The sequence below is a fragment of the Amblyomma americanum genome, chromosome 3, assembly GCF_052857255.1.
Source record: "Amblyomma americanum isolate KBUSLIRL-KWMA chromosome 3, ASM5285725v1, whole genome shotgun sequence".
Lineage (NCBI taxonomy): Eukaryota > Metazoa > Arthropoda > Arachnida > Ixodida > Ixodidae > Amblyomma > Amblyomma americanum.
Window position 1 is genome coordinate 169,624,203 of NC_135499.1, and position 143,679 is coordinate 169,767,881.

The 143,679-nt window shown below is 46.3% G+C and overlaps 3 protein-coding genes and 1 long non-coding RNA gene across 5 annotated transcripts in view; 2 read left to right on the forward strand and 2 right to left on the reverse strand.

The window, feature by feature from the left end:
• LOC144125392 (folate receptor beta-like) overlaps positions 1-2,243 on the reverse strand; it is a 16,291-nt gene extending 14,048 nt beyond the window's left edge. Inside the window, exons 1-2 of one of the 2 annotated variants that reach the window (XM_077658741.1) lie at positions 2,010-2,243; positions 1,742-1,892 (exon numbers count right to left, since the gene is read on the reverse strand). In XM_077658741.1, coding sequence (XP_077514867.1) covers positions 1,742-1,882 — 141 coding nt within the window. In that variant the 5' untranslated portion in view covers positions 1,883-1,892; positions 2,010-2,243. The remainder of the gene's footprint in view (positions 1-1,741; positions 1,893-2,009) is intronic. The other variant, XM_077658742.1, reaches the window with a different exon arrangement.
• A 263-nt stretch (positions 2,244-2,506) lies between these two features.
• On the forward strand, positions 2,507-10,171 carry Sec23 (transport protein Sec23). The gene is made up of 3 exons (XM_077658743.1): positions 2,507-4,423; positions 5,930-6,235; positions 8,934-10,171. The coding sequence occupies exons 1-3, from the start codon at positions 2,603-2,605 to the stop codon at positions 9,156-9,158; spliced, it is 2,352 nt and encodes a 783-aa protein (XP_077514869.1). The 5' UTR covers positions 2,507-2,602; the 3' UTR covers positions 9,159-10,171.
• A 10,701-nt stretch (positions 10,172-20,872) lies between these two features.
• On the forward strand, positions 20,873-88,803 carry LOC144125394 (peroxisomal ATPase PEX1-like). Its single transcript, XM_077658745.1, has 22 exons — positions 20,873-21,491; positions 22,955-23,098; positions 25,021-25,104; positions 27,465-27,576; positions 28,984-29,789; positions 31,270-31,387; positions 33,826-34,072; positions 37,562-37,791; positions 39,619-39,789; positions 42,729-42,883; positions 44,967-45,162; positions 47,389-47,567; positions 48,067-48,201; positions 48,922-48,986; positions 52,502-52,561; positions 52,712-52,794; positions 55,169-55,272; positions 73,468-73,636; positions 74,698-74,852; positions 79,142-79,317; positions 80,061-80,171; positions 88,404-88,803. Exons 1-21 carry the CDS (start codon positions 21,396-21,398, stop codon positions 80,134-80,136), a joined length of 3,561 nt encoding a protein of 1,186 aa, XP_077514871.1. The 5' UTR covers positions 20,873-21,395; the 3' UTR covers positions 80,137-80,171; positions 88,404-88,803.
• Positions 88,804-97,451: 8,648 nt separating this feature from the next.
• Positions 97,452-99,857, reverse strand: LOC144123461 (uncharacterized). Its single transcript, XR_013313102.1, has 2 exons — positions 99,772-99,857; positions 97,452-98,010 (listed from the first exon to the last, which is right to left on the reverse strand). It is a non-coding gene; the product is annotated as an uncharacterized LOC144123461 (long non-coding RNA).
• Positions 99,858-143,679: the final 43,822 nt, after the last annotated feature.

Consider the following 143,679-nt stretch of genomic DNA (forward strand, 5'->3'; position numbering starts at 1 on the left):
TCACAACGCCGCAGAAGTTATTTCGATATCTCAAAACTTTTTCTTTTTAATTATGGTTCACATTTGCTAAACAACCGGTATATGCCGGACCTCAGACGGCCTGCACAGCTATTAATTGGCCAGATATATGTGGATATCAGTGCAGAATTCCACAACAGGTGAGCGAAAAGCGTACATAATGTTTCTGCAACTATATTCCGATAACGAGGAAGTTTTTGCCTCACATCGGGCCTTGACCCTTTTTCACTGACGCTTAACTCATCTTGAAAAGCGCGCAAAAGATTGCAGGAGAAAGATCTGGACAACACAAGCGCTGAATATATCAACTCAGATCAGATTAACTTACTCCGACAGGCCCAACTTCATACGCTTGTTCACAGAACTCGTTGCCCTATGTCTCATACTGCCGCTCTGCCACTACTTGTCACTATGCTCCTTTAATGCGGTCGCCTACTCTTGGCCCCCCATATTAGTGTACGTAACCTTGTTGGTTTGTTTTTGTTATCCTGCAGTATCCATGATCCATGTATTGTTATCCACGTATCCTCATTATTTTAAAAGCAAAACAGTAATACTTCACGATATATGCCGCCACATATCGGCTTCGTCTTGAGCCGAAGCCATTGACAATTCGTTTGCACAGTATCCAGTACCCAATTTTCAAAAAAAAAAAAAAGTCGTAAGCGCACGCCTCATTAACTTTGGAGCTGAAATTTATGGCGATAGTATCAGCCCGGCTTCCTGGTATTTTTGCCGCGGGAAGTACTCGAAAAAAAAATCTTTTGCATGCTGTATAGTCTTTCATGTGTTGGTATCTGCCTCTTCTTCACTTCCAGCGGTGATAAAATGATCATGAACAGCGCTTCGACGTCAAACCTCGCGACGTGCGTTGTCGTGCAAGCTAACACGAACAAACGCAAGTTGGAGACAGGCGCACGAACAGAGCAAATATAGGGGAATATTTAGCAAAAGCCTGCGCGAGAGTTATCACTTTTAATTTGGCTGCAGCTAGGTGTCAATTCATATCGCTTATGCGTCGCTGATTCCTTTAAGCGTGCATACATATCCGTTAAAGGAATATGGCACTGCGCATGGCGACATTCACTAATGACACGCAACTCTAGGCACTATACGAAGAACGGTGCCTGTATCTGGCCACACCGCACTGAACTTACTGCATGGTTACGAAATACGTTATAAAAACATTTGCACTGTCAAATCATCCCAATGCGGAAGTGCAGACGTTTGCCTGACCATGGTGCAGGTGCTGGAAGTGCTTTTCGAAATAACAGCTCATTTCAGCTGTACAAAAAGAAAAATAAAGTATTACTCAGTAAAATAAATTTGGCGCAATTTTTTTATTTCATAAGTATTGCTGTTGTTGATTACAGCAAAAAAAAAAAAAAAACTTCTTGGCGGACCAAGCGCTGAGAAAGCATGATAACACCGACGAACGTACAGTTGGGAATGCTATCTTAAAACGCGATAGCAGCAGCTCTACGAAAATCTAGGTGGTTCGGCAGTCCTTCTGGCGGCGTGCTCCGTTTCTGTATCGCAGTTACTTGAAACCGAGGTCAAGTTTCACTGCGAACTTCGCGCGCGCATGTCAAACCGCTCGGCTGAGCTGGTGCAGCTGCGTCCGTGGACGCGTGCTCCGCGGTAGGAAAAAGCCACGTGACAAACGCACGTCGCGCGCACGAGATCGAACAGCTAGAACCAGGTCGACGTCGTAATTACTTACGTGACCGTAGAGGCTGGACTCCGGGCCGGGTTCCCTCTTGTGGTTTCGGGCGTCCAGACAGGCCGAAACGTCTCCGCCGGACGCCAAGCATCGGTCCAAAAGGGCGACGAGCAGCAAACTCAAGAAAGCGCCGGCTTCCATCTCGAGCTGCCTGCGATGCCGCGGCTCTTTTAATCGGTGAACAAGTTTGCCGACTGCTCTTCGCAAGCGAACGGACCGGTCGACGAACTCGTACGGACGACTATCGCGCGCACGAGCGTGTACTAACCTGAATATGATCCTGCAGGAGAAGGCGAAAAACACGTTTCGGTGCTCCCGGCGTGCGGCGCCGACTTGAGCGCGAAACGCAATTCGTTCGCCTCGATCTGGTTAAACCCCGCTACGCGTGAGATTCAGTGTCCAGTTAATAACGCTGCATACAGCCGTAGGTGTTCAGTGTGCATGCGCTGGGCACGGCATTCAGCGTAATGACCAGCGCGAAATTTCACCGCGCGGGTTTATCATGTTTTGCGTGAACAGACGACACCAGACGACCTTCGACCGAGAACATGTGCCGCCACCGTGCGTCATATTTTTTCTTTAAAAACGTCACACAATAACTATTTTTTACAAAGCAATTTAATATTGTATGAATGCGCAATATTCTTATTTAAATGAATTGTGTTTTGATTACTGTGTACACAAAAAATTTTAAAACTTTTTGGCAGAAGACGTGGTTAGTCTGGCCACCACCAGCAGTGTGTTTTCGGTTCCCAGGGGGCAGCACCCGAATATTTGCGTGACACTTCTCTTCCTCGAGAAACCGAGGGCCGTGTGCCTTTCAATTACGTGGCACAGCGCGGTGTCGGGAAAATTGCCGACATGGCGACCTACCAGACGTACCAGGACTTTATACAGAAAAATGAAGATCGCGACGGAATCAGGTTCAGCTGGAACGTGTGGCCGTCGAGCCGGCTGGAGGCGACGCGGCTCGTCATCCCCCTGGGCTGCCTCTTCACGCCGCTGAAGGAGAGACCGGACCTTCCGCCGATTCAGTATGACCCCGTCCTGTGCACCCGGCAAACTTGCCGGGCAATTCTCAACCCTCTGTGCCAGGTGGACTACCGCGCCAAACTGTGGGTGTGTAACTTTTGCTTCCAGAGGAACGCTTTTCCCCCGCAGTATGCTTCCATCTCGGAGCAGCACCAGCCGGCCGAGCTGATCCCACAGTTTTCGACCATCGAGTACACCATCATGCGGGCCGCCTGTGTGCCACCGATATTCTTGTTCGTTGTCGACACCTGCATCGACGATGACGAGCTGACTGCACTCAAAGAGTCGCTGCAGATGTCCCTGTCACTGCTGCCAGCCAACGCGCTCATCGGTCTCATCACTTTCGGCAAGATGGTTCAGGTGCACGAACTGGGCTGCGAAGGATGCACCAAGAGCTACGTGTTTCGGGGCACCAAGGACCTGACAGCTAAGCAGATCCAGGACATGCTAGGCGTGGGCAAGTTTGGGCAGCAGCAGGGCGTCCCGCCTCAGCAGCCGCGAATGCCGCAGCACCCGCAGCAGCCGCAGCAGCCACAGCCCTTGCCGCCGGCGAGCCGCTTTCTGCAGCCGGTGCACAAGTGCGATATGAACATGTCCGACCTCCTGGACAGCCTGCAGCGCGATCCGTGGCCCGTGTCGCAGGGCAAGCGTCCGCTGCGGTCTACGGGCGTGGCGCTGTCCATAGCAGTCGGGCTGCTCGAGTGCAGCTACCCGAACACGGGCGCACGCATCATGCTCTTCACTGGCGGGCCCTGCACCCAGGGCCCCGGCATGATTGTCGGCGACGAGCTGAAGGTTACCATTCGTTCGCACCATGACATCTCGAAAGACAACTGCAAGCACATGCGCCGTGCCATAAAGCACTACGAGGCGCTGGCACATAGGGCTTCAGCGAATGGACATGCCGTTGACATCTATTCGTGTGCTCTTGACCAGACAGGGCTGCACGAGATGAAGTACTGCCCCAACATGACTGGTGGCCACGTTGTTATGGGTGACTCGTTCAACTCATCGCTCTTCAAGCAGACCTTTCAGCGGGTCTTCGCCAAGGACGCGCGTGGCGAATTCCGTATGGGTTTCAACGCACTGCTTGAGGTCAAGGCATCGCGTGAACTGAAGATCAGTGGCGCCATTGGACCGTGCATCTCGACCAATGTCAAGAGCTCCAGCATCTCGGACACTGAGGTTGGCCTTGGTGGCACCTGCCAGTGGAAACTGTGCTCGCTCAGTCCAAGCACAACTCTAGGCATATTCCTTGAAGTGGCAAACCAGCATAATGCACCTATTCCCCAGGGTGGTAGAGGTTGCCTTCAGTTCATCACGCAGTACCAGCATCCAAGTGGGCAGAAGAGGGTCAGGGTTACTACTGTGGCGAGGAACTGGGCAGACGCATCGGCCAACTTGCACCACATCTCTGCCGGCTTTGATCAGGAGTGTGCAGCCGTGCTTATGGCACGCCTGGCGTGCTTCAGGGCTCAGGGAGAGGACGATGGAGCCGACGTCCTGCGCTTCATCGACCGTACCCTCATCAAGCTGTGCCAGAAGTTTGGCGAGTATGCTAAGGATGACCCCAGCTCATTCCGCTATGCTGAGAACTTTTCCCTGTACCCACAGTTTATGTTCCATCTTCGACGATCACAGTTTTTGCAGGTAAGTACATAACGTCAGGGGTGCATTGCAGGTGGGGCAGCATACACATCTTCCACGAAGCTCACACCAGACAGGTGGCGATATGAGGATTAGATGAACAAACGCACTTTCAGAAGGCTCCTGGTTCATTGACACAGCACCAAGTGCGGTGTGGGAGCAAGCCATCATGGCTTTTGTGTTGTGCTGCTGTGAACAAGGCAGTATAATGTGCTTTCTCGCACAGAGAAAAAAATGTAATGCTTGCATTACGTGCTTTGTAGCAGTGTCTCCTATTAAAGAAGTGGCTTACAAATACAGGAGTGAGCCACAGCTTCCACAGCCATAGTGAAGCGCAGAACAGACTACCAACTCACTCATACCTTTAACCTGCTAGGCGTCGCACCCTACAGGAATAAATGGTATAAGGATTGGAAGAACAGAAAAATGCAAAGCCTGTTAGAGAAATTTCCAACTTAAGCCACATGATTAGAAGCTGGTGTGTAATGTCAGCACGACATAATACATTTCGTGCTTATTTTAGATGGCATTTACTCAGCTGGCCTTTGAGAGACAAAACAATATTTGTGATATAGTCTTGTGCACATGCGAATGCTTGGCTTATATTTTTATTTTGTGGCACAGAACATGTACAGTCAGGATAGGTACAGTTGCATTACCTATCAAATATTAACGTGTTTTTGACACTCATGCAAGTAAATGCCACTTGTGGGCTTGTATTGTGAGCAAACCTGTACTTTCATTGCACTGTGTGATGGAAGAGCTGGATTGCCAAACTGGTGCTCCATGTTGTTCTGTCCACGACTTCACTTCATGCTTACTTGAAGTGACAAAAATGTGTCTAGCGATGGTCAGTCAATAAAAGAAAAATACATTTCAGCCCCGCTATGGAAGCCTTGTTCACACGGAGCCTTTTTCACTTCAGGTGACAGTTACTGAGCAACTCTTCGACAGGCAGAACTATATTTGTAGTTCAGCCAAGTGTTCCTCATGACCTTATATTCCTTGTCGTAACTTGAGATTGTATCACATGTGTTAAAAGTGTTAATTTTAATACTGTGCAGTCTCGTACAAATGCTGCTTAAGCAGAGCAGAAGTTCGGCATCTGTGACATCATAGTACTAGAGCGAAAGCAAAGGTGTTTCACTAAATTTAACAGTTTCATTAATTTACCAGGCTTTGAACCGGATAGGCAGTCCTGATGCTGATAATATAGTGCCTGAATAGCTTTTACCAGTCACTTACAGGTTATCTCTCTTTGTAGTGAAAAGAAATACGCAGGCCACAAAACTATAGACATTCTGAACGAGCTTTCTTACATAAGTCTCAGTAGCCTTCAGTTTGCCTCTCAGTAGCTGCTTAGAAGCCTACCCTTATTTATACTGCATAAATCAAGGTAGATACTGCTTGTGTATCTCGGTGCATTCCAGAGACCATCTTTGTAGGCTTGAGGCCTCCGGTATGTTTCTAAAGTCACTGGTGCAAATTGTCTACTTCTTGTTGTCACAGGTGTTCAACAACAGCCCTGATGAGACATCGTATTACCGGCACATGCTGAATCGTGAGGACATGACCCAGTCACTGATCATGATTCAGCCAATCTTGTACGCGTACTCCTTCAGCGGACCCCCTGAGCCAGTGCTGCTTGACACAAGCAGCATCCAACCTGACCGGATCCTGCTTATGGACACCTTTTTCCACATCGTCATATTCCATGGGGAAACCATTGCCCAGTGGCGCAAAGCTGGCTACCAAAACTCACCGGAGCACGAAAACTTCCGGCAGCTACTGCAGGCACCAGAAGACGATGCGCAGGTTTGTCAGTTGCATTGTTGCACTTCGTTACCTGATCAGCCATTGTCAGCATTTTCTGATGCATGAAAACTATGGTTATCCCTGGCGAGAGTTTTCGAAAGGTCACGGTTCACAGGGGCCCAGGCAAGGAGTGTCAGTGGAAAGGTGTAGTCTTTGATATAATTTGCATGCACACCTTGAGTAGACAGTCATGAGGAAAATAACACGCAAAAGATATTAAGGAGAACGCCACAGATATTTTCCGTTTGATTAGCCTTGTTGCCATAACAGATTCAACTTGTATAGTGGCTGCAAAACCTAATGGCTCATGAAACAAGCAGATTTAAATTTAGCATTGTTGTCATTGTGGCAAAGCAGAACAGTCCATTTGTGTAGGTATTCTTCATTGTGAGGGACTGTTTCCCTGTGAACTTAAGTGCAGTTTTATTTTGTCTCCACAAGGCCTGCAAACTGCGATAAAGCTCATCTGAGAAACGCACCCTATAGCCAAGCATACAGTGAAGATTCCCGACAGGATTTTTAAAATTCTCTGACCCATTGCGGTGGCTGAGTGGCCTTGACAGTTGGCTGCTGATTTTGCAAGGTCGTGGGTTCAATCCTGGCCACAGTGGCCATATGTCAATTGAAGTTTAATACAAAACGCCCACGTGCCGTGCAGTGTCAGCAAAGAACCCCAGTTGGTCTAAGTTATAGGTGCACTGAAGAGGATTTTGAGTTTGTCTTTTTATCATAAGAACTTTGTCTACATGCTCCAAGCATCCTTCGAAACTCCAAATTATCCGGTGTGGCTGATTTCCTTACTAAATTGCACGTCCTGGCTTCCACCTTTCTGTTTAACTTCCCACGGAGAGTAGAAGTCATTCAACATGGTTTCTGTGGCGAAAAGCACATGCGGAGTGCCTTTCATCTGTTCGCATGGTGGCTTGCTGCTCTGTTATTGGCAGAGTAATACACAGAGTGGTCTTCAAAAATGTACGGTTTGCTGGTCGGACTATGTACAGCCAGAGCAGATGGTCGGGCACATCAATTTTGTGGCAGCAGATAGGAAAAAACATATTCCGCTTGCTTAGGGCTCATTATTTCTGTGCTGTGTTCTCTGAATGACAAATATATAGTAATTTTATGATACTATTATTTACGTTGTATCCAAAAAGGGTAATAAAAATTACTTTGTATGTCTTCATGGATTATAGTATTTTCATTGACCATTGCAGAGTGACGAGGTTGAGTCTTGCGAAAGCAAATAGTGCTCGCATATTTTTGTTTCCATGGGCTTAGTTTGCCGATATGTTGTCTGCGACTGAAACTATTTATTCACTGAAACCTAAAAACAAAATAAAAGCGAAAAAGATTTTTTCCAGGATGTTCTTTAGTGTACCTTTAATTCGGAGCCCTATGATACTGCATCCGACATAGCCCATGTGCAGTTTCACGATGTTAAGCCCCACAGTTCACTACTGAAAATGCTTTTACTTGTCGTAGGCCAGTATTGTTTTGACACTGCAAATATTGTGCTTGAATTTAGATATGGTGCCTTGGTGTTAGTACTTTACCAGGAGATCGTAACTCTGTCCGAGAGCCTTGAAAGATCCTTTGCTGAAGGTTTAGTCTAGACAGTGCTGAACTTGCTTTCATGATTTGAAGGAGATTATCTGGCTTTTCTTTTTAGAAACAGCAAAGCTAAATAGCCCTAGATTAATTTGCTTGAATAATGAATAATTTTTACAGAAGTGTAAACTGTCGAATTTCTTTTTTGAACCTTACCTTGGATATCGATCCTCAAACTCGACCAACAGTAAACTGTAATGCTATATGTGTGTAACATTGTTCATTGGTAGGGCAAGCAAAGTAAGCTCCACTAAGATGAGACCTGAAGAGACCCTGCTGCATTTTTGAAGTAATGATAGTGGTTATGTATCAGGTGAATCCTCAATATCTATTCCGTGGATTTTGATGCAAGCAGTATGTGTACACAGAAAGGTCATTCAATTTATAAGGACTCAAAATGCAAGCAAAATGTTGCCTTCGACTTAATTTTCACAGTGCTTCCAGTTGTTAATCGGGGTGCCTATAGTAAATCTCAGGTATTGTTTATCCCTGTGTATCAACATCTGTTATACTTTAGAACAGAAAACGGACATTTGCAGGGTATGTACCTGTGCAGAACTGATGAGAAAGTTTGGTGGGCGGATGTGATCAAGAAGTTTGCGGGGATAAGGTGCCTTACAGCTGGCACAGGGCAAGGTTGATTGGAGAGAGATAGGAGAGGCCTTCGTCCTGCAGTGGGCATAGTCAGTCAGGGTGGTGATGATGATCAATAATTGTGGACACCACTGGGAGGTAAACATAGCAGATAGCGGCAGAAAGTCATATTCAGTGACGAGATCGGAGAACTTTTTTTTGCTGGGATAGTGGAGGCTTGGCTGCCTCAAGACAGTGGTAACCTGAGGTTACTGGGATAGGCCTTTGCCCCTCAGTGGACCCAACTTGGCTGAATCAGTGTTGACAATGATGACAGTGACATTTGTACTGATGCTACTTGCAATGAAGTGTGAGTAGCGGTCAATGTAGATGAGGCAGCAGGGTTCACAGCTTTTTTTGACAAAGACAGAGAAGGTCAGCTTTGTTACTCAGCATGAATTAGGTAATGTACACCTGCCTACAATTTTTTCATTTCTGTTGCTGTCTGGCTTTGCAGGAGATCCTGCAGACACGCTTCCCCATGCCCCGGTACATTGTATGTGACCAGGGCGGCTCTCAGGCCCGGTTCCTCCTTTCCAAGGTGAACCCGTCCGTGACGCACAACAATGCCTACAACTGGGGTCAGCAGGAAGCTGGTGGTGCCCCAGTGCTCACAGATGATGTCAGCCTACAGGTCTTCATGGAACACCTCAAGAAACTGGCGGTCTCAAGTTCTGCCTGAGACTTGCATTGAGATGTTGCCCCTTTCTCACCTGATGCCTGGTAACTGTGTTCATGCGAGCTTAAAGGTATATCAAAAGTGGAATGCCAGTTTACTCTGGTTCCTCCTCAGTCCACAAGATAGTCGTTGCTGTCACAGAGTTTCTGCCTCTTTGCCTCCCGTTTCCTTTTTTTTTTTTCAATTTTCTTTGAGGTGTGGCTGGCTCACTAGATTTCACCTCACTGTACAATTTACCAGGGAGGTAAATGTATGAGGCAGACCTGTTGTGGCACTCGAAGGGGCGTTGTGCACATGTCCTGCTGAAAACACCAGTGATGACAAAAGCAGTTTCAAAAAACATCAGCAAACCTATTACTTTGTAGAAGACATGGTGTGTTGCCTGGTTGTTTGTTTCCTGGTTTTTTATGACTACAAGGCATGGGTGTATATCGTGAGCGGCATTGCGTAAAGAGGAGGCATGATAGGCACAAGCTCTGGGATGTATTCTCTATTGTTTTGTAATTTCCTCTCTACTGCATCTCTTTCTGCCCCCTGCCCCACACTTAAGATTTTATTGCAGCCTGGTCCATGGGGTGAAATTAATTTTGCAAACTCAAACCAGTCCAACATTATGTGTCACTATCACAGCTTGAATGTCTGCATGTGCATTGAAGTATGCCTTGTGATTGACAGCCATTATGTCTTTGTTAGGGGAACTTGCCACTAATTCTGCTATAAAGGCTTTCTAAGTAAATTGGTGTCCATGTCCCTAAAACATTCCTGTAGTTGTCACGCATTATATTACAAAGGCTACATTGGAACTGTGTCATTCAAATTTGTTTCCCTTCAAAAGATGCGTGCTAAAGCTTTTTTTCCTTCATTTTTAAAATATTTTCTTTGATGGAACATTGTTTTTTCAAGACTGTTGTGGTCTATTTTGGTGCAATTGGTTTCTGCTTTTCTTGTTCATTCTTTGAAGTGTATGTATGTGTAAAAACAAAGTGGGAATAAATTAAACATTTTTTGGACAGTTATTAGCGCAGCTAGTGCTTCTTCTCTACTGTGGTCAAGAAGCAAAGAACATCTGGCTGAGTCTATGAATCCAGTTTTTTGCATTGTATTTTTATTTGACAAACAGGGGCTCGTTTGACAAACATATGAAGAAAGCAAACAGTCACTGAAACCAAGGTGCACAGGGGAATGTTTTTTTTTTTTTAATTTGTAGTGCCAATCAATGGGAGATTAATACTTCCATTAATCTGTCGCTTAAATAAAATTACTTATAAAGCAGCAGAAAAAACAACCATGCTGCCGGTGGGATCCGAACCCACGACTTCCGAATATCGCGAAAGCAGCAGATTGAACAGCAGTCGCTGTAGCTCAGTTGGCAGAGCACTGGACGCTGAAGAAGGGTTAGGTTTTTTTTTGAAATCTTGGTCCAAGTTAGCTGGGACACCCTGTATATATAATATAGATATGTTGATTATTCCTGTCTTTTCTAACTTTAGTCCTGTGTTAGGGCGTAACTGGTACCTTTGGCAGAGGAAAACTTGCTTTCTGTAGATAGTACTTTGTTACTATTACATGTCAGGGTTGGATAAAAAGATTTGATTCTAACTGCCATGCGATTATTCAGGTGCTATCGGATAGCACATCAAGATTTTTTCATGTCTTTCTATCATGGCAAGGAAGACGTTGAACTTGCTGTCATGATGAGGTTCATTCAAATTTCAGGGATGCAATTTTTTTTCTAAGAATTCGGTTCAGAATACATTGTGTACGATGCATCATGCTACAGGCAGGAGCAAATGTTTCCTTGTGCAGTGGTGGACGTTATGAACTGTTGGTTTGAGCAAACACTTGGTGTTGGCTACAGCTAAGAGTAGTGCAGCCCCAAGCATACTGCTTCAACCTCCACATGGGACTCTTAACAAGAGATGTTACTCTCGAGCTCATTAATAAATTTCCACAGAGTGGTAAGGTGTTGGTTGTAATACGCAGAGGGGCATGCATGGTTAAAACTACTCTGTTGTGCCACTGAAGACTTGACAGCCTTCCTATCTGTGAAGTTAAAGCCACTGGAAAACACTCATTGAACCGACACTACTGAATGAATCTGAGAGTAAATGGAAAGCAGCAGTGGGCATAAGAGTAAATGCCACTGACAACTTGAACAAGCATGCGTTTTTGCATGTCTTAAATGCTGGACAAAAAGAATCGTAGAATGATCTGTACTCATATCATGGATTTCTTTGCAAACAAGTAATGAACAAAAATAAAAAGGAATGTATTTTTTTTTACGTTGATGCCTGAATGTTGGGTTTTTTTTGGAGCATGTTAATTTTCGGGTATGAACATTTTTCAGCGCCCCAGAAAGTTTTACCTTAGATTTTACTGTATGATGCAGCATTTTTTACCACTGGTGTTCAGTACTGTTTGCATATTTTGTTTGGGCTGTAGTATATAGGAGGTGATCTTTGACCATAGATAAGTAAAGCAGTTTTAATATTTTTTGCTCGAAGCAGTGAGAAAACATTGTTCAGCTGGCTGCATCCTAGCATTGCATGGCAAATTAGAACTTAAATATTGCATCATTCAAAGGCACGCTGTGCATTTGTATAGGAATAGTGAAATGTGATTTTGGCAGCAGTATTGCTGGAAAAGAGGTATTTCCTCGTTTCCTGTAAAGCCGTGCTCGAAAATGAACATTTTAAGGCTTACCCCAGGGCTACTATGCATTCAGTGCAACTTTATTTCGTATATGATCTATACAAAGTAGTGCTGATAACTTCAAAATACCTCTTTGTGGTTAGTCACAGGAAATGTTTGTTCTCGAGATTAATGAGATTAACATCGCACAGCACACGGGCACCTTTTGCGTTTCGCCTCCATCGAAATGCAGTCGCCATGGTCGGGTTCGAACCTGGGTACTCTGGCTCCGTAGATGAGCGCCTTAACCACTGAGCATGTAAAATAAATGCTTTTCCATCAAAGTTCCTACGTGTAATACTGCCCTTTTATAACAGCTGGATCCTAAAATGATTATTTGCTAGAATTCAGCTAATGGTTTTTCTCTTATATAGCTCCAGTTTTTGGCAACTGTACCCTGTGGAGAAACATGAACTTAACAGCAACAAGTCTGAAATGCTAGTTTGAACCCCTCCACAGTGAGCTCTTCCTATTGTTGTCATGCTAGCGCCACGTGATTGAAATTGTTTGGGGGCCTCTTGGTAGTACTCCTTATTTTTAAAGTATGCATTTGAACACCAGCAGTTTTATGGGTGGATTAACTGGAAAACAGTGTGCAAGATGGACATGGTAAGATATGTTTCAGCACATGCTCTTCGAATGAGTGTACTGGCTACCTGTCTCGGGAAAGTTTTTTTTTTTTTTAATTTTTATTCAAGAGAGAAGCACTAGCATGATGGCACAACATGGTGATAATGTTGACAGCGTGTAAGAATTCTGACAAGCCTGAGCCGTGCTAGTTATGTGCCTGAGAGGGACTATCGAACTGGATGTGGAGCAGTGCGTCCTCGTAGCTGTAGTTGTGACTGCACTAGGTTGCCTTGCTGGATATGCATGCTGTATGTTCAATCATTGCTGCATGGCGTGGTGTGTGTGAAAATTTCTGCATGTTTCCTTTGCTAAGGATGATTGACGGCCAGTGTCGCACACTTTCATTTTGAGCATAATGTAACAGTTTGTCACAGCAGCTCAATTTAATACTCACATATGCTTATAATCCCGCCTGGCTTTTTTTCTCATTATGGATATAAGCTTCTCATATAGCCTGCATCTGCACACGCATAAGGTGGGCACTCAAGCTGGCATGATGCTGGTATGGTATAGGGTGGGCAGTCAAGCCTGCATGATGCGCTGCAGTTGTAGTTGTCCATTGGGTTGCACCTCTCGCCTGGGTAAAGAATTGAAAAATTGATTTTGAGGAAAGGAAATACCTCAGTGGACACCCAAACTGCACAATAATGGAAGGGATGAAGGAGGGAGTGAAAGAAGAAAGAAAGAGAGGTACTGCAGTGGAGGTCTCCAAATAATTTCCACAACCTGGGTATCTTAAACATGCACTGACATCGCACAGCACTTGGGCGCCTTTTGCGCGTTTCGATGGAGGCGAAACGTGACCGCTGTCGGGTTCAAGCTCAAGTACTCCAGCTCAGCAGACGAGCGCCTTAACCACAGTCTCAAACTAAATCACATATCCTTGTTTGTTCCATCCAGCATGACTGCAGTGCACGAAGTGAGATCTTGTAACAGCGACCCTGTGCTGGGTGCAGAAAACTGCAATAAAATGTCTTTATCTGGGATCTTGAGACCATAGGCAAATTGCACTGAATTTTACTGATTATATGTTGATTCCACCGTTTTACCGATGATATGTTGATTACAACAGAGTAAATAAGAATTTTAATTGAAAAAGAAACCACAAGATTCTGCCAACCAATTGGGAACCAGCCATGATCGCTTCCAAATTTGTGTTTTTGGGGGAATTCCATTTGGTTTTTATTTAAGTTTTTTTTCATTAGAGGAGTCAATTCCTTTGAAGGGTCGTACTGTTATAGTAGAATGAGGTAAGGAAACACAGCTTTTGTGATGAAAGCAGCTGGCTGTCAATGATGATTTTTTTTTCCTCCTTGGGACGAAAGCTACAAGCGCGAGGTGGCGGCCTCCACGTCTCCCTGTTTAATTGGCGAACGTATGAGAACCATGCATTTATGGAAACGGGCGCAGAGCGCTCGTAACTTCCACTCTCTTGCAAGCTAGCTGTGAGCTAGTGTACTACATATCTTCACTGGATGTGTACTGGGGGATGGATAGGGCTTGATTGAAGGCTATTCTGTGAGCCTACGAGGTATATGGCAATCAGCTTCACTGGCTCTGAAAACATCTGCATCCTTGTGCTGTGTTGAGACTGTCAAGGGTGAAATCGAAAGCCATCATTTGCCGCAGTAATTCATGCTGCTACACGCTGCATTTACAAGTCCCGGCAATATTATCACCGGCCAATTTCAAAAGCAAACATCAGTGAGTCAAGAAATTTTTTTGTCGCGGATCCCAGAAGCTATGCTATATCACCAATCACTAATCTTTCAAATTTGAATCACAAATTTGAATCAGGTGGTAGGAAAATTGAATGCAGTTCTCGATGTACCATTAAAGGAACACTGCGGGCAAAGTAAGTTGGCCTGTTCCACATTCTAATCACAAGAGAGCACTCTCACCGAAAACAACTTTTTATGGTGGAAAAATACCAAAAAACGAAATACAGGTGTCGCCATCACCGGTTGATTTAGCAAGTAAAATGTGTGTGTTGACATGAATTTTTGGGCGCGGATCCTGGAGGCTACGCTACAACGCCGTACCCATTGAAACGGTAACATCCAATTTTCTTCTACAAGGACGTCGGTTTGAGTCGACTGGCGGGAATATTTTTAAATCCCATTTCTTTGCCGATGACTGTGTCTTTTGCTGCCGTTCATACTTCAACATAGCCGCAAAGAGCCAGAGAATCAATTTTTACTAGGAGCGCACAAATATTCAACATTTCGAATATGAATTATGTTTGTTATTCAATTTATATTCGAGAATTTCCGAATATTCGGCAGCGATAGAATACCGCGCCGACTCTCATAAATCCGACCGTTGCGAATCCGCTATATCTGGGAAAAATATTTGCAGATCGAATTCAAAGGGTACAGAGGCTTTTTCTCCGCTTTATTCTTCGTTTATTGCATAGAACGATCTCGTTCAGAAGCTGCTAAACTTGGGCGTTGCGCGAAATTCCACAAGTGGGCTTTTCTATATATCACACATGATGAGAATAAGATAGCCGATCACCCTCTTTGCACAATCACAACACGAAAACAATTAGTTGTTTGTTTGATCGCTCCTTAATGTGTTCCATACTTCATGTCTACACACATGGCACTTCCAAACTCTTCTAGCGCAAGCTGCGCCAGCTAGAAGCCCACTTGCAGAATTTCGCATGGGGTTCCCAAACGGTGGCCGAGTCACCGGCAGGCCAAGAGGTTCTGTCAAAATCCCACCTATTGCATGGTGCACTGTAATCCGCGCACATCTGACATGCACACAACGGTATGCTTAACGACGACAGAGCAAGGCCCTTCTATCTGGGCCAAAATGTAGCGTGGTCGCATAGTTTCGTTTTCTGAGCTTCGCCGCCACCCGGCGGCGATTATCGGCCACGCATTCGCCAGCCATCTGAATCCAGCTGCGCGCGTTGACTTTTTTTTTTCGAGAGAAAATTGATTTGGGAACATATAGAAGAGGACTACCGGGTTAGGTAAAGAGCTTACTTGGAGTCTCTTCCAGGTGATTTCCTGCGCTGGGGTGGAAACTTCCTTCATCCAAGGCGGAAGTGGTGGGTTAGATCATGAAACGAGATTAGGCTATCCTTGGCTGTCCCCAGACCGGAGGTTGTCCGCTCGGCCGACTAAACCTTGGATACAGGGAACTACAAGTATTAGTTTCTAGGATTGCCAGTGTGTGCCGGCACCCAAATCAATTCAATGTCCCTAACTGGGGAGTGGATTGTTCAATTCTTGTTCAAGATTGTTCAAGAATATTGAGTGGATTGTTCAATTCTGCCCAGGGCGAGATTGTGTATGGCAGTCTTGGAGTTGCTGATGATATAATATCTGCCTGTGAATCTGTAATGGATAAAACGATGGCTGCCTCCTCGGCCATCGCAGATGCACATGCACCGATGGAGGCTGACTTTTTGGCAGTTTTCGTTTCCCACGGGGGAGGGGGGAGGGCATTTCTTCTAGTCTCTTGGAGCCCGAATGAGGCTTTACTACCGACCATATTTTTACTTGCTGGTCACGTGTGCTTTCATGGATTGCATTTTATTACTTATTGTGCGTGACCACATTATGGCTGCACACTGTATGCTCTCTATAACCAAGCAATATACATTTGTGTATCAAGCTTTTTTCATAGTGCTGAGTCAGTCTGGCTTGTTTAATTTTGGTTGCAAAAAAAAACATAAGCTATTTAAAGAAAGGACAGCACATTTGATATTTCAACTTTGTCAGAATATTTTTTTTTCATACTGAACGGATATTCGATATTCGGAGGCATTTTTTCTTCATCCTCATATTCGATTCGAGTAATAGCATAGCTTTAATCTTTACCGAGAAAAACAGTTGGGTGCAGTTAATTGTCCTCAGTGTCCCTTTAAAGCGCGGGTTCTCGAATTGAGTTTGAGGCTCCCCGAGAACCTGAAGCCATGCACCGATCCCCCACCTTTTCCTTTCACCCACGTTATTTTGGGACTGCCACTCACTTTCACTTTTAAGTCGACTCCGATTATAAGCCGACCCCCCAACTCGTATTTCGCTGACCAAAAAAAAAAAAGTTCTCTCCAAATATAAGTCGACCCATACAACCCATGTCACGAAGGCAACAACAACCCCGCCGCGCCGCCGCAGTTTTTTTTTTTTTTTGTTCCCCGCGGGATGGCAATTGTGGTGCGCGTGCAAACACAAGGGAGATAAGAATAGAAAAAACTGCGCTCCATACGCCTTCCACACCTCGCGTGACTGGACTGCCAAATGTCAACGGTCCTAGCTCTAGTGTGGTATTCCGGCGGCGCCCCAAAAATTATCAGAAGTAACGGCAAGTGTGCTTTCGCGCTACCTACCGCTCGTCCAAGGAGGCGACCGTCAGCGCGAGCGAGCCAGGTAAACGGCGCGCTGTTTGAATTTTACTTAGCCGAACCGATTTGCTTGCTGATGAGCTACATTTTTTTTTACGCCTGGAGCTTCATAGGTCTTATCGGAAGGTGTCCCTGACACGGGCCGCATACTATCCGCTGCTCGTCTGGAACTACGGAACTCTTTAAACCCCGCAAATTGGTCGGCTGAGCGTATACGTCGACCGCCACCCCCGATTTCGTTTGTTTTTCACAAAGAAGAGTTGAATTATATGTGGCAGTATACGGAAATCGCACTTTAATTCTTCATTGTAAACTATTTTTCCCTACAGCAGCCAGTTTCGACATTTCTTCAGTTGCAATGTGTGTGCATTCTCCCATTTGCGTAAATGTTGGGCAGGAAGGGGTGGAAGCAGTGGAAGCTAGACACATGGGATTCCTCGGCACCTTTTGAAAGCTGTGGGGTTACCCGAGGCTAAAAAGTGGCAGGGTTTTAACGTTACACCGAGCAAACATGGGAAAGCATGTGTTTAGCATTGGCTCATGGTTTTGCTTTGCTGGGTCGTCGGCACGTCTGGCGACGATGTTGGACTCAGGTTAAGCTCTGATCGAGATTAAGCTGATCTTATCTGTTCGCGCCGCAGATGGAAGTTGATGAAGACGACGATGCGCAATGCACAGTGCGAGAGTGTGTTGCAGTTTAACGCGGGGCGTGATCGGCTGCGGCGACAGCATAGTGGTCTCGCGCAGTGGCCAGCGAAGTTAATTGATAAGTTCGCACCGCCGCGGGAGCGAACCCAGTGGCGGCAATATTTATTCTATTTCTGCACCCTCAAGGTCATGCAACCCACAAGATTCTTGGCTGGGTTCGACACCGTGAAGTAGTGTTTTCACGCTTATATGGGCGCTTAGAGACGCCGTAGTGGAGGGCTCCAGATTAATGTAGACCACCTGTGATTTTTAAAGTCCTGAACGACTCTTGTAACGGATATTCCGTAAAGCAGCATTCGTTCGTAACATACAGAATTTTTCAGTAGATACAACACATCAGAATCACATAAGGTGGTCTTCCTTGCATGCTTCTTTAGCAATATGCGTGGTTCGAAATTTACCTGGTGACGTCTGGGCGCTGGTTTGAGCGGAACTGAAAATGTGATTAGCGCGCGCATCGGGATCGTGAGGCCAGCTAGCGTCTTTAGATGCATGCGTGCCTCGAATCTCATTAGAAATGCCGCTGCCGGGCCCATATTGCACCGCCCGAACAGCTTTAAAGGGGCTGTGAATGGGGCTCTAATAAAGTTGCGACATGCCTGAGATATTGAAGCACGTCGCTTCACGAACAGTGTCCTGCAAGGATTTTTTAAATTCGCTTTGTAGAAGCTGAGTTATCTGTAGTCAAAATTTGAATTTCAGCGTCATCGCGCCTTTCCCTCTCCTCTCGCCACTTTTTGCACGCTGGAAGGTAGGCGCTCCTTCGCCGACCCCCCTCTGGGAGCGGAGCTTCCCGACCCGCCGGAGCTAAGTGGCTTATTGGCCGCAGCCACGGTAGCTGTCTGACGTCTGAAAGAATCTAACCAATGGCCACCTCTCACCTTGTCTACGCAGATGCGGGGACGGAAGAGGGTGCGAGCATGAAAAGTCGCCGGGAAGGGCTTGCCAACTTTTACGCGTGATTGGGGGTCGTCTGCTGCGTGTAGAAAAGTATTATTTGGCTCTGGCTTTCATGGCAACACAGTGCAGTGATTAAGTAAGTTAATGTGCTCTCCTCGGAAGGCGTTTCAGAGCCCCTTTAATTGCTAGGATTGCAAAACGAATCGACCAACGGCAAAGGATAAGCGTCCAATCGCAGGGAATTGTTTTCTCGTTAACTAAAACAAGCCAATTTATATCGCCCACGGGGCTCTCGTTTCATAAGGATATATCTTTGTGCAAGACTGATATAAGAGAACCATTCTGACAAAGAACTGAAATATGTAAAAATTCTGTTGCTCAACATGCATCTGTTACATACTGCATGCATATAGGTGGTTAGAATATGATTTTTTGGCGCACAATAGATCGATGTACTCATGGGTACCTCTGATATTTTTTTAATATCGAGGTGACAATTAAAAGCCAGAGATAGCGTCGAGTCGCGTCCCGAAAATCCGGCACAGATAAGAACCCATTCTCACTTACTGGTAAAAGTACAGCACGAACGAAGCGGAAAAGAATTACGCACATTTCTATGTCAAATTGTCTTCTTAACGTCCTGAAAACGCAGCGCAGTCTCATGTAGGCCTAGCTTTAGGAAGTCCCGCGGACTTGCCGAGGCCGGTCAACAGAACCAGCTAGGTACGAGGTAAGAACATGAGGATCAGTAGTGCACGTCCTGGATAAGGAAGTAGCCTCAAAAGGGCATCCAGCGGATGCAGTTGTGTAAACTTACTGCAACAAACTGTGTGCGTTTATCGACCCCAACAGCAATTAGAAACGATCTCGCGCACTGAGAGCACGAATGAAAAAAAAAAAAAAAAAATGTAGCAGAGCGTGGTTCGGACCTCTGGGTTATGGGCCCAGCACGCTTCCACTGCGCCACTCTGCTAGACGCTGCTGTGAAGGAAATAGTGTGTCGTGATCACCGGGTCTTGGAACTGATTTTTGCAGTGCGAAAAATTTATTATCGAGTATGAAAGTGCAAGGAGGCAGCAGCATGACCGATCGCTGAGCAATTCTGACATTTTGGACATGGGATCATCGCCCTGGAAACCATGAAAGCTTCGATCCAAAACTACACTGTACCACAACTTACATGCCGGCACACTGCCGGCGTCGCCGATTCTCGGGGAGGGGGTCAGAAGCTGCTGTGCACCGGATACGTTGTGACCCGCATGGGCAACCACCGGACCGGACCGTATCACACGGTCAACATTCAGATGCGGCACCTGCCGGATAAATCCAGCTTTCACATGAGAGTGGTGAGACCATGCACGGTCGCCCAGCCACGGCCAGCTTTATTTTGAGACAATATATCGGCCGTTCAGATGTGCAGGCATCACGAAAAAAAAATGTGTACTATATGTGCTATGGCCTGATCGCGTACAGCGGCGCTGGTGCGGAGCGCCACCTTAACCGCTCATGTGAAGCCAAATTAAGAGAGGAAAATGGACGAATCCTTATATACTCTATCGCCGTCGCAGGCAAACCACCAGATCGCTGACCGTGTGGGCTGCCCGGCTGATCAGAGAGGAAAATCGAGAGGACACCACACTGCAAACCATGATGGCAGCAGCAACCGTGACCATGCTCCCGAGAACAACGATAAGACACCAAAACTTAATTCTCGGGACGTCTATGTACGTCCTATGCTGACTGATCCTCAATAGTCCTAGCTCGCATTGTACCTGCCGTCCGGCCTCAGTACATCCCCAGGAAATTCTCGAACTTGTTCTGGAACTTCTGCAGGACCTTTTTGGGCTGTTTTCAGAACATTTAAGATGACGATTTGACTGCCTCAGAGAGCGCGCCCACTGCCGATTTTTCACAATGTTCGCGCTAGTTGCTCGAGTTCAGATCCGCCGTCACCTTCGCATAATGTTTGCGACAGAGATGGCAGAGTGGACGCTTACGAGTATATGTTATTTCTAATGCGACATCTGCAACTTACATGGTCCACTAATTTTCATTTCCTGGTTTAGTCATCACCGATTCATAGTAAAAGCCACTGGCTTCAAAAAGAGGGTCTTAGATTTGTAGCACATAAATGTTGTGTAAATGCGGCCTAACTGTTCAAAAATTTGAATGGAAAGGTAGGCTGCGCAAAGAAAAAATAAAGAAATTCACAAGAGAGGACAGTACAATATCCCGTCTTGTGAATTTTTTTTTTTTTTTTTTGCGTAAACTGCCCTTCCATCGTCATGAACCAACCAAACTTGCCCAACAATGTATCTGTTCGAATTTGGCGCTTTTGACTGCTGCGTGGCAGAAGCAAAAACTCGTTGGCCATCTGTCTAGTAACGTTGGTCTATCTGTGATGTATGGTGGTATTTGTGGTCAATAAAAAATGCGTTTTGGTGGCTGTGATTAACCGAATGCTGTGGCTGTGTTGCTTCTTTCATATCTTCTGGTTACGCATTAAGCCGCTGGTTCATTCTACACTCAAAGTGCATTTTGCACTTTGAGGTTGACTTTGTTGTGGACTGGTGCAGTGAATTATCGCGGTTGTGCTGTCATCAGCATCATAACAAATACGTTGGCGTAGAATTGGAACGACTACTGCGTCTACTGGACGCAAGGGGGCATGGACTACTGTTTACTTTCGGGTAGCATGTGGTTGTTGGAGCGAAGTGCGCTTGGGAGCAGACGTTCGTAACAACCAGGAAGCATTGCAGTGAATTGCAAGATACGGATGTCGTCGCACATTTTTCTTGATAACAGCTTGGAGCACCTGATAACTTCTTTCTCCAGTTGTTTCCTTGTCTGACATGCAGAGCATAGAGGGTGTAGCTACATAGCATCCTGCCTTGTCGTTTTCTGTCATTTTTGCAGCAAGTTTGGACTTCATGACCTTAGCGTAGTCGAGCATGGCTGCACTACAGGTTGCAAGGCTAAAATTCTCTCCTTCTCAATCGTGCTTCATTAACATTCCCAAAGAATGGGCGAAGCAAGCATCTTACAATGTAAGTAACCTTATATGCCGTCTACAGTTCGTGCTTGCTGCAGGTGTTTATTTGTCGCGTGTCTTGGATGTTTTCTTGTCGTACTTTATCTGACGACGTGGAAAAAGTCCCTTTACCCATTGCTCCCAGCATTATATTTGGAAATCAAGGTAAATCAGAAATCGTCGACTGCTTGATAAGTACGCCCTGTATTGAACAGGACCTCAGCTGTCATTTTCATTGTGTGCACAAGGGTCAAGGTAGAGTAAAATTTTGGTACAGTTCGACATTCGGCGTTCGATTCGGTTTCTTGCTCGGAGAAATGTACAAGTATTCATTGTGAGTGAGTGCCAAGAGTGAGGGCACTGTTTCGTTGTTTCAGTAAAAAACTGCAATCAGGATCACATGCAGGTGATTAAACAAGAATGTGCTGTAGTAAAGCAGCAAGTTGGGCAAGTTGGGGATGGCTCATGACGGAAAGTACTTGTCATTGTTTGCCTTATATGTAGTTGTAAAGCAGCAATTTGGGCAAGTTGGTAATGGCTCATGATGGAAAGAACCCATCTTTTTCTTTCTCTTGGTTTTCTTTGTCTTTTAAGCTCAGTAAGGAGCCTGTAAAAACATCCCTTACTTGTTAACATCACTCATCACATTGCTCACTAGCAGACACGACCATGGAGCAGTGAACTTTTGCTTTATCGTCACAGTGAATACATTTTAACTCTGTGGTTAAATGTAATGGACTTGGTGCAGTGGAATGCTATTCCTCTTTGCAAAAAGAAACCTGCAAGTAAGTCATGTCGTCACGCTTTTGATAGAAGCTGTGACATTGGTGTCGAATGCATCAGTGTGTCATTTTTCTCTGTTCTTGTGAGGGAACCTTTCATATCGTTTAGTAAGTCTTTCAGAGTGTTTGGATGTAGGCAACCTGACAAGAACTTTCTGTAGACTGTAAAAGAGAGCTCGTAAGTTTGACATGTGCGAATGAATACAGATTTAATATTTGTGCCTTCAATTTATGGTCACTAACATTTTTACGACCAATACTATCTCTAATTCTGTATATATCATGCAGACCCTCAGTGGTGACTCAGTGGCTTCGGTGTTCAGCTGCTGATCCCAAGGTCGCGGGTTTGATTGTGGCCGCTGCTGCCATATTTTAATGGAGGTGAAATATGAGAACGCGTGTATGTTGTGAGACGTCAGCACACATTAGAAGCACCAAGTGGCCTAAATTAATCCGGGACTTAAACCCGCAATTTACTTTTACTTATTGTGCAGCCTTTTCCAACTCTGAATCATTTTTCAATGGCTGTTCATTCAAACTATTCGATATGCTAAAGTTCGCATGTCAAGGACACATTTTATACAGTAAAGGTGCCGTTGTGGTCAAAACTGTGCTGTGTTGCTATATTCTTTATCATGTACAGTGACTTGTGTGATTATCTGCTGAAAATTGGTAAAAGATTTTTCTCGTTTTCCAGAGCAAGGTTATTGTTTACAAAATAACTTCTGTTCAAGCAATGAGCAACATATTTGTGTCGTGGAGCCGAGAAACGACACATAGTAATTGCATAGAGATAGATGGTGATTTCGCAACACTGTATGGCTTCTCTGATGGAGAAGAGGTGAGTTCAAACAACTGATGCAAAAATTTGTTGGAGTCATTTACCTTTTAGCTTGCTTGTCTTGAAGTAATCATTAATTGTTTTTATAACTTAATTATCATATATCAAATTAAGGTTCCATTGCTTTTTATAAGGATTTGCTTTTTTAAGTTTAAAGCGATGTAGGTTTAATGTTGACTGCTATTTTAATAAATTTTAAGTGTGTTTTACGAACAAAGCCAGCTGTACTGGTGTGCTTGCCTCTTGTTGTTAATCTTTTTTTGTAAGCCTCACTTATTTTGCAACTGACCATTCACTGAACTCTAAGTCAACTTTGCCACAAGGCTTGTTTTTGAACAAAAGGTCTCGTTCCCTGATGGCTCTCTCGCATTCTTAGTGGAGATGAAAAGAGGCCGGTGCCCCCTTAACTTCTTCCCTACCATGGGAAAAATAGCCGTAATTTGTGGATTTTTGTTAAATTTTTTGATCCAAGAACTGTGAGGTTTAAAATTTAATACAATACATCAAAATGAAGTCAACTAAATACGCTTTTTAATGATGTGGGCTTTGCTAAAGTTTTTCATGTCTTATTTAATTTTATTTATGAGCTACCGCAGTGGCTCAGTGGTTATGGCACTCGGCTACTGACCCGAAAGACGCGGGTTTGATCTCGGCCGCGGCAGTTGCATTTTGATGGAGGCGAAATGCTAAAGGCCCATGTGCTGTGCAATTTGAGTGCATGTTAAAGAACCCCAGGTGGTCGAAATTATCTGGAGCCCTCCACTACTGCGTCCCTCATAGCTTGAACTGCTTTGGGACATTAAACCCCATAAACCATAAACCAATTTTATTTACGAAATCCAGTTTTTTAGATGTAATTTGAACAACAAAGATATGCTGTATCGACTTACAAAGGTATGCTGTATCGAGAAAAAAAAAATTAAATCCACGTTGGAATGTACAAAATGTCTGCAAATCCAATAGCAAATAGTTCTGAAAAAAAAATCGGAGTTCTAGCTTTGTAACAGTTTCAAAGTTCTTTCTAACAGTCAGAGTTCTTGCAGTTTACTGGCTAGAAAACAATCACTTTAGGACCTATAGTTGGGTGCACCATTTGGTGAAACAGTTGGGTGAACCCATTATAGTGCACATGATACCAAATCCAGCCCAAATAATGTGGAAAACCCACAAATGAGTCAAACAACATTGTCAGCATCAATACCCTTTTCAGAACGGCTGTTGAGTCGGGCAAAATAGGTCCAAATAAGAAACTAACTAAGGTGCTGCCACCGATATCCTGGGCTATTTCTCGAGTTTTTCTCGCTGTCTGAACTAAAGTTGGATGATGAGGCAGCGTCATGAGAGTTACTGTTACCTAGATCGCCAACAAAATCAAATGTGGACGAAGCTGAATTGCGATATTTACCGCATTTCAGGGTGCGTGCTATGCTGCAGAGGCGGCCATTCGCAACTTCTTTTAAGTTTTACTTTGTTTAGCTATGCTTGCATTTATTCATCACTTTGGTTCGCAGGTGAATAGATTAATTTGCTTTTTACTGCTCCATTTCACACAGTTTAGTTATTTGCCTTTTCATGCATTCTTTCTTTGGTTTTGTTTGATAGGGCTAATAGTCTTTCTTTCTGAAGTGAACTTCATTCGCTGGGGTTATTTGTGGGTCTCTTTATGTAAATTCTGCTGGTGTTGCACATTCAATTTACTTGATAATTTTCGTAGTAACCATGCTCCTGTGCTGTCTCCAACTCAATAAATTTCTGGAGGCCAGCAAAATATTTTTCAATGAATAAATGATTATTGGAGAATGCATATGTGATTGATATGCTGTGTTAGTAGTATTGTAGAGGCTTTATTGAGACCGGAAAATAGTAGAATTGCACCTAAAGTCATACCAGGCACTGTCTTTTCTCAAAATTTTTTTTCACAGGTCATATTGAGGAGACAGGAAGATGTCCACGATGCAGAGGAGGTCATGGTGAAAACATCAAACTACAGGGACTATGAAAAGATTGTGAGAATGATTCTCTCGCTGCTGGATGCCGTAGGCTTTTAGGGAAAAAAAAAAAAAAACGTGAAATGCGGCAGTATTTTGGGATGTTGCATAGCAATTCCTCCTAAAGCAGATGATTAATGGGAGATGTATTTGGGGGAGCTTAGCACCTATTGTTTACAAAATTGTACTCTTTAAGATGGCTCATCATTGCAATCATACTAATGACCAACAACTGATCTCAGTTTTTCCTTAAGTTTTAACTTCCACAGTGAGTGTTTACATTGCATGATTTTTTAGGTAGGCTGATTAGAATGAGCAGTTCTTGATTAACTCTATAAGACAATCTCTTATTTCGCTCTTTGATTTTGTTCTGATAGTAAATATTTGTTGCTGTCTTTTCGAGGAGATGGAGAAAGGTCGCACTTGATTTTTTCTGTACAGTGAAAAAAAAATTTAGAAAAGGTGTCAGTGCTGTTTGCAACCTCTACGAAGTAATAAATAAAATAAAAACCTTATTTACCTGGAGCCAGTTTAATTAAGTTCACTGTGTCCTTGAGATGTTTTGCAAATGGTGTTCTGATTACTACTCTAAAGGTGTTAGCACTTCTTCTCAAGTCTACACATGGTTCAGGGCACCTTTCTGGAAGGAAACGAGCCAACTAATTTATTTTCTGCCCACTCCCCTCTGCAATGCCTGTATGACCCTGAGGGTAAAATTAAGCAAATAAATAAATACTTTGTTGTCATAATTATTACACAAGGTCACGCTATATGACAGTAAAAAGCCAGCTGATGATTATTCTCCTTGTCTGCACTCAACAATTACTTGGTGCTTATGGAGTGCTCTTTCTGTTGATAAACAGGCCTTTTGGTTTATCTTCATTTGAAAAACTGGATTTGGAAGCTAATTGGGGTGTCCTTGTCATGTGGACTGTAACATGCTTTATCATCTGCAAAATTTTTGTTGTCACAACAGCAAGTGCAAGCTATTGACGACCTTGGCAAAGAAAAATAGTGAAATAATTTCTGCAATTCTGTGTGTCATGGGTTCTATTTGTACAGGACTATGGCATTGGTTTGAAAGCATTCATGCTTGTTTATTTCTGGAATGGAAATTAAGACTGCATAGTGATTTTAGGCCTTGGTAACTGTGTTGATGTAATACTGTTCTTAACAGTTTTCATATATTTCTAAGGTCAAAAATTGTCATAATTTGCCTCAGTCAATCTTAAATGTTGAAGGCACATTTTTTCTGCCCTAAAGGGATGTATGCAGAGACGCCCTTTCATTACCATGACCTAAGGTTACTTTTGGAGCTAACAACATGTTTGAAAGATTGGGGCACTCATAAAAGAAGGTTCTCAGTTTTAGTAAGGAGCTGTACAGATGCAGAAGCCCTGCAGTATGCAGCTTAGCTTTGTCGCATTTTTAATGCCTTTCTCTATTTTGAATTGTCTGCCTGCATCAAAAGTTCACTCTTGATTTTCTTCAGTAGTTCTGCTGAAAGTTTTTCTGGTGGCACAGCTGTTAATTGTTTTGCGTTTTTCTTTGCACAGTGCTCAACTAAATATTCATTAAAACATTTTAATAATTGATTGTAACTATTTCCTGTGCAACCACCCTTATGGGTGGTGCACTTTGCTAACTAATTAATATTAAATGCAGTGAACGTGCCTGAAACAGGGCTCTGTGGTGCCTGAAGAATTTTGCCTGAATATTTTGTGTCAGCAAAACATCCTTTGGAAGCCGCCGCGGTGGCTCAGTGGTTATGGCACTCAGCTGCTGACCCAAAAGACGTGGGTTTGATCCTGGCTGCAGCGGTCGAATTTCGATGGAGGTGGAATCCTAAAAGCACGTGTACTGTGTGATGTCAGTGCACGTTAAAGAACCCTAGGTGGTCAAAATTTCCAGAGCCCTTCATTACTACGGCATCCCTCATAGCACGAGTCACTTTGGGACATTAATTCCCCATAAACCCATAAAATCCTTTGGAAGCTTTTAATTGCTCCCATAACAAAGACATGCTTTAACAACAGCTCCATTTCAGCTGCACATGAACTTTTATGAGTACTCATTTTTCTCCAAGAACTGCAAATGACGGCAATAACCCTAGTGACATTGAAGTTTTGCAATCATCATTGACATCATTTGCTTCCCTCCTTCAGTAATGTTGTTTGATACGGACGCCTTTCTTTTGTTACTTGTGTTTTGCTTCAACCTGCAACTGCTTATTCATGCTTTGCCATTGTATTGTGTCTATTTTTTTCTCCCATCATGCTGAAATCCCAAAATATGGGATTGCAGTAGTATGTACAAATAGATAAATAATAAACAGCACCTTTGTTTTCTCAATTGCATTTGGTTCCTTTTTGTTCCAGGCTGAGTGTGCCACCTCCCTTGAAAGTGTTTTGATGAAACAAGTTCGCGTAGTCTGGAGTGGCATGAAATTTCCTGTGTGGGCATCATCGTCTCGTATTTTTGTAAATATTGGTGAGTCAATTTTTGTTGACATAAACTTACCTTATCATTCAACCCTGTTCACAGAAACTCCTGTAGCCACATTTTTTTCTGTTCTTTATTCAAAAGAACCGCTTGCAGTTCATATACGAAGTAGCTTCTGTGTTTTCATGTTTCTAGCTGTGGTTTATGCACGAGGAATAAAATAATCAAAATATGGTCTTGAAGGCAACGAACCACCCTATTATGCATTGCAATTATTTTGGCTTGATATACTGTTTATATAAAATGCCTCATGAGAGCAAAATAAGTGCCTGCATTTAAACTACAAGCATGTAGTGGCAGTATAAGAAAGCAATTACCAAGTGCCAGCATTAAGGTACATTGCTATTATATCAAAGCAGTAATAACATTTGGTCTGTCAACTATATACCGAAGCTGAAAACTGGTTTTTGATGTGCCTACGTATTGGAACTAGATTTTTTTCATGAGCATAGATTCTTTCTGATGTTGCTTAAAGGGACACTGAGGACAAAATGAAGTTTCCTAAAATGAAGTTCATCTTTACTGGCCCCTGTATGGTAGAAATGTAAAGAAGTGACAGATTTATTTAGAAAATTATTATTGTATGAATAAATAGCAAACGTGGCTAATTTCTGAGTATATAAAGGTGATAAATCTACACAGACATGTTCAGGCACATGAAATAAACCAATAACAAAATTCAAACTTATTCCTGCTGCCACGGTGGCTCAGTGGTTGTGGCGCTCGGCTGCTGACCCGAATGACGCAGGTTCGGTTCCGGCCGCGGGGGTCGAATTTCGATGGAGGTGAAATTCTAAAGGCCCATGTATTATGTGATGTCAGTGCACATTAAGGGACCCTAGGTGGTCAAAATTTCTGCAGCCCTTCACTATGGCGTCCCTCAGCCTGAGTCGCTTTGGGACGTTAACCCATAAACCCAAATTAACTTAATCAATTGCTTATGTAGTAGTACACCCCTTCATATTTTTGTTTGTTGATAGGATTGCCTTGTGCAGTGATTGGTCTTTTAGCATGCTTGCCTTCTGTATTCCTGGCAACTGAAATTTTGACGCCGCTTTCATAAATAGGTTGGGGAATGCACTTCGTACACTGCTGGGAGAGCTTGATATCCTTTTGCTTGCATAGACAAAACTATTGACATTTTTGCAGTATTTATCATAAATGGCATGCCAGGCATTACAGCCTTAATGGGCTACTAGATTCAACACAGATTTTTGGGGTTACTGGTTTTATTTCAGCATTATCAATGCAAAATATCAGGAGTGATGGTAAAAATCTTTGGATATTTTGAAACCACAAGTAACTTTTGTTATGCATTGTCACTTTGTTGTGGCAATATCATTTGTTTTGTGACAGTTTCAGGTTAGTCTAATGTGGATTTTCTTTCTTTTTCAGAATCTGTTGTGCCACTGTGTACACCTGTTATTCTTGTTGCGAAAACTTGTGTGATTGTTAACCAGGACACAAGCCCCGAGTCAAGAGGAGAGACAAATCATAGCACTTTGTCCAGAGTGTCAGATCAAGCTGATGGTTCGCATAGCATTGCTGCTGCGGCGAGTGCGTCTTGGCTTACCCAAATTCTGCACCTTCCTATGGCTATTCTTAACCGACCAGGAACACAGTCACCACCTGCAACTAGTCAGTGGTATGATTCCCTACCCACAGAACAGCGTGCTGAAGAAGTGCTCTCATGCTACAGAAGCGTTTGCTTCACTGCCAGGGTGATTCCACGCAAGTTCTGCTCGGTGCAGTTATGTGGGGACCATGATAGCATTGAGAAACTGTTGCACGATCACCCAACTACTGTTTTTGTATCACGATCTCAAATTCCGGCAGGTGTGCTTGGCAGCGATGACCACTCAATCGTAACCTTCATTGCTTCCATTGAAAAGATCGCATCACCTCAAGAGAAATTTGACAAGGTACATTCAGACTCAAAGGGAGAGTCAAGCACATCACAAAAGCAGAAAACTGAGGGAATGCTGCCCGACTGTGAAATTTGCTTTGTACGAGTGTTTGTGGTTCCCTCAGAATGGCTAGACTTCCTCATCTTGCATGGCACTGACTTGGTGCTCGTGAGTGATACCCTTCGGCGGCAGCTGGGACTTGACTACGCAAGCAAAGTGGAGTTGAAGTCACATTCGATATCTGAGCAATCTGCTGCCTTGGGCTCAATTACCTTGTGCCCATTAGGGAGGACGGTGAGTGGACTGACCATTTCTGGGGCTGATGCTCCCACTGTGCGGTTACTGTCCAGTGAATCTGCTACATTTCTGGTCACCATGTTACTTTTTAAGTTTATTATTATTATTATCAGCAGCAGCTAGATCTGATCTACTGCGAGATATTGGCCCATCCCAATGTCCTCCCATTGCTCCTGTTTTGTGCCAGCCATGTCCATGTTGTTCCGACAAAATTCCTGAGCGTTTCATTTCATGTGACTCTAGTCTGCCCTCAACTGCAGTTTCCTTCCCTTGAGGGGACATGCTCCAGAACAAAAGTTGTTAATATTTGTGCCAGGTGACTAAAAATTTTGCAATTGAAGATTTTTGTCAGTTCTTTTTAAATCTGTTTCATTTTTTGCCTATCTTGCTTGGTTAAATTGTTGCAGGCCATGCATTTGAAATATAGGAATGTTTTTGTGTGCTTTTTTCTCCCAGATATACACACAACAGCGCTGAGAAACATCTCATTTTCAGACTAGTTCGTTTATACAATGAGAAAAAAGTTTGCCATGTATAAAATTTAAGAACCTTTCAAAAATTATATAGACTCCCACTTCCTGGTACAAATTGCAATAAAAATAGTGTAGCTGCATTTTGCATGTAGTAAAGCATATCCATACCAAATTTCATTGTGATGCAACGAGAGTAACTGCACTAATGTCATGGTGCATGAAAGAAGGGTCCCAAGTGATTAAAGATACGATGGCATTGCAGCTTCTGGGGACATAAAAACCTCTAGGTTAAATTATTTTTTTTCGAGCTATGAAAGTGCTGGAGAATGATCTGAAACAAGAAGGCTTCCTTTACCTGTGCATAGCACTGCAGTGGCGGGAAATGCTGCTACCTAAATTTGTTGCCGTCGTGAAAATAGCTCTGTTGTGCTTGTTTTTTTTTATCATTTGGCATGTTTGCGTCGCGGGTTTAATAATTTCATGTCTATATTCGATGCTGGTATTGTGGGACATGAACGAGACTGGTTTGCGCGTAATAGAACAAGCAAAAATAAAAAAAATGTGATTTTTTGACAAAAAAAATCACTTTTTCATAAGCGTGTCCTCTTGACAGTGTTTGTTCTGACACTTTTCCTCTGTTGGAGTGAAAACTTCACGCTACAGAAATATAACTCTGAAAGCGGACTAGGCGCGCACAGAGTTTGTTTGCTGTCAGAGGGGGCGAAACGCCGAGATCTTTTTATTTTCTCTTGAATACTGATAATTACGACTTTGTTACTGTGTGTAATGTCATCGTGTGCCACATTTTCTATGTCTTCAGATACTGCAGCCAACCTACCCAGAATTCTGGATGTATTGTGCTTGGGCTCTGGAATTAATAATTTATGGAATATTTATTTGCTGAGCTTGTGCTGTGCTTAGGCATTTGGACACTGTGAAGAGTTAAAGTGAGTAAGCTCTTATCAGGTCCCTTTGCTTGACGCACATGCTTTGTCTTTTTTCAGAAGTTCACGAAGCACAACATCTCTAGTGCCTTTCGGTCATGGTGTAACAGCATATCATCGTGTGGATACCCACTTGTGCTTTCATCTGGAGGTCTTTTGAGGCTGAAACATGACGGTGGTGAGCATTTCAGGCTCTCAGCAGATTACTATATTATCATTTCAGATAATTTTATATTTGCTTCATGCAGGCAAAACATGAGAGTCTGGTTATTTAGGTGTGTTAGTAAATTACTGTTGAGGCTAATGGCTGTTGTGCAGATGTAATGCACTTCAATTCCACATTGTTAATGTGGATTCAGAAACACAATCACACTTGATGTTACAGTTGGGCTAACCTTGTCCTTGAATTGCATAATTGGTACCAATGCTTTCCCATAAAACTTGTGAGGAAAGTTTTTGCATGAAGTCGGTTGTAATAGTTTCTTTCCCTGTTTTTGAGTCAAACCTTACTTTAACGAGGGTGAAGGTGTGCTGATCTTTCTTTCTCTTTTTTGTTACTGCTAGTGTTTCTCTCATGGTCGAGGTCAAAGGCAGCCTTGACCCTGAGTATTGCATGCCTGATGAGGTGTGCAAGAGGTAGGGCAGGCCAAAAAGTGGAGTAATTTAGTATAGAAACAAATTTAACAGAACACGTTTTTATTTTTATTTTTTTGCATGTACTGCAATCCCACGGGGATTTAGCAGGGTGGGATACAGATAAGTAAACATAACGTGACAACACAGGCAATACACTCAAGAACACACTAGCTTAACGCAGCTTGAACTTTTGGAAAATAAGCATAGACAACGCATTTTTAAACAGCTTGAAACAAATGTTGACATAGATGATTTCGAAGCCCATTCGCACTGTCGTTTTTTGTCTCATCACATTGACACCAGGGAAGAAAATGTGGCAGTGACGAAGCGGTAGAATGCTTGCACAAGCGGCGTTTGCGACACCAAGAGGGGCACCTAGTGCTTCACTGTTGGCTTAAAACTTCATAGCTTGACACAGACTGCTATAGCACTCTGGTTTTTGTTGCCAAACCACTCAAAAACAAACAAAAAAGGAGGAAGAACCGTTTTGAGCATGCGTGACAGCTGTTTCCAACTTCAATCTTGGGAACCGTATAAATTCAGAGGGAAGTTTCAGTCTTTGTGAGGGGATGATTTGCGATGAAGTGCAGCTCTGTTGCTGCATTATAGCAGAAATGCAAAGTGCAAGTTTACATCATTATTTGCTGATTTTTGAGGAGCCACTGACTGACATTATGTTCAACACTTGTGTGGCATACACTGGACAAGAACAGAAGAGCTTTCTGATGTGAGTGTGGAACATGGAATGGTATGGTTAGCTCTTTTTGGATATGGCATAAAAATGGTTGGCTACAACTGCTAGGAGCGAAAGTTTACTTTATTAAAACAAGATATTAGGTACATGTGTAAGGCCCCTAACTTTCTTCTGTGGAAAATTCCTAATTCTGCAGATACAGAATAAAGAATTCGCACAATTCCTCATATAAAGAATTAAGAATCTGCGAAATTCTGCGGGAAGCTTAAGACGCGTGAAAAAAAATGCGCAAGTTTATTTTGAACACATGCATTGCATGCTTCAAAGGTCCATCTTCTAAAATTGAAGGTGGATGTTGTAACTCAGCATCAAGTAATGTTTCATGTTATCTTCACTCAAAGATTGGTGCTCATTTGATAGACAAGGTCTCTATAATGACTGTAGTGAAAGAGAATGTTTGGGTCTTTCGTTCATTCCAGCCCGGAAAGACGAGCTATCGAAATCTTCATGTTGTTTGTCTTGCTTAGGAACGGTGCAAGGTTTTTGTCTCTGAAATTCGGTTATTGAGCAGTTTTCAGGTAAACTTGCCGCTCAGAATCTAGAACTGGTGATTCTTGACTAAATTTGGGCACGTCTGCAAACTCCAACCTTTTTTTCTGGCAGAAACCTGACCTGCAGCGGATCATCCTTCGGCTGTAGTTGGCCTGAACAGTTTGGGATTTTGATATAATCGTACTAAAATTTAAAAAAATGTTCCTCAGGTCTCAAGCCTTCGTCGCGTTGTATTTGTGCAAATAAGGTAAATTAATCATTTTCCCAATGATCTGTCATTCCTGCTGATGTCCATAACAACACTTGTATCATATCAGAAAATGAGAATTTGGCTGCCAACACAAAATTGCACGAAAAATGCTTAAATCCGTGATTTTTTGAGGAATCGCAGAATCGTGGAAAACTAGTGTCCTTAAACATGTTTCTGCAGAGACATCCAAAGGGTATCACTTTTGAATTGTTGTATCCATAAATTCATAGTAAACCATTGTTATTGTGAGATTTAACTGCATATCTTTTTCTCTTGTTTTATTTTCCCTCTTTTGACATTGCATCTGCTGCTCTTTGGGATGTGATTGTGATTTGGAAAATGTGGATATTAATGTGACAGGATTAGTGTAGGTCACAGTGGTGCTGCATAGGCCCAGGTCTCTTGGTGCCTTGCTTGAAAAAAACATAACATGACTGTAAAATATTATTGTGATTATTGATTTCTGCCTTTCTTCTCGGTGCAGGAGAACAGACAGACTTTATAGTCAAGCTTTCTCACAAAAGGGGTGACAATGGAGATGCAGGAAAGACTCGCCGAGATGGTGAAGGTGTACTGAAGTACAGTTTTCTTATGGATTCAAGTAATATAGACATTTGCCTTGGGAAAGCTGCCAAAGCACAGCCTTCAAAGAAGTACACAAAAGAGCTGCCTGTCTCAAACATTAGTCTCCTTGATCCAGACCTCCAGGCTCCTAGGATTGATGAACTTGGGTGAGTGAAGCTGAAGGCTGGCTGCTGCTCTAAGTGACCGCCAGAAATGTGTTTATGAAGGGAGGCAATAGTTTTTATTACCAAGGCCTGACTTCTGAGGCGGACGTAGTGCTTGTCTGCCCCGAGAAGTGCAAGCCAACACCCACCACATGCTGTGGGTCTGCCCAGCTTTGAAACTGAACATAATTTGGCACCTGGCCGCAGTGGGTCTTTTAATGGGCATTGCAGGGTCCTCTGTTGATTGGACGCAGGAACTGCAATATCAGTCTCTTCTGGACTTCATTAGTTCTGAAAATGTGTTTCCATGCATATAATCATTCCTTTTTACACCCTGAGGTAATAGATGCTGCAATTAAAGACTATTTGTATAAAGATAATTTGGCAAAGTGGATGAAAAGACAGCGTGCTGCTGGTGGGAGCTAAACCTAGGATGTCCACACATTGTGTAGTGGTCATGGGTTTCATTCCCTTCTGTCAACGATTATTAGCTTCTTCCATGCATATCCTAATGAGTCCGGTATCTGGACAGGAAAGGTCGCTGTCTTGTAGTATTGTGCACTTTGTAGTGGCATAAATCATTTTCCACCTTCAACTTGAAACAGGGACATTGTTCATTGCTTTCTTGGAAAGGCAAGTTGGCATAGTGACAAATATTTTAGTTTCTTTTGTGACGTCTTGGGCTTGGCATGGAGCCAATGTTGAAGAGTGCAGTGAAATGGGGAATATTGGAAAGTGGAATGATGCAGTTTGTAAAGCAGTACAGAGACTGAGTAGGGCTCCGTGTGGATAGCATTACTCCATTTTTTTATTGAGTGAAAAACCTACTGTATTTCCTAGCCCTCAAGCCACAACTTTGTGTGACTTGCGCCTCTCTACATACAGCCATATTTCCTTTAGAAAAGCTGATAACTAAACGTCATGTTTGCAAGAGACGCATCTCTTTGCATGGCTGATGTGACAGCCTTGTGTTGATGACTGTTTAGGGGTGTTTGGTTGTTGTAGCTATGATGTGCTCTACTTTCTTTATTCTCATGAGCTTCTCTGAACTGACTGTGCACCAAATTCTTATGGGCAATTACAAAGCTTCAGTGCACAAATTTTTTTGATATTTTTGTGCTTCTGATGTGAGGGCATGTTTCCTTGGTGGCTCATGAATGATCGCAGCACTATGCCAGTATAGTGTCCCACTTTCAAAAACAAATGCGGCAGTTATGGTAGGTGGAAGCAAGGCATGTGGATGTCACCTCATCCACTTGCAACAGTAACTGTGAAACACTGTCGTTTGACCTCTCACTAGCGTAAAAAATGCAACTTTTTAGATTATATTTTGCTTACTTTGCTTATGGGGCGTCCTCCTTTGTCGAGAAAGCTGCAGCAAATGTATTGATGAAAATAGCTTATGCACAGGGGTTGCACTTTTCATTTTTTTTTTAATTCAGCGCACTTTTTGAACGCTCATTTCAAAGTGCAGTTTTCAGCTTTTTTCGGTGAGCGTTATTTCCTATGAATTAATTACTGTTATTTTTGACAATGTATGTGGTATTCCTGTGCAATGAAAAGTGACTTAGAGTTTATCATGGCATCTTCATCAGCGTGAACAACTGCATGATTTTCCAGTAATAAAGCACAATTGGTCTACTTAGAGCTACGCTTGTACAAGGAAGTGCTGTTGGCATTAAAACAAGTTACTGAAGTTAATTGATAGAGTAGCTGCTGCGGTGGCTCAGTGGTTATGGCATTATGCTGCTGACCCGAAAGAGACTGGTTTGATCCCGGCCGCGGTGGTTGAATTTCGATGAAGGAAAAATTCTAGAGGCCCATGTACTGTGCGATCTCAGTGAGTGTTAAATAACCTCAGGTGGTCTAAATTTCCAGAGCCCTTCACCACAGCGTCCCTCATAGCCTGAGTTGCTTTGGGATGTCAAACCCCCATAAACCAAACCAAACCAAATGATGGAGCTGTCAGATAAAAATGCCAGTGGAACTTTACTTCTAAAAACTGGGTTGTCATGCTATCTTCTGGTTGTTGCACTCACTTTAACGCAAGGGCAGGGCATAATGTGGTCTGCATATTGACAGAAGTGGTGGAAATGCTGCTGAACGGTTGCAGTAGCAAAGACACAAGGCTTTTTTGTGATGTCCACATGTAATTTTGCACCAGTTTCCTTAAATGCAGTGGAGAAATCTACTTAACCAAGCAACTGTCTCAAATGGGTGATGACAGTGAACAAACAGCATTTTGCCAGCAGACAGGAAGGATGTGGAGCCTCTCATTCTAGAAAGGCATGTAAGGTATTGGAGCAGTAACTAAGAACATACAACTGCTCTACCTGCGGGTGGATGTGGCTCTGACATCCCCAAAAAAATGGCTAAAAAAAACTTGATTTTCTGAGAAATTGTGTCTGCTTGTATGCCTCGTTTTCTATGCTGTAGTGAAGTTTCATTGCTGAAATTGACTGGGAAGTGTGCTAAAAAAATCGTTTCATGGACTGCAGGGAATAATGGGCTTAAACGCTCGAATAATGGGTATTTTTCTCCGTTGCTTAGTTTTCTGCTTAGATACTCGCCTTGTGGAACTGATTTCTTCACGGCTGTTTTATCGATTTTGACCCCGTTTGTTTTATTGCACTCCTGTGACCATGTTGCAGGTCAAAACAATCTTTGTTTTTCAGAAAAAATTTGTGAATTTTAAATTTATTGTGTTAAATTTTCTTCTCAGTCTAGATATGTCAGTGGACACGCATCGCAAAGAATTGAAAACCAAAATTTGCTCTTTGTGAGAAATTAGAAGAATGTCTTGACCTGTAGCATGCCAATGGGAATGCATTGACTGTTAAACCAGCCTTCTGGCACATTTTTTTCAACTTTTGCAGAAGGTTCAAAGAAAAATATTTCTTAGAAAACAATTTTCTGGAGATATACCAGTGAAGTTTTGTAAGCGTAGTCATAAAATTATTTCTAATATGCTAAAAAATTTCATGTAAAATGTCAAGAAATATAAAATTTTTGCTGAAAGCCACGTACACCCTTAATCTAGTGGTACCACCATTCTACCACACCCCTGGCTTGCGTACTTTGTTATTAGTCTCTTTTGACTCTGTGTAACTTCTACTCAACAGCCAGCTAGCCATGGTGTACGTGTCAGAGATACTTACTTCGGTTAAATCGAATTTTTCGGTTAAATCCAATTTTAAAATATTGAATTTGGCATAGTTTTTTTTTTATTTTTGTCTAAGCCGATCAGTACAACACCTACCTTATACACTGGAAAATGTACTGTTGTGACAATACTTGTTGAATTTTGTTACAGTGCAGTTTGCTTTTAAGTGTGCTGGTATATATATTGCGAGTACCAGTTGAACACTTTCATCTAGGTTTCGTGCTTTAATTATTTTTCGTAGAAATATATGTCCATGCAAGTCACGGTGTGTTATGCAAGTTACTCAGGAGTGTAAAATTTCTTTTTTTTTTCCTTTTTGCTTGCACCAGTGGTGTGAAGGGGCTTTGTAAGAGAGGCCTGGCTCGGCTGAAGCTACTGACAGCAGCACAGCCAGTAGCTGCAGAACTGTGTGGCCAGCAGCAACTGGTGGGGGACGTGCTGCTCATCACGGGCCAGCGCGGCAGTGGGAAATCAACCTTGGCGAAATCGCTTGCCCTGCATCTGCTTCAGACTCCCCCATTTGCTCATGTTCAGTTCATCCAGTGCAGTTCCTTGAGGGGTGAGCATGTGTCATTGTTTCACAGAATTCTTAGTGACGTTTCGAGGATGCCACCAAAAAAACTGTCTACTGCTGTGTAATGGTATCGCTCAAGTAATACCTGGGATCTTTGAGCGGTACTCTGAATGAAAAAAAAAAAAAAAACTCCTTTTCAAGTGGGCTCTAAAATGCCTTGTACTGATGGCACCATTTTTTAAATGCGGTAGCATACCTAGGCGAACTCTAAGCACATTCAGTGTCCTTCTGATGCTAGGAAACGCTTCTCTTATGCAGAGAGGAAGAGAAAGTAGGAGGAGAGTAGAGAGAATTAAAGGTAAAAGAAAAACTGCATGAACAGGGGAGCAGATGTTTGCACTATAGGTGTTAAGAGTGTTCACGAGTGCATCGCTAAAAAAAAAAAATCTAAAATAGCTTGTTCCCATATGAATGTGTGAAGCATTGCACATGCACAGGCTCTCCCCAAGTGTGCTGGTGCCATGCTTTTTAGTGTTCCAGAAGGGGCTCAGATTAGGAAACAGCAGTGTGTGAGGAAAGGGCTTCAGTGTTCTCTCCTAAGATCTTCCACTGTTGACTTGTGGACAGGTGAACATTCTGCATGAGTGAAAGCGAGTAAGCATATTTTTATTCGCACCTTGAATGCTCTTTGCTACAGAATTAACCGAGGGATGAATTGTTTGCTTGGATCGATGGACTTTTTGGTGAATGCCACAAAGTACGCAGGATTAAAGTCTACTGCATTGGCAGGAAGATTACAAAAATTTTGAAAAGGAAATTGTGGAGCACTAACACGGTGTGCTGAGGTGCAGCGACAACAATTTGAGAATACTAGTGATTGGCGGCACATGCCAACCCAACAGTTTAGTTGCGTGTTTCGGAGAACTGTCGGGCCTTGGTTCAAATTTTTCAGGCCAAATAATTTCTTCTTCAGCCATTTGATGGGGCACTGGCACCCTATAAAGCCAAAAGGCTTTGAAAGGTGAAAATGAAGGCTCTGCTTATCTCGCAGAGATGAGGAGCTTCAGGGGAGACATACTTAGGTGTCCCAGTACGTGGCTCAGAAACAAACCCTGTGGCCTGAAAAATTTTTACCAGGGCCACACTTTCTGTGCCTTGAACTCCTATGAACTGCACTTGGCGACTAGCCTGGAAAGCAGTCAAACAACAGAAATCGCAGGACTAAAAAGGCAAAAGAAATATTCACATTAAATCATGCCTTTGTTTCCAAAGTGGTAAAGAAATCTTGGGTAAAAAAGAAAATAAACAAGCACGTATCCACAACCCCACCCTGCCTGATGCGAGAAATTACATTGGGCCTCTCCCGAACAAATTTCTTGCTATGTGCCTCTCAGGAACTCAGGAACAGTTTTTTTTTACTGTGGTGAGGACAAAGTAAACTCTTCCAACTCTTTTCACAAGTGCGTTATGTGTTTCAACATGCTTCGGTCCTGTGATCTTCATGAATTTTTTTTCTTTTGATTAGCAATGCTCTTACATTTTCAAGTTACTCACAGCCGCTGTTGACCTGAGTCTTACAAGAATTAATCATTTTTGCAGTGTTTCTGCTTCTGGTGACCTTTTTATGCTGCTGTGGCACAATTTTTGGCCACTTTTGACACTTTGTGACAGAATGGCTACTTTTCTGGTTACATTTGTGGTTTTTGTGGCTTTTTTTTTAGTTTAAGACCTGGCAACTTTGACTTCAGTATACCCTGCGTTTATCACGAACAAACGTTTTGTGGCAGCTTTCTTTGGTAAGCATGAAATGTTCAGCAACATGGGGAGGTGTGGTGACAAACACCAGCGACGACTCCTACTGTGTTCACGCAGGAAAGCGTGCTGAGAAGATAGGCAAGATGTGGGAGGATGCAGTGCTCGAGTGCTGCTTCAGGGAGCCTGCGGTCCTGGTGTTTGATGACTTGGACACGCTGGCGGGTGCTGTGGCCGGGCCTGAGCAGGAGAAGAGTCCCGATGCCCTCTATTTCAACAAGGTGGCCGATGGTGAGACCTGTTCACTTGGTTACCAGCTGCAAAACTTTTTTATTTAAAGAGTGGGTGGTCTTGCATGCTTTTTTTTTTTAACCATAACTGTACTTTTTGTGCACAGGTTGTGTGTTGGTTTCTAGGGGTCAGAGTTTGCTGGCTCAGCAAGAGAACACGCTTTGCAACATGGGTGCCATGATAAACTTAGAAGTGGAAGGTTTGTCTGAGTGGTGGTTCTTATTAAGGGAGTAATTACTCATTCTTACTGCAGCTGTTCATGAACACTGCATTCTTTGCAACGGCATCTAAGGAATGCTCCGGTTTAACGTTCTGACTTTGAGGCTTGTACGTGACATCCCAGCATTTTGTACTTTAATTGCTAATGGCTTATGGAAGGCTCATGGAGTAAGTTCTAATGAGAAGAAAAGGCTAACACCCGGCGGGAGGACTGCCAGGTAGTGCTGTATCGAGTACCCTACCATGAACATACCGTGTAATTTATGGTCTAAATTTTTGTGAGTATTTTGTGCTTGAATGATGGGTTGGAGCTTGTGTACGGGCATAATTTAGGAAGACCATGCAGAGCGTGTCAATAAAATAATGAATGTTATTCTTAAAACAGTTCTGTTGAGAAGATTTTACAGATTATTACTCTTCTCCGTAAGATTGCACATTTCCTTCAGATTGCACTTTTCTAACGGTAACTTTGCAGGAAGCGTTCAACTGTGAGCTTGTTGAGGTGTCGTGGGGTGCCAGTGTGGCGTACCGTGCTTAAATTGTGCCTCTATTTCTGGTTATGCACTTTTGAGGAAATTTCATTTGCTGGTCACAGTCTAAAGCTAGTTGTTAGTAACTGTCACACGGTGTTCCTTGTGCCAAGGTGACAGTAATTGTGCAATGAAATTTCCTGTAGCATTTTTCATGTGGAGACATTGTCAAAATTTCCAACACTTTTGTTTTTGGAATTTCCAGCTCATATTCCTGACCTTCTGCTGTTAATAACTGATCCTTATTAATTGCAGCACGTTAAACGGCAACTCGGGGAGGGGGGGTGGGGGCTTTTTGGAAATTTTCAGTTGATAGTCATATCACGTTCTTTAGAGTCCTCTCTCTCTGTCACAACAAACTGTTTTTGAAAATAACAAGTAGAGCCACTTTAAAACAGTGAAAACTGCAACTCAAACCAAAACTCGGTCCATAACCAGGGACAAAGCTTCGCGTGACGAAGTGATGACATCACAAACGTTACCAGGAACACTCATTTAAGCATTGAGTGGCTGAACTAGCAGCTGAAAATGACGTAGCCCTTCATAAAATGCTTGAGACGACTTCTAACGAGCCTCAAAACTTTGTTAGTGAAGGTTGGAGTGGGCACTGACGTGCAGGGAATGTTTGTGACGTTGGAAATGCAGTATTGCTCAAGAAATCATCTGAACCGAGGCCACAGAAATGGCAGGCTTTGAAATAGATTTGTGCCAGAATGAAGTGTCGCGTGGCTGCCAAATATGGTAGGAACAATCGGGAACAATAGAAAAAACTACAGTATAAGTTGCATTAGCATGTGGCAACCTCAAGAAAACCACTGGAGCTGTCCTTTAAACTGCAAACCCTTTCACCCATGTCGAGCATAGCATGTTGAAAATTTTACAGCAGTAGCTATATATGAGACACATCTTCCTAAAACCCTGCGGGGTTCTGTTGAACAGCACTGCAAAAGCTAGGGGAGCACACCCTTGCATTGCGAAGCACTGTGGGGGCGAAAAGAGGGAAGAGGGCGAAAGGCATGACCTCTTGTGTGTGCAGTTGCAGTGTGCAGATCAGTGTAAAAGCTAGAGTTTAGAGTAAATGCACTGTGTGAGTACCCGCAGAGAGGAGAGCACCGCGGAGGCTATGATAATTTTTTTTTTGGGGGGTGGGAGGGGGAAAAGGAAATGGTGCAGTATCTGTCTCATATATGGGCGGGGCAGTAAGGGAAGGGATAAAGGAGGGAGTGAAAGAAAGAGGTGCCGTAGTGGAGGGCTCTGGAATAATTTCAACCACCTGCGGATCTTTAACCTGGCACATCACACGGGCGCCTTAGCGTTTTGCCTCCATAAAAAAGCCATACATGGCTTTGACACTGTATGAAGAGGTGAGCTTTGTACTTGCATCAACACTTACTACAAGTTCAGTTTGTGAGGTGTGCAGCGACAGCGCTCATGTTGGTGGTCCTGCTTGATGTACATCGATGACTAAAGCCAACGCATGCAGAGCACAGCGACACAGAATGCACAGCACGAGATGTAATTCGAAGGATAAATGTTTAATGGCTGACAATTGTCTGTCAACCGAAACATTGATACAGTGCATATACGTGGTGCATACCTGCCATTGTGTTTGTGCACATTGTGCCACATAGCGTAATAGGTGTAATTTTTTTGTTCTGCTTGTTTCTGGTCATTCAAAATTTTATCACTTTCATGAGACTCCCACCCATCTCTGTATTATTTGCACTGCACTTTTATTTGTGCTGCACATATGGCAAGTTTGCAAAAGTCTTCTGAGTCGCTTGGGCATAGTTAGTGGACGAGTGCTCCAGCTTCAAAATAGACTTGATGCAAATTTTTTATCCACGCACTGTCAACCCAAATGTGCTCCTTGCACTCCGGTGTCTAACTCCCAGCTGCATATCATAGTATCTGCATTTATGTGCATGCCTGCATGCCCAGCTGCATGTCATAGTACCTGCATTTTTGTGCATGCCTTATAGTAGTCTGTTCATCATCTCGGTTACACCGCAGCCATGAAATCTGTCTTAATTATATTGACATTGTCTTAATACCTTTGGTGCAAACTGTAGGCATGACAAGTAATGTGTCCCATGGACTTAATAACCTGCCTGTGACAGCTGCAGTGATTATGCTAGAACTGTGTACCTCATTTGTGCTTCAGCTGTCGCAATTTTTTGTTCTTTGCAGCTTTCTTCAACATGCTTGTTGCCCTGAAGGAATCATGCTCAAGGGTGGCTGTCATTGTCACGGGCCGCTCGATGGAGGCCTTCAATGCTCGACTCACTGCCAGCCACGGACAGCACATCTTCTACACTGTGCTTGCCATCCCTCCTCCCAACAAAGTTGGTATTTAGAACAAGATGCCAGATTGCTTTGGAGAGCGTGCTGCATGCTTTTGAAAAAAAAAAAAAAAGAAAATTGATTTTAATGCACTGCACGAGAAGTCACATGGTTGATTCTGAATAATTAAGTCAAAAGGGACTGAATATTTGTTTTAACTATGTGGTGTTTCAAGTAAGGGTAACCTTTATAATACACTTGATGCTGACGGGACCAAAGTGTCAGTTTGAATGAATGACAAGTTCGAATTATGTGAGCTCAAAATAAAGAGAGTCCACCATTTAGTATTTTTACTTCTGGCCTATCTGAAAAACTTGCAGGGCTGTTACTGCTTCCTAAGGAAGATTTAGTGACAGCCGTTTGTGGTGGTTCGGGAATATGGCACTGTGTATTCATTATTATGTTTAGTTGTCTATAGCAGTTTGGCCGTGACATTACTGCGCTGTCACTCGTTATGTCACGGTGTTCGGACCACTCAGTGCGGTGCTTTGCATTGACGTCACGGCATGCTGGCCAGTCAGCGTGCAATGCTGCACCATTGATGCCAACACCAGTGCCGCAGAATTGGGAAGCGTGCGCTTAACAGCTGTCACATCTGTAAAACTGTAATCTGTAACACCATATTATTTTTACCGTGATAGTTTCTAGTGGCTTAGTCACAGGGCTCCCTGCCTAGCTGGGTTGTCAAAAACAACTTTGCTCATCCATGGGGATATTTTTCAGGTTGGCTAGGGGGGGGGACATGCCGGGGGAAGAAAAGTTGCTGCAGCACAGGATCAAGAAACGGCGTCAAAAATCCATAAAGATTCACAGGGACACCTATAAACATTATGTGTTGGCAATGTGATAGCGTTACAAGCTGTTGATGCTGATGCCTTTACTTCTTATCTGGTGACGTCACTTCCGACCAGCCAGTGGGCTGGTCTGACGATGCATTTTGGCTCCATGAGGCCTTAATGCTATCATACTAAAAGGAATTCGAGGACACGTATACTGCTGTGGCTGGCCTTTGAACATGCGGTGAACACTGAGCTTGCTCGTGGTGTCCTTTACTGGTCAGCAGTCAGACACTTCATGAATGGGACGGATAATTTTATGATGCTTGTGCAGTGACCCCACAGCTGCTGCTCTTGTACATGTTATGTGATGGCGTAAGTGCCTTATGCTTTTTTTTTTAATTTTGTTTATTCTGGCTCACAATGTGACAGGAGACCATGGAAGAGCAGGTGAAGAGTGTTACCAGACACCAAACTAGGACCTTCCCTTCTACATAGATGCGATTTTTGTTGTCAAGCCTATAGAGAGAATAATTTTTTTTTTTTTTTTCCCCAGTATTGCCATTATCATGAAAGAAGAGCCTTGAGGAAAAGTAGTTTTCATTGGGATGACAGTTCTGAAAGATTTGTGCAGCTTTGGTTTGCTTGTTTTGAAGTTTTCAAGTTTTACATAGAGATTGCACCTTGCTGAGCTGTGTCTTTAATATATGACAGTTCGTGATGGCACATCTTTACTTTATCTTGAATCGTTGGAAACTCTCATTACATGCTAACTTGATGGCAGTGAATTGAACTCAACCATTTGAGTGTGTTGGAATTGTATTGTTTTAAATAGAGCTTGAACAAGCAACTTTGCTGCTCCCAGTATCATCAATTCTGCTTTTTCCAAAAAATGGAAAGATTCGTTTAGTTATTTTGCTGGGCTTGCTGATGTGTGGCTGAATCGACAGTTAGCATACATGTTTCTGAGCACTGTTACTTAAACCAGGTCAGTTTAATGCCATTTCCATTATCACACAACTACAAAGAATAAAAAATGAGACCTTTGGGTACGATTTGTGCCTGAACAAGCCAGCACAGAAGTTCCTACGAGTGGCTAGTGGTTTGGAAACTGAAATAAATTTCTGGTGTTTTGTTCATGTCAGTTTGCAGAGAACCAGTAGGTTCATGGCATTGTTGTCAATGCTGTCTTTCATGTGGTGTTTGATGTCTTGGAGCCAGACATTGCATGCTCCTATGTAGGGCAGCCCTGATCCTTGATCACTTCATTGGTCCTCCCCCCCCCCCCCCCCCCCCAAAACTTGTGCAGGCAGAGCGCGAGGAAATCCTACGGTGCTTGGTGAAGATGAGACCTCATCTAAGTGAGAGTGGCTTTGACTACAGTAGGGTTGCTCATTGCACAGAAGGCTGCTATGCTCAAGATCTGGTCACCATTTTGGACCGGGCAGTCCACTCCTTCTGCACTGATGCTTCGGGCAGCTCTGTTGCCACAGCTGTGATGCCTGGTGAGTGATTCACTTATCTTAACTTTGTGCATCTGTGTCAGACATGAACTAGATATTGTAATAAGCAGTAACAGCGTTGAAAATAATTCTCAAGTTAGCTGGACTTGACCAGGGTATTTTGTGTAGCTTTTATAGCACCTGCTGATGCACTGATGCAGTCACAGATACATCCTTCTGTACGGGCCGGGCATTATTAATGTGACAGCGTTAAGGAGCTTGTGTCGCAGAAAAGCCGGTGTTGTCGGCGTCGGCCGTGAGCGAAAAATCGCTCCTCCCCCCCTGAGCAAAAAATCTCTCCTCCTCCACCTCGCAATGTATGCCACTGCGCCAACAGATGGCGCGCGACTGCAGCGCCTCCTGCTCGTCTCGTTCGGGCGCAGAGGGGCCGTGCGGGCGCGCAGGAATCACGCGGTGAGCGGCGAACAATGCAGCGACATCCAAAGCGCGTTCACCACGAAGCTTGCGACTTGCTGCTCGTTCAATTGGCGCAGAAGCTATGCTGGTGTTCGTGGCATCGGGTTTGTCGAGAACGATGTGCCGACGAACTACGACTGCAACTTGAGTCCCGCGCGTTTCGGCAAGGCGCCTGGCAGCGCTTCTATGTGGTTGGCGCTCCGCGCGTCCGTTTCACCGTACGTAGCAGAGCGATTTGTCTAACGGGCAAGGCGTCGCGCCGAACGGGCGATGGCATTCCGTGGACTCCCTGACAGTGCTGCAACACGCTGTCGCGCTCCACTCTTTTATTCTTAATTCTTTTTTTCTTGCCCACTCTACCCTTTGTGAGGGGGCAAAGCTGAAGATTTGGTTCTGGCTTTTGGCAGTCATATTTTAAAGAGGCTAATTTGTGGCAGCGACGATGCAGAGCTTTCTCATTTCTTTCAAGTGGCATGAACATCAGTTGAAATTTCTTCCAAGAAATGGTACTTTACACAGAACAAATATTCTTTAAAATGTGGAGCCCCGCCATGGTGGCTCAGTGGTTAGGTCGCTCGGCTGCTGATGCAGAGTTCCTGGGCTCAAACCTGACCACGGCGGCTGCGTTTTTATGGAGGAAAAACGCTAAGGCGCCTGTGTGCTGTGCATTGTCTGTGCATGTTAAAGATCTCCAGGTGGTCGAAATTATTCCGGAGCCCTCACCCTCCACTACGGCACCTCTTTCTTCCTTTCTTCTTTCACTCCCTCCTTTATCCCTTCCCCTATGGTGTGGTTCAGGTGTCCAAGGATATATGAGACAGATACTGCGCCATTTCCTTTCCCCAAAAGCCAATTTAAAATGTGGAGACTTGTCTGGTTGTCACACTTAATGCTGGTGCACACTTGTGGAGATGAGTGCATAATGCGGTACACATGTGAGTACTTGGGTGGAAGTTGTGAAAACGGAGAATTTTATTTGTTTTTAACCAAAAGGGGGGGGGGGGGGGGCATTGACAATGCTCTCTGAGAGCAAGAATCCTTTGCATCATAGTGGTGAGAAATGCATTTTTGAAAATTAGAGAACTCATATGGCTATTACTCATGGCTGGCTGCGGGTGTTTAATAAACAGTGAGGCACATAACTGTAACGTTTAAAAAAAAGTTAACTACTCCATTTTAGTTAACCAGTTTACTGTTTAGTGCAATTCACCAGCTCTCTGATGCCTTTCACCACTGTCACTGCAAATCTGAAGAGGCCTACAGTGGCGAAGAGGTATTTTTAAATGCTACCAAATGCATCGCTGAAGCACCTAATATAAGTTGAGAGTTGTTATGTCACCATGGAGCCATTGATGCTTTGCCAGTGTGTTCAGCCTTTTGCTGAATGTAAGACCAGTTGCTTGGTTGTAAACAGGGACTGTGGAGGGACTGTCTTCTGTTGTATTCAGTTCTCGACACAGTTTGGTTCGAGACATAGGGCCCCCATATTCTTTGCATTGGATAGCCATTCAAGACGCATCTGGCTTGTGTGCAACACTCTGAAATGCAACGAATGGCAACATGTTGTTGCATTTTAAAGGGAATTTCAGACAAAATCCACCTTTGCTGGCACGCTTGTAATTTCTTCTCGTCTTGCTTGAGTGCAGTTTATCTAATTCTCTACCTTGAGCTGAACTTAAAACAGTTGAATTTTATGCATGAGGTGGCTGCGTGTAATAAAGTGGTATTGTTTTGACAAAACCTTAGAGCTTTAAATACGTGTCTAACACACAGTCTGTGCCTGTTTCCCTCCTGTTTTTGCAACTGCCAAAGATTTTGGAAACAAAATTATTCTCTCGGATGAGCACTTTGAGTGTGCTTTGGAAGAGTATTGTCCAGTGTCTCTTCGAGGACTCAACTTGAGAACAGAGCACACTTTACACTGGGAAGATGCCGGTGGTCTGACTGATGTGAAGCAGACTCTTCAGGAGGTTTTCCTCTGGCCAACAAAGGTGAGCCGATGCTCGTACTGCCTAAATTTGTTTATCCGTAAATTAATATGTCCTTGAGTGCAATAGGATTAAGATTGGCTTCTTCCATTTGCGCCAGACAAAGTGTGCAGGTTTATGCTGTTATATCTTTGGCATTCGGCTACGAATCTCAAGGTTGCGAAATTTAATATTGGTGGCCACGGCAGCCGCATTTTGGTGGAGACGAAACACAAAAATTCTTGTGGGCTGTGCGATGATGTTAGCGCAGGTTAAAGAACCCCAAGTGGTGCAAATTAATTTAGTGCCCTTCATTACAGCGTCCCTCATAGCCTATGTTTTGCTTTGGGACGTTAAACATCCTAATTTACAAGCTTATTTGGTATTATGTCATGACCTTCTCTACATGTCCCAAAATTTTTGTTACCTCTGTTATGAAAGTTCATGTATAGCATTTGTCATTCTGTGACGTCAGCGGTGCGATGCTGTTTTTTTGTTCTAATGCCGTGCCTATTTATTCCAGTACCCTGAATTGTTTGCAAACTGTCCCATTCGCCCGTTGTCTGGTCTGCTGTTGTATGGAGCCCCTGGAACTGGCAAGACCCTTCTTGCCGGCATAGTGGCTTCAGAATGTGCCGTCAATTTCATCAGCATAAAGGTAATAATCAGGAACATTGTGTTCCACGCATGTGACACTTGCTTTGATTGTAAACCTGGTTACTCTCAACTTGCCATAACATAGACAATTGCTTTGATTATGGGTGGTAGCAGTGTTCCACAGTTCTTTTTTCCAAGGTTAACTGTTTTCTTTTTCCGCTTTAGGGGAAGCTTGGCTTCGTATTTGCACTTATTTGTCTCGTTGTGGTTAAGGCAGTGGTAACACAGAGTTCACATTGTCTTCTCTGTGCGATCTAGGGTCTCGGTGCACACGGCCAAGTGTTGGCCCAGTTACTTCAAGGGCTTACATTGAACCCAGTTGCATACCTCAATATGTGTTCCTGTTTACATTTTTAACTGCACCGCAGCATATTCACTTTTCACTCCTTCTGTGACGCTTGTGTGTATTGTGATAAATGTTCACTGCAGCTTTATGGGGTATTCTGTGCTACATATACCTTGTGCTTCAGTGCATGACTAAGGCTGGAGTTGTCACTAGAAAATCATTTTAGTTTTTATCTAGAGTCTCTCCGCACTCTTCAACCAGAGTCCGCACTTACAACTGTCACTGAGAGTGATTCGGCCACAGTAAATAGCTTTGGTATAGATGGCACTTTATGGTAGATTCCAATAGCCTGTTAGCAGTTTTATTGCACGTTTGAACATGAGTTTTGTCCTTGTTGGTACTTTCAACTCGCTTACTTCTTTCTGTTCTTTGTAGGGTCCTGAACTGTTGTCCAAATATATTGGTGCCAGTGAACAAGCCATTAGAAATGTCTTCCAAAGGTGGGCCAGCACTTTAAATAACTTTTACAAATTTAAATATACATGGTCTTATGAAGATAGTGTTCCTCCAATACAGTTTTTGTTAGTCATGTGTGAAATCATTTTTTTTTATGCTTGGTTATTTTCAAGTACTTAATTCCAAAGTGTTGAATAAAAAGCATGCCTTGAACTGTATGTAATGCCGCTGCAGTGGCTCAGTGGCTATATTGCTTAACTGCTGACCCAAATGACGTGGATTCGATTCTGGCTGCGGCAGTCGCATCTCGATAGAGGTGAAATGCTAGATACCCTTGTACTCTGTGATGCAAATGCACGTTAAAAAACCCTAGGTGGTCAAAATTATCCGGAGCCCTCCACTACAGCGTCCCTCATAGCCTTTGTCGCTTTGGAATGTTGAACCTCATAAAGCCAAAACCAAGCCTGAACAGTATGCAATAGTGCCCTTAATTGATGCTGTCGCAAAGCAAGAGTAAATGTGCTTACACATTTGCGATAAGTACAGGCTAAGATGAGCACTATATCAGCTTATTTACTGTATAAATACCTAGAGCTTCACATTTGTTTTCCCTGAGCTGCTCACGCCTCTATTGGCCAGATGCAATCACATGGTTGAAAAGCATCCATGAATTGTGGAGAACCCAATCTTTTTGCGTCGTTTAGCACCGGGCCGTTGCTGGCAGTGAAATCATACACCTACTGCTCTCGTTCTTTGTGGAATTTTTTTTGTCCCCGAGCGCATGCTCACTGAAAACGATGTTTTCTTGTCAAAAACACACAATTTTGTCACAAGTGTTCGTTAATTGTTAAAAATAAAACATTTGTAATTTGTACCATTTACAACAGATGGTGCCACCTATCCGCAGGCGAGTATTTTTGTTCGCAGCTCAGTTAGATAGGACTCTGTGCAGTTGACGCATTACTAGCAAGATGTGACATTCAATGCAACAATAATTTGCCTAAAATAAGCAAGTTCGGCAGCCATAAACGAGCGGATTGAGCCTGAACTCGCTCAAACCACTGCACCAAGTCCGCTTCCTGCATGCTGGAGTTGTGGCTTTCCCTCATAATTTTTATGCTCTCTGCAGCAACTTGGCAGACCTATGTGCAACTCTAAGTACTTATACTGTAACTCTAACACTAACCTTACAGTAACAACTACAGAGTTGTGGAATTGAAAGCTATACAGTCATGCTTTGTTAAACAGTATGGACACTTTGGTTCCTGAGCAAAAGTGCCCATAAAATGAGTTGTCCATAGTAACAAATTGGACAAAATAAAGAAATGTATAATTAACATTAACAGGTATGCTTCTGTACATACCGGTCAGCAGTGAAGTGGCAATTAAACGAATTCTTGGGAGCTCAAAGGGCTTTATCTTAGTGGTCATTATCTTTAAAAAAATGTGGGGCAGTCTGGAGCCTCTAATGGTGCATGTGCAGGTGCGGGCATAAGTAAACGGAGCACGTGATTCTGTTCTAAGTGCAAACGCGTCTTCCTTATACGGAATGGAGAAACATTGTGAAAGCACAATGGCATCTCCTACCTGTATGCACACACCATTGCTTGCAGTTTCAATTAGGCAACGCAGAGAAAATGTTGGAAGCCGATAGCGTGCTCCGTTTACTTTTGTCCACGCCTGTACGTGTGATGGCGTTTTATGGATGTGAGTATGCATCTCCTACTGTGATTTTCCACATCTCGTGACTTGCCTGTACTCAGTCGGCTCAGCTTCAGAGAGCTTTTTTCTTACAGCTGTTTATGCAATACGACAGATGGTGAGGCATTTTGTCCGCACATCTAAAAAAAATAGGCTATCACTCAGGTATTTGCACTGCCATTTGCTGATATTTTGCACTGAAAATACAGGCAAAGAAATATCTGTTTGGGACAGTGTCTTGTTCTCATCACTGTCCGTAGTAACGCGACAAAAATACATGGGCCCTAAATAGTCTCTGTGCATTTTCACATTGTCCATAGTCCGGACAGCGAGTTTCTATATTAATTAGACATAAATGCATTGAAAAAGATTGGTCCCCAGAAAAATTGTCCATAATTCGAGTCGTCCGTATTAGCGGGGCAAAATTGTATATGTATCTTATTATGTATAGCAGAGCATAATGGCCTGGCATCTTTTGGAAATCTTGCTCATTTATTTTTCATCAGTGGTAATATACATTGCACAGGTCTGAGGTCCATGAAATACAGTCGAGTCCACTTATAACAATGTTAAAGTGCCACGAAAATTCCATTGTTATAACCGATAATTGTTATAAATGGGTTGCACGAAAAAAAGCATAACAACTGCAAAGAGGGGTCGCGGACGGCAAGTGACATGCAAGCTCCGCCGAGGCATTGTTTTGCTGGCACCGAAAGCGGCATTGTAAAAAATACGAGAAGGTTGCTGTGGCTGCCTCTCAGCTTGCAAAATTCCTTAGCGCCCGAAAAAAACCTAAGAAAACATGAAAACTTGAAAGCATTTAAATAGGGCAAAATAGCTTGCACTTCTCACTTCTTTGCTGAAAAAAACGCGTAATAGGCGAGTTTCGACTGCTCCGCGGCAATCTTCCTGGCATCGTTCTGGAGGGCATCCAAATGTTGGACATGTCCGAGTGAAAGGTTTTTTGCAAAAATGAAGTCCCGCAGGGACTCGATCATTCTTGAGGCCTCCTGATGAGAGACAACTTGTATAGGCTCTAGATCATCTTCGTCATCACTGCTGTCATCGTCTTCCACGCTGGTGACTGCTGCAACGATCGCCTCGTCAGTCAATTTTTCATTTGTGTTGACTGCATCGTCAGCGTGCAAGAATTCTTCAAGCCCTTCCCCGTCGCCGTCATCACCGTGCACCGTAGACCAGAGTTCTTAATCGCTGCATCGGTAGGAGCTTCGCGACACTCCGCGTCACTGATATCCCCGGCGAAGCCCGCTTTTCAGAAGCAATTCATGACGGTGGAGGAGCTGACTTCTGTCCATGCCCCAAAAATGAATTGAACAGCCATCAGGAGCGAAATCTTAAAGTCGGGAGCGGGTCGGCATTCACGCACAGCAATGTCCAGGTTAAGAGCAAGCCTGTTCAACACACGCCGGCGATACAATGCCTTCAAGCACGCAATCACGCCTGCGTCCATGGGCTGCAAGCTTGCACTATGGGGCACACATCGATTAGAGCAAGCGTTTTCGGGGAAATTAAATGCCATGATTGTACGGATGGGTAACGTTATGCTTGTTTTGTGGTAAAAGAAATGTTAAGCTCATCTCCACTGAACAAAAATTTCGTTGAAGCGGAAACGCACCCTAAAAGATAATTTGTTGTGGTGAGAACTAGCATACATTGTATTCCATGGCTAGGTGACGGGTAATCTGAAATATTTTGTTGAAGCGGTGTTCGTTGTAGTGGGGTTTGACTGTAGTGAGGGTGCAGTACGTATTCCTTTTTGGGGATGTAGCATCATGACTCGCAAAAGCTTGCTATGGGCATGCAGCATATAATCTGACTGCACTTTTTTTTTTTTCAGAGCCCACAGTGCAAAGCCGTGCATCATATTTTTTGATGAATTTGACTCCATTGCACCAAGGTGAGCCACTTCTCTGTTCTAGGAAGAAAAATGCATTGCTTTTTGCAGGTTGTTCGTTCATTTTCTCCGTGGTTTTATTTCTTATCCTGTTGAGCTTGGTGTGTGTTTTTCATGCAGAACATATTAATGGGGATGTAATTTTGCCTGCAGGAGAGGTCATGACAGCACTGGTGTCACTGATCGTGTTGTCAATCAGTTGCTCACACTCCTTGATGGCGTGGAAACTAGCACAGGTGAGGTTGGCTGGCTTTTTCCAAGCTGCAATCATTTTTTTGGATATGGAGCTTCTGTCAAGTGAAATCTAGTTGACTAATTAAGGAATGCTCATAGCTTAAGACTTTCCCTTGCTGTGCTTCACTCGTCAAATCAGTAGAGTGCAGCTTGTTAGGAATTATTTGTAGGGTGATTTGGAGCGAATGGTTGAGGGCCCAGGCAGGCTAAAAGCAATGAGAGGCTTAAGACCAAAGTAATATCCAGCAGTTTGGTGAAGTAGTGGCAGTTTGCTGTAGGCAAATAAGGTACTGGAAGTAATTAGGGAAATCATCTGTCCAGGCTAAGAAAACGTGGCACGTCCAGGTTACGAGGGAGAAATTGGCAGGAGAATGAAAATTGGCTGTAGTGTTATGTGGCTGCCACTCCTAAAATAACTGATAATAGCTTACTAATATCCCTGAAAAGGGAAGCACTATGTATAACTGATGCGTCTTGCGAGTACCCAACCGTGAAGCCGAAACTTGGAGACTCATGAAAAAGCTTGAAATGAGACAAGGTCAAGGTGTGAGCACTAAAATAGAAATTGATAGGTGTGTACAATTTAAATGGGCATTGAGTACAGATCTAAATTGGTCCATATTTTCAGGTAGCCACATTCTGATGAAAAAGACGGTACTTTCACTGAAAACAGAGCTTTTATATGTTAGAAAAGGCAAAAATCAAATAGAGGTGTTGCCACCATCGGCTGTTTTCATGAGCAAAATGCGGTTTGTCGAAATTGTCGAGATAACGCAGCCACGAATGCTTGATAACATTGCCAATGCTATCGTATGGTTGTGTGTTTTCAATGTGCTTAATGAGTAGCAGTTCGGGAGAGGAAAAAGATCTCTTTCAGAAAAGTTTCATTTGATTCCAACTTGTGCAGTCTTTCGATTACTTCAGGGTTTGAATGAATCAGGTTGCACTGTATTTGCATAATTTGTTGCCTTAGGTGAACTATGTTTTCCTGACAGTGCTGTTCGTTTGAAAATGCATAGTGTTTCACTCTTGTCACCCGAACATCACTTTTAAAGTTGTACAGTTACTATGTTTATGACAGTACCTGTAGGAGCTGTCTTTATGATATGTGGCCATGGTCAGTTTTTGTTATTGTTTCATGACTACTTTTTGCCTTGTGGCTCATTGCTAGTTATGGCAATGTAATTTGAATTTTTGGAATCCTCCAAAAGTCGGAGAGAGGACTCCTCCTCTCACCAGCTTCATGTAAGGGTTCCCCCTCCTTAAAGTGCAACACTGTGGAAATAGGGGGAGACAAAAGACTTCCGCCCCGCCTGCACTCCCACTCCACGGACGCACGTTCCCTCTCGCTAATCGCGGAGGGGTTCATGCTCGAGGGACAAAAAGAGGGGACGACAAAGCGTTAACACTCATATGTTATTTATTACACTTGCAATCAATACACAGAGCGGGCCAGCCAGCTACAAAACATCAACGAGGCATTCCTCGGAAGTAGAAGGCAATGTAAGAAGGACTTCCGACTTACCGGCTGGGGCAGGGGCGCGACTTCGGAAGTATCGGCGGCGAACATTTGTATGCGCCGACAATGGCGGCCGGGTTTTCCCGTGCGCGCCGCATTCTTGAGGGAAAGCCATTCCCTAGCATTTGCTGGGGAAGGCGACCAGAGCGCGCGTTTGCTGCACTCGCTTCGCTGCCTGGAACCAGAAGTCCAGCGGCAAGGCACAATGGATTCCTGTGCGCCTGCCGCAGAAGGTGACGAGAGCGTGCGGCTCCAACCGCTCGTAACGCTGGCCGGATCCCGAAGAGACTCTGTCCGGTCCCGCAGAATTCCGTGTGACCTACGAGGTGGCGCTTCCGTCACCTTTTCCTTTCCCCCATGAGGGAGACTTCCCTCCTCGCTCAGCCGGGGCTGTCCCGACGCACACCGATGGAGATGGTCGGCCGCGTCAAAGTGGAGGGGGAAAACAGGTTTCCACAACACATTTCCCAACTTTGGATTAGAATCCTGTGTAATGTGGGCGTGCGGTTACATGATTTCCTGCTGCCAAATATTTTTGCTGTTGTGCAAAGATGCTCTAATGTATGTAGTACGTGCGGCTGTAAAGACTTCTCACTCTTCTCGTACCTCGCAGAAGTTTTATATGCAAACTATTTGCATCTAATCGAGCACCGAATTATAGTCAGTTTTTGAGAATTACAACTTTAAGTGAACCTAGGAGTGGTTTAGGTCATGGGGAGATGGATTAAGGAGAGCCTTTTTAAATATTCCCAGTGCTGCTAGGACCAAAATCTCGGTTTGAACAAAACAGGAAATTTGAATTAAGTGAGTTTAAATTAACAAGGTTTCAGTGTTATAGGCATGCTTTCTCTTTGCAGGTGTCTATGTATTAGCTGCAACAAGTCGTCCTGACCTTATTGATCCAGCCCTGCTTCGTCCCGGCCGTTTGGACAAATGCCTTCACTGCCCCCTGCCAAACACGGTAGGAAACATGGTTTTCACTTCCTGTATGCTAAAGCTCACTACAGCTTACTGAGAGCAAATGCCAGTGTGCCAGTAGACCGATCTCACCAGCAGTTGCACTACGCTACTGCCGCCGCGATACACTCTGGGAGTTGTGGTACTCCAGTCGGTGGCCGCGTCAGCATGGTGCTTGGTGTACGCATGAGAAGCAGTCCTGTTTGCGTCACCACACGGTGTTTCTCTACATGAATGCTGGATTTGTGAGAGAAGGGGGTTCACCTGAGGGGTGTCATGTGCTCAGACAACTGCATGAAACAGAGGGCCCTGGATTTCTTGTTTTCTTGAAAAGGTCCCCGAGATAAGGCATAGAAGCTGGTCATGAGAGGAAGATGAAGAGTCCTGTCCAGCACATTTAGCCGTCTTCTCTCTGTTGGTTAGTCACATTGGCAAATGGTTAATATTTAAGTCTGAAGCTCTGAAATTCCTTTCACGTGTCGCTCAGCTTTGAAGCAGTCTCTTTAATTGTCAACTAGGAGGCGGTCGGATTCACCTTCATGCTGCTTTGTCAAGCCGTCTTTGCAGTGATTTCTGTCCGATGTAAGGTTATGGGTGAACAACTGTGTGACATTTTATTTTCGTATTCAGTAATCCATAATGTGTATGCTTGATGCGTGTATTCACTCCTGAGACCTTAAGCTGCCATAGAAGCGATGGTGCTGTCTCTATTTCATGGAATGAGAAAGCATGCTATAAAACCGTGGAAATGTGGAATAATTCCTGATGTTGTATTGCATATCGTTCTTTGAGAACACGTCATATTGCCATATTATCAACATGCCATTTAGTTAGAATATCACTCCTGTTTTACTTAGTATTTCCGAAAATAAAAAGAAGTGGTAGGGTTTTAAAGCATTTAAGCCGAGTAGACATGCGAAAGCATGTGTTTAGCCTGATTGGCTCATGGTTTTGCTTTGCTGGGTCATCGGTACATTTGGCGAAGATATTAGATTCAGGTTAAGCTCTGGTTGAGGTTAAGTTGCTCTGATCTGTTTGTACCACAGGTGGAAGTTGATGATTACGACGATGTGCAATGCACAATGAAACAGTACATTTCAGTTTAACACGAGGCGTGATTAGCTGTGGCGATATCATAGTGCTCTTGTGCAGTGGCCAGCGAACCTGATCTGTTTGCGCTGCCGTGGTTTCGAATCCCAGTCGCGGCAATATTTTATTTATTTATTTATTTATTTATTTATTTATTTATTTATTTATTTATTTATTTATTTATTTATTTATTTATTCATTCAAGGTCAAGGCTTTAGCGATGGCCTGGTTTTTGCAGCCTCGGTCATGAAGTAGAGCTTTAATTGTAAAAGATGCATATCTAGTGTTTACCCATCACGAGAGTGAGTCGCATGGGAGGTGCCCTGGAAGTGAAGATTATATTGCCTAAATCAAAAAGAAATTCTTGTTGCAACAATCTGCTAAAAATCAACTTGTTGGTCACAAAATTAAAGATCATTGTTTCCTAATTTGGTGCACTCAAAACCTCCCCAATTGGCTTCTACTTTTCTCATTTTTGCACTGAACACAGGCATTTGTCAAAACTCTAGAAAAACAGCATAGCCCGCTCCTACTGCTCAGCTTTCCTGCTGGTAACCTGCCGAGCACATCGTAAATATATTTATAGGTTTATGTGAATAAACAAAAACCTACTGCATGGCCAGTTTCAAACAATCACCATGATAAAAAATTCAGACAGAAAACATACTGTGACACTGCTGTAGTTGACTAGATGGATTCAGCTAAAATAAACACAGCAAAATGAGCTGGCAAGAAATGTAAACACTGTCTGAAAACGTTAAGACTCATAATCGCTATGCTTAGAAGTGTTCTGCTTGCAAAAATGACCAAAACGGATGGTCAAGTGTGTTTTCATTGCCACCTGCAACATTTTTAATGGCAAGGTTCAAGTAACAAGCGCAGCATCAACCGCCGCGGTCACTCCACTCCCTGCAGCAATTGTACCCTCTCAGCGCTGCACCTGCTGCAGTTAACACTGCACCCCTCGAAACTCTGTAGTGGCGCCTCTGTTTCCTTTAGCTCAGCGCAATAAATGAAACGGTGGAAAGCTACTGTGACCAGGTATAATGCCAGTCAAGGTGCCAGGTAAAGTGGGCTGTCCTGGAGAAGGACTACAACCAAAATGGTGATTGGCTACTTCCGGTAAATGCGTGCATGCGCAGTGGACTTTGTGAAATCTGTGTAATAAACTTGAGGCTACAGCCGCAGGATTTTGTCTCCCATGAGTGCACATGAGTCCCAGCACAAGCGCTGTTTTGAGGCATGCTTTGCTCTCATGAGCTCTCTGACGGGACAAAATTTGCTAGTTATTATCCCTTTGGAAAGTAGGGCTGGGGCACGAAATGTTTTCTCAAGGAATTCTCAGGCGCTTCACATGTTGCCACAGCATGTGTGACAGTACCTTGCTGACTTTTAATCGCGACCGCAGTCATTTGCATATGTTGCACATGTGTATCAATAGGTCGCCTGGGCAGGCCATCCCGTGCTTCTTGTCATGCCAGTGACCAAGTGTTACAAGCATAAGGGGTGTTCATTTGGACTTATGTTGCTGTCACTGCTGTTGCTTGGGTAATGGTAGTGTGGGCGCCAATTCTCTCACACTTCCTCTGTCCACCTGCTCATGTGACTATCTTTTTCTCTTAGTTCTCTATTGTACCACCTTTAATGAAAATATTGTGCTATCCAATATGCACTCAATTAATCGCACTTTTTTATTTTAATTTTAACATTATTTGTTTTGATCAGTTTCATCATTAAACACAAATGATTGACACTGTTCTCTTGTGAATTATTGTATGGTTGAAATACAGCATTTGTTCACTGTGTTGTAGGGTTGTGGGCTGTATCTGCCTGAGCAGAAAGCACTATAGCAAATGTTTTTCCAGGCTAAACCAGTGGCTTGCTTGGGCTCTGATTTTACTCGCTTGAAAGTGGGTTTTCTTTTATTCTTTGTTTGGATGTAGTACTTGCCTGTTTTGTCTGAACTGAATCCAAGCACATGTCTGCATTGATGGTGAACCAAAACGGGAGATTTGCACTGTAGTGGAGGAAGTGGTGACATCTGCTATTCAGATGAAAAATGGCAGTTAGGCAGACCTTAAGAGCTCTTCAGCTGTCTGTGTAGAGCATGTTTTGCTTTCCTAAAGGCACATGGTAGCTCTGCTTACTTTGGTGTTGAATTCTTTTCATTTCGTTTGGTTTGGCATTGCCAAAGGCATTACTTTGGATGAAAAAGCCAAGTAGCACATGTTAGGGTAGTGTAAAACAAAACCTCTCCATGAAAATTGAGTGCGAATAAGTTAGTGATGTGGCCAAGAAAAGCACAGTTTAGGGTATGGCTGGGCAAACAGGACAAGGGCACTGAAGAACTGGGCATTACAAACATGTTGCAGTGTGCAGCCATATCCAAGTTAAGCCGTGTACCCACTTGCATCCCAGAAAGGACTACTACTCCAAGAAAACCATTACAATGGTTTTTAGCATGCAGGCTTCACAACTAAGCCATATTGTATTTCCACACCACAGCTGCACCTGACGTTGAGACAGTTGAAGCGAGTTTGTGATTGTATCTGCAAGCATGCCACTTTCCTCATTTTGATCTGTACCACTCCTGCATATTGAAAATTCCCAAAAATTGGTGCTGTCATGAAGTTTTTTTCAAGTTTATGAGGGTTACATCACTTTTGTTTCGAATAGTACACACTACTGGCTAGTAGACAATGTGAGAAGCAACCCATTCTGGGCACAATTTTTTCACTCTCCACCATGTAGTGACTCTGCTCGATCTCACAGCCAATGCTAGTGGATCTTTGGAGTATTTATGGCTTTCTACCGGTCACCAAAGACTAAAGGCAGTTAGGCGCCAAATTCTGGAAACAATTTAAAGGGCAACTGAAGAGGCTTTAGAATTCAATGAGTTTAAACGAGCCAAATGTGTGAACCTTGCAGGTAAAGCATGCAAAATATTTTTGCGCTAGCATTTGAAATGGTGATGCAATCGCCGACTAAAACGGTGTTAGTGTTCAGGCTCCTCTGCTGTGCACAGCTACATGCAAAAGCCGCAGTGATGACGTCACGTATGGTGGCGCTAAGTAAGAAGAAGCGGTTGTTTCAAGGAAGAAAATGAATGCCATAGAAGGTGAAGCTCACGAAGCATTGTATGGCGGCATCGAAAGATGCATAGCAGCATGTAGACGAAGGCAGCGGTCATCTGAAGTTTCGGCAACAACGACGTCACCGTGAGTTTCCCCGCACTCCTCCACAGCAATGAGAAGTAACCCAAACATTGTTGCGGCTCTAATCGGTGGTTATGTCACCATTTTAAATGCTAGTGCAAAACTACTTTACACGCTTTACCTAGAAGCTTCATAGATTTGAATTCTTGAATAACCTCGAATTCTCAAAAAACCATTTCGCCTTCCCTTTAAGGCAATGGATGGTAGCTATGTTGCAAGGTGCCAGCCTGTTCCTTTAGCGCCTGTGCAGCATTCCCACCAATTCCATCTGCTTGGTTGTCTTAGAATGTGAGGTATACACTTGCATGTCACTTTTTATATTTAACCACTCCTCACATAACATGGAAAAAAATATACTACCTTATATTTCACAGACGAGAGCAATTTATTGATGGGACATTCTTCTGCTGAGCTCAGTAGTGCAGCTTTGTATATAACCTGCGATGGCAAACATTGATGAAAGTTCAACATAGAGAGGCCTTTGCCCTGCAGTGGGTATAGTCTGGCTGATGCTGATGCACATTCTATCCTGAATAACATTCAGGATGCTAAACGTGCACTTGCACACCAGTCAAAATTTTGTGATTGCAGCAGCTGTTTAAAGCTAACCAAAGTTATGCTTATAATAACCATATAATGCTGCATTAGGTTGTACTTTGGGGACAAACAGTGATTCCAGCAGTGATCTAAGGACTTGCTGATATATGCACGATAACAAAGTGCAATAAAAAGGTTTCCTCATACCACATGTATCACTTTGATCACAGCTGCTTGAACAGCTTTTAAAAAGTGAAAGGTAGTTGGCCAAAGCCAGCTGCTCAAAAACACCAGGACTGCACTGAATGTTTAGAGCTAGAGCGCACCTTCCCTGACTTACCATACTTATATGGTGAAGCTGTTCGTTCTTCAATATGACCTCTACTTGGGACTGTGCTTGTGTTTAAAAATGATGCTGTGTTCTTGCCTTATATTTTGGTTTAAAAAGCAGTGAACAGTTTACATGAAACTATTCTTAGTGTGCATTAATTTCTACAAATAAATTTTGTAGGGTCCTCTAGTACTGTTATCTGTCGTTTGGGTATCGAAATTTATTCAGTGGTATGATTCTAGCATGCACACTGATCTCCATTCATATTGCATCCTGCTGTGCACTATATTAAGCTTGATTTTGTCGTAGTGCTGGGAGGCTTTACCGCTGGCGTAATCATATTTCAGGAATGAAACCAAGTGCTTTAGAGAGTTGTGAGAAAAAAAACAACTAATGGCTGAGTTAAGCTCTGGTTTAGCTTACGGTTAAATTGCAGCGAGAGCTGTCATTTGTGTTTTAACTATAGTAGCCCTATATGGTTAAACTGTAGTAGATTCATATGGTTTAGCTATGGTAGCCAAAGGAATTTCCTCGCATTTCGCATTCAGTTTTGTTCGTCATTTTATGCCAAGTGGCACAGCGTTGTTTAGGAGTGGTTTGACCCACTTGCATTTCTGACGTTCTGGCCGTTGCGCATTCTTTCGAGCGCGAGCTTCATCTGTTAGCACTTTCGGGCGCTTGACGACAGGCAGATGTGCGTTAGCGGCCGAGAGTTCTGGAGAAGTCTGGTACGGTTTGCGCCTCTGCAACAGCTGCCACCTGTTGCTCCTCCGCTTCTCCGCGCCACGCTGTGACGTCACACCAGCTGCCACGCGCTCTGCGCCTGTTTCCCCTGATGGTGACGTCGTGCAGCTGTGCGCCGCCGACCGTATTCACTGAAGCTTTGCTCCGGGAGACTCCTCATAAATGCTAAGGTTACAGTTTTCGCTGTAAAATGAATGTGTGTGTGTGTGTGTGTGTGTGTGTGTGTGTGTGTGTGTGTGTGTGTGTGTGTGTGTGTGTGTGTGTGTGTGTGTGTGTGTGTGTGTGTGTGTGTGTGTGTGTGTGTGTGTGTGTGTGTGTGTGTGTGTGTGTGTGTGTGTGTGTGTGTGTGTGTGTGTGTGTGTGTGTGTGTGTGTGTGTGTGTGTGTGTGTGTGTGTGTGTGCGTGCGTGCGTGCGTGCGTGCGTGCGTGCGTGCGTGCGTGCGTGCGTGCGTGCGTGCGTGCGTGCGTGCGTGCGTGCGTGCGTGCGTGCGTGCGTGCGTGCGTGCGTGCGTGCGTGCGTGCGTGCGTGCGTGCGTGCGTGCGTGCGTGCGTGCGTGCGTGCGTGCGTGCGTGCGTGCGTGCGTGCGTGCGTGCGTGCGTGCGTGCGTGTGTGTGTGTGTGTGTGTGTGTGTGTGTGTGTGTGTGTGCGCGTGCGTGCGTGCGTGCGCGCGCGTGCGTGCGTGCGTGCGTGTGGAGGGATGGAGTGGTTGTTGACTTTTGTTCTTTCAGGTATAACTTATTAAATTTTGTACAGAAGTCATGGTATACCTATTTTGTAGCGATAGCTACATCATAATAGCACCTTGTGGCGGCGTGCCACGCTGTCACGTGGTTGGTCACATGGTGCAGAGCAGCTGCCAGCGGCGCAGCGCCGTGGCTGATCGCGTGGTTGGCCACGTGACCAAGTTCCACTCGGCCAGCTGTAACTATCGCGTCACTCCAGGTTTAACCAGAGCTAAACCACCACCAATTTTTTTACGTTTGCTTTACTTTTGCTTCTCGATAAGATCGTTGTGAAAGACGATATTTTCGCGGTCCCTTGGGGGTTTGTTCTTGCTTTTTCACATTGCTCATCATTGTGCGGTGAAGTGCTCTTTACAGGCGCATTATATCTGCGTGTTCATGTGTCACAGCCGTGGCCTTTAAAGGGACACTGAAGAGAAATTGAAGTTTGCTTGTATCGTTAGAATAACAGCTCCTGATCACAAAAACGCCACTCTTACTGAAAACAAAGCTATTGTAAGGTAGAAAATAACAAGAACCAAAATACAGGTACGCTGCCACAGGCCAATCTCGCAAGTACAAGCGTGATGATGTCATAGGACAAGAGACGCCACCTTGGAGGAATTTTCCTTACTCCATGGAGTCTCGAATCACCGAGGCTGACAAAGGAAGGTTGCGCGGTTCAATATTGAAGTAAGTTTTGTTTTGAAACCGATAGTGCACTTTTATCACACAAGGAAGACAGACAAAAGGCAACCTGAATGTTGGAAGCAAAGAAAACAGATGCTTGGTGGCGCCACAGGCGGCCAGGAGAGTTTCGGTTCTTCGTGGCGCTTTGCGTCTATGAGCTTTGCGTGCCCCGTGGTTTTGTTTTTGACGCGCCTCAATTTACAAGTGCCGAACAGCAGAGGTACTGCATGTGCCGCTTCAAGTGCCAGTTAACCTTTGAAGGAGCCTGTTAAGGCTGGTCAGATGATCGCCACGGTCGATGAAAAACGATGATGGCACGATGGTCGGTGATCGTACAAGGCAGTTAGCAGTATAAAGAGCACTTGTGTCTTCGTACACTTGTCCGGCGAAACGTTCCCGTCTGTGCCAGTCAATTTCGAACTACTTAACGGAAATCTTTTGTTAGAGACGGGAGACAAGATACAAGGCAGTTAAGAAAAAAATTGCTGATGGCCTATAGCTCTGTTAGGCCAGGATATACGTAGCCAAATCGCAGAGACTTCTGCATCAGAAGAGTGCATACAGTAGATGTGCCTTTATTCATGGTTAAAGCTTGAGCCGTCGTGGCGGAGTGGTAGCGTCTCCGCCTCAAAGGCCCTGGTTTGATTCCGAGCCTCGGCACAGGTTTTTTTTATTCAGTGAGTGTGGGGGGGGTTTCAGTGGCTCCCATAAATGCCGCCACCGAATACGTTGGTTAGCGGTTAAGCGCAGGCTCTGTTAAGGCGCGTTTATACTCCGGCGTAATGCGCGCGCGCGCGCGCTGCACGGCGACATTACGTCGGCCAAAGCGAGACCCTCTATACTCCAACTGCGCTTGACCGCCGACGCGTTCGGCGGCTTTGGCGCACTCTGACCGTACTGGCGGAGGCCTGGAGCACGTCTCTATTTCGCACTGAGTGCGCCAGCCGCCGCCGGCCCGGCCAGACCGGTTCGGCTCCGCGGCGAGGCGCGCGTTGTGACGCCCTGTGCCTCCTCGGAGCACCGCCACTACTCACTGAACGCACATTAAGAATCAGCCTCACTTGTATAGCGAGAGTCATTCTTACTTTATTTTGTGTCCACTTCCCATGAAGCTAACAGTGCATGTCGCAAGACGTCGAGCGAACTCGATTGCAAGGCAGGGCACGTGCGTTAAACAAAAATGAAAAAAAAAAGGCTACGGCTCGTATGCTGTTTAAGTAACTTTTCTTATTTGCCGTTTCTAGACCGTGAGGATGCTTATGCAGCTTTAAAAAAAATTGCTTCCACGCACGCGATTCCACGTAGGCGAACCTCGGGCACGTCGCAACTGCCTATCCGCGCTAGTTTTTTGAAAACGCATTCGCTTTGTGTGGTTCGGGAAATAAAAAGAAGCTTGTTTGCATGTAAGGGCGCCTCTGGCCCAGATTTAATGCCATCCATGTTCTCTGTCTACCGCTGAAATAACAACCGACCCCTTGCTTGCCCAACAAACTTGTCTTGAATGCCTAATGCTGCTTTGCCCCATGGATTCGGCTCAAGGGACGTAGTGAATTAAGCTGCTGTAAATATCATGGGGTCTCGTTTTGGGCTTCACTTATGTTTTTTTTTTCCACCCGGTTTGCATAATCAAACGCGTCTAAGGCAAGGTATTGTTCGGCGCAGGTGTGCGTGTCTGTTCGTTAAGGGGACGCGCGTGAAAAAAAAAATGGCAATTTTTGTCCAAAATGGCATTTTTGATTAACCTTTGCGTTTTTAGTGTAAACCATCTTCTTTCATGCCCAGCAAACCAGCGTCAAACATAGGCGCGAGATTAGTAATAACTGTGATGTAAACACGCCAAGTGGCCCAAACATGAGCAGAATTGAGCTACTTTCACGACAATAACAACTTTCAATTGCTGTCTAATGCCGGCAGTTAGGTGTTGCAGGTACGTAGAGTAAGCCTTCTTCTTTCAGACGCGACCTCCGGCAGTTTCGTAGCTTGAAAAAGAAATTCGAAACTGCCATTTTTGTGTGCCCAGAAGCTCTATCGCCACTGTCTCTTTCAGTAACTTGGAATGCATTTTTCTTTTATAATTTTCACACAACCTCAGTGCTTGTGCATTACATTATTGCACTTATGCCTTTTGTATCGCAGGGAAATTCGCCAAGGAAGTGCTTGACAATGTGCAGAGGGCGATTATACTATTTTCATTGCAATTTGTAGTTGCGAATGGGACTCAGATTTGTTGGTTTTAAAACGGTTGTAGTCTCTTCAAAAAGAAACATTCTAAAGAGTATAAACTTTTCACATTCTACACTTTTTCTCTCTGAATACAAGTAATGATAGAAAAATGGGATATTCTTAATTGCTATCGTATGTATATACTGGCGATATATAGGTGCACAAAAACATCCCTATATTTGAAATGCACGACTTGTTAAAATTGAACCAAGCAAGATAGGCGAAAATCGACTACACATTTGAAAAAATAAAAATAAAAATCTGGAAAAGATTTCTTAACTCTAAAGTTTTCATTCACCTGGCACAAATATTAACACAAATGTCTTGTTCTGGAAGCATGTCTCCTTAATTCCTAAAATATCCATGCACCCAAATGTGCACTCATTCTTGTCACTGCATCCCAAGCTTTAAGGAATGCGTATATACATATACGTATACATATACACGGGCGAAACCGTGCGCACCGCAGCTGCAGAGATGCGCTTTCCAACCAATAGTTCATAGAACCTTGCGTCGTGAAAGAAGACAGCCCAAAAGAACGGGGCAGGAGATAGAACAGGCACACACAAGCGTTGTTCTGTTTCTCTTCTATCTGTTCTATCTCCTGTCTCGTTTTCTTGCGCTGTTTTCGTTCACAATGTTCAGTTACCAACTCGCCCAGCTACGTACGTTAATGCAGAACCTTGCATATTCTGTCAAGGCCGTTTTTTTATTCTTCGTCTGTCACTTCATCTTCCTTTTCCTCCAGGCTCGCCTCGGTAGCTTGGATAACTTGTCCTAAGTGCAGTACAGTCGAACCCGGATATATCGAATTCGAAGAGGATCGCGAAGTAGTTCGATATATCGGTAATGCGATACATAAAAAATGGCAATAGCTGAGCTAGTCTGTAAGTTGGAAGTGGGAATACAGTGCTCCCGCGCTATATTGACGCGCTTCTTGCAGCGACGTGCCGCCCGCTGGCGTCCTAGCTGATAACCTACCGCCCATTAGGCGTTGCATCGAAGCCGCAGCGGACGGTGGTCTGGAACTAGCCATCATCATCATCAACCTGACAACGCCCACGGCAGGGAAAAGGCCTCTCCCATGTCTCTCCAATTCATAAATATTGTGACGAAGTAGAAGAAGACGAACTGTGCAGTGGCGCGGCCAGGAGTGCTCGCGTCAGGCCATCCGCCATTAAAATAATTCTGTAGCCATCTGTCATCTCATCTCATTCATGAGCTTGCCGTCACGTAACATCTCCTAGCGAGACTACGCATAAGAGCCCGGCTGTATAACGGCCTATACTGTAGTGGGTCATGGAACACAACATTTTTGGGTTAGATCGGTCAGGGTGTCGTGTCAGTCTCAAAGATTGTCTAGATGTCCATGGAGGCAACATCGTGTGCGTTCATTGCAAGTATTAATAACGTCTTGATTTTTGAAGGGAGTCTCATTTTGCCCCCTGCACTGTCTCATTTCCTCCCGCGTGTTGGGCCAGAGTGCGATATTTCGGAGTTTTAAATATAATCGAATATTATTGTGTTCCCTTTCTGCTGGCCTTTTCACATTCGGTGAGAGTTATGCCAGGATCGCAGGAAATTTGAATTCGACAATATTTCTTTTTTGATATAAGATAATAAAAAAAAACGGCCGACGGTTTGCAAATTTGTGTCGCGTTTTGCCCCCACTCTTCCCTACGTTCGCATAACGAGAAACGCTGCGTGAAGAAAAGAAATGAAGGAGCAAAAGAGAGAGGCAGGCAGCTTGCCATAATCGTGGCTCGCCAAACGGGCAGTCGGTCCCTAACGAGCTCGCATGTGCAGAAGTTCAATCGCTTCTCTGTTTCCATTCTGGGCTTATTTTGCTCCGAGAAAAGCGGCTTTGCATACACGAGCGCCTGCTGTCTCCGACCCCGTCTCGCCTCGCTTTCGGCAACGGCCGACCGCCTCGCGCAGAGAGGACAGGCTGCGTCCGCCGAGCCACCAAAACGTCTCGGCCACCTATCTTAAACTATACTCCCGCACAACTTTCTGTGATTCTGCGTCCAAAGCTAGACAGGAAAAAGAACGAGACGGGTCTTTATCCCCATGCTGTGGGGAGTGGGCCGTCTCTGATCCATAGCGGCGCCGCATCGTCTCACCAACGCCCCCCCCCCCCCCCCCCCCCCCTCATTCGTATACCATCTCCGCACTGCATGGGGACAAAGGCCCGTCTTATTCCCTATCCTGCCTAGCCTTGCCTGCAGAGCCACAGAAAGTTGTCCGGGAGCGTAACGCTGCCCTCACCCCACTAATGCTCTGCGACTTCTCACTGTCCCAGGCGTTTTTTCACCCCGGAGGACGAATACACCTACTTTAGGGTTTTTGAGTCGTTTCTTAGTTAACACCGGTGTAAAAGAACCTCAGAGTGTTCTTTTTAAAATTATAGTGGCCTTCCCTTCTCTGTTTTTTTTTTTTTTTGTCAACCGACGTGCGTAGATGCGAAGCCACGCTAAGATAAGAGGTCAACAATATTCTTCGTAAGTTACTCCTATGTTACGTTATTTCTAGTTAATGACTCTTCTAGCACATGCTGTGCTGTGCGCTTGTCATTTGGGAGTGCTGCCACATCATTTTGGCGCTCCTAGCTTACTTGCTGTGCAGTGGTCGGTTAAGTGACCCGTTACTCTAGCGACAACCAGTTAGTTAATCGGAGTCGGATAGCGCCCTTACCTCGTAGCGCGGATACCGGAGGCTACGCTACATCGCCTTTCACTTCATAACTTTGACAACGCGTCCTTTTCGGCGATGACGTCACGAGTTTGAATTGACTGGCGGGAATATTCTTGAATCTGATTTTTCTCTGCGACAAGTGCGGCTTTTGCTGCCGGACAAACGTCAGCATATTGCAAGAAAGATCCGGAGAATCCATTTTTACTGAGAACAATAATCGGGCGGAGTTTTCCTCAGGGTCCGTTTAACACTTCAAGATGTTATATACAGTCGTCCGCAGGCCTGTCTAGAGCGCTCGAACTCCGTGCCGTTTGCGCTCCGCAGCGCGCAGAGCGACTTCTAGCCGCAGCGCCTGGTTCGAGACTGCGCATCTTTGAGTGTCGTCTGAGCATCAGTGGTCTGAGCACCCGCCGCGGTGGCTCAGTGGTTAGGGCGCTCGACTACTGATCCGGAGTTCCCGGGTTCGAACCCGACCGCGGCGGCGGCGTTTTTATGGAGGAAAAACGCTAAGGCGCCCGTGTGCTGTGCGATGTCAATGCACGCTAAAGATGCCCAGGTGGTCGAAATTATTCCGGAGCCCTCCACTACGGCACCTCTCTCTTCCTTTCTTCTTTCACTCCCTCCTTTACCCTTCCCTTACGGCGCGGTTCAGGTGTCCAACGATATATGAGACAGATACTGCGCCATTTCTTTTCCCCCCAAAACCAATTATTATTAGCATCAGACATGCGCTGTCTAGAACAAGGTGCCGCCGCCAGACGTCGCTCTGCGCGCTGCGGAGCGCAGGCGGCACGGAGTTCGAGCGCTCTAGACAGGTCTGCGGACGACTGTACACCATATTGTGCACGTAACGAACTCGCAGCGTTTTGTGAGAGTTTGCTATAGAGGCAGCAGTGACTTTTGTTTTGAGAAGAGTCTCGCACTTTTCACATCGCAACTAATGCGCTTTTTTATGTTAGCTAGCGAACGCATTACACAATATTTCAGTAGAGGGCAGTTCTGAGAGAAGCTTGTATGGGACGAGAATAGCGTGTAGTGTATGCGTGCGAAATATTGCCTGTCATTTAAGACGTTCCTCTATGTGCGCAGCGATAGACCCAGGTCGTTTCATTACTACGCAGCTACCTTCGGAGACAACGTTTCCGCCAGTTTCAATTCCCATGTGAAAACAGTCGTACAGCCTCTCCATTCGCGAACACTTGGGCTGTCTTCCCCTTCTTTTCCCTTTTCATTTTATTTGGGCCGAGAAAAGAGATTAATAATAAGTACGAAATGCAAGATTTATACATCGTCTCATTATTATTTCCGTGCGAGCTCCTGGCAGGTCGTCACGGGAGCCACCGCTGAGAATACGCAAAGAGGCTCCCGCGCGGAGAAAAGGTATAAGCTCTCCTCTCTAATCTCTCTTTCGGGAGACGACATTCCGCCATTCAGTATTTATTCTGCAGCTTCTCCAAACTGAACCGTGCGACGTTGCGGTGCGCTCGGCTTGATTTATCGCTGCTGCTGCTATTTCTTCCTGGCTGCCCCCCAAAAAATAGAATGAGAGAGAGCGCGCGCCGTGTGCCCCGCGCAGTCTGAGCGCGCGTCCATTCTTCTTTTCGAGCGGCGGCATTTTTCGGAACATTGACAAAAAGTGAAGCCGCCGCGGGATCACGGGAAGCGAGACCGAGGCGCGCCTCTTCGTTTCGCGGTAAGAAAAATCTGTCTCGGCCGTGGCTCCTGCGGAGGAGCATTTGCTTCCTCTTTTCCACCCCGCCCTCCGCCGTCCGCTTTTGCACGCAGAAGAATGAGAATAAAGGAAGTAAATTAATAAAGGAAGGAAAGTACGGGACTCAAAGCGAGCGCCGCCTTTTCTCGGCCGAGGGCCTGGCACAAAAAGTGTCATCATCCGCTCTGAATGTGCTCTGCGTGCTGCTGCCGAGGTTTCTTTCTCAACGTATAGGTATACGTGTGCGTGCATGTGCCTGTCCGAAGATAGGCGGCTTATAGCGGTATGCAAAAACGGCTCTTCTTCCACGTGCTCTCTCCGGGCAACGAGGCTGCCGTCGCCCTGGCTTTTAGGAGTGAAAAGGGAGACAACGGAGGGATGTCGCGGCGGAGGTGGCTGTGTCACTTGCGGGATTAGGCTTATTGGAATATTTTTGTGTCTCGCTTTTCTTTCTGTTTCTCCCCCCTTTCCCCCTATTTCGGCTTTTCATGGCGCGGGGGAGAAGGCGGCTCAGGTGTGCGCGCGCGCGGCACGGAAGGAAGTGAGCGTTCGGAAGCGGATTTCTCTTTCTATGGGCCGCTCGCTTCCCCACAAAACACGTCTCCTGAGCGTGCATATTCACCTTCGTGTCTTTGGCCGCATTGGCGGGCAGCGCGGATGATTGGCGCCGCGTAGGTGTGTGCCGGGAATGGTGGATAAAATGGAAAGAAAAAAAAAAAGGAATGGAAATGCGGTGCGCGAGAGCGATCGGTTTCGCCTTTCAGTGTCGTTATATTTTTTTTCTGTTCCCCGCCCTCGTCGCGTTCTTCTGTTCGGTTTCCGACACGCTCGGCTTCCGATTCGTGCCTTTTGTTCGTTTTAATTCGGCCCTTTATATCCGCTCCCGCCGTGCCCTCTGTTCCATTTAATCAGCTGTGCCCTGCTGCTGCGTAGCTTGCGCTTGTGGTATGGATCTGTGCCGAGGCGCAGTCTCTCTTCGGTTTTCTCTCTCTCTCTCTTTCTTTTACTGAAGTCGCACTTCTGTGTGTGTTGTTTTATCTTTCTGATTGGAACAGTGCATGTGTATTCACTGCTTGCAGTCTTCTTTTTTTCTCTCGTTAATTTTTCTTTTGGATAAGTAAGCCGCTTATTATTGCTCGCCTTACGCTAAAGAGGGCCAGTCTTGATGCCTGCAGGAATTGACTGCGAAAGAAGAAGCGGGGAATGGACAAACACCGTTGTTGCTGTTTTTATTTCTCCGTATATTCGGAGGGATAAAACCAGTGGTATTGAGGTTTTCCTCCGCGCTTCGTCCTCTTCATCTCTATCCCAAACGAGCGCTCGAACGACCAACTGACGCATGTCGCGACGACCTTAATGGTGACTCGTCATAGTTCTGCGTCAATCAGCGGCCTATTTCTGCGGGCTACTTCTATGCACCGGCGCATCTCTTGTTCTGCACTAATGTTAACATTATGTTTAGGTGAATGCACCAAAGTGGAGGGAATTCATTCAAATGAGCATAATTACTCATTAGCATCTACCTGAGCGCAGCGATGTGGCTGCTAAGGGATTAAGCTACCTATAGATCTAGCGTTTCTTTTTCTAGCTGTGCGTGTGCGCTCTGAGATGGATGGCAGCGGGCAATTATGCTCCCTTGATTGACTTGCCTTTTATGCCGCAACAGAACACGTGCGCATTGCTATTAATTTCGTGGAGTGATTTAGCACACGGGAGACGTACCAGCGTAGACGTATGCCATCTTCCCGGACGCCGGCTGTGCCCGCGCAGTGGCCCCGCCTGACGACAACAATGCCACTGCGCATGCGCAGCCGACGTCGTATTAGCTGGCATACGTCTACGCTGGTATAGCTCCGGTATGCTAAAAGTCACTGATACTTTGCCTTTGTTTTGTCGCGTCGGTCGTCAAGCAGTTCGCACTTAAACTAGCCGTGTTCCTTTGTTCTCGTTTCCTTATCGATGGAATCAATCGGGAATGAAACGAGCTAGAGTTCATATATGAGCGGCTGGAGATAAGCTCGCCATTTTATTCAAGGTTCTAGAGAGGCACTTGCATTTTTTTCTTTTTCTATAGTTGCTCGTGTCATTAATGCAAGGTTGACGCATCCAGCGCCTGTATATACAGTAGCACCTGCGTACTAGGGGCTAGTGTCCGCAAAAGGACCGAAATGGCGACTATACTATACCCTTCTTTCCCCCCTATCGCCCCTGCAAGGCTGCTTCGGCACGTGGCAGGCAGGTCGAGCAAAATAGCCGTATGGTGCTGCGGACGCATTGTGCGTCCTGTTTTGCGGCGGCGGCCCGCAAATCCTTGTTGATGCACCCTTGCGGACTTGGCGCGCGCGCGTATAGCATGCGTCGTATGTGTATGGAAAAAAGGGGATTGGCGCCCCGCGCGTTTTATGTATATCCGCTCCTTTCTTATTGCCTCAAAACAGATCGAGAGAAGAGGCAAGAGCCACCATTCGTTTGTGCACAATGCTCGTCGTCGTTTCTTCCCGGCTTCATTCTCGCGACAGCGCATACCACGCTTTTACTTCTTTGTGATTCGTTTAGTTATTGAAATGCCCCCCTCTCTTCGCTGTCGGTCAGGTTCGCCCACAGGCTTGAGCTGTCTGTGGCAAGCCGCATTTTGCTTGTTTATTTGTTTTGTTTTTAGTCGTTCTTTTTTTTATTTTGGCTTTTTTGCAACCCCGGCCACGCCGCAGCTTTTTTGCATGCCCGCGCAGTCACCAGGGATCGAGGGGAGATGGACTTTTTGTGTGTGTGTGCGGAAGGGGAGAGCTATAATACCTTTATCGGTGTTGTGCACCGGTGCTTATTTAATCCCGCGACCGCTTCTTATTTCGAGGCGGACTTGAAAAGGTGGCCTGACAGAGGGCGCCTCGAAATTGAGACCCTTTCTTTGCGCAGCGGGAGCCGCTCTGTGGCAAGAGTTATTCTGTCGCCACAGTTCGTATGCTGCCCTTGTTGAAATGCGATTGTGGTGGCTGCGTTATTATGACTTGAAGTCGTAGCTGGTGCTCTGTTCGACGGCGCCCTCTGCTCAGCCTTCGTATACTTCCTGCTGCGCTTGAGGACTGCGAAACATTTTGTGCCAAGGTATGCCGCTCGTGCCTACTACGCCCGCTCACACCAGTACAGCGGTATATCTGTGGAAATCGCTTCGCCGTGATTTTTTTTCTGTTTTTGTTTCGGGAGTGCAGAAGTCTGTCCAGTTTCGGTGGACGAAAAAAAAGCATTTTTACGGCTTCAATTCGATTCTACGCATTGTAGTGATGCCGTTTTCGATATGCGCTTCGAAGTAAACAGTGCCGCGAAGCGTTTCTGCCCTTCTTTTGGCGTCGACGCCTGCCGGGGTTGCCGTCGCGCTGCCCGTTGCAATAGGGCCGTGGGTAAACTTCAAGAACTTTCGGTATACGTATTTCCAAGTGCTATCAGGCGCGCATTTGTTCGTAAAGGGCTTAGTTAAGCTTACTGTCGAGAAACGACATGCACGCAAAAGGCTGTACGATTTACACCAGACGTGCCCCGATTAGTGCCCCCCTCCCCTTCCGCCCTCTCCGATTGATTCCTTCCTTTTTTTGTTACTTTGAGCTAGCACTGACGCGGGCACTTTGAATAATCACGCGCCATCCCCTTTGCAACCGCAGCCACAATTTAGTGAAGAGAGATCGAAACGAGCGCGGGAGGGCTGGCTGGTAAGATGAGTAGGCTTAGGAAAACCCTGCAAAAGGCTGTAATGAACATAAGTACCACTACAGCGGTACCACCACACTACCATTGCCACCAGCCACCATCATTAACGACTATAGTTGGCCTCCCCTTTGAAAACCTCTGATCGGCGCCGTTCTTCATCATAATTAGAAGTTCATTTCAGTGCAATGAATAATGCGTTGCATACGATGTGTACGCTGGGGAGAAGGCCCAGTAGTCGCAGTTTGAATTGGGACTTCCCCTGAGGTGGCCGGATTGATTAGGAAGTTTACGAGGATACGCCGACTGTAGATGGCGCATGACAGGTTTAATTGGAGATCATTGGGCGAGGCCTTCGTTCTGCAGTGAACATAGCTGAGCTGTTGATGACTATGATCCACATTCTTTTAAATGTTCGAAACAAAAACGCAGTGGCGAAACGTAACAAGGTCGTCGGAAATCCGCTGAAGAAGAAAGTGTAATCAAAAGCCCTGCATCACGCTGTCTCGTTTTACCTTGCCCCCCCCCCTCCTTGTTCTTATAAAGGAGGAGCGCGCGAACATCCTGGCGGCCCTGAGCCGCAAACTTCTGCTGGCCGACGACGTGGACCTGGAGTCCGTGGCGGCGCGCACGGAGCACTTCTCCGGGGCCGACCTGCAGGCGCTGCTCTACACGGCGCAGCTCGAGGTCGTCCACGAGGTCTTTCCCGAGGACGGTACGTTGTTCTGAACTTACAGGCGACCTCCGGTTTTTGTGCGCTGCAATTGTCACCCCGGGTGGATTTACCGGGCTTGCAGGTCAAACTTTGGCGTTCGGCTGCTAAACTCAAGGTTGCGGGATCGAATCCCTACCGCAGCGGCCCCGTGCCGATGAAGGCGTGCGCTGTGTTTTTCCAGTGAAACCCAGGTGGTCGAACTTAATCTGTAGCTTCACTACGGCTTCTCTCGTAGTCCGTGCTCAGATTTGGAGCGTTAAACCTGTACCGCCTGCTAAAAGTAATCAGGCAGCAGGTTTTCTTCTCCGCCGTATAGTAGAAGTCTAATGGGAGGACAAGGCTGCCGTACCACTTATGTTACAGAGAATTAGAACATACGCGGTGTGCTGTACATTACTGAGAGACAAGCCCAGTTGCCTGGTTTCCTTTGGCAAAGACTGTACCATGCCATAGCTTAGCTATACTACTGGCTTAGTATGTGCTTTAGACGAGTTCGGGACACTTACCAACTCGCCAGCGGAAATTGAACTTTACTGGTATTTAAAAAGGAGTGACTTACATGACCCGAGCAATCACGCTTATCGTAACGCCTCAAAATCGAAAGTAATAATAAGAAAAAGGGGTAATATTGGATGCGATTCGAGCGCGCGCCACGTGACTACTTATACGTCGCTCTCGCTGTTTGTCACGACGGTATGTATGCGCTGCCTTGCACGCTTTTGATAGCTCTCTGCTCAGAGCACGCCAACATTCCTATAAGCGGCGTTCACATGAATGCGACAGAAGTCGACTCCAGTCCCCTTTTCGGGGGAAAGAACAGGTTTTGAGAAGGAAAGGCGTGACTCGTCCCCTGCTCTCTGCCTGGGCATTTTTGCACTTTCCCTCAAAAAGTGGACTGGAGTCTACTTCTGTCGCATTCATGTAAAGAGCGCGAAATGGCCGATTCGTCCGCTGCTTTGCATTCGCCCGTATAGAGGCTGATGCAAGGCCGTGGCCAGTGAAAAGCCCGCTGGGGCGGTGTTGTGAGCCATTTGTCGGTCTTGGGCGGCTGTGCCGTGCAGAACTGAAGGGGGACCGCCCTGGGCGGCGCCTCGACTGCTCGTGGTCGTCGGACGACTCTCCGGGCCTGGGGGAGACCGAGTTCTTCTGTGCCCCGTCAGCCATCCGGGGACCCGCAGAATCCACTCCCGACCAGGCGCGCCAGCTCCAGCTGGAGGTCTGTCTTCCTCTCGAGTCTCTCCTATGGCTGCCACGTAGACACTGAACAGAATGGGGGCAAAGGATGTGCATGCAGTGCTGTAGGCATGCTCGCTGCAAGGGTGCCAAAGAAGGGGGGTGCACCCGCGTTGAAAAGCTTATGGAAGGCAAAATTGGCGAAATTGTTTAATTTCATAACTGTCTTTCCATGCGTCCTGGAATAGATATATATACCGCGTGATTGAGGTTTTGAGGATTACCAAGCTCAATATTAAATATCGAGCAGTATCATTCGCTTAGAAAGAAATCAATTTTTTTTTTTTCGATATAGCTGCCTTCCATAAACTTTTTACGGCGGGTGTACATACTTTTAAGAGCACATAAAAAACAGCGCTTATGTACGTGTATCATACATTCTTATGAAAGTGTTGATGCAGCACTGACGTCACACGGGAGTGATGACGGTTTGCGTACCGCCAGGAGCGTAAGGTGATGCAGGCAAGCTCTATTAAATTAATAACGATCCGATTCCACAGCAGTGCATTTGCCTTAGCTTGTAATTGAAAAAAAAAAAGGCAGTGCAGGTGACTTTCGTGCAAAAAATCTCCATGCGCGACTCGGTCATTTTATGAGACATGTATACAGTACATCGCCGCAGGAACTTTGCGACTTCGATGAGTTTTAGCAGAGGAGGCCTCCAGCATTGTTCCTGCAGATTGTTACCCTTGCAGCAGTTGATGTATGAAACTGCATAATGGTCAACAGTCGGGTGTAGCGGCTGCTAGCGGGGAAATGTCCGTACCTCAGAATTCGCGTGTAACTTGTCACGAAATGCGGAACCTAAGATTTGGTTTTCGCACTAGGCAGCGCTGTCTTACTCAGCGATGATCACCGCGCCTCCTGCTTTTAACACCCGTTTTTATTATCAGCCGCCGCGCCGGCTCATTGGTTATGTATGGTGTTCTGCTGCTGACCGAAAAGACGCGGGTTCGATCGCGGGTTCGATCCCGGCCTCGCCGGTCACATTTCGAAGGAGGCGTAATGCTAAGGCCCGTGCACTGTGCGATGTCAGTGCACGTTCAAGAACCCCAGGTTGTCGAAATTATGCGGAGCCGTCCACTACGGCGTCTCTCATAGCCTGATTCTCTTTAGGACGTTAAAGCCCGTAACACCTAAACCATTTTTATTTCATTCTGAGGCATGCAGACAGAAAAACTAAAGCTGGTTCGTCCGTTTGCCTGAACTCGTATGGGCGTCTGTAGGGTATCCAGTAAGTTACATTTTCTTTGCTGCCTTCACCAGCCTGACTTAAGGCAATGTAAAGGCTGCGCTTGTTTTTAATCACGTGTCTGACAAATCGGCAGCTGGTTCGAAACAACCTTCGGACGCACTCTGCGCAGCGCGTGATATAGTTCACTAAGCTGCCGCCAGGGGTCACCACTGGCCCCGCTGAGTGCCGCGGCGCCTGCCCTACCTTGACAGCACGACACCGCTGCTGCGGTGGCTATGGCGAGGTTAACGAAGTACAGTTTTTTTTTTCTACGTGCCTCGCTATCTCTGCTGAAACATTCAGATATAAATTGTTCTCAGGCTTGCTCTTTAAATTCCGGCAAGCTGAAATTTAAAAGAAGAGGCTGTCGCAGCAGGTTCCCCGCTCTTAACCTGCCCTATTCTTACTGCCTCACGGCACTGTACTGTCAGCGCAAAATGTTTGCCGGGTGCTTAATGTTCTCGAAGTGAATCGATGTGGATCCTTGGCGAGCACCCGCCTCGGTAGCTCAGTGCCTTTGGCGTTTGGCTGCTGATCCCACGTCGCGGGTTCGATCCCTTCCGCGGCAGCCGTATTTTGATGAAAGCGAAAGACAGAATGCGCCCGTGTGCTTTGCGATTTCTGCTCACATGAAAAAATCCCGGGTGGTGTAAATTAATCCGGAGACCTCCACTACGACGTTCCTCATAGCCGACGTGTCGTTTCTGGACGTCAAACCCCACAATATACACTTTTTTTTTTACCTTGGAAAGCACTGGAATAGATCGGCGTACTGCTAGCCGATGGACGTGCAGAGTGCACATACAGTTCTTTTCCAGGCTGCTCGCTCAGGACGCGCGGAAGGTCGGACTTTTTATGGATCCGGCTTACCGCAAGCGTTTGATGTCGACTACACACGCTTTAAGTTTTGCCGTGTTACTACTGCTATGTGATGAACACCTTCAGAATCGATGTGTATATAGCAACAGGAAATTAAATGTGTTTTTTTTTCATTCTGGCCGTGCTATATCAAAACTATAGTGTATGGTGCGGTGGAGTGCGACGTGACCGGGTTGATAACGCGACTACGTTATCATTCGTGTGATGGAAGCTCTCCGCTTGAGAGAAAAACACGGCCTTGCCGGCGTGTTTTTGCGGCCGATCTATAGAGGGAGATAGAGAGGAAAAAAAGAAGTTTACGTAAGTTGAGTAGCTTCGAGAGGACTGGAGAATTGGCGGAGGTCGCCGGATATGGTATCTTTGATCGTTTTCGTCAGAAATCCGTGGTTTTATGAAACGAAGCGTGCAAAGGTACGCCCGACGTACCCAGACGATTCTCATTGAAGGTGCGGTGGACGTCGCTGTAGGCCCATGACTAAAGTCACGGCCAATATATAGCGTGCACAAGTTACACTACATTCGCGACTTTCGAGGAGCTGCGGAGAGAAGTAGCCCAGTCTAACATCTCCGCATTCGCACAGGTGACACAGATCGGCGTCCTCGTGTCCATTTGCGCGTGGCGAGCACTGCTGTCACTGCAGCCAGGTAGCGACGGCGGCCGGCGACGCTACGTGCGCCAGCTGAGATGCGCTCTCGCTCGGTGCTTTCCCGTCTCATTTCGTGAACCGTCCCGTTATCTGTCCACTCCGGTCTGCTCTTAATTTAAGCTATCCCTCTGCAGCATTTGCACCGCCTTTGTTTCTGCACCGACCTCTGAAGCACAGGTATCCGTACTGGGGATCGAGCGCCCCCTCCCGCTACAACGCACATCTCACCTTGCAGAACGCTCGTCCGTAATGAGTGGTAATCCGTGATAAATATTGTGTTGGCTCTTCTTTGCCAGCAGACAGAGCAAATAGGGCGTTCATCATTAATGTTTTTATGTTCTACCTCAAAGCCGTGGCAAAAAATATCTCGTATTTATTTGAAGCCTGCGCTGGTACCGCGGCAATGACAATAGTCGGCGAGTCTGCCGGTGAGAAGACGTGCTCCACCGCAATACACGGGGGAACAGCCGGAAAGCCGGAAGCATGTACGATCCGCCTACAGGTCAGCAGCGATGTTGTTTGGGGAAGACTAGGCAAGCGCCCAGCCCGCAGCTTTGCCTTCTCGCTAAAGTTTGCATACATAGAGTTTAAGCCACCGCGTGTTCGATTTTAGCGCGAGCCGAACGGCCCCCGCTAAGGCGTCGCCACACGCGTGCAGAGGTGCCGCGCGCACACAGTCTTGACTGGAGAACAGGGCTCGCGCTGGGAGAGCCTTAAGATTCATGAAGCAAACTTCGGTACATTACAGAAAATCAAACGTGCCCCCATGTTTCTGTGAAAATACCCATGACGGTTGTCATGCGCGTATGCCAGCACGAACAGTTCATAGCTGGTGCACTCGAAGTTTGCGCACAGATCGCCAGTCGCGTCATTCCGTACAGTGGGTGGACTTGGTTAAAACAGTACATAAAGGTACTCCACCGCGCAACCCGGCGTACTTAAGCAACCATGTCAACTTGAATTTGCCTTGTTACGAACTATACTGTCGTACCAGTGATACGAAACCTACGAGATATTTTGTGAGGTACACGGGGACGGGATTTTGAAAAACACGTATTCGGTCTTTCCGACTTTCTTGCGGAGAAGTATGCACCGTGTCCGTACGATGTTCCTTCAGCCACAGCCAAAAGAAATAGGCTTAGGCAAGTTGAGTAGACTAGAGAGGATTGTAGCACTGGCGGAGCTCTTTAGGTATGAAGTCTTTGATCGAATTTCTTACAAATTTTTAAGTTTATGAAAAAGAGGGCAGCCTGCTTTTAAGCCGTGAAATTCTCGTGTTTCATGCCCCGCAGTTCGAGCATAAGAGGTTAACGCATTGCCTGTGTATGGCGCCGTAACTATTAGTTCCATTTCATTGCTGCGCTCTTATATCCTCGGAATGGTATGGGCACGGGTGCAAAGAAATAGCAGACTTCAGGATTTCAGTGCTGGGGAGTCAGTGTACTTGAGCTGTCCCAGTCCGCACCTAGTGCGGTATACCATGCATGTGGATCCCCGCCGGTCTCTGCTCAGGTGGGCGCACTCTCCGAGAACCTCCTGGGCCAGGGCCCGCGACGCCAGCAGCGTCGTCGGTCACGAAGAGACAGCACCGCCCTGGCGCTGAGCATCCACCAGTGCCACCTGGAGCAGGCGCTCGCCAAGACGGCTGCCTCGGTCTCTGCCGCAGAAAGGAGCAAGTTCGACGCCATGTAAGGCGCAGTGCTTTGACAGTCCTCAGACAGCATGTAATAAATTTTAGTCTGCAAGGTATTTTGTCTACAGACAACTTTTAGAGGCCGTCTGTAGGCAGTCTGTTGATTGGTAAACCTACACTTTAGTATACTGTCGACTAGAGGTTACATAAAGGAAACTACCACCGTCTATAGGCTAGTTAGTGCCCTTTATATCTCCAATAAAACAAATGTCTAGATAGTTCGTCAGCAATTTTTCTATAGACTAGAAGACTTTCATTTGAAGGCTGTCTGTATGTATGTCCTTCTGTAGGCGGTTCATGGTCTGCAGATTGTCCATACACGATCTGTAGACTGGTGGTAATTTTTCATTGCTCAGTTTGTAGTAGAAAGTTCAGTGAGCAAGATTGAGACGACCAGTTTTGACCGGGTCATGAACGTCGAACATGATGTTGTCTGTGCATTTAGATAGAAGTGTCAGCATTTCATCTGAACTGCAACCTTCGCGCTTAATATATAAGTGCAACCCCCTAGCTCTATGCCGTAGTTCATCATAATGTCGCTTGCAGTGCGTGCTAATGTCGCTGCGGGGCATTTCAGCTGCAGCACGAAACTGAACATACTTTTTTAGTAAACTGCCGTTAACGCACGAGAAGTTAACTGCACACTGACCGTGCGTTTCTTTGAAGCATTTTAATGTGGGCTGTGGAATGTGGAACAGCGCCCTGAAACGTTTTTTTTCTTCCCTTTACTCTGCCCAGATATTCCCTGTTCAGATCCGGCTCCTCGCTCGCCGAGCTTAGAATGGCTGCTGGCCAGCGCGTGACATTGGCGTGAGGACTTCCGTGGGGCCCGACCTTCACGGAGCAGTGGTGAGTTAGTGTCCTGTGGATCTCGAGTTCCTCGCCACACGTAACCGGTACGCGATCGCTTGCAGTGGGCCGGTGTTTGGTGCGCGGTTTTCTTCCGAGGTTAAGAACTAATGCGGTCAAGGAGTCCTTATACCTTACAGCCGAGGCTTCAGCGAATTTCTCTGCGAACCGCTAACGAATCGTAAACGGGTTCGATACGGCTTCGCCCGCAACTGTTGCTCGTATTATTACATTGGCCGACGCAGTGTGTTCGACCGGACAGGGTCCAAACATTTTCAAAGCCCGACGCTTTTCGCGCTCTCTCGCGTGTATGTGCAGCGGGACGCGCGAGACCTGATAGGAAGCGCGAGCACCAAGTTTTTACGTTGTTTTTTTGAAATCGTCGTCATCGCTTGAGTTTCACACTTTCCTTTCATCTCATCTCGCGAGCAGTGCGCCTTCGGCGCCACCCAGTGCAAGCTGGCGCTTGTCAGGGGCGCGAGTACAGGCTGCTCACTCTCCTCGAGCACTCGCGCCGTAACATCTTCTCGACTCGTAAACGGGACGGGGCAGCTCAGAGGATAAACTCTCTCAAGGAGACGGGCATCTTCCGGGTGGCGAGCTCTTGTGCCGCAGGAAACGACACAAAAAAAAAGAAGTTCCCGTCTGCGGCCCGCGCAAATTTACCGCGGAAGTAAACAAGCCAACATGGCCGTACAGCTACCGTGATCATACAGAGAGAGAGAGAGAGAGAGCGGGGCCATAGTGAAGGCGGCGGGTGACAACGAGCCCTTGTTAAGCCACAGAATGTGCCGCCTGATTGGCGGTGGCGGCGAGACGAGTAAAACGGGAAAGGCTAGGGAGATAACACCACGACGAGGTGGGTTCGACCTGAACGCGGCATTAAGCACCCTTTCGCGGAGCGCCAGCGGCGTTCGAGGCGGCTACCGAACAGCAGCCGCGGCAGCCCTTGTTTGTCGCTCGAAGAGAAAGAAACGTGAAGGGGGAGGGGACCGGTGAGGAGGTAGGGGTCCTCATCGGAGAAGTGTTTTGGTCAGCCGAGCGTGGGATCATCCGATTTCGCCCGAGTCTGCCCCTCAGCGAGTCGACCTGTTTTCCCGCCTTCGCGTTGACTATGAGCGCTGCTTTGGGGTGTTGCGGGCATGTTGCACCGACCCGTAATGAGCGGTGTATGCCTCCCCCCCTCCCATCTCGGCGTCTTTCCCTCGTTGTCGCAGGGGTGTCTGTCATGTGTGCTCAAAGCCCTTCTTCGCTCATGTGGAAAGGAGAAAAAAAAGAAGGGAATAGCACCATGAAGAGCGAGAGAGACAACGTAAATAATAAATAAACAAATGAGACCTCTCGTCGTTTTCTTTTTCCCTTTTCTTCCGTCCCTCGTTCCGCGCCAAAGGGATGCGACGAGTCTTGGTTCCCGTCGGTCGCGTGCGTCTGTGCGTGTGCTCGGTTCGGGGCGCGCGCTCCGGCGCTGCAGCCGGCGGCCCGTAAATGCCGCGCTGCCGCCTTCTCTTCTTCGCACCAGTAGCGGCGGCGGTGCCCTTCAGGCTTTTGTCGCTCTTCAGAGCACACTCGACTCGACTGGGAGGAATAATCAGCGCGACTTTTATTTTCGGCCCTTTCTTTCTTTTTGCCTGTTCACATCCCTTGTTGCTTCCCCCTTTTTCTCTCTCCAAACCTTTTTTTTTTTTTCTCTCTCTAGAGGTGCTCGTCGTTCGTGGTGTTTGCTTAATACCCCCATGGCTGCCTATGCGTCTGTGTGTGTGTGTGTTTCGCGTGTTCGGCGTGGAGAACCAGGTTTAGACAGTAACGCGCCGCCTTTGGGCAGGGTTTTCTTGTTCCTTTGCCGCGGTCCTCGTCGCGATGATTGCTGCTTATCAGCTTGGGCTCGCTTCTTCCGCGCCCGTTGTCGTGCCCAGGGCGTTGCGCGCGCAAAATTGAGTTTCGCCTTCGCTTCGAGGGCGCCGCCGGCGAGAGGAGGAGTTTGCTTTCGCTTTTGCTTCTTCTTCTTCTCCCCCCCACTCCGACCTCTTTCTCCCGACCTCGTCGCGCTTTGCTTATACTATGCCGCACTTTGGCCCCACCACATCTTGTTCGCTGCCGCGATTTCTCCTGCGGATTTGTGCTGCTGTTCCTTTTTTCTTTTCTTGTTCGCTTATATGCTTCTTTCACGGCGCCTTCTCGGAATGTTTGTGCGTTGGAACTACTTTTGTGGCTCTTTTCTCCTCGACAACGCCTTTGGCTCCTCAGAGGACGATCGCACGTTTGACTGCCTGATGAGTGGGAATTACGCACGGGTCGGTGGCTTTTAACGGGCTCGTGAAGACACCAACGACGACGATTTGGGCTTGTTCCGCAGTCTTTTTTTTCTTCCTTTTTTTCTCGTTCCTGGTCACATGATGCGTGCCCAACCAATGGCGTTCGTCGTGCGGTCGGATGAAGGTGTTGGGGAGCGAATGGGATTCCTTCTCTGACTGGCTCTGACGCTTTTACTTTCTTTCCTTCAACCATCCGAAACCTGCCTCTTGCGCCTCCGAGCGCGGCGCTACTTCGAGCCCATTATTAAGCTTGCTGAACTTCGTGTGCGCCTGATGTGCGGTTCAATTGGGTTGCCCATTCGATTATTGAACTGTTTGCTTGTCTTTTACACTGTCGCGCAAAATTCGCTGAGTTGTTTGCACCGAACACTGTTGCTGTCTTGTGAGTTCCGGGGTTTGCTAGGGAAAATTGGGGAGTTGTATTTCTCACGGGTTCGTCAGGGGCAACTTCGAAATTTTGCGCATCAGATATGATCCTTGCTCCATGTTGTCAGCGGAAGCCCCGAATTTATCAGAGAATGATGGCGCCGTGTTTAGGAGTACCGTTCCGTGGGAAAGTGTCGGCAATTATCGGACATGTTGACTGCACTTCTGTCAGAATTCGGCCCGTAAAAACTGCCGGAAAACTGATAGCGCGGGCATCGTTCAGGCTAATTCAAAGGAATTATGCAGGAGCCTGCCTAGAGCGATAAAACCTGGCGAAATAATACGGAAGTCGATGTCGTATCCGGAAGTGGAATTATCCCCAAATACTAGGGAATATATATCTACTCAAACACTTCCGCCTTCGCGCGGAGCGGATAGTGGTAGCGATCGCTCGCCAACACGGGGCGTGGTCTTCCTAACAGAGGAGAGAAATGAGACGTGGGAAGATGTGAATAAAATTTGCTACGATTGCGGACGATATGCTAATCGTCTAATGACGAGTGCCTTGCAGAGACAGTTCGCTAAAGAAGGGAGAACCTTCGGCTCGTGGTCTGGGAACATGAATCGGTGTTCTATTCCGGGGTTGGAAGGTTAAGCCCCGAGTCCGGACCCGATACTCTGCAGAGTTTGTATTAAGCGCTGGACCGCCCGCCAAGCAGCACGTTTGCGGGCATAGTGCACCTCAGTCAACTTGCACTGTTTCGCGTGGCGCTCGCGTAGTTGACTTTTCATTTCTTACAGCGGATTTTTCATTCTCCTTATGCGCTCTTGGAGCAGCCTTCCACGTGACATCTTCAGCCGCCGGCAGCGCCCCATGAAGGTAGCGGCGATAACACGGTCGCCACGGGCAAGCGCGACCAGGCGCAGCCTTGGTATGCTGGGCGTCGCTTCTGAAAGCTGAAGGTAGAATTCGAATTGGATCCGCCGAAATGCGCCTTCCGTGGTTGATAACTTAAGCCTTAGTTTGTTTTTTTTAACGTGGTAGCATTGTAAGCCCCGTCGTAGAAAATAAGCCATGCCATGTGTCGTAAAAATGATGATTTGTCGATGTGTGACGTCGCAATGACGTCGCCAGACTACGTGACGAGGAGATGTGGCGTCGCCAGGCCGGAAGGGACGTCCCTTCTGGGGAATGCGTCATCAGCTTCAATGCTCGCGCATTGTCAGCAGTTAATGCAGTTGTGTGTACCTGAGTTTTTCGCCTTTTGTTTAACTGATGCTCTTGCCTGGCCTTTTTCCCACTTCCAGCATCGGCGCTTAGGACAGCTAAAACGCTCTCGCCGCGCTCAAAGTACACTCACACGCGAAACGATTCCCGGTTCATTCAGTACCTGCGAAGCTCACTTTCCCAACCTGGCTGCAAACTACTGCGCAGTCCATATGCAATTGCTGTGTCACTCTAGTAGCGGTCTGACAGTGTGGGGAGTTACGTACGCGTCTGCCGTTAGCTGCTCTAGCGCGCATGTCTCACTTGTCACGGAAACGAACAGACTAGACCATAGGATAGTTGGCGAGGGGAAGAGCGATAAGGCGGCGGGGAAGCGACGCAGCCGGGGGTAGGTGCAGAAGCGCCACCAACGTCGTTTCTGCGGACAGTTCCGCATTGAAGCGACACAAAAACGCGCCGTTTGGAAGAGGGTCGTTACTTCCGGTCGCGCGAATCGCAGTCGCTCCGGGGCATGGGCCTCGGGAGAGGGAAGACAAAGAAAATAAAACCGCGAAAAGGCTCGCGCGAGGAGCGCGGTTTGGCGGAACACTGCGAATCGCTGTGGGGCACACACGCGCCGATCGAGTAGCGTCAGCGCGCGAAGGAGAAAAAAGAGCAGCAAAAGCAATAGGAGTGTGTGCACTCACTGAGTGCAAACAAAGTTTGCATAGCCGAGATTGGAAACGAATTAAAGGAGGGATGGAGAGCCCAGGCGGCGGGCTCTTCGCTCTGCCGCTGGCTGTGTTTTCACGCACGAGTAGGCATGCTTCTCTTCTCCCCGTGAGAGGAAAAAGGGGGCGAGTGAGTGGGGGGGAGGGGGTGCTGGCTGAGGCAGCGGCGGTCACGCCTTTATATGGAGCGGTGCGCGTGAACAACTTTTGTGGGTTTGAGCTTGGGAGAACTTTGTCTCCTGCTTCGGCGCCACTTTGCGTTTGCTGCTGCCGTCGAGGATTGCCTTGTCCGTTCCGTGTCTGCAGCGGTCTTCGGAGGAAAGGGCAGCTGAACACACAGCGACACAGGCGGAAAGGTGTGACGACGGTAACGAGACCTAACCAACTATCATCACCATTAGCCAGACTACGACCACTGCAGGGCAAAGGCCCCTCCCATGTCTCTCCAATTAACCCTGTCCTTTGTCAGCTGCGGCCACCGTGCCCCCGCACCCCTGCAAACTTCTTAATCTCATCCGCCCACCTAGCCTTCTGCGCTTGCCTTCTCTTACCACTACGCAACAACCTTACTTGGCAATTGAGCCAAGGCTGCACAGCGGAGACACGCCTTCTCTTCCTGCGCAGCGAATATAGTCCCCGGTTGCGGTTATTTATTTCCTCTTTAAACTTAGTATATTGGCAACACTCGTTATTTAAGGCACATTTTCTAACAAATGTGCATTTTCAACGTTAGAGGGTCACTGAAGGAGCAGTTTCTTTGACTACTAGTTGTTCAGGCCACGTTTAGGCGCGTCCGGTTTCAAGAAGCTTCGATAGATGGCGCCAGCTGCTTCAGCGTAGGAGCGAAAAACAGCTCAGCGAGCAGCGTGCCAGCCGGCCGTCCTGCGGGCTAACTGCTGGAAGAGCGGCACGCCCCTGTACCTTTCATTGCCAAGAAAAGTGACATGTCATCTTTTGCATCTTTACTGTCGGCTTGCGCTGGCGGCGTTGTCACATTTAATGCACACGTGTCCGTCGATGGGTCCAAATACGAAGCTTTAGTTCAGAGCAACCCGCCGCGGTGGCTCAGTGGTTAGCGCGCTCGGCTACTGATCCGGAGTTCCCGGGTTGTAATCCGACCGCGGCGGCTGCGTTTTTATGGAGGAAAAACGCTAGAGCGTCCGTGTGCTGTGCGATGTCAGTGCACGTTAAAGATCCCCAGGTGGTCGAAATTATTCCGGAGCCCTCCACTACGGCACCTATCTCTTCCTTCCTTCTTTCACCCCATCCCTTCCCTTACGGCGCGGTTCAGGTGTCCAACGATATATGAGGCAGATAATGCGCCATTTCCTCCCCCCCCCCCAAAAAAAAAACAATTATTATTAGTACAGTATTGCAGTATTGCGCGGACTTAGGGAAATAATTGTTGCGGAGTGCGCGCACTCAAAAGGCGGTGTCAGTCTCACGGTGGTTTGCACGCCCGCAGTATTTGTTGCGCGGGTGTTTAACCGAGGCGCGCGGCTCGTTCCTTCGCCAACCGAAAGATGTCGCAGCTGGCTGCGCGCAGTAGTAACTCTACGCGCAATTACTCTTCGCGCTAAATGCGCAAGTGGCCATATTGCTATTGTGTGAACGAAGCGATTGTTTGCGTCGCAAGTCGTTTGATAAGTGATTCCAGAGTGCGGCACCTTCGAGCTGCCAACTGGCTGCGAAGCGTGCAAGAGTCAGCGGTTAATCGCGCCAAAGCTCAATCCCATTGTCGGCATTGACATGGTTTTTCATACTTTTCTGCTTCCTGGCCGGGCCTGGTCTTCTGGCGTACGTCGCTGGGATAAAAACGGCAATGATGACTGTGTCGCGCGGCACTTCGAGGTGGCGACCGGCCTTTTTGGCCGGGACGCAGATAGACACCCCAAGCAGCAGAAACCTCAGCGGCGGCGCGTATCGCACGCTGTCGATGTGTGACGCGCACGCTCTCATAGACGTCGCGGTGACAGCGTGTGGCATAACGGCTCGACGCGCCCGCGGCGTCGGGAGGAGCGATAGATAGCGCGCGGGCGACGCTGAATTACTTTTCAAAAAGGGACCGTCGTCGCCGCACACCTTTTGTGTCATCGGGCTGGCTTTGCGTGTACGCTCCTTGCGTCGCTGCTGTCGCCACCGCCGCGTTGGATCGCGACAATGGACGGGGCCGGCGCGCGCGGTTTGGAGATAACGGGAGGGCGACCTGCCGCTTCAATTCTCCACCATGCTCTATTGCGGTGGGCGCGAGCGCGTGTAGTAGTAGTGCGGTGGGGAGGGTCTGGACGGCGCGGTGTAGCGCGCGCTTTTAATCGTTCGGCGGTGTTGCTATCCGCATTTTCTGTTTCATTTTTTTTTTCTTCCAGGGTCTCTGCTTGGTGAGCTGTCAGTCAGGCATGCGTTTGCGCGCGCCACAGAGCGCGCGGCTGCTTTCTTTTATTCTCGGCGCCTTCGGGGCTGATGGCGCGTTTTATCGGTGACGTCATCTGGCGGCGTTCGAGGACTCTGAGCCGCGTGCCATGTGGCGGTGGCCGCTTTACGGGGTCCTTCCGGGTGCGTTCGCTTGGCCGGGCGCGGCGGTTTCTCGCCGTTGTTCTCTGCCGCTTTTTTTTCTTTTATTCCTCATCTTTTCCTTCTCGAGAGGATGAAATAGGCGGCCCTGGAAGGGGAGTGGATTGGGGGCGTTTTGGCTTTTGGGTTTCCCCATTGTCGAGCTTTGCGTGGAAAAACAGCGTTTTCTCGCGCAAGCTAGCAAAGGAAATGGAAAGAGGTGGTGAGGTGGCTGTCTCTGTGTGTGGAGATTAAGGCTGGTGTCTCGGTTACTTTTTTTTGTTCGCCCTAACGTTTTCCCTCTTGCCGTACAATATAGATGTGTCATGGAATTGGAAATAAAGATAAATGAGGCACAAAAACGCGTCATTTTAGAAATAGCAGATGTGTAGGAGAGCGTGTGGCATAAAATGTAGCGGCGGCGAAGCCGATCACCCAAGTTTCACTGGTGCGTTGCTGTGCTGTTCCTTGTAGAAGCATCATTCAGTAGCTCGCTTGGCGTCCAGTGATAGCTCTTAAGGTTTGTTGCTGTAATAATAATAATAATAACGACTTCTTTATTTTCATTATTGGTGGGGAGACTGCGGGTAAAAGTCATTTCAGAAAGAGCAACTTCACTAAAGCCCACAGCCTCCCTTACAAAGCCGGCAGCAGTTGTGGCTGATGTCTAAAATGCCATCACAGCCTATGATATTCAGTGGTGATCACACCGAGCACCTCATAAGAGCCTTATGTCTTCTCTGCACTGCATTGAATGCTGCATTTTGTCTGCTGCTTGTGTTGCGTTTAGCCGAGATTTGTTCATTCCTGCACATCGCACTAAAAATGGCTGTCATGTACGATGGATGCCATGCCATGTGCGAGTGTATACCAGATGTGTCGTACTTGTCTCTGATCATTTGCAAGTGAAACATTTGCAGGAATTCACGTTAAATCGGTCGACAAAGTAGCATGTGTTTGTCTTTCCCTTGCAAACATGCTTTAATGTTCGTCTTTCTCACTCAGCCATATAGTAAAAAAATTGTGTATGGGTTCATAGTTATGTGATATCCATTTTTGCATGCAGGTGGTTGTTGTTTGAAGGTGTGGTGACGACTCCTCCCAAGAAGTCTGCTACCCGGAAGGTGTGCTGTCCAATCAACGTTGAGCAAGACGTAGCAGAATGTTTTCATTTTGGTGTATGCGACACCATTGTGCACTGTGATGACACTGCAAGCCGTTAAAGAGTGAATGCTGATTTTATGTTGTTTTTTTTTCCTTTTGTGCCCCCCTATGCAGCCACCGCTTTGTTTTTAAGTGCTTTTGAAGTGTGATCTGCAGAAAAACATGAACCATTTTTGCATTTCTCAGCGATTTGTTTGCTTATGGTGCCTTATTAGTGCGAACTTTTTGGAGGAAAGTCCTCGTATGTCAACAACTACCATTTGTTCGGAAACGTTTATTTTTAATAAAACAGTTGCATGGCATTGTGTGACTCAATTGCGGCTTGGTAGAGAGCTGTTGTCTTGTTGACTTCGATTGTGTTATCATGGAGGAGTGGGTGCCGGTGTGAGTGCGGCAGAGTAGCAATGTGGCACGTGTGGAGCTTACTGCTCTGCCTTCGTAATTGACAGGCTCGATCATTGGCCTCATCATTGGCCACGGTATCAAATGCCACAAATTATGTTAGCGCAGAACCTTTTAACACCGATTGGTGTGGATCTCAGTTCTTTGCAGTGGGTTGATGACACGCCGGCAGCAGTGGAATTCCATTTTGACCGCGTCTTCCCATCTCATGCGAAACACAAGCCCGCAAACATTATAAACGGTTTTCTCTCTGATCACATAGAGGAATACCCCCATCATACGGTGCTTTCTACCGACGTCTCCGTCAACTGCAAAAAAGCAGCAGTTGGCATCTTTTCACAGGATTTGGCATGGAGCTATTCTGTCCGCATCCCAGATTATGTTCCTGTATTCTTCGCGGAATTTTTGGCTCTTGGAATGGCCCTGCACAAAATTTCATGTCATGTGTCTCACGTTATTATCCTCGCTGATTGTTTGTCAGTTTTAGTCTCCCTTGAAACTTCACAAAAAGATTTTTTGAGCCGTTTTGTGCGATTTTTTTGTCCCATGCACTTTGAAGGAGGTCAGTTTTGTCTGGGTCTCTGGCCATGCAGATATTCATTCAAAGGAGGTGGCTGATTACTTAACAAGGTTGGTTCTTGGCGGGTCAGTAACACATCCCGTCCCGAATATCAGCCTGCTGGCGATTTCCAGGTTTCAGTGGTTCCAACACGTATCAGCCAGGTTACGTGATCTCTTACTAAATACCACTGATTATCAGCACTTGACATATAATTGGAACGTCCGTTTGTGTAAAACCAGGCTGTGTGAGGTAGCAATGACGCGGTTGCGGTGCAGGATTCCCAGTTTGAATTTATATCTATGCAGGTGAGGGTTGACACCGACAAACCTATGTGACGCATGTGGGGAGTTTTAATCTGTAGACCATTTTCTCCTCTCCTGTCCAAAGTTCGCACTTCAGAGAGAGATTTACCTGGAGGTCCCTCTCTCCAGATTAGGGCTCCCCCTATCTCTGCCAGTGTTATTATCGTTTGGTGCGAGCGCCAAAGGATTTTCTTTGGGTTCAATTTGTGGGATTCTCCATGATTACAGAATTGCAACTGGTAGGTTGATTTGCTAATTCTTTTAATATTCTTCGAGCTCTTCTTTTTTCACCAAAATTCTGTCTGTTATTTAACTTTAAATATTCTTGTTGTTTTTATTGATACATTTTTCAAAATTCACGCTTGGTGCTAAAATTTTGTCACAATCTCCTATGGAAATTTTTTTGTTTATGCCACTACACATTGACCAATCCCCCCGTGTGGGTATGTGCCATGTTTACTGAGGTAAAGAAGAAGAAGACAGGCTCGATGATTATTCTTATTAACAAAGACGCTTTCAAGTTGTGCAAACAAGTATTACATCGTGAATACTTTTGAGCCCGGTGGCCATGCTCAGTATTGTTCTCCTGCCAGTATAGTGCACATAGGATCTAAGGTATGAGAGCTGCTTGTCATTGTGCAATGCCCTCACTTCTGCCAGTTGCATTCGATCATCTCGGTGATGCGTGGCCATCTCAAGTGCCATTTTTAGCTGCACCAATGGCTGCAGTGGGCAGTGGTGTTCCACATAACATGAACATAATAGATCGCGGTCGGGAGTTGGGCAGTGTTGCCCGGCGAACAACAAGCAGCCATCTATTGAAAGCAGTGGCACACAGGCAGTGGCGATCTTGATGGTGCAGCGTGGACATGGGACAGGATGGAAAATCACCGTGACATGTGCAAGAGGTAAGAGTAATGTGGATGCCATAGGTAATTTTACTAAGGAGTAGCTGAGATCAATAAGGAACTGAAGTGTGGAGACGAGTCATCTGGACGGTGTGAAGGGATATGAGGAACTCGTGCAGCATGTTCATTGCTCTGTGGCAGAAGAGCATCCGTTACTGTGTATAGAATGGGGCACCCTTGAGCCAGGTTGTGCGTGTGCCATGCTCAGAAGCACGTTAAAACAGATGGCCACACGGCATGTTTTTTTTTTCTATTTTGTTTCGTCTGCGTCCTGAATAAAGCTACCCTTAACGAAAACAGTACCATTGGGGGTTTCTGACAGCCGGTAACTTCTTACTTTAAACTCGAGGAAACTCTGTCTGTCTCACTCATTTCATTCGTGCACACGCCGCTGACTGTCGCTTTGCAAAAACAATGCCTGGCCAATACTTCTATACAGCGCTATAGCTGTAGTAGAAAAGGTGGCCTGCTTCACGACGTTGGGCGTCTGATTTAGGGCACATTCACACCTGCGAATCGCAAACGTTATGCGACCGATTTCGGTCCATTCGCTGTGGTCCCAAAGCCTTAGGGAAGCAGGGAGGCACCGTAACGGATTGGCCAAACAAGTCGCGCGACGCCCGCGACTCGCACGGGTGAACGCGCCTTTGCACTAACGTCACGGGACACGGCATGCGTGGCCCTTGACGCGTTAGCGTGCTGCCACTTAATCGCTCTCTACCATGGCAGGGGAGGTGGGTCGCTCGAAGCAGTACTCGGAAGAACTTCGCGAATGTTGCCCCGACTGCTAGCACAAGCGACTACTACGTGAAGAAAAGGAGCTGTACGCCAAGACGAGTGCGTGCCCGGGAAGTCACCGGTAGCAAGGAATGGGCGAACTACTGAAAAAAAAAAAGTACTGGCAGACTTAAGCAGTCCACGAGTAACATCGTAGGCGGTATAAAACGACCTGCAAGTGGTGAAATTCCAAGCACCTTTGCTGATCGCCTAGTAATTTTTCGTCTTTTTTTAACCGTTAAGTCGGAATAACCGACAGCCACGCGTTTGGAGGCCGGTGCTTGCAGTCGGCGCAAAGTAACGTGCGAACGGTGTCGTTAGGAAGTGATGCGGAAATCCGTAATACTCGGACGCACGGCTGTAGCGCATAAGCGTTTTTAGAGAAATTACACTGGCGTTAGCGATATCAAAGGGAGCACGCGACCTGACGTCACGTGTGGCCGCTGTAAAGATCGTAAACTCGGCACTGCGCGGCTGCGTGTCGTCAGGTTTAGACAATGGGGAGGACATCACGTTGGTTTGGGTGCGAGTCTCAAGCCTGTCTCACGACCATGATTCACTTTGCTATGTGTGATCACAGGGCAGTGATCTGTGCACCGTGGTGATGAGAAAAAGCTCTTTTGCCGACCGATGTGTTTGGACACGCGCAGACAGCCGCTGTAGAGCAAAGCTGATAACTATTATGACTCTTACGTATTGTTGTGCGAGTTGGTCTTTTCCTACGACAAGAAACAAGCACCCCGGCTAGCTAAAGTGGCCCCTTATGCCCTCCCGCGGCCTTGGGGAAAGGGATTGCAGGGGTTTTCTCGTAACGACGTCTTCCTGTAGACTCGGGCGAGCTGGGCGCGAGTTGATACGTATTACTGCGCCTACTGTGTGACTTGTGAACAAGGCCGGGAATGAGGGAACTGGCGCTCTTTTTACCTCACAGTGACCGATTTGTCTCCACTGTCTATGCTTCTCCCGCTGACGGTGTGGCGACAGTGGAAGTGGTTGCTTTTCTGCTTTCACCTTCACTCTGCACGTGCGGTGAGGAAATTCGGCGGGCTTGTAAACAAGAACAAAATTGGAACACTCCGCCTGCCTGCGGCTTTGTACTCGCGTTTTGCAAACACTAGCCCACCCCTGAGTCAGCAACACTCGGCGTCCTTTTTCAGCGTGAGCGCTATAGATTCGGTGGAAGCCACATGCAGCTTCCTCTCGTGACAGCCCGCCGCTCTGTTTTCCTTTTTTTCCCTTTTGCGCCCATCGGAAATTGCTTCTATTCACATCGACTCTATCACAGCCGCGAGAGGAGGCTTTTTTGTGCGCTAGAGATTACCTGCGTACGGTTCCTTTTTTTGGGGGGATGCAGTTCTCTTTGCCTCCGAGCTAAGTGAATAAGCTATGAAAGGACGAATTACTGGGACAATGGTGAAACAAAATGAGGTGTCAGGGTAAGCCCCGGTGAAAAAAAGAAAGGGAGGGGGGGGGGGGGGCTGAAAAAAAACGAAAGCGACATTGAGCTTGGTGCAGCATGTTTCCCTCCTCCCCATCACCTTTCTCGTGTGTCTCCTTTATTCATATATTGTCCTGCGCCAAACTTCGCGCTTGGGTCTATTGTGAGGTCCCTAATCGACTTCGGGGCACGGCCACGGTTCGTGATCGCCGCTTCATTGTGGGGGCGCTGCAAAGCCTCGCGCCCTGCGCCGCGCATGCCCGCCTCACCACCGCACCCTCCGTGGGCGCGTGCCGACCACCGCCTGCATCTCTAATTGGGTGCAGTGTCATGGCGTCCGGCGAAGACGTAGAACGCGTCGAACCGACGTGCTATCCTGCTGCGACGCGTACTAATTTTCAGTTCCACAGCAATGTTGTGTATATATATATATATATATATATATATATATATATATATATATATATATATATATATATATATATATATATATATATATTAGAATTTGACGAGTTCTTAGTGACAAAAAGCGAGCTGGACTAGCTTAGCGAAGTTCGAAGGAGCCTTTGTGAAATCGGTTTCGTTGTGTGGGAGTACATGAAAACCCGCAGATAGAGGGACGTTAGCTAGTCACGCTGTGTGGTTTCGTGGCACTGCACCTAATTATCGGGGCGGAGCGTACACGCGCACTTTATCTATCCATGCACGCTGTATCTACCGCGTGTCTCGCTGTATGGACGGGCGGGCTGAATGGGAGCAGCGCGAGAGACGGGACCGGATATTCGGGAGGGCTGGTTACCTGCATTATTATTTTTTTTCTTTGCCGTTGGTGTTGGGAGCAGACGCACACGAGGGCTGCAAACGTTATAGAACAATACAAAGAAAGCTTAGAATGAAGCGCGCACCAGAAAAGAAAAAAAAAACGCTTTGAGGAAACACGAAGCGCAGCCTAAATTGCCTTGTCCCCCCGATTCCTGCTTGCACCCTCGCCACATCTGTAGTATACTTTTTCTTTTTTATTATTATCATCGTCATTATGGTTTTGTTCTCTTTAACCTCCCTACTGAGGAGTGCGCACCGTCTTACCATCGGCTCCGTTACCCACTTGCCCACAGCTTTCTACACTTATTTTGTTGTTGCTTAGCCGCCTCCTCTCTTTTCTGGCCGCCTTTCTGCTTGTAGCCTGTTTTCTATTTCAATTTATGAGGTATAACCAGCCGGAAACCTGAATGAGCTAGAACGTAGTTTGTTTTTTTTTAGAACCATTTGCTATTAGACAGCCAGACATTTCGTATATTCAAATGTTTCAATTTTTTTTTAATTCAAGCATGCCTTTGCAATTTTTGTTCAAATTTTGTATAAGAACCCTGATTTCGTAAGTAAAATTTAGTAATAAGATATAAACCTTTTAATAAAGTTGATGTTATAAAAAAATCTGCTAAATAGGCTCCATTTCTGTGTACCGCATTAAGTTTTAAACCTCATAGTTCTTGGATCAAAAAGTTATGTAAAACACAGAAAATACGGCCAGAAATACACATAAAATACGGAAGAGTAAATGCGAAAAGGATGTAGGCGTATATTGGGAGATATATGTGCATACTCCCTTTCCGTAACAAATGGATACCAAGGGAAAGCAAGCGCAGCAGGGGCTGCATAAAGTCAAGTGGGCGGATAATAATAATAATAATTGGTTTTTGGGGAAAGGAAATGGCGCAGTATCTGTCTCATATATCGTTGGACACCTGAACCGTGCCGTAAGGGAAGGGATAAAGGAGGGAGTGAAAGAAGAAAGGAAGAAAGAGGTGCCGTAGTGGAGGGCTCCGGAATAATTTCGACCACCTGGGGATCTTTAACGTGCACTGACATCGCACAGCACACGGGCGCCTTAGCGTTTTTCCTCCATAAAAACGCAGCCGCGGATGAGTTTAGGAATTTCGCGGGGATAAGGTGGCCACAGCTGGCACAGGATAGGGTTAATTGGAGGGATACGGATAGGTGTTTGCCCTGCAATGAGCGTATTTAGCCTGATCATAATGATACATGTGCACTAAAACGGGAGCAGCCATAGAAGGATATCAGTGCGTTCTGTCGAGGTTATATTCCTCATTTTCGTCTTTTAGGTATTCTCATAGATGCAGATGTATTTTGTCAAAGCTCTCTCTCTGGTTCGTCTACCTTAGAAGCACGCCAGCTATTAACTATACTACATGGGAGAGCATGTAAAAAAATGAACATTGTTAATGATGAAATGAGTAATGGATGTCCCATCTGTGGGATGGTGGTAGATTATCGGGTTAAGCGCACGAACTTATGCTCTTTCGTTCCACCTCCTCCACTGGTGCTGCCGCTTCGTCTCGCTGTCACTTTTTGCCGAAGTGTGCTCAGTACGTTAGTGGTTTTTGAGGAAAGGAAACTGCCCAGTAACTATCTCACTTCTCTGTGGACACCTCAACCGCTCCACGAGGGAAGGAAGGAAGGTGGGAGTCAAAGAGGTGCAGTAATGCAGGGCTCCGGAATAATTTCGACCACCTGGGGATATCTTAACGTGCACTGATATAGCACACGGGCGTCTTTTGCGTTTCGCCTCCGTCGAAACGCGGCCGCCGTGGTCGGGTTCGAACCCGGGAACTCCGGGTCAGCAGCCGAGCGCCCTAACCACTGAGCCACCGCGGCGGGTTTATTCGTTGCGAACAGAGGCTGGCATTGAGCTCTGACTTCGTCACAGTTCGGTGCCAAATTGAAACAGGTTCTATGGAAAGCAGCCGGAAACACAGAATAGCGCTTCTTGCGGAGCTCCAGGCAAGGGTCATGCTAGGCTTCACTGTCTGGTTTGCTTGCCTATTTTTCTATCCCGTTTTTCACGTTCTCTAGAGTCGTTCTTCGGCGCCCATAAAAAGAATAAAATGGACAACAACCTGAAGAATGGAAAGGAAGGTTTGATTGCGTGTTGTACTTGCGTGTTTTTTTCTTGTTCTTTTAACTGAATTTTCCTCCATTGATACGGTTTAATTAAAATTCATCTCATGCAAGTGCGATTAATTCTCATTACGTGTTAAACACGTTACAAAAAATTGGCATTTGTTCTCAAAATACTCAAGACGGATTTTCAATAACATTCAACGCTCCATTTGAACATGGCAGAAAATGGGCGAAATGAGGATTCGTTCGTTCTAATTATTGGCTAAAAAAAAAGTCGTTGCCCAGACGCATGACAAACGGGATGTGTTTCTGGTAGAACGGTAGAAGTTTGTCTGAGAAGCAAGGCTTTTACTTTCAGGAATCAAAGACGCGTAACTCTGCTTGTCATTAATTTCGGGGAACCGCCAAAGTGCTAACACCTGGCGATAACCAAAGAGGTTTAAGGTTATTCGAATAATGCAAGCGTCTAATTCGCGAACAGCTGCTGCGCAGGTACCGACTGTAGTGCGACCGCATCATGAAGCAGCAGCCCAGTATGAATGGCGGACAGAAGTGTTCCCGAATGGAAACACTCGTTTCTTTGACTGCGCAGAAGGACCGCGGTGGTCTGCGGCCGCGGTAAGTACTGTGCACACGAATTCTCCTCAAGTGCGCGCGCACTTGTTCCCCTCCGTCGAGATGCCGTCTCGAAGACAAGCACCTTAAGAAGCGCAGGGGGCCAGCGACCGATAAGTTCTTTCTCCGCTGGAGGACCCTGTGTCGCGCTGCTTTTAAACCTCCGTTGTTGAGGGTCAGTCTACTGCGCAAAAGGCGGCAGTTTGTAGAATAATAGTTCTTGTTGACACTCGGTTGTACTGTGAATAGAGTGTTGCTCGTAGTCCCTTGAACCTATAGGGATCTTTTTCTTCGCGGCAGATCTGCAGGTGCAATGTCCAGCGTCCGACGCGGTGTAGCCATGGGCTGCTATGCCTAGCCGGGGGTTTAGAACTCGCTTCCAATGAAGAATGAGGATACGAAAGCTTCCATTTACTTTCATTTGAGCCCGCGCTGTAGGTCCTCGCGCGGCCTAATATTTGTAACTCGTCGTGGCCGCCAACAAGAGTTACAAGATTGTGCCGCTGAGTACGAGTTGGTTGGTTCGATTCCGAGCTGCGGAGACATCGCTTACACATGGAGACGAAAGGCAAAGAAGTCTGTTTATTGAAATTCCCGTGCCCCCTAAAGAACCACGGGTGGTAGAATTTTACCAGAATCCTTGCATTATGCAGCGCTCTTCGTAGCCTAAGTGAACTTTTCCCGCCAAAAGAATTCAATGTTTCAAACACAAGTTCAAAAAGTGCGTTCACGTGGAGTACAAGAGCCCGTATTGCGGTCCTTCCGGGCGCCTGCATGGGCCACCACCGAAAGACGAGAGCCGACGTAAGAGCACTCTGTCATAGGCACGCTGCCATACTGCTGTGCCAGACCGATGGTCCCTGAGTGTAGTGTGCCCTGTATTGGTAAGCACATAAGTTGTAGTAGTAAGTGGCTGTATGAATAACAAAGGAAAACGTGCGGACCCCTCGACTGGCGCCATTTGGACCACTATCACTGCCACGTAAAAACTGAAGAGCGAGAGCAGAGATAAGTGAAAGGAAAATGTGGAAATAATTAATTCATTTATTTACTGTGATGACCCAACTATCAGCCGCAGGCCTTTTACAGTGCATGGTGCACTCAGAGCAGTGAAAGAGAAAAAATCAATGACAAGAATAAAAAAGAATAACAAAAGAGCAGTAAAAAGGATTGAGACTATGACAGTTACATGAATAATAGGTGCAGTTAACAGTCGAAAGGTGAGTGCCAGTGACCACCGCAGGTTTAGCTTGAAAATTGCAAATCCTGATCAAATATATCAGGCGCACATGGTGCCATGTTGCTATACGTACACATCATTTGCACAACGGGGTTTATTTTGATCGGTGACACATCAAACAAACGGCTTTCTCGCACGGACCATCCAGTCACTGGAATCTTGGTCAAAAATGCTAGGATCAAACAGTCGATGCGTCCAGTTCAGCACCTGAAGACAACGTCTCGCAGCAGCTGTGCAGTCTCCATGCCAGTTAGTCCCAAAGCGCGCAGAGCAGCCGTGTATCGTCTCGTGGAGCAGATAAGCAGGCCGCACGACGCATGGCATTCCTCCTCACAGACCTTTTCTGCACATTTTCAAGAGTTTGAAAAAAGGTGCAGCAGATCGAATTTCACACAACGGAAGCATACTCAAGTCTCGGCAGGACAAGGCTCCAGTACAGGGCAGCACGGCATGCAGTACTGCGTAGGAGCCTGCATACGCGGGTAACCATGCCAAGCACGCGCAGACTTCTGTTCTTGGCCTCCAGAATTTGAGGCGAAAAAATCAATTTAGCCTTTAAGTGGGCACCTAAGTCGCGAACAACAGACACCCTCACAATGATCTGGTTGTTAGAGCGTAAGAAAACTGAATAGGGTAGGTTTTGTCTCGTAAACGATATCACGACAGCCTTAATTGCGTGCATGTTCAACTTGTTTGACAAACACCACCTGTGCACAGAGTTCACACCCTCTTGGATTAAGCTGCAGTCTATGGGGGGAGCGGATTCATCAGCGTATTGGGACATCTGAGAGTGAGCAACCACTTCTTAAAGCTCATTGATGAAGAGATTGCATAGCAGATGCCGTACCCTGACCCAAGGGTGTCACACTAAAGGGACGATACTTTTGTTCACCATAGCTCCCGCGGCTGTGTCTACCTAGTATGCAGCTATTGAGCAGACAAGTGAAGGCAAAAGAGGGGCTCGTTATGGCATACATGACGGAAGCCAACAGTCACCGAAAGAAAGGAGCATAGAGGATGTATTTTTAAGATAATTTGTGGTGCACATCAATGGGAACTTAATAAGGTAATTGTTTTTTAAACATAATTGATAATAAAGCAGAAGAAAAAATAACCACATGCTGCCGGTGGGATCCGAACCCATGACCTCCGAATTTAGCGCCCGGTGCTCTAGCAACTGAGCTTCGGCGATGGCTGCCCAGCCTAATGCTTTCGATGGTATTTATGTGTAGTGTAACCGAAACTTGAGAGCGTTCGCCAGCGCCACCCTCGTCCACAGCGGTGGGCGTAGTACGTCTGTTGTACATATAGTTAGCAAACCAACTGCGATCGGACTTAGAAAGACCATAGTTCGACATTTTTTCACAAATGATGCAGTGGTCAAGGACCTTGCTGCAATCAAAATAAAGGAGATGGGGGCAGGAGCATTGCTACTAAAAAAGCTTCCAAGGTTAGTTTCAACGCGCGTCGCAGCCACCGCGTGCGCCGAAGCGACGCCGACGGCTGTGTGAAATACAGGTACTCTCGCCTCAGCAGAGAACTTGGCGTGCACATGTAACGTGTTAGTTGACTGGCTTGTGACTATGGGCTAGTGTAAAAAAAAAAATGTTCCACGAAGTTTTAAATATCCTGGGACATTTCCTATCGCCCTATTCTCTATGGCTCTGTAGTAGCGGTATAAAGTAACATACTTACTTGTTTTATATAAATGAATTCCTTGCAAATAATAATAAAGTCCTCCTCTTTATCAAGATTAAGCGCGTTTACGAGATTCAGTGCGCAACATGAGCCTGTGGGAGGCCAACCACGTATATTCAAGTGTTTGATATAAACGGACAGCGTTTCGCTGTGGTTGTGAATACGGAAAGACAGCATGTTCGGCTCAAACCACTCAGATTCAGATAGTGCCCATGTGGTTAGACAACGAGAAGAAGATTCAAAAACACAAATATGCGCGCGTTCTGAGCGCGCGCCTCCGCCTTCGTCGACAGCTGGTATTTAGTTTGGGGATCTCGGTGGCAGATGGCACAAGGCGTTACGCTGTCACGACGGCGACATTAGAAGCGCGAGATCGAAGATAACGCAACCATTCCGCAATACGTACCTCGCAGTGATGCGACTAGATAAAAACAAGGCGAAATCAGCCAGCCTACACAGCTGGTGACGGAACGGAGAGAGCCTGTGACTTTCAGCACCTGCATAGACAGAACCCGGACTCTCAATGACGTCACATTTGTCCACATATCTTGAGGTGCGATATCGATCACAGACATTCGGCCGGCCCTGATCGGCAGTGTGCGAGCCTGGTTTTGAAAGCAAGCAACATCCAGTCGCAACCATGATTTTGCGTCAAAGTTTGATTTACGCTTCGCGATATGCTGAACGGCACCGCCGTCTGCATCGAATTGCTTTTTTATTCCAGGTCACAGCCAATAAATTTGGCGGCGCCATGTGAAATCATTCCTTTATGTGTTACCACAATTTATTACGGTTCTGCCTGACTCTATGAGCGCACTGCCTACTGTTCTATTTTTTCTTCTAAGGAACTGCTTTTGCGCTCGTTTACTAATAATCAAATGTAGCAAAGGGAATGTGAAATCGCCCTCCAGATTATCAACTTTTGCTTGCTCCAATCTTCTCACTTGACGACTTGAAGTAACTTTCATGTGCATAACTAGTTCTATGGGGACCCACAGCTTCGTTCCTACTATTACAGCGACATCCGATGAGGGACCTTCGCCGTGCCAAGTTGCATAGGCGCCGGCGTAGTATGTCGTGAGGTAAACTTTCCGTGTTCAACTACTGGTAAAAAAGGGCGTTATTCATGTGCGCCTATAATGAGAGACGGGTAGTGGGTATTGTTCAGAAAATGTTTTCTGCGGCTATATGATTAAAGGAGGCCTCCCAGCACAACTACAGCAGAGCAGCCCTAGCGCTGCCCAGGCAGAAATGATAGCACAAAGTTATGGATGGTAAGGGAAGGGAAGCTCAAAACGAAGGAAGGAATAAAAGGTTCTGTCGCACTGTGTCCATGTTGATCTATATAACCGGATTTGAAACGTGCTCACATTATTTGTCGCATTGCAGCTCGAAAATACTTTACACTTGTAAACGATTTCGTGCATGTACGTGTGGTCTGAAGTTAGTTGGCGTGTGCACGCGCAGATCTCTGCATCGGAGCAGAAACGCGACGTAAGGTTTTAGTGTCGTCGACGCAGGCATACACAAGGAAATGACGAATAGTATACATGTTGGTTTTATGGACCCCGAGATAAAGAGAAAATCTTCAAAGAAGGAGAAGAGAGGAGAGGTCTAATGGTTCAGCGGTACCTGCAAAATGAACGACGAAGATTAGAGAAAGTTCTCCATAATGAAAAGTGTGAAAAAAAAAACAGCCCTTTGAATTTCGGCGACACTGAATGAAAAGGAGTGAACACTTTATTCCTCTGCTTCGCGCTTATTTGTCACGATGTTCACTGTGCTAACACGGGGGGAGGGGGGGGGGGGGGGGGGGACTGTGTCGAGCTCATTGCTTAGAGGCGTCCTCAGCATCACTGCATCCCATCCATGACTTCAGTTTTTTTCTTCTTTCGGCCACTCGGCTGACGCTTCGTGTAGCCCTTGCTGCGCGAGGTTCCGCACTCTTTCCTCGTTAACATGCCGATTTTTAATTGTCTGTCTATGCAGACAAACTCACGATCCTTTTACTCTCTTCGTCTACCTTCTCAGTTTTTTTTTTTTTGCGCCTCCACGACCTCGCCTTTTGTTTTCCTCGGAAAAACCAGGCCTTTATTCCGCGGCTTGGCGACCGCCTGCGCCTCTTTGGCCGCGTATCCGTCTCCCCGGCCTCATCTTTTAACGTGCTACTTTTGTTCGTACTTTTGTCCTCATCTCTCGGTGCGCGCGGCTGGACGCAGTGCAAGGCGTGAGCTTAGGGCGCTTTGAAGAGCGGATCGGCACGGTACACCGACAGAAGTGCCATTGTTATTTTTAGTGAGCGCGATACAAAGGGCCAGAAAGAAGGAGGAGACAAAGCCGTTTTGATAGACATGCAAATCAGTCATTCAACGCCGTACAAAGCGCGACGGAATACGAGCTCTTCTGTACGCAATGCGTCGCCGTTGTCATTTTTATTTTGATTTCTTCTTTTTTTCTTTTGCATTCGCGCGACTGGAAAGCAGCCGTCGCCGCTCCTGAACTATGGGCGCCGCCCACCCGCCTCAACCTTCCGCGTGTTTTGCACCCTTTATCTGTTCATTTTCGGGGGCCCGACGGTTTCAACCTCATTTGAGCCTCGGCACCCGAATGCGTGAAGAACTGTGTGCGCGGGTTTCCTTTGTGGCCGGCTGTTATATTATAACGAAGCCTTTGTGTGCGTCGCGCGGCTATTGTCGCAGCTTTCGCTTCTGCCTGCTCTCGTCTCCGCCCTGTCGCAACGTGACGTTTTTGCTGCGTCTCCTGACTTTCGTTTCACTTTAGTTTACCTTTACTTTTTGGTCGCATTTCGTCGCGTCTCGCATTTTGTTTTGCGCGCATTGAAATGGCGCAATGAGCGTGCGAAACGCGGATCTCGTATAGTTCGCTCGCGGAGAGCAACTATAGAACACGACACTCAGTGCACCGTGGCAAAACTCTGGAAAGCAGCTGCTAACTTTGTTGTATAGTCACGTGTTTCAGATCGCAGTGTTGGGACTGTTGGTACTCTGTTTCGGGTTCTTGACATCGATGTGTTTCGTGTTGCGCTTGTTCCTCATTCTGTAAACTGTGGAAAACTGCCTTGATACTGAAATCGCTGCAAACATAAGAAGTTGTTGTTTTTCCAATGCATATATTCGTCTGACACCTCTCCCCCCCCCCCCCCCCCCCCCACCCTCCGCCTTTCGGAAACCTGTACCGTCATGTGGTAGGAAGCGGTATATGGGAATATATACCATGCTAGTCAAATGCGCACAAAATGATGCTAAAATTGAGAAGTCTAGATGGCCTAGGACACGGTATTACTTCTAGAACCGCCTCCTAGACGTCACCATGTTTGGGATATGACCTACGGTGCCATGTCTTGATTCTCGGGTACCGGTGATAGCCACACTACCTCCGTGGTGTGCCTGCGATCGGCGACTCCACCAAACGGAGGGAAGTGTGACCCCATCCCGCCGATAAAGAAAATAACAATTATTCCACAATAAGGCAGTTTTAATTTTTTGAATTTCTGGACTTGACTGATGAACCGCCTAGAATCTATGCACCTACAAGCCCCCTGAACCTGTGCTCTGTCATCGGAGTTACATCACCGCGCCACTCTAGTCAGTGGGCTGTAAGGTGACGGGTTTAAAACATGCCATAAAGAAGGTGTAGTTTGACAACCCTGATGGTTCATATTTAATCATCAAGACACACAGATTGGTGTCCAACTAAGAATTTGACCCGACAAGCCCGTGCGATTTTTAATCAAGGGACTGTTGCGGTATCCCAGGGTGCAGGAGTCTCGCGGCTATGGCTAACACGATCGGAATACAGGGATGCTGGCTGGGAGTTCGGAAATGACCAGCGGAGAGTTCGGAGCGGTGGAAGCGGTTTGAGGTCATACTGCGTTCTCTTCTATTTTCAGTTATTTTTTCTATTTTTTTTTCTTTGCACTGGCAGCTGTAATTGGATTTTCTCAAGGCCAGTAGGCGTTGGCGTCGAGTGCCGTGAAAGAACTCCTACATTCGGTTGCCGGCCAGTGAGAGTGCACTACAGATTGGACTGCAGAGTGATGGCGCTCTCGGAAATTGGCTCTGTGAAATCAAGTGACCAAGCTGGGCAGGATATCAACTTGATTTTAAGGTGGTCCCATCACGAGGTGGCTAAGGAGAGCATGGTGGCAGAATTTCCTTCGTTTCCGTGCTGACCTAACCATATTTTGGCTATATGCTATAACGTCTAATCCGACGAATTTTGAATCTGCATAGACGATACGCGCGCATCATCTGTGCAGATGCGGATGCGGTTAACACTTGGGCCCAAAAAGGCAGCCTGAAACTCAGCCAACGTAGATCCTTTCTCTGAATGGGGCAGCTCTGTCGAGGTCGCGCATTGAAAACATCATGACTGTTTTATCATAAACGTGTTGCTCCAGTTGCAGTGTTTTCGCAAAACGATATGACCGGCATTTATTCTACGAGGAATCTTTAATCACGGTATGACATTGACCGGGACATTGCGTTGCTGCATTTATGACTGCTTTTTACGTAACCAATGCCTGTCTCCGGCTATGAAACGATGAATACCCAACCATGCAAGTACCAATTTCGTCTTTTCTGTTTTCTTTCTTGGTTCAGCGTTTGTTGGCAGTGAAAGAATAAACAAAACGATGCAAAGTAAGCGGGTCGTGCGCACCCTTGCGCAGTTCCGGGCGGGCGCGCCTGCCCTCCTCCATTCGTTGGGTGACAAGGGGCATTCGCAGAAACAAGAGAGGCGACGACCGTATACTGCTACTTCGCAGAACTAAAAGGGAGAAACAAAGAATCTGTTTTGCACTTCCCTCGCAGCGTCGCGCGAAGCAAGTGCACGTGGGGCCGCTTGTTACGCCGGCGGAACCGCCGTATTCAAGTGCAAATTTCCATTCGGCCGCTTGTTACGAGTGGCGCTTGCATAGCTTTGACGGCGCTTGTGTAGCCGCTCGCGCGAGCTCTTCGTCACCCTGTACCGGCTGGGTCTGCTTCGAATGTCCCTCTCCCCACCGTCCCCTCTCCCCGCTACACACTTTGACGCGCACACTCCCTCTCATGCTTTCTTTCTCTTGAGGGACGGACACACTCTGCTGTTGCCTTTGAGGGGGAATTGCACTCGGCCACACTCCACAGCAGCGTCCCGTACACTCTCTCATTGCTATTCCCCGCTTCTTCCTGTAACGTAGCTGTTGGTTTATTTTTTCATCCTCTGATGTGTTTTTTTTCTCCCCTGTCTGTACGCGTACACCACACCGGCGCGTTTCTCACGCTTCGGCGCGCCTTTCCACACGTCCCTTCGCTGCGTTCAACTCTGCGCAAGCTCGCAAAAGCGCTCGCTGAATGCCTCGATACTTTTTTAAGAGCTTCGGGCCGATCGGCTGCGCGCCGCGTCCCGGTTTGTTTGAGCGAATCGCGCGGCTATTCGCGCTTTGTATTTTTCGAGTGGGTGCTCGAGAGAGCGGCGGATCATTGCGGCCCGTTATTCTGGTAAACTGCCGCATACGGCGTGCGTGCTATACCGAGAAAAATAAAAAGAATAGGAAAAAAGGAAAGAAAAAATATTCGAAGGCCGCGATGATTCTCCCGTTTACTTTGTGCGTACGCTCTGTCGTCACCAGGGGGAAAGAATGGGCAATTTTTTGTTGTTGGTGTTCCTGTTCCTGGAGACTACAACTGCTCAACATCGTTTTTATGGCTTCCCCTATAATCAATCAAGTTTGGCCTCGCTCGAAAGTAACTCGTTAAGCAGTAGTCTACTCATAAGCTGCTGAGATTAATCACGTCAATTATTTCTTCCCCCTTTTTGCGACGGCTGTTGTTGACCTTCTACGGCACTCTGTGCAATTTATCCGCATTTTTGTTTTGTACGCGGGAAAAGTTGTATTACTTTTCTGTGTTGACCAACTTCTTTCACTACGTCGTCATTCCGTTGGCCTTATCATAAGCTGAGACTGGTACACATATCCAGATCCAGAGGCACGCATGGCTTACATTAGTTGTTCACGTCTTCACTGGCCCCCGTAAACCGGGCGCCTGCATTGGCTGTGCCGGTGACGCTGATGAATATGTGATACAATAATTTGCTATGCGGCTACGCTGAACATACTTTTTTTTATCTGAAGAAAGAAAAAAATACGCTTGAGATTGAAGACAACGTACTTAATCCAATGTACATAGGGGAAGCCCCCCAGGTGGAGCTGATTTCAAGAGGGGTGATTAGTTGTCAATAAGAAGTGAATAGCTTTTAGCCGTTTTGCTGCGCCCTGGTGGATGGTAATGAGTAGTTATAACAAATTTAAGCACATATAACTGTACTTGCTACCAGTGCGAGCAGCCAGGCAGCCATGACATTGTGGAACTTATCAGTGGCGTATGATCGTCAATTTTTTCGTCTGCACAATTAACTTTCGTTAATAATGAGGACGGATTATTCAATTTATATGGCACCTTTTGCATTATTCATATTCTGCCACAATTACTCTACGGAGCTGAAGTAGCCATTCAGAAGTGAAGTGAAAACGAAGGCGGCACGATTGCGTATGTCTCGTTCCTAATCGTGCCTTTCCGCGGATATAATTTCCTGACGTTACTACTCCTTGACAAGGACTTTGCGCCAGCTATCTGGACTCGCTTCCTCGGAGGCATACAATTTACTCGTTTCCTGACGCAGAGAGAACGTTACTGAGGATGGTTGAAGTGCGTCCACCTTGCGAATCGCTTCAGCACGACGCGTATTACGAGCAGGGACTGTGACCCGTAGGATGCGTTGCATTACGTCCTGCGAGTGCTGGCGAAACCGTGGTAAGGTTTTCAAGGAGTTTCAGGTGTCTTGGTCTGCATTGTAGTGGGCCCACTGCAAAAAAAAAAGGTGATTCGAAAGAGGACCGACAGGAATGCACTGGCACTGGTCTTCAACAGCGTAGTCTGAACAAAAAACAAGATACAAAGGCTTGAGTTGTAACGCGGATGTGTGTGGATGTGCATCGTGAATCCGTTTACTTATCGTGCTCAATGCACGCGGCTGACCGTAAAAAAAAAAAAAGTCTCGAATCATGTCAGTTTTCCGCGTAGATGAGCGTATATAAACGTGAAATAATGCGTGTTCTGTTCCAAATGACTCGTTGGCGTTTGATATGCCGTGCAGTGCACACTTCTTCGTATATTTATGTGCTCGAGAGGCACAACAGATCCTGATATTCCACTGACATCCCTGCTGGCGCTTGCTAATTATGTGTAGTGTCAATCTTTATCCTTTCTTCTCTGCGTGTGTCTGTCTGTCTGTCTGTTGCTACCAGGAAGAAAGAAAAGGAAAGTGCACAGGCCTGCCCACTGGCTCAAGCCGAGCCACAATCGCTACCACGTGCAGATAGTAGGAGAGTTGAAAGATGGGATAGAAAGACAGGATAGTAAAGACGCGCTAAACACAAGGCCGATCCCGGAGGTAGTGAAATACCGGGCCAACCGGTGGCGGGAGTGAAGCATCCTTCAAACTCTGCGCCACATTTCCAAAAATAAGTCCAATTAGACCCGTAACAGATACTCTACGGGGTCCGGACATTCGCTCGATTGCGATTCATTCTCTCTGCGATTTATAGTTATCTGCGATGTATTCGCGATGTATTGCGTCCAGTCGAGGGGGCTCGCGCTCTGGGCTGCAGCCGCTGATATAACGGCACGAGTGACACGACCGCATCGAGTCGTAAGAGCGTTCATTTCACATGCGCGCGAAATGGGGTCTGTACAATGGTTCCTCGGACACACGCACCCTCTGCGCCCACTCACAGCGGCCACTACACAGGTCCCGCCGTGTTCCTGCCCGGAAGCCCGGCGCCGCGGCTGGTCGTGCACGGGCGCAAACAGGCGGGGCGCGGGTGATAGCGTTTTTAATCTCATTTCCCGCCCCAACCGTCGGAAACGGGTGTTGTCACAGCTGCCGGCCTCTCGACGTCCACTCCACGCGTCCTGCCTGCGTTCCGAGGAAAAGAGATTTCGCGAGCCCAACAATGCGCTCCGCGGCGTCCCTCTGTGTTCGCTGATAAAAAAGGCCTCCCTCGCACAAAAGGACCAGCGCGAGAGTGGGAGCCTGAATCATGGACCGTTTGTGCTTGAGGTTGAGCGGAGGAAAGTTAACGCGCCCCATTCACGCGTACGGCGCTATAGGGTGTCTCGGTTTTCCGAGATGAAAACAGAGGAAGTACTGCCATGTTTCTTACATCGTTTAAAGGTTATTGAAAGGCGGGACGGCGGGTTTGCTCCTTGAGTGGTAGTTGGTAATTGGTGAAGTAGCAGTTTACTCTTTGCGGGAAGCGACCTCTCTTAAGTGAAGATAAGCTCCGCACCCCAAGGAAACACCACTGAAAAGCAAGTCAATAGCGCATGTTGAAGGTTTTCTGTTAGCGAACAGAAAGTACCCCTGTTTTATGGCATGTTTGGTGTCATTACGTGCATATTAAATAAAAAAAAATGTCGATGCAGCTTCTCTTAAATTTGCGTCAAGCGTTCACACCGGAATTGCATTACAGTGTATTTCCAGGGACACTTCTCAGCGAATCGTGAAGACGCACGGTCATTAAGCCAAAGGTCTGTACTTGAGCCGAAACACCAGGTGTCTCTGCGAAGGTTATCTTATAAGATCGCTGAATCGAAGCAAATGCACGCAAATGTGAATAAGACTCCCGAAGGGTGCAGGGACGGAAAGAAATCCCTTAACTTAACTGTGTAGTGCAATAATTTTTTTGTTAAATCTGCAGCAACTAACAGATAGTCCGCTCGAACGTCATGTTTTCGCTGAACTGCACTTAACGAGTGCATTTGTTGACGTACATCTCTCCCTTGCTGCCTCCCAAAAGTAGGCATCGTTACTCAGTCAGCTGAATCAGCGGCCAAGAATTTTTCAGAGATGCAGATCAGAAGAACTCGCAGCTGCGATACGTTATGCAAGCAGAGGGAGAAAGACCATCCTCCACCTCCTTTGCCTGCGTGGAAGTGTTGCAGGCTGTCTTACTCCTTTTCCGAAGCGAGGAGGGTCAATGAACCTTATGCAAAATGCTGCAAGTGGGCTTTCCACATAGCACAGTTAGCCAACAAAAGATGGCGGAGCTTTCGTTAGAATCTTTGCGAAAGCGAAGGGTCGAACGCCAAGGGTGAGGATGAGAAATATGTAAAACGTTTTGGCATCATCAAACTAAAATTGCTCGTTGTAATTGCTCGAAGCGAATGATCGGCCACCATATTTGGGTCACGTGAGGTTTGTGGCAAAGCCTGCTTGGTGAATTAGGCAATGTAGACGGAGTAAACAGCTGACGGAGAGAGTAAAATAGTCGGTTTACTCCCACCGTGCTTACTCCAGTTTTTAGAATGTGACCTGAATTGTGTGCAAATGAAGTGACTGCTTGGAATCGCTAAAAGCTTCCCCCTGGACACAGTCTGGCTGCAAATATATCAAGCGCTAGGCAGAGAGAACGTAAAATTCTGACGTTGTCAACGACGCGACATGGAAGAACTTGAAGCCCACCTATTCCATTCATTCTGGCATAAAAATCAAATGATGACCTATCAGCTAGACATGCGCCCTCCGAGCACACTTGCACGTGGTTTTGGTGTACGCAGAGGCAGATGTGAAGCAGTGTGCGTTCTGTATAAATCAGATTCTGACACTTCGCTTTTGCAGGTGCACATGTTGTACGGGCCTCTCGTTTACAGCTTGCACGCATGCAACGGTAGAGGTAGGTTTGAGCGCATTCGGAACTGGCGACCTAATGTTCGCGGACAAGCTCTCTCGTGCCATCCTTTTCGACTAGTGATGTTGCAAAGTTTAACGATCTCCAGAGGGCTACTGTAATTCATGCACAAACGCTATTGCTTTTAGCTGCAGCGAGCGCTTGGTTTTAGCGCTCATTACAACGATGCACAAGTTGCCGATACCAAATCGGCTGCTACCTTCTCTAATCATCTCCTTGAGATGATAGTGAAAAAAAAAAAATGTTGGAGATTCGTGTACGGTGCAAAAACACGGCGTATCCTTATATGCAGAATTGGACTTCCTCTACTTAACAATTATAGATCCCTGGGACTCCACATACCACTCTTGGCGCAGTGGTGCAGCGGTTAAGCGGTGCGTCACAGCCCTGGCAAGGCAGGTGCTGCCACCGGTGGGCCTTGTGCGGTTCAGGTTGGTCTTCCCGAGCGACCAATCATTAATTTAACTGCCACCTGACACGGTGGGCAGTTTGCTTTGCTCACTATCCGGTGGGTAGGTTTTCATGACGCTGCGAGGTCACGTGACCTAGGTGGCCCACCTGCCTCCTATAGGCTGCTCTCTGGGCACCACCTGCCAGAGTCATGCTCGTGATTTTTCGCTCACAACACCGACGGCGACAACTCTGACACCGGAGTTTCTTGACTACGGGGCCTCTAACGCTATGAAGGTAAAGCGTATTGTTATGAGTCAGAACTACCCTTAGGCTGTTTTCCGCCTCAGAAAGCTTTTCAAATATGCACCTTAATGTCAGTGCGTGGGAGCTTCCCCAATTTTTTCCGCATCGAAGTAGAGGCGGCCGCAGGATGCCTATAGCGTACACACTCAGCAGCAACGCGGCAAGTTCTTACGTCTGCACACGAGCACGCAAGGGCGAACAGGGGCTTTTTAAAACCAACCTAGCTAGGAGACGAAAGAGACTGTAAACTCGTCGTTTCTGAAAACACGAGATAACCTCGCCGCGAGATAAGCAGAACGAAGCAGCCGTGCTTCTCAAGCTGCTACTGCTCGTATACGCGTGGCCACGCTGTGTACGGGCGAGTGCTGGCCACAGTTTTGTTTATTTTCCTCTTTGTCCAAGCGGAAACATCCGTTGTTGGTGTGTGTGTGTGTGCGTGCACGGCTTCTATAGATAGCGCTTCTTCTCTTTCCACTTCCCCTTTTGTCGCATCGCAGGAAATGCCTTATGGGCGGGGAAAAAGCCAGCGAGGAAGAAACGCGCAAATGCCATGCTTGCAGCACCAGAACTGCGCGCCGATAAAAAGAACGACGACTTATTCTGGGACTGCCCACACTTTCTAATTGCCCTCACCCAGTTTCTGCCTCGAATCATTATTCGAAGCCACTATAATTCTTGAGCAAACTAACTCATTCCAACGCCTTACCATATCTATGCATGCCATGAAAGAATGGATGGTTAAGAGCGTGAGAGCTGTACTGGCTTCATAACATATGCGACTTACTCTTCCATTCAAGATGTTTCTTCTTTGTCAATATGTTTGGCACAAGTGAGCGGTCTTGTGCCACGTTTCTGTCCAGAAGACGCGCATATAATTTGAGCCTCGCAGATACTTAGTTTTGCCAGCGGCGCCGCTGCCCGTGGCGGATGATCATTTGCCGATAGATTGTTCAAACGCATGGCCTCCAGGATTCATGACGATTTAAGGTGGAGCTAAGTCGCGAATACCGGAGGCTTATTGTCGAAACGGGTGCATTGTGTCCTTGTCTTGGCGTCCAGCAAGGCTCAACCTATGTGAAGTGCCAGCGATGCTGAGCTGCCACAGCACACGTCCGTTATAGGTGTCCCGTGTTAGCGTGCATGTGTGCGTGTGAAGAGGGACAGACTTAATGGTTGTCTGAACGTGCTCATTTGTAAAACGGGGCGTTGCGGATAAAGTTGTCTTCATGCCGCACAACTTTTGCCTTCAAGTACTACTATGCGCAGTCCTGAAGTACTAATATCTGTTAAACAGCCATTTCAAAGTGATCCTCAAGGACATTTTGTGCATACGCCCCACTTATACAAAAAAGAGGGAAAGCTTTGTGTTTATAAACGGTACGGGGACACGGGAAGTGTGCGGGGACACGGTGGGCGCAGCTGCTGGTGGTGGTGGTAAAACTTTATATCCCATAGTAGGGGTCCTGAAGGACACTCGGCTAGGCGCCTGGTGTAGAGGGCAGCTCCCACGTCGGCACAGAGAGCCCGAAGCTCTCCGCCGCCGCGCGGGCCTCCTGGACAGCCCGAAGCTGGTCGTGAAGTGAAGCACTCTTCAGCACTTTGTCCCAATGTTCCTTCTTCTTGGTGTAGGCGTCACTCGATGCACAACTACACAACATATGGTTCAAGTCTACACGTTCACTGCACTGTTCACACACATGTTGTCCGTCGTAGTCTGGGTCGATGTGCTGCATGCGCCAGGGGTTGGGGTATGAATTCGTTTGGAGCAAGCGTAACGTGACCGACTGGCTGCGGGTTAATTTCTTATCCGGGAGGGGAAACTCGTCTGCCTAAATAAAAGTGCTTAGTGAGCTCGTTGTACGTGAATAACTCATCCCTATACTCGATATGTGGGGTAGCGGAGGAAACCGGAGGGACGCGGTCGATGAGTCCTCGCGCCGCCTCGTGTGCGATCTCGTTGAGATTCCGTAGACCACCCCCTAAGCTACTCCATCGTATGGTTCCCCGCACACATAGGCGCAGCTGGTAAGGACAAGGGTAATTGGAGTGACATGGGTGAGGCATTTGCCCTGCAGTGGGCGTAGTCAGACTGATGATGATGATGATGATGGTATTTAGGCGGGATGATGAGATTAAGAAGTGTGCGGGAATACGGTGGGTACAGCTGGCTAAAGACAGGGTTAATTGGAGTGACATGGGAGAGGCATTTGCCCTGCAGTGGGCGTAGTCATACTGATGATGATGATGGTATTTAGGCGGGATGATGAGATTAAGAAGTGTGCGGGGACACGGTGGGCGCAGCTGGTAAGGACAGGGTTAATTGGAGTGACATGGGAGAGGCATTTGCCCTGCAGTGGGCGTAGTCAGACTGATGACGATGATGATGCAGATGATGGTATTTAGGCGGAATGATGAGATTAAGAAGTGTGCGGGGATACGGTGGGTACAGCTGGCTAAGGACAGGGTTAATTGGAGTGACATGGGAGAGGCATTTGCCCTGCAGTGGGCGTAGTCAGACTGATGACGATGATGATGCTGATGATGGTATTTAGGCGGAATGATGAGATTAAGAAGTGTGCGGGGATACGGTGGGTACAGCTGGCTAAGGACAGGGTTAATTGGAGTGACATGGGAGAGGCATTTGCCCTGCAGTGGGCGTAGTCAGACTGATGATGATGATGGTATTTAGGCGGGATGATGAGATTAAGAAGTGTGCGGGGACACGGTGGGTACAGCTGGCTAAGGACAGGGTTAATTGGAGTGACATGGGAGAGGCATTTGCCCTGCAGTGGGCGTAGTCAGACTGATGACGATGATGATGCAGATGATGGTATTTAGGCGGGATGATGAGATTAAGAAGTGTGCGGGGATACGGTGGGTACAGCTGGCTAAGGACAGGGAGAGGCATTTGCCCTGCAGTGGGCGTAGTCAGACTGATGACGATGATGATGCTGATGATGGTATTTAGACGGAATGATGAGATTAAGAAGTGTGCGGGGATACGGTGGGTACAGCTGGCTAAGGACAGGGTTAATTGGAGTGACATGGGAGAGGCATTTGCCCTGCAGTGGGCGTAGTCAGACTGATGATGATGATGGTATTTAGGCGGGATGATGAGATTAAGAAGTGTGCGGGGACACGGTAGGCGCAGCTGGTAAGGACAGGGTTAATTTGAGTGACATGGGAGAGGCATTTGCCCTGCAGTGGGCGTAGTCAGACTGATGATGATGATGATGGTATTTTTGCGTTAGCATAGCAAAAGTATATGGGGCACTCAAGCGCCTCCTGTGAGTGTACGCTGTGGTTTTCGGACGTTGCGTGGCTGGTGTCGAGACACCGGAAGTATACACGAGCGTTCTCTGGTGCTTATAAAGACACCGTTCTTTCTACATTCTTATATATAATTCTCCTTAGCCTTTGGCGAACGGATCGTGCTTTGAAGAACAGACAAGAGGGGCAGATTAATTTTTAGGCCAGAAGAAATGAGTCCAGGCAGCGAAGAAAAAAAAAATACCTGAACAGCACGTTACTTTGAGCGCGGTGTTAGCTGCTCTTGAAATTACGACGCGATAAATCTTTCACTCCAATCAAGCCGAAAATAGAGGGTATTCGTTGCTTCCTTGGGTCACCTAATTTAGGCGCCAAATTTCTTTACAGTGAGAGTGATAGAGGATGCCTCATAAAAAAAACTGCGTCATAATTTTCATGAAATATTGCAGTATAACAGACAATAAACGTCAATGATGATTAACTCGTTTCTACGTTAAGCGTGAAAACGTAAAGTGCGAAAACACGAAAACAAGTCAGTTACCATTAACGTGTATTTTCTGTTGCGGAAAAAATAAATGAGGTGTCCGACAGGTTACGTTGTGTTCAACGGCACACCTCCTCAGTGGGTTGAAGGGTCAAACGTAAATAAGCGCAATTTGGTTTTCGCAAATGCCACCGTTTATACGCGGCTAGTTGACGGTTTGTTCAGCAAGTTGCGTTTGTGAAAGAAAGCTTAGGTCCATAACTCTTGCTCTGTTTGGGCTGCGGCGGCTCCAACGTTATTCTTGACAGCCAAGATGGCTCGGCATAGTCGTAAATCCTGCACCACGTATTTGTCCTGGGGGTGAGTTTTACGACTGGGCCATAGTTTATCAGTTTCTTAGGCGCGCCCTGTCGTTTTTCTGTGAGAAAGACAAAGAGCAAAGCAGCACTCGGCTTCAGATAAGATAACTAGGTGTTCTGCCTTTGCAGATGTTCGGTTTCAAGTGGCTTGCGCAAAGTGAAACAAGGGCTTCTTCAGCCTTGTCTGCTTTCGTGCACATTGTTACATCAGTTTGCCGCACGATGTCACGTCCCACGATGGTTTAGGGCTCTAAAGCGATCGCCGTACGGCTTTTCGGCTCTGATCTTGGTGATGTTTTGGTAACTGGCTGGTGATGTTTTGGTGACTCTGACAAGGGGTGAAATTCAGACGTTGTGCAAAAGTGCCAATACACGTCAACTCCTGGTATTATAGGTAACTAGTGCTGTTAGGAACTGGTGGGAAAGCTTCAAGTACAGTCAGTGTATAAATCAATAAGTCATGCAATATGTCAAACAGTGTGCAATCATTTGAAACAGTAGTGCTTCATTCCTTTAGCGCAGACTGGCCTACTGCTGTGGCCTATACTGTTGTTGTGCGTTTTACTGGCGGACGGGAGGCAATAAGTTCTGCCGAAAGTGCATGCACTGTGAGCTTTTGAGCTGGTGTTGATGCCTTGTTGAGTTCGTGTTGAATCAACAGGAAGCCAACATGAACCCAATATATGCCGAGTCCACTGAACAACTGCTAAACGAAATTTCCGTTTTGTTTCACCCAACATAGTGTATGTTGGGGAATTTCAGTTAATTTTTACTTGTGGTTTTACAGAGCACATGAATAATATATTTAAGCTCATGGGTGCATGAGATGAAATGTGGAAATGTACTCTGTTTAGAAAGTATCTGAAAAAGAACGCATTCTGCTGCTTGTATGTCTCGAGATAGTAGCGGTAAGATCCCATATGAATCACAAGTAAAGTGAAAAAGGCATGTATGTTGCGATAGTTATGGGCACGCAGTGCAACACAATGCGATTCTAAACTATGACTTTGTTTCTATTTTTGAGAGAGGAATAAAGATTTTTCACTAACAGAACGTCGCCTGGGAACTAATAATTGTATTGCGCATAAAATAAATAAATAACCGCAATAATAATTGGCATAACTTTGCTGATCGGCAGTCCGGGACGCTCTTCTGGAGAAGTACATATAGGTGAATCTGAGATTACAAAAAATACCAAAATACCTTATACAAAAATATAAAAATACCTGATACCTGATTTAATATCGGCTGCTGGTCCTTGGACCCAAGATATTAAATTTATTTTTGGAGTATGGCGGAGTGCTAGACGCACTCTGACACGGGTCGGCCCGGTATTGCACTGCCTCCGGGATCGGCACGGGGCCTATGGGCCTATTAGCGCGCGGCGCCTTTTCTTTCTGTCTTTGCTCTCCTATCTATTAACTCTCCTACTTTCAGCACGCGGCAGCGAGCGTGGCTCGGCTTGAGCCAGTAGGCAGGCCCGTGCACTTTCCTTTTCTTTCTTCCTATCAGCAACATCAGTCAGTCAGTCTGAGATTAGAAAGTATTGGAGATTCAGTCATTGCTTATTGTAGCCTCGTGCGCAAAGCTACTGCATGCTCTGTGACATGAGGGTTGTATGTGCGTTACTTTCTCTTTCAATATATGCAGTATGTTTCACCTTAGACATTACACAATTAAAAAAAAAGGCTTCTTGAGTTAGAAGAGCGCTTTTTTCAACATAGCATTGTCAGCGGTGTTATACACCAGAATAAAGTTTAGACGTGCTAACTAGCATGCAGGTTAACTAATACTGAATATTACTGTTAGGCTCTTTAATTATTGAGAGGCGTGTAGCCCACCCTAAGTAATGTCCATATCAGTTTTTAGAATTTCCAAAATGCGGTTACCCTCAGCGCTGTTGCCCAACAAATTTCGGCTACATCCCGCCACAGTACATGCGCTTTCGAGAAGCTTGCAGGCAAAGCAACCTTTCCAGTGCACGTAACTCGTCGAAGTAGCAAAATTTATTTTGGACACAGCGCTGAGGGTAATTGCATTTTTGAAATTATAAAAACTTATATGAATATTACTTACGGTGGGAAAAACACCTCTCAAGAATTAAGGAGCTTAGCAGTAATAGTTGAAAAATTAACTATTCAAAATTAGTTAACCAGCCTGCCAATTAGCACGCCTTAGGTGTATTTCGATGTACTGCACTGCTGATAATGTTACACCGAAAAGCCCTCTTCTAAATTAATAGGACTATCTTTAAAAATTATGTTACGATTTAGGTGAAATATCCTGTACACATGAAGGAAGCAAACAGCTAGTCACCGAAACCATGTGGCGTAGGGAAAGTTTCCTTTTTTTTAAAAATAATTAGTGGGCTAAATCTATGGGATATTAATAGTGTAAATAATTTGTAGCTGAATAATAATTGATTAGAAAGCAGAAAAAAACAACCACATGCTGCCGGTGGGATCGGAACCCACGACGTCCGAATTTGGCGTCCGGTGCTCTACCAACTGAGCTACTGCGGCGGTTGTGTAATATTCTTCTTTGTGGGGTATTTGTGTTGGTGTAACCTGGATGTATGTGTGTAATAATAATTTGTCTAATTTACTTTCTTGTTTAGAAGAAGTAGGGAATGTTATCGAGCAGAGCGATGGTGTAGCCAGCACGCATAATATAAAGCGTTCTCTCCGCTCAGCGAGTTCTGTCTGGATTCGAGCCGCTAACGCGGTGAATATCCTGCCAGCCACCATGACAACTCCCACATGTTAACCATCCTTAAGAGACGGCAGTCGTACCGAAAGTAAAATGATGGAAACAAATACTTCTTGTGTTGCCAGAAGACACGTAAATCCTACTTATCTTCGGGTGTTTTGCCTCTAGCGAGCCATTGCTTAATTTTGAATTTCTATTTCATAGTCTTGCATAAAGAAGATTGAAAAGATTGCAAAAAGAAGCGCGGAATGCGCCTGACGGACTGCACTCCTTTGAACATTATGCTTCCTGGAATACGCAGGAGAAATAGCCATCTTGAACAAGCCCTAATAATAAGAAGTGGTATTTCTCAAGGAGGCGAGAAAAGGCATTAAGAACATACAAATAAAAACACAAAATAAAAACCAAGACACAAGAAAAATGACCACATATGACTCTGCACATAAACGAGTAACTAATGAAAATGCCAAGATTACTGGAGAACATAAGCAGATAAGTCAAAATGGTCATAAACTCAGCCTAATTACGCGATAACCGTGAACGCTGTAAAAGCCCGTATCAATGATGAAACTGTGCTGAGATTTGCTCAGAATCTTATGTCATATTGATCTCATTAAAAAGATAAAGCTTTTGGAACATTGAGCTTTGAAGCACATAATTTGTTGCGAGTTAAGGTGTTCTAAGCGTTAGTTTTTTAAATGTGAAAGTTGCTTAACTTGGTCATATCTTCAAACTCATGTCAATCTTTTCTAATTTGTGCGCAAATATGTGGTGCGCGAGTTTGCAAAAATAAAGCAGGTTATGCGTTTTGCAGCAATTACTTTCTCAATTAACTACGTTGATCGTTTATTATTGGCAGCTGCTGTCTGTGACGTCACATGTATTGCCAGCTCTGCTGTCAAAGGCCTGGCTGAACAAAGACGAAATGTAAAAAAAAAAAAAATTGTTCGGACTATGTACCACTGCAGAATAAGGCTCCTGGTCTATACTGAATAACTTTAATTTCTGCCTCGTACTTTCTAAGTATTCTAAGGATACAAGAGCGTGGGCAGATTTCTTCTGCAAGAAATTAAAACTCTGCATTTCTACCAGTTACGGAACTCTATTAGGCAGGAGGTACTTAAGTGGCGCTCAACAGTAGACGAGTTCAAGCAATAGGCTTAATTAAGCTTGTGAGGTATTAGGTTCAGAACTGTAAAGCGAGTGCTGATCACTTGTGGCAGTTTCTTTCTTTCTTTCTTTCTTTCTTTCTTTCTTTCTTTCTTTCTTTCTTTCTTTCTTTCTTTCTTTCTTTCTTTCTTTCTTTCTTTCTTTCTTTCTTTCTTTCTTTCTTTCTTTCTTTCTTTCTTTCTTTCTTTCTTTCTTTCTTTCTTTCTTTCTTTCTTTCTTTCTTTCTTTCTTTCTTTCTTTCTTTCTTATATGTAGCAAACATGATCACTACTGTACAAGTACTGCGCAAAATAAACGTTATAAAAATAAAACAATGCGTCAGTTGCGAGTGCTTAAGGTTAACGCGCTTAAAGTGCACTGATGTTGAAGATAACTATGTAAATCCTCTCTGGCCCTTCGTTTATTGATTACCAATATGTGGGGCACTTTACACTCACCTGGAAGTGATCCGTTGGGAAGGATACAATTGCATATGTGACTGAGATGGACTGCGATAATGGAAGCCACCGCTTTTATTGGGCCTGGTTCAGTGCCAGTGGGTATAGCTGGACGTTTACTACATAGGCGCTAATGGAATGTTTTATTTACTCTTCATCAGGAGTATTACGGAGGGCTGGCTCATTTGCGCAACGTCTTATGTTACTAGTATTAACTAAAGCTGAGCTCTGGACGTGTTGGCAGGCCCAGTTGGCAGTGTGTGGCCCATAACGAGTTGGCCATGTGTCACTGTGCAGAGCAGAAGCGACATAAGGAGGGAACCACAAGCAAGTGCCGTTAGTCATCCTGTTCTGTGTTTTCCGTTATCATTGCACATACTGTGATTCGTCAGTGTGATAAAGTACCTGGTCCAGTATTTCTTTTCTTCGCAGGTCGCATTCTATTCGGTATCATAACTTTTTATTGCGCGAGGCACGCCCTGCTGTTGTGAAACAGGATGAGCCTATAAAGTTAGACGTTTACAGGGGATGGCGGCGTTATCAGAGCGAGTAGAAAGAAAAGAGCGCACTTTATGACAAGTAGTAATTAGCAGTGTCGTGTCTCTGCTCGACGTGGGCAAAAAGGCAATGTAAGGCAAAACATCTAGCCCATTTGGCAGGAGACTGAAGGATTTAACGCGCTACCACTGGGAAGCTGCACAGGACTCATACGAAGACCACAAGACGCAGTGGTAGCGCGTTACAAATCGTTCAGTATGTATAATCGATTAGCTCAAATTGCAGCTTTGATGTCAGGAGTCTGCTACCGTCGTGGAAGACACAGCTTGTCATTATAAGTTCCTGTATTCCGAAAAACGGCTTATTCTCATCAAAGATTACAAACTACATCATCTTTAACTGCTTTGTAGTATTTTGAGTTTTGTAATCTCAACAAAGACTTTCTCATATTGTGACGAAGAAGACGACGAACTGTGCAGTGGCGCGGGCAGCAGCGCTCGTGCTAGGCCAGTGGCCATTAAATCACCTCATTGCCATCGATCATCGCTTCTCTTTCTTCGGCTGGCCGCCACTTAGCAATATCATCTAATATTTGATGTTTTAGATTGGGGTATTAAAGGTTGTTTCAACCTCATTCTTGCACGCAACCTACTTATACTTACACGCTCCCAACAAACAAAGTCGCAGGCTTCGTGGCACTGGTGTCGATCGATTCTTCTAGAATGTAGTTGCATCCGCAGAAATGAGGGTAGACTTGCGAGCCTTTCGCCTGTGCGCCTAAGCTTTCAGAAGACCAACTCAAGAGCGGACATATCAGTAAGAAAATTACGGGTATGCTGTACCTTGAAAGGCGGCTAAGTGGTCGCTGCAGGAAAGAAGCTGACCACGAGCTCAGGTTCTACCGCTAACGAGTCTTCTATCGCTTACTGAACGTACATAGCAGATATAAGTAGGAAAAAGTTGTGACAGCAAACAATGAAATGCGAATTATACTGGCAGCCGTACAAGGCCTGTAGGAGGCAGGAATCTCAGGCTGCTATGGGAGCGGACTCTTTCGTCTGAAATTAGAGGAGGGGGGGGGGGCAGCCACAAAGTATAGGCCAAAGAGAAGTGTCAAATGAATTGCCAGAAGCTCGAATAATGTGCACTATAACTCGCAAGAATACGTAATCTGCCTCAAGCTCCGTGCCAGATTTTCCTGAGCTGACAGCTCTGGCAAAAAAAAAGGAGCTTGATGATCTACGATTTACTTACTATACTAATATGCAACGGTCGTTTCGTCGGTTGAAGATGAGAAGGGGGTTGCGTTTGAGTGGATCTATTATTATCTGGAAAATTTTCTGGCGTCGTTACTATTTGTGCAAGCTTGCTCAGCTCTGTCATATATTTTATTAGGACGATCGACCTGCGCTCTGATAGGCAAAGGAGCATACCTCATCACTAGCTTTATTTCTTTTTTTAATTCAAGGATTGGCGCTGGCAACGCTCTGTTATATTGCAGTTGTGTTCTGTGTGTCATACGTGGCCCACTAATAGAAACCGATGACTCATGCACTGCCTCTAACTACACCACTAATGGTTCTGCGAAAACGTCGGAAGTTCTTACACAAGCAGCTCAAGAAACGGGGCGGAAGAAGAGACAGCACGAGTCGTCCAGTTTTTTTTTTTTTTTGCGATAACTGCTCTAGGAGATGGAAAATTATCTGGCTCAACATCAAGCTTTGACGACCTAGGGCATGAGAGTGTAATCGACAGTAAGCTATGCCGGGATGGTACAACAATCGTATGCTGATTTTGTTTCATTCCGATTTCTTTTTCCCTTAGACATTGAGTCCAGTGGCCGTTGGGATCGGCCGCTGACAGCTGTTGGAGCTGACAGCCGTTGGAGCTGTCGGCGCACTTGGGGATAAGAGTGGAGTATAATAAGAGGAAAAGGAACTGTACAACTCTTCTCGCCGTTCTGCACCTTGCACGATCGCGTATACTTGTGGGAACATAACTTTCCCCACTGAATACAACTTCCAGCAGTTTCTGATTACTCTACGCAATTTTTACAAACTCATCAAATTGGTACGGACGGATCAAAGCTACATAGCCATCTGGCTTTATAAATCCTTTTTTTTATCATCTTTTCCATTCATCGCGCACTCTTGAAAACTTCGGTTTTGAAACGGCAGTTACGACGAACGGCAGGGCAACGTCGTTATCGCAGGGTGGCCGTTGAAAAAACCGAAAGCTCCGTGCCGTTGTGCGCAGATAAAGCCACTTTTGAAAAGGCTTATCTCGGCCGCTCTCGGAGCGGGTCGCCCTTATCGGCGCCCAACCGCCAGCTGTGTGCAACCAACGGCGAAGGCGTTCGCCCCACCCTCGAGCTAACTCCTTTAAGGGTTAAAGGCCGACCAAGCATCCGTGCATTGTGCCCTCGGGCTTCAGCATCAAAACTCTACTTATGAATATGGAGATCGTTCAGAGCACCGTCTTTGTAAGCAGCGGCACGTCGCTCCGGCCTCTGGGGCTGTGTTAAATCCTGGAGCGGAGTCTGCCGTGTCGTAGCGGAGCAAGTTCGTCTACTCACTCACTCACTCACTCACTCACTCACTCACTCACTCACTCACTCACTCACTCACTCACTCACTCACTCACTCACTCACTCACTCACTCACTCACTCACTCACTCACTCACTCACTCACTCACTCACTCACTCACTCACTCACTCACTCACTCACTCACTCACTCACTCACTCACTCACTCACTCACTCACTCACTCACTCACTCACTCACTCAACTCAATCGCTAACCCGCTCACTAAATTTACTTGTTAAATGAGGAGCCAATTTGCTCACTCAGTCAAATTAATAAAAGAAGTCCTTGCTAGCATTTGCTGCTCTTCTGTGCACAGGTCGGGGGACTTGCGAGTCGACTCACTCAGCTCATTTCACATCATGATCTGAGTCGTCAGTGCGTTCGGACTCACATTCAGATCTTGTGTGTCCCTTCTGCGTCCGCGTCTAGTGCGCTGTTTAAACCAAACATTCGGGTCATCATGGGATTCGTGAGTACGGGCTCATATACAGGTCATGATCTGACTCGTGGCGAGAGTGGGCTCACATTCAGATCATGATCTGAGTCCTGGTCAGTCCGGTAGAGTGTGGGTCTATCAGATCAAATAAGTCCATGATGTGAGGTTGGACAATCCCATGACCCCGAGTGAATCCATAATGCCGATTGGGCAAGAGTTTCTGACATTCATAAACGTGGGTTTGCTGTGCACTCGTAATACTGAATACACTTTTGTCGAGATGATGATGTACAGCAAATTCATTGTTTTGGTGGTATGTAATTTTACTAAAGGACGAGAAGTTTATTAGTCACCGCGCTTGGCCTCGCTAGATATTGGCTGTGGCTTGCTGTATCATGGTTGCTTTTGTTCTTCCTTTGCTGTTTTTAATTGGCTGCAGAACACATGCAGCGGACATGGATCTTTACGTCCCGCGAGCGACAGCTACAGGCCTTTCAGTCAGGCCTAGCTATAGGCTAGCTGCAGTTAACTGCTCATCGCAGCACCGTGTATTTAACATATTTTTGGGCGCGTAACTAGGGCCGTTGGCCGTAAAATCTATTCAGCTGCCCGATGTGTGAGCGTACAGGAGTGCTGAGTCAAGGTAAGCCTGGATGACTCATGAGGTGAAATGCGCGAGTGAGCCCAAACGAGTGACCGCAGATGATTGGTTTGGTTTATGGGGGTTTAACGTCCCAAAGCGACTCAGGTTATGAGGGACGCCGTAGTGAAGGGCTCCGGAAATTTCGACCACCTGGGGTTCTTTAACGTGCACTGACATCGCACAGTACACGGGCCTCTAGAATTTCGGCTCCATCGAAATTTGACCGCCGCGGCCGGGATCGAACCCGCGTCTTTCGGGTCAGCAGCCGAATGCCATAACCAGTGAGCCACCGTGGCGGCTTTGACCGCAGATGATTCGTGAGTCGAAATGCGTGAGCACAGATGAGTCCTGAGCCCAAATGAGTCAGCCCCGATCAGTCGAGTTGATATGAGTGAACCCAGATGAGTAGTGAGTCAAAATGAGTGAGTACAGGAGAGTCGTGAGTCGAAATGAGTGAGCCCAAATGAGTCGTGAATTGAAATGAGTGAGTGAGCCTAGATGAGTCTCGAGTCTGAGTGAGACGTGAGTCGTTATGGGAGGTTGACCCCGGATGTCTGGTGAGTCTGAGTGAGCCCAGGTGAGTTGTGAGCCTAAATTAGTTTGAGTTCATGAGTTCGAGTGAGCCCGGGCCTCTGTGAGTGTGAGTTTGAGCGAACCCGTAGGTTCACGAAACTTTTGCGAGTGAGCCTCAGTGACTACTCGTGCATTTGCCGACGTATGCTTCTGTGTGCTCTCTCTGTGAGCGCACACGCGAGAGAAACAACGGACGAGACGAGGAAAACAATAAAAGCCTAGATGTCGTTCCCTATGTATATAGTCAGCCGTATGGAGTGTTGTTGTAACAGACGAACATGAGGCACTGTTCCCTGGGGCGAGATGGCTTATCTGGTCTGCCTTGATTCATTTAATTTACATGAATGCGTGTGTGGTGCACCATGTATATGGTTTCGACCTGCTCATTCACTTGTTCCTCAACTGGTGTCCTGTATAATCGCACCATCTGGAAAAGACAGGTTACGTGTGCCATAGCGGCTGTAAACGGCTCCCCACGCTTGCTTAGTCAAAGGCTTCAAATGTTCTGGTGAATGTTGAGAAAGCACGGGTGAAGCAACGCTCTTGCTGTTCGCGTGTCTTATTTTCTCCTCAGAATTTCTTACTCCATCACTTAAAATCAGTTGACCCTTTTTAACCGCTGAATATTCGATAAAAGCTCTAAACGAAAGTTGTAGAGCGTAAAAACAGAAAAACTTCAAACAACCTAACATTGGTTGCTGTACAGTTGTTGTGGTAATATTTTCTGCTGTTTTTTCCGAGGCACCCGCGTACCGGGGGCGTGTTTAAAACACACACCGCCCACCAGAGCTTGCCTGTAGGCGTGCCAAGCTGGCTTCAGCACACTTATGACAAGGGTCTACGGACTGTCTATGGACTTCTTATAGACTCTATTGCCTTCCTATAGATATTTCCTTTTGTGTATTCATAATCTATAGACTCTCTATAGAGAAAAGTATAATAAAAGTATATGGCCATAAATCTATAGTTTGTCTACGGACTGTCATAGGGTTTGTATTGTATATAGACTAGTCTATAATATTTGTCTATAGAAAGTCTATACACTTTATAGACAACATTCTATGTACAGTCTATAGACTGTCTAAAGAAATTTTTGTAAGGGTAGTTAAGTCGATATCAGAGCTTGCAAGGGGTCGCAGGTATTCTTATGCGGGATTCTACGTGCTTCCTTCCTGCCGCGGTAAAAAAAAAAATTTAAAAAATTCCCCGTTCAAGGTTATTGGCACCCAACAACTTGCTAATTAAAGTGCCAAAGTAAACTGCGCAGCAAAATAATTTGGACACTTTTTTGTGAAATGCAGTGAAGTTCCCGCTACATGCTCTATTAGTTATAAAACCATGGCTTATTTTGCGAGGCACACTCTAGTTTTACACTCTATGAGTTATGCTCAATGGCTTTGAAGTGGGTCAGCGGTTAATTACATGACAGTTACCCGTGAAAAGTTCTGCTCTGGGGTCGCAGGAAATGCCATCAGTGCGCCCCGCAAAGACAATTTCGTCGGGGTATTAAAGTACGCATGTGCTTTGCGACGAGCAGGACGAGCAGTAAGAATTGCTAGGTGTTTTTTAGCACACAGGTAATTGTCTTGAGCGAAACGTATGAACTACCGAAGAGTACAAGAGCGCCGTTCGACTTTGGCGATTGGTTGGTGAGGGGCAAAGTTCAGTCTGGGAGCGGCGCGTGGGAGTGGGATTACGTGTATTGTTTAACGTGTAGCGCTTTTGACGACGTCACCGCAAATGGATGAAAACCATAATACAAGATGTTCTTCGTCTTGTCCCAGGCGACGGCGGGAGGCTTGGACACCACTGCTTTTTTGTTTCAGACGCCGGTCAACTCGTAGTAGTTATAATTGGAACGAGAGAAATTATGCTGCAACCGAGCTCAATTTATAGGTTTCGTATGTTTTAGGCACATAATGAAGACGGTGCATTGGGTTTGGCCAGCAGTTTGCCTTCCGCACTATAAATTTCTATTTATCTTATGTTTAGTTTGAAATAAACGTTCATCACGTGACAGTTTTTTAGACAGCGACGCGATGTTTATCGCTAAGCGTATGCTGAGATGTTGACACATATAGAAATAGAGTTTCTTTCTTTCAAAGTTCATTTGCCAGAGGGTATTGTCTTTATTATACAAAGGCTAAGCAGGCAAGCCTGCCGAGGTTGTGCTCGCACAGCCTCGCAGTGTTCCGTGCCCTGTTTCTTGAAGCTTGCTAGCCTTTATTAATATCCTATAGCAGGGGTGGTCGGACAGAAATATGCGAAGAGCCATAAAAATATTCTTTTTTTGTGAACAGCAGCAGTAAAGGGGGGGGGGGGATTTTTTTTTGTATCTTGCAACAAAGCTGCTGTAACAGTGAATACCACTCATGGAGAGATTGCTCACAGTGCCTCTTCATTGCGATGACCCCATTCGTGAAGCAAGCAGCTTGAAGTTCGGCTGTCTTTAAAAGCAGAAATGGGAGGGGAGGGGGGGCGAGCCCAAATTTGGCTGACCCCTGTCGAACCCATCCCGCATCAGTACTGGAAGGGCTAATCTACTTGAAAAACCGATGTTCGCCGAAAATGCGCCACCTCTATCGGCCCGATGCAGGACAGATAGGAGTTTCCGATGGACTGCCTACATTAGGTCATTGCTGGCCCGAGCTGCAGAACAGTTGCAGTTACAGATGCCCGTCTCTTCCACTGATCTCGACACTGCCATTCGCCCAGCTTACAAAATCAGAAAGTTTCGCTTTTCTGAAGAATTTCTTCAGAATTAGCTTCTGTAGGGCTCCCAGTGTGAGCGTCATTTTCAGTTTCAGTCGACTCTCTGCCCCACCTAAATTGTTTACTCTGAAGTTTCACTTTATGGTCAGACGGAGACGGGGGGGGGGGGGGGGGGGGGGGGGGGGGTGGTTGGATTCTTATCGTCTGCAGTAAGTAACTTTATAACTGCTATTTTCTCTCCTAATCGAGCAGTTTCTTTTAAACCACTCGCACAGGTTCACTTGACATGCTATCATCACTCTGATAGCCGGAATCGGACCGAGTTGCGGCTTCAAATGCTTCACAGATGTCTCGACATGCACATACTTGTTTGCACTAGTTCTTTGCCTTCTTTCTTGCTTAGGTAAATAATACTGAAAGCCCCTCTCATGTGAATGAAACACAAACCGCATTCACATTGAGCCTGAAGTATATGAATAATTACAATGACAAAAATATGCGCAGAAGCAGCGGCATGTCTTAGCAGTCATCATGCCGGGTCAAGATTCACCCTCTTCATTCTAACACCCTTTCCACTTCATCCGTCCTTCCCCTCACCGGGCCTTCCTCCTCGGAGTGAAGACCCTATTGAAACCCTGACAGTGATGATGGTGATTATGGGTTTTTATGGAGCAAGGGCATCTATGGTCAAAGAGCGCCATGGCACAAGGTATTTTCGATTTCTCAAAGTGGGGTCAAAGACCCATTTCCCTAGCATTTCACCCTAAGGAAGCCGAGCACCAGACCAGGGGAAAGCTTGTATCCACTGTATCACCGGTGGGTACCCGACGGCACTGGGGATCGAACTCCGCACCTCCCGCATGCGAGGCGGATGCTCGCCCCGCCAATGATGAACGCTTTGCCAGACGAAGACAAAATCCTCTTGTAGAAACTTTGCCAAGCACCCTGAAACTTTCCTCTCCCTTGTTTGCTTTGTTCTTTTTACCAGGAACTATCTGCCCTCTCTCTCTCTCGCTATCATCGTCTCTAACGTGTTACTTCAAACCACTCCGCTTAAGTGGTCTCGTGGCGTAGGGGTTTTAATGCGCATAAATTTCGCGACAGTGGCGAGTTCGGTTCCCGGATGACGTGTCACTGTGTTTTTAGCCTGACAGAGGGTGATCAACGAGGAACTCCATAGACGCGTAAAAGTGGTTTTCATGCAGTTGTAATTGCGAAATTATTCGAAAAGCTCGCTCAGCGTGCCTTGAGCAGGAACCTGATCAGGTACATAGCATTGCCATAATTGTAGAAAAAAATACGCATCTTTTGAAAGGCCCGTAATTATCCTGCCGTGCTATATCGTTATTAATTCTCTCTCATTATTCTGTACCTGTTATAGAACAAGTGCTATGGGCTTCATTTAGTACCTCGTACTGTATGACTTTTCACAAATCGTTGCTGATACAAACGACGTCGTTTTTTGAGGGGTTTAGTGCTGTTGTCACGTACGCGTCCTTTCGTTTCCTTAATCTTTTGTTACTCGTGTCTTAATAAAAGCATGCATAGCTTATTGTATAACAGTTGTTGGAAAGGTGGAAACATTTATCTCGCTCGACACACACCCAATTCTCTCATGCATGACGGAAGCCAACAATCACCGAAACCATGGACCATAGGGAATGTCTTTTTTTTTTCTCTCTTGTGGTTTTCATCAATGGTAGATAAACAAGAGCAGAAGAAAATGCAATCTCATGCCGCCGCTGGGATCCGAACCCATGACTTCCGAATATCGCATCCGGTGCTCTACCAACGCAGCTACGGCAACCGACGGCTGCCGATTCTTCAGCTTTCGGATGTATATATGTGTCGTATAACTGAGCCTTCAGAGTGTTCACCAGCGCAGTCCTTTTACATGGCGGCAAGCGTAGAACGTCCTGTATATTAGAAACGTGATCGTAGAAACATGATCGATCGGTGAGGGCTGGAGATGAACAAGAACCTTCGTGGCTACTTACGGCATCGTGGCTTCCAGATTGGAGACCCTCGCTAAACTATGCAGCAGACTAGCGAGCACCTCTTTCCATTCCCTAGTCTGCGTAATCCTTTCCAAGCTGTATGCTGCCAGTTTCATTTCATTTGAAGGTACGCTCTCACATTTCGGTTTCTTTCACGTCACTCATTTCCTAAGCTTGCGTTTTTATGGAGGAAAAACGCTAAGGCGCCCGTGTGCTGTGCGATGTCAGTGCACGTTAAAGATCCCCAGGTGGTCGAAATTATTCCAGAGCCCTCCACTACGGCACCTCTTTCTTCCTTTCTTCTTTCACTCCCTCCTTTATCCCTACCCTTACGGCATGGTTCGGGTGTTCAATGATATGTGAGACAGATACTGCGCCATTTCCTCCCCCCCCCCTCATAACCAATTAAAAAAAAAGATACTCAAACCGTAATTTGAGAAATGCCCAAGCGTGCTCGTAACCCAATCGACTCACCGTCGCTCCATTGGCCGGTGCTCTCACAGAGAGGTGTCGCGCTTCGTTTGCATAACCTAACTCTTGGAAGTTGACTGAATCGCGGTTTGTTTAGCGCCCCGAGGCACGTCTCCAGCGTCGCTTAACGCGTCATAAGCGTCGAGTGCGGCTGACAAAATGAGCACAGAGCGGAGGCCGCGGCGCCAGCGGGCGCTTCAGCAGCGCAGGTTCATTTATACGCGAGTCGCTGGCGAACCCTCCTTTGTGCGCGGCGTTAAAGCTATCGCAGGCGACACCGCACCGCCAGAGCGGAGGCGAAAAATGTGCCCATTCAAGGCGCTTAGGAGCCCGCCGAGCTGGGCCTAAAGATTATATAAAAGAAACAAATTTCCAAGGGGCTCCGGGATCTACGGCCACTTGGTTCCATGACCCGCAGCAGCTCACGCGAAGGTCGGGCGCAGCGCGGCTTTGTATAATTAAAGCCTTTTGTCCGCGGGAATAGCCGTTAAGCTCTTTAATCACACTCGGTGTTGCACCATTCGCCGAACTTTATTTGGCTATGGAAAGGAAGTGCGGTTATATTGGAGCCTCTGCGAAGGACCGCTGCGATCTCTCCTCGGCTCAGCTTGGCTGCCATTGGGTGGTGTAATTAGCGGTAGCCTAGGGCCTGAATAAAACCTATGAGGGGAGCTGCATACCCTTCTAAAGCTGATCACAAAAGACAAGACCCCGTGTGGTTGAAAATGTGCAGGAAATTAAACCCATTAGGGGTTTGTCTATCTCCTCAAGCAATGAAGACGATGCAAAAGTAGATGCTAGTAGCGAATGTCGTTGAATATTTTAGAGATATTGTACAGCAGACAGGTATTGTAATTAACCTAGTCTGTCTGTTTTTGAGCTTATATCTTTCTATTCAGGGGATCGAAACTTCAGTTTAGGAATGATTCGATATCTTTTCATCCGTTCCTAAATACCGTAGTCCAACTCGGCGAGTTCATGGAAATCAAAGCTCAGCGAATCATATTTCTTTTTTTTTATCCCGCTTTAGCGAGCACGGTCTTGGCACGCGAGTATATGCCTTTCTACGCCATTATGTGCTTGCACAACTCTCGCCTTCTGCCTGCTCCGGCTCTGCCGCTTTGTACCGGCCGTGCCGCATTACTTCTGATCATCGATATTAACGGCCCCATCTCAATCTCAGCCAGAGCCCGCAGGGCACGCGAACCATTTGCGGACCATATTACAACGCTTGGCGCGCTTGCTCAATTCTCGTCGGAGGAATTGTGCGCGTACTTCTGTGCCTGGCGTGCCTAACGTATATATAAATACGCCTTCTGATCGTCTCCGGGCTTTCCGACTCGGCGCTCTCTTCTCGCCGTTCTCCTTTTCTTTGTCCATTCTTTTCTCACTTCCTCTTTCACTCTCGATATGCCTTAAAGGCTTAGTAAGTCGTTGTACATGGTTCGGGTCACTGCTGCGGCGATACGTAACGAGTTTGGCCGGCTGCAGGCTGACACGGTCGATTTCACACGTTTATCATTTTCGGCTCCCGGGGCCTTATTCGTCTTGCTGCGGCACACACTATTCGATGTCGTGGCGCGACTTTTCTCATTTGACGCCTTTATGAACTTCTCGGTTAATTTGAGCCAGCGCGAGATGGATTTCCGAGCGGCGTTGGAATCTTCATTTTGTTTTCTCCTTCGTCATTTTATTTGTTCGTGCAATACTCGCTCTGTAGCTGTCGATGATTTTAGTTCTCTTGCAGTGCTGTGAATATGTATCTCGATCTCTTTATCCGCACGTATGGGAGTACCAAGGCGCCGTCACCTGGGTTTATAGCTTCCTGAGATTATAGTACTGAACTAAGTTTTTGAAGACAATATTTTAACAGTTCTTTTTTTTAACGTTTTGAAAGCGCAGAAGCTCGCTTCGTACACGTGTCTCCTAGCGCAGCGCAAACAGGGCACACAGACATATCGATAAGCATGGAAACCTCCTCGCCTTTCTTTCTCAGCCCACTTCGCCCATTTGCCTTTTTATTCTTACACCTGCGTGCGTGTGCTGCCAACCAGCATTTCACCGTAGCAGCAAAATACTTTTTCAGGTAAACTGAAATACAGAGGAGGCGCCGCAAGGCAAGCATGTCTGTAAATAATGTATAGTGAACAAGAAATACGCAATATTTGAGGTCGTCTTTAACGCGACAGCGTTAAGGAGCTCGTGTCGCAGAAAAGCGGGTGTCGTCGGCGTCGGCCGTGAGCGAAAACTCACTCCTCCTCCCTGTGAGCGAAAAATCCCTCCTCCTCCTCCTCGCAATGTACGCCACTGCCCCAACAGATAGCGCGCGACGGCAGCGCAAGGAAACGAAGGGACGTAATAATAATAATTGGTTTTGGGGGAAAGGAAATGGCGCAGTATCTGTCTCATATATCTTTGGACACCTGAACCGCGCCGTAAGGGAAGGGATAAAGGATGGAGTGAAAGAAGAAAGGAAGAATAGGTGCCGTAGTGGAGGGCTCCGGAATAATTTCGACCACCTGGGGATCTTTAACGTGCACTGACATCGCACAGCACACGGGCGCCTTAGCGTTTTTCCTCCATAAAAACGCAGCCGCCGCGGTCGGGTTCGAACCCGGGAACTCCGGATCAGTAGTCGAGCGCCCTAACCACTGAGCCACCGCGGCGGGGCAGGAAGGGACGCCTGTCACATATCTCTGTGGACACCTAAACCGCGCCGTAAGGAAAGGAAAGTGAAATGAAAATTGATTTTAAGGAAAGGAAGTGACGCGTCTGACATATCTCTCGTTCGGGCGCAGTGGGGCCGTGCGGGCACGCAGGAATCGCGGGGAGCGGCGAACAACGCAGCGCACATCCAAAACGCGTTCACCACGAAGCTTGCGGCTTGCTGCCCGTTCGTTCGGCGCGGAAGCTATGCTGGTGTTTGTGGCATCGGGTTTGTCGAGAACGATGCGCCGACGAACTACGGCTGCAAGTTCAGTCCCGCGCTTTTCAGCAATAATAATAATAATTGGTTTTTGGTGGAAAGGAAAGGGCGCAGTATCTGTCTCATATGTCGTTGGACACCTGAACCGCGCCGTAAGGGAAGGGATAAAGGAGGGAGCGAAAGAAGAGAGGAACAAATAGGTCCGTAGTGGAGGGCTCCGGAATAATTTCGACCACCTGGGGATCTTTAACGTGCACTGACATCGCACAGCACACGGGCGCCTTAGCGTTTTTCCTCCATAAAAACGCAGCCGCCGCGGTCGGGTTCGAACCCGGGAACTCCGGATCAGTAGTCGAGCGCCCTAACCACTGAGCCACCGCGGCGGGGCAGGAAGGGACGCCTGTCACATATCTCTGTGGACACCTAAACCGCGCCGTAAGGAAAGGAAAGTGAAATGAAAATTGATTTTAAGGAAAGGAAGTGACGCGTCTGACATATCTCTCGTTCGGGCGCAGTGGGGCCGTGCGGGCACGCAGGAATCGCGGGGAGCGGCGAACAACGCAGCGCACATCCAAAACGCGTTCACCACGAAGCTTGCGGCTTGCTGCCCGTTCGTTCGGCGAAGCTATGCTGGTGTTTGTGGCATCGGGTTTGTCGAGAACGATGCGCCGACGAACTACGGCTGCAAGTTCAGTCCCGCGCTTTTCAGCAATAATAATAATAATTGGTTTTTGGTGGAAAGGAAAGGGCGCAGTATCTGTCTCATATGTCGTTGGACACCTGAACCGCGCCGTAAGGGAAGGGATAAAGGAGGGAGCGAAAGAAGAGAGGAACAAATAGGTCCGTAGTGGAGGGCTCCGGAATAATTTCGACCACCTGGGGATCTTTAACGTGCACTGACATCGCACAGCACACGGGCGCCTTAGCGTTTTTCCTCCATAAAAACGCAGCCGCCGCGGTCGGGTTCGAACCCGGGAACTCCGGATCAGTAGTCGAGCGCCCTAACCACTGAGCCACCGCGGCGGGGTTTCAGCAAGGCGCCTGACAGCGCTTCTACGTGGTTTGCCGCTCCGAGCGTCCGTTTCACCGTACGTAGCAGTGTGATTTGTATAACGGGCAAGGCGTCGCGCCGAACGGTCGATGGCGTTCCGTGCACTCCCTGGCAGTGCTGCAACACGCTGTCGCGTTCCACTCTTAAAGGCGAAGCTTAAGCGTCCTCCAATTTTTTTTTCCGCGTGTGGTACTCATACATATTCGGCCTAAAACTGGTTCTTCGTATAGTTGAGGTGGAGGAGGAGGAAAAACGTTTATTGACCAAAGAAAAGGTGTTGATTGAGCTGTTGGTTGGAGTCGTCAGTCCAGGACCCCAGTGGCCTTGGCCAACGAGCGCACCAGTTGGATGAGCGCTAGTTGGCTCTCCCGCCGGTATAATGAGCTCCAGATACGCATTAAGGAACACAAATTGGTCGAAATTAAGCCGCAATTATTTTATTACATCTTGACTCGTTAGCCAGTGTGCTGCTTTGGCATGTAAGGATAGTAGTTTTTTTGGAAACACTCAGTGTGAGGTTATGTGCAGACGACGTTTCATAAAAAAGAAATGTATGTACATAACAACATTTGCGTAAAAATATGCATAAAAAAGACGTTAGCTAAAGTGTCATTTTAAGATTCGTTTATTTGCAAATGCGACCGAATCTTTTCAACACTGCCTTCATCTGGCTATAGAACACTGTCTGTAAGCATAATTCAAGCGGTCGAGTGCTGAAAGCTGCGATAGTTTCCCAATGCAAATGTTAACTAGGAGACGAGTCGTAAATGCTTGTTGGCTGATTTTCGTTTAAGAGACAACGTGCAAAGAATCTTTGGTAACTCTTGCCTGCGAAAAATTCGAAAATACGCCACCTTCACAACATAACTGCGCAGGACGTTTGGAATGGGACAGGAAAATTTTTTATGTATCGTACGGGGAGGGGGAGTTCGAATCTTCTCATTAAGAGCACTGCCAAGAGAACCGGGGATGAGGTCAGGCTCCCTGGGGCATCCCCTTTGGATACGTGCCCGCAACAGGACCACTACTCTAAAAACTGCCGCCTTTGATTCTCTTTGTAAAGCCTCGTTACAGGCAGTTGCAAAGCCTTAAGAATGATAATTATGTTCTTGCTTGTGCTTCGCCTTCGGGTCACAGACGGCGCTCCGTTGCGCGTAGTTTACCCAATGAGGTGCCCACAGCTCCAGCGAGTCACCGTATAGTCTCCTTTTAGCGCATACACGACTGTCTTTTGCTGCACTGAGACTCTCTGAGATACGACCTATGCACCATCCCTATGCACGAAGCGCCTGAGAATGCTTCACATCACCACGTGCTCATTTCAGGCTCTACAGTTCCAAGGATGCCCATCTCCATGTGAGGAGCAATGAATTTGTGTCGGTGCAGCACAGATCCCTACCGTTGAAAGGAATCGATGTAAACCATGTTCATACCTTGTATAAGCTATCATGGAGGTCTATAAAAGCAGTTAAAATGGCACCTTTGCTTCTTGTGTGGTTCATTTTGTGGGAAAAAAAACACAGCGCGAACAAGCACGCAGAATAAAGAAAAGTACACAGCACCGACTACTAAATTAACGTAATCCAACTCGCCCAACTTACCAGCCTACTACGGAAATTTTCTTGCCTGGCACCAGCTGCTGGATTATTTAACCGCAGAGGGCGACAGCACTGAAAAGATCAGTTTTGTGCATTCAGGTCTCGTCAGCAGCTTTGGTTAAAGAATAGTGACGTAATAAGAAGGCAGATGAACGCGTCGCTCGGGTCTGTACCCTAATGCGTTCGCTTTCAGGGATATGATCTACATCTTACTTTTTATGCAAGCTGTTACTATCTCTTGCGTTCAACTGGGGGAGAGGCTGCCATAAAGTTGTGTTTTGCTTACATTTCATCAAGTGGCGCTTCCTTGCTTTGACTTAGCCCCCCTCCCCTCCCCCTCCTCTTTTTTTTTTTTGTTTCGCAGTCTAAGCACTCTTTATCGCGATTCAGTATCCATATTCGGTCACCCTCCATCGTTACCGCTTCTTGAATTTGCTTCCATGGGTCGTCTGAAACACGCCGCCGCTCCAATTTTTCGCGTTGGCTGCAAGCCCCAGTCCAAGCTATTGTTTCCGAACCACATGTATATAAGAACAATCGGACTACAATGCATCTTTCTTTCGTTATACAGGCGGACTATTCTTCCCGCAGGTGTTGCAAAACCTGCAATGCAGAGGCCCTGGCATCGATAGAACTTGTCGTGTGGCATGGCGTAATGCATATCGAAGCCTCTGAATGTAAACTTCGTGTGATGTGTTCAAAACAGACAAAATGATTTTTTGGATTTGATTTTGCACCGTTTTAGAGATACCCAGAGACGATCTGAATCACATGAAGAAAGAGAAAATGCAGAGTGTGCCGACTTTTTTCTTAAGTGCGTTGTTTGTTCTTCACAGATTTTAGGTTTAAATCAGGGCTGTTGGGGAATATATACCAACGAACGGTGCACTATCGTCTTAACGCTCACAGGACCAAGGCTGGTGTGATGTAACTTAAAACAGCACTGGAAGGGAACAGTTTGAGCAAGAGGTCTCCTAATGCACATTCTGAGGTTACGCTAATCATTGAACCTACCGTGACAATTGATCACTGCACACTAGTATATAAATGCAGCAACGGGCTTGTGCCATAAAAGACTCATGTGCACGCGTGAACAGCGTAAATTTTGGGTGCGACAGTTGTTCAGCATTGCGTTGAACGATGAGAGCCGCCATATACGCTCACAGCCGCCTTCCTCTATTCATGAAAACGTGTATAGTTAGTCAAATGGCGATAAAGATATACAATGCATTTCCCCTGAACCTATATACGCTAAGAAATAAAAAGCAACGAAGTGTTCCGCTGCCATGTATTTCGCTGTATCACAGCGTGACACTGTAACATATTAAGAAGACAAAGTGTACTTGAGTATGTGAATTATAATCGCATTATGAACGGCTCTATAATTTCATTATGTACGCATAGACTTTATAGGAAAGTAAATTGTAATTGGGTATAATGAATTCAGTGCTACATGGGATGCAAGGAGGATAAATATTCTCGAGGGAAACATATTAAGAAGACCAAGTGTACTTAAGTATGTGAATTATAATCGCATTATGACGGCTCTCTAATTTCATTATGTAAGCATAGACTTTACAGGAAAGTATATTGTAATTGGGTATAATGAATTCAGCGCTACATTTGAGGCAAGGAGATGAAATATGCGCGAGAGAAAAGCGGTGCTTGATGTTTTTATCTTGTCGGATAAAAAACAGCGCGTTCTGTTGTTTTAAATGCGGAACAAGCACTAGATTATGCCTTGAATTATTTCTATTCAAGCATAATAGTGCCACACATATTCTTACAGATATGCGAGCATTTGGCGAAAGTTTTTTTTAAGCATTGAAGATAATTGTCAATAATTTACTTCAAATTTTCGCTCAGAGATTGATTAGTTTCGAAGGTTTTAAACTTTAGACGGCATTGTAATGCTTTTTGCAACAAAAACTTCCCGGCTTAAAACTTTGTCCCCTTAATAAAGTTGTGAAAGTGGATGAGAAACGTTCCCGATAAAGATTTCAGGCTTAAAAAATTATTTTAAATGAGTTTTTCAGCTTTGTTTAATTTCGATGAATTTGGGTACGTTTATTATTTTTCGTGTCAGAATACTCGACTTGAGAGCGTTAGCATAAATGCTGGTGTAGACTTTGTTTGAAGATTTATCAGCAGTAGTACCAAAAATTTCCTACCTAACGGATCGTAAAATTTTTTATACGTGTTTCACTTTCTGTTTCCAGGTCCCAGTTGTGACTCTTACAACGCGGCACAAACAGTCTGGTCGCTTTGTTGACTTGCGCATGAAATATATACTCCGTAAATGTCAAGGCCGCTTGAACTACGTGCTATTTGCTTCAACAATCCTGTTGTTGGCTTTACTTAGCTACGAAACATGCCTTAGCAATTCACGCCATCACACATCTGCACTGCGATTATAGCAAAACGTATCAAATAACATTCGTGTGAAACCCAGAGGAAAAAGTATAGATATCATTGTCGGACTTGAGTGATTCGTGCTAAAAGGAACGAGCATGAGCACGGATTAACAAGTCTATGTGCTTGCAGCTTAATATGAAGCGCAATATTTTGCCAGAAGGTATAAGTTGAAACGCCGCAAGCTTTAGAAAGTTCTTGGAGTTACTTCGCCAAATTCTCATAATCAAGTTTTTATTGCTGAGTGCTCCAAAAAAAATCTCTTGAGCACATCATTTTATTAATAATGTGCAATGATGAGAAAAACCGAAGGATTTCAACTCTTTGCCGTATATAGAAGGCGCGTTTGGTTTCATGATTCTGCGCCTTTTGAAAAAAAAAAAAGAAACTTAATTGGGGATCATTGGGCGTTGCAGAGCCATCGACACTAGCGCCTACATACATTTGACTCCGAAGGGGTGTTAATGGTATCAAATCAATAAAGCTCAACCTCAGAAGTTTGCTCCACGGGTTCGACTCGTGTGTCGCTATACGGGTTTGAACACTAATTTCATCAATCACCCGCCTCATAAGACAAGTGTTATTAAGCTTTCACTCAAATTTCTTTCTTTTTCGTCGTCAGGTATTGCAAACCTGACGACGAAACCTTGTTACCTGTGGTAACAAGGCGAAAAGCAAAAGGAATGATTTCGATATCCGTGGCGAATCCGTACAGCGACTAATATCTCAAAGTGAACAAGAGAGGGGGAAACCTCAGGGTGCTTGCCAAGGTTTAGACAAGAGGACTTGTGTTCGTCTTGTCAAAGCGCTCATCATTGGCAGGGTTTAGATAGGGCCTTCACTCCGAGGAGGAAGGCTCGGTGAGGGGGAGGAGGGCATGAAGTAGGAGGGGTGATAGGATGGGGAGGGGGAATCTTGTCCAGATATATTGGCTGCTAAAGAGGATTAACAGTTTAACTAATTGGTATAGTCTAACCTCGATTTTTAGCACATGGTGCCTTTATATGCAGTGATTATTGCGTACCTCTGCACTGATGTTGATTGCGCTGGAATCACTTAAATTGACGTGTAATTTTTAGCGTGTAGGTTGTTTTGCACATACCTAAGCTCTCTTTTTTAGGTATCGGGAATGTGTCATGGATTCTGATATGCGTCCTGTGCGTTTTGCGTAAGTTTCCTTGTGCATGAGAGCGTGTGTGTGTTTGTGTTTGCACAACACGCTGTTTATTTTACAGCGAGAGCTGTTTCTATCGGACATTTTAGCATCGGTCAGCGTCGCCCCATTCGGTTCAGTCTCGTGAAATGTGATGTCAGGTGTGGTAGGTCAACATTTTTGCAGGGCGAGCACGTGCAGTCACGTGACACAACGATCAAGTTGTTGCCTTTCATGTTCAGCCATTACCCCTCGTGTTGTCTGAAGAAAATAAATGCCAAACAACAACACCAGAAGCAACAAGCAACCTTCACTGAGTTCTGCGTCTCACACTGAAGCTTATGAACTTACGTTTTTTTTGTGTGCGTGTGCATGTGTGAAGTAGCCTAATCGGCATGGTACTTGTACTTCCTTTGGTATCGTGTTCAGTTCGTTTCGATGCTTTTTGTGCGTGTGTTTGTGTGCGTGAATGCGTGCGTGCGTGTGGATAGTGCGCAGTGCTCCTGCCACTTCACGAGAGATGCAGTAGCCGGCTCCGGAGTGCGATGTGAACGCTTCCTTTCTACCGCAGCGGTGGCCTAGTGGTTTGAGCATCCGCCTCGCATGCGGGAGGTGCGGGGTTTGATCCCCAGTGCCGCCGGGTACCCACCGGTGATACAATGGGTACAAGCTTCCCCTGGCCTGGTGCTCGGCTTATGCAGGGTGATTCGAAAATGGGTCGAACCTTGAACAAACAAAAACATTTTTGCCATGACGCTGTTTGGCTGCAGATGCCTTTGCGCCGTAAAAATTCACTATAATCACTTTCCTTTCTACAAAGCAAGGCGATGACAGTGATCATGGCGTTGAAGCTCCGTGCGAGGTTGGGGGTTCGATTCCCAGCCACAGCAGACGCGAAACGCGGAGGCACTTCATTGCGGCACGTCTCATGGCCGCTGCTCGACTTTTGTATGCAGAATACATTAATTATTAAGATGTTTCCTTTCTGCGATCTTACGAGATGTAATACCCCTGTCACACGGGCATTTCGAGGGCCCTCGAACCGATAGTCTATCGACTCAATGGCGATCGAGCGCTGCTACACGGGCAGTTTCAATGGCGATCGAGTCAATAGCCTATCGAGTCAACGGAGCAGCACGGAACACCATCGAGATTTAGAGGGCCTTCGAGCGCTGCCCAAGGCGCCAAGGGCACTTTTGTACACGACACATTCACGGTACAAAAACATGAACATACATTATTCGCATAAAATTTAATGCAAGCAGTCTGCAAAATTATTCTAAAATTATATTAGACTTTTTTTAAGCGCATTGATTTTGCGTTGCAGTCTTTGCGTACTTAACGTTGACAACATGGCAGCGCCCTGCCCGCCCGCTTCACAGCGATAACAGCTTCGTCGCCAATCCCTCAAAGCAACATCGTGTTCTAAGCTGTTGTATTCGCCTTCGATTTGCCCATTCTTACCCTCGCATAAAGTTTGAAGAGACAAATAGCTCTTGTTTTTCAGATATCATAGCGATTTCGCAGGTCTTAAGCCTGACGAAGCAGCGCTCCGACGCAGTTGGACTGCTTGGTTTTGGCTCGTCTTGTATTAGAGTGGCTACAGCAGTGTCTGCACATGTCTGTCGCGTACGTGCAATTAAAAGGGTTTTGAACGACTTTCGCATATGCGTGTACTTCAGCATTTAGTATACATTTATCGAATATTTTTGTTATTTTTGCAAAATCCAAAGTAGCGATTGTGGCGCCACACATCCGTGGCGTAAGACACGAGAACCATTTCAATGGCCATTGAGATTTGCCGTGTAGCAGCGACGAGTTCGATGGCGATTGAGAATCTCGAAGACCCTCGACTCGAGGGTGATTGAAACTGGCCGTGTGACAGGGGTATAATATTCGAATAAGAGGCAAGAAATAGCGCTGAGTTTTAAATTATACATGAATGTAGCCTCCAGCCCAATCGCCCGAGACTTAATTTTTTCACTCAAAAGCTTGCGCATCTCTTGCACACATCACGGTCGGCACTTCTTCGGGACGCTTTGATGGAAGCAAGTGTCTCATGTCGTAACGGTTCCCATGCGAGAACTTCATAAAAGGCCAGAGCTTTCTTACTTGAGGTTGTTTTCAACACATTGCTATGATGATTGATGAACCACCTTGATGGATGTTTTCAATTTCGCCTCTCGATTTTTCTCATTGTTCTACCATAATGACAAAAAAAGAGATAAACGTCTTCAGCTTTGCGCACAGAGTGAGGTGTTGCTGACAGGCTACTTTTTTTTTTTATCACTGCGCGCGCGTGGCGCTTTTTGCTTTGAAACCTCTTGGTGACAGGTTGTTGCTATCAGAAGCGTTGACACACTAAACAAGGAGCTTCCCGAAAGCTTTCTGTAGCAGCAACCGGCTTAGGGCAGTGGCAAACAATTATCTCTAGTCCTCCTTGTTTGCTTTGATGACAGATAAAAGGAGACGTTGTGGTTGCTCTCGAAATTCAAAAGAAAAATTGGGGAACATATTTGTGAGTTTATAATATAACAGACTACCAGATGACATTCGTATTTCTTTTTTGAACGTCTTGTTCATAATGTTTATTGTTTCGCATCGTGCTTTGGATCAAACACTAATCTCGAAAGTCTTTACTCGGTGCTAGCGAATGGAACAAAGATTATGTGACAGCATAGCACGCAACGAGCCGTTGCTGCAAATTTGAGTTATGAATCTTTTTCTCCGATTACGCGCGTGCATACCAATCTTTATCGCAGTTACCGGCGCTAGCTGCCGAGTGAAGACTTCGTGTCGACTGCAGCATGCATGAATAGTTTAACGCCACCGATGTTGATGCTTGCGTCAAAGTCGTACGTGACTGACAAAAAGTGGTTACTAATATTCTGACTTCTCTAAGCCTTGTTATTATCTTATTTTTCTATTCTGGAGGTAACTATGTCATAATACTGCGCGTGAAGGGCACACTTTTTTTCTTTCTTTCTTTTTGTGTCAAACCATCGCTGCTTTGTCGTGGTTCACAGCAAAAAGCTTGTGTAACTAAATGCACAGTTCCTAAGGCACAAAGCGCAAGTGTCTAGAAACTATAACAATTGGCTTTGTTTAATAGGGCTTCTAGGAAACATATTGTTCGTTAGTCTAGTTGGCTGCATGGAAGAGACATGATAATTGAAAGCGAATCAATGTACGTGTTTCAAAAGTCCATGGTGCGTGAAATAATTCCGACGACACTTCAGTTCGGCAGTGTACAATCGTCGCATTATACTGCAGCAAACTGAACGTCTTTCATATTAGCTGCTGAAATTGTGGCGGTATACAGCATATGATTACTCAGCTCTACTGATAAATGGATATTCTGTATTGTACTGTCAACGCTTCACAAGGTATCAGCAGGCAATATTTAATGAGAATATTTAATGAGAAGCATAGCAAACTAGTCAGTCAGAAATTAGTCAGTCAGACTAATTTCCCTCATGTTCATTGTGAAGCGGATTGGGGACATACATGTAACTATAAGAAAATAATAAGGCACTGAACAAAGTAGGAGGCCGTTCTTTGTAAGAAATAAATCGAGCTGCTTGAACAATTGAATACATGGTGCTTATTTACTGATTCAACCTAAAAATCCTTAACAAGAACATAAGATCACACCAAGGGCAGGAACGATTATAGAGAACTGAAGAGATTTAAGGTGAGATGACTTTGGACACCGTCCACAATTAAAAAGGGACACTAACGCTGTATGAAGTCAAGGTCCCGCTGTACTAAATTCCACGTGCAAAAGTAAGGAGAATATAGAGTCCGTGCAAGTTGTCAACGGACAAAAGCTTCAAAGCGGCAAACGCAATCGTTCCTTCTTCTTCTCCCCTCTGACCGTTGGTCGCGGCTTCGAACAAAGCTGCATTGGTAGCAGACATAAAGAGACCGCGCACTCGAAACAATCGACGCGGCGGTAAGGACGCTAAAAGGCGAGCTCGAGTGCCGTCGTTGCAGCAACACCGCACAGGTGAGCCAGAAAAATAAAAGAAAAATCACACCGACGAAAGAACAACAACGCTCTGCGTTCGAGTGTTCGGCGGCTTTGAAAAAGAGAAAAGAGCCCCCGCACAGTGCAAGTTGCCGCCGGCGGTGTAGATTAGCGTCGTGGAAAAAAAGGGAGCCGCCGCAGGGCCACCGCTCGCCAGCTCGAGTCTTCCTCCGTCCAGCTATCGGGGCGCGATATGGGCGCATGGACACAAAGGAAAACAGAGGTGAAGGCGGCGGCCCGTGGGTGCTTCGAAAAGCTATCAGTCAGTGAAGCGGCGATAGCTTTGGCCGCTTCGCAAGAAAACAATCGGGCGGCCTCTTGCGTCGCACAAAGCGAGGACCGTGCCGGTGAAAAGGTAGGCTCCTGATTGGACGAGAGAGAGAGAGAGCACCCGCTGAAGAAGAAAGAGAGGGGAGTTAGAATAACAGAGATTAAGGTTCGTGCAGTTGCGCGGGGAGGGGAGACAGACTGTGAGCGAGTGAGGGACGCGCACAGGTGATTGCGACAAAAAGGTCGGAGCTGGCCATGGCGCGCGTCTTCGGAGTGGACCGTTTGTTTCTCGCCGATAGCGGCACAAAACGGACAAAGGCTGCCGCGGTCCCTTTGGATGGGCCGCTGAAAAGGGACCGCCCTAGAGCCGCTGCCTCAGGTAGTATCGCCACGGAAGCGACCACTCGAAAGCGCTCGATCGTAGTGCTGAGTAGTCGCCGACAAAAGAGAAAGAGCCACTCGACGCCCCGAGGAAAGAAAAAAAATGCAGAAAAGGAGGAAGCTCCAGCCGTAGACACAAGAGCCGCGCCTCTTGAACAAAAGGACGTGTACTATACATGCGGTGTCATTCGACTGACGGTCGTCTTTTGAGGGAGGCGGAGCCATTGTGACCACCGAGGAAGGTGGAGTCCAAGGATGCGTTCTATTGTGGTTTGGAATTACCGCCACTCGCCTCCTCGCTGTCTACTGCTGTTCCTTGTTCTTGCATCCAGTGGCTCTGCGCTCACTTATTTAGCCCTTGACCTTTCCCGTTTCCCCCTTTGTCTTAGACGGCCAGGCTTCAAACAAAAGAGCGGTTACTTCAGCACTTATACCACGGTCGGCCGTGTGCCTTTAATGTGTCGCAGGAGTAGCCGATACCTCTCCGAGTCACCGACTCCTATTTACGCATAGAAAATATGATGAGCTTCCACGGGGAGGCTTGAACTGTGTAGGCCTTTCGTAAACATTGCGAATATTATGAAAGTGCAAAGTTCGCAAGATGTCAAGATATTTTCTGAAATGCTATAGCGGCCTGCCTTTACCTTCTTCTTGACCATAACTGGGCATCACTGCCAATTTTGCAGCAGAAGACCTTGTGTTGAGCCATCTATTCCGAGCCCAGCTTAGCATGACGATTGAAGCGGCGCGTATAGGTGGAGACGACATGACATGGCAGCACGTCATCGTGGGCAACAGTCCAGCAACTCGTAGGACCCCAATAGCTGATTTATGGCACGAACCGCAGACATGAAGAGCCTGGCGTCGGAGCGAGAACAGCCTGGCCTGGCGCAGTTATGTTTAATAAAGCTAATCAGATTACGGAACGAACCATTCGTGCTCTTCTTTTGTTTGTGTTTCGACTTTTGCGCGGTTAGGCGCAGACATTGTTGCAACAGTTGATTCATTTCTTCATTAGAATTTGCCCGCTGTTACTTGACACGTTCATTGTAAAAAAGCGTTTTGCTAGCTGTTCGTTTTTCCGCTCAGAAACCCACGTCTCAGACCTTTAAGCAGAGCCGTCACTCTCCAAGAACAGTGACAGCAGCTTTTATAGAGACAGTTGAAGGGCAAGAACAGGGCGTGCCCCTTCAGAAAACTTGAAAAGTTAATAGTCTGAAAGCAAGCACAAGTACAATAATCGAAGGAAAAGAAAAAAATGAGAAAAAAGAAGGGGGAATAGCGGAAAGAGGCCGGCATGTTAAATAATTGCGCAGAAACAGATTGCGCATGTTCATCTGCATCGTGTGTGAAGTAAAGAGGAGTGAAAAAGAAGAGAAAATTGCGTCAAAAAAATCGCAAATTATGCTCTGCGCAGAGCTGAACGAATGGCGCGTAATGATGGCAGCGCATAGTCTTCGGTGCACCCTGCGCTTGAAACGGTCAAGTATCATGGGCACTTAGCGCCTCCTATTTCAAACCATCTTCTAACAGAAAGTTTCCCAGATAGATAGATAGATAAAGAGGAGGAGGGAAAGACAGGGATGTTAACCAGAAAGGGGTTCCGGTTGGCTACCCTGCACTGGGGAAGAGGGATTAGGGGGCAAAAAGGAGGAAGAGAGAAGGGGAAGATGGCATAACACACACACACGCACAACGC

Bases quoted from the DNA above. Each gene is read 5' to 3' on its own strand.
- LOC144125394 (XM_077658745.1), top strand. From the start codon at position 21,396: ATGGCTGCACTACAGGTTGCAAGGCTAAAATTCTCTCCTTCTCAATCG. The intron at 42,884-44,966 runs GTTGGTATTTAG...AAACTTGTGCAG, and splicing joins CCATCCCTCCTCCCAACAAA to GCAGAGCGCGAGGAAATCCT. The intron at 73,637-74,697 runs GTACGTTGTTCT...TGTGCCGTGCAG, and splicing joins CGAGGTCTTTCCCGAGGACG to AACTGAAGGGGGACCGCCCT.
- Sec23 (XM_077658743.1), top strand. From the start codon at position 2,603: ATGGCGACCTACCAGACGTACCAGGACTTTATACAGAAAAATGAAGAT. The intron at 4,424-5,929 runs GTAAGTACATAA...TTGTTGTCACAG, and splicing joins GACGATCACAGTTTTTGCAG to GTGTTCAACAACAGCCCTGA. The intron at 6,236-8,933 runs GTTTGTCAGTTG...CTGGCTTTGCAG, and splicing joins CACCAGAAGACGATGCGCAG to GAGATCCTGCAGACACGCTT.